The sequence below is a fragment of the Manacus candei genome, unplaced genomic scaffold, assembly GCF_025592945.1.
Source record: "Manacus candei isolate 608988 ecotype Guabito, Panama unplaced genomic scaffold, ASM2559294v1 h1tg000037l, whole genome shotgun sequence".
In the NCBI taxonomy this organism is placed as follows: Eukaryota; Metazoa; Chordata; class Aves; order Passeriformes; family Pipridae; genus Manacus; species Manacus candei.
In genome coordinates, this window is record NW_026138085.1 from 1941806 (window position 1) to 2063701 (window position 121896).

A 121896-nucleotide genomic window follows, 5' to 3' on the forward strand; every position below is an offset into this window, starting at 1 on the left:
TTTTCATATCTCAGTTATCTACCCTTGTAAAAAGTCAGAATTCTACAAAATTGCTTTTCCACATAAAACAGAGTTCTTCATAACCCCCAAACTCTTTAGGTAAAGAGGATGGGGAAAAGACAACTCTATGAAACAGAAAATACTCTACACTTCCACCTAGGTATGAAACAAAAATCATGAAGAGTAAACCAGAGAGAACCGACAGCCAGAAAGGAAAAAGGAAGCCAAAGTGTCCCACTACTGCATCCCCCAAAATAACGGGCGACATTCCCTTCCTTCTCTAGGGATGGAGAACATATCTTTCCAACCATGGTTCCTTTGGAAGTCCAATACGTAACCCCCTACCCCCCCAGATATTTACGAACGGGTTTGTGTACAGCTATAAACCACTACCAAGTACACCCTTTCTGGAAAAATCAATGAGGAAGGCAATAGCTCCAACACCAAGTGTCAGTGCTTATTATTCCCGACTCCATTATGCAGAATCAGAGGATCTCGTTCTGTGGAGTGAAAACCCTCATTCGCTGTTCTGAACGAATAGTAATTTATAGTGTTGAACACATAACGTCTCAGCTGAACTTGAACACAGCTGTGACTAGCGAATAACCAAATCCTCTCCATGGAAGAGGCATGGCCTGCCCGTTCCTTAATTCAGTCATTCACACAGACACAGACTTGCACCTCACAACCATTCAACCCGCGGAAACATAGGGGAACACTGCTAGAAGCTCAAAGGAAAGCTGTAGTAAAAATTCTCAGGTGTAACTGAAGCTCTTATAAAAAAAAAAAATTCCTCCGCAACACGGCGACAGGGGACTCTCTGCGTGGAGACCACGCAAAGAAAGCGGGAGGGACAGGAAATATCGGAAAGCCTCAAAACAGCAGGAGTACGTGGATCTACAGACCTGCGGTGCGTCGGGGTCGGCAGACGGCTCTCCCGCGACGGCGCTGCTGCTCGGGCTCGGCTTCTCGCAGGGCTCCCCGGCCACAAGCTCCTCCGCGGGCACGATGGGCAGCGGCGGCGGCGGCCAAGCGGCCTCGGGGGTGGCGCGGGGCGGCGCCGCCACGCACAGGTTGTAGGAGTAGGGCAAGGTGCCCTCGCAGAAGTCGGCCGGGAAGGCGGCGCCGGCCAGCGACAAGCGCTGCGCGCCCAGGCAGCGCAGCACGGCGGGCGGCCCGGCCCGCCGCAGCCGCGCCAGCACGGCCAGCGCCACGCTCAGCACCAACAGCGCCGACAGCAGCGCCAGCGCCAGCACCAGATAGAACTGCACCTCGCCCGCCTCCTCGGCGCCCGCCGCCTGCTCGCTCAGCTCCGGCAGCGCCTCCTGCAAGCTCTCGGCCAGCACCACGTGCAGCGTGGCCGTGGCCGACAGCGCCGGCTCCCCGTGATCCTTCACCACGGCCACCAGGCGCTGCTTGGCCGCGTCCCTCTCCGACACGGCCCGCGCCGTGCGCACCTCGCCGCTCTGCAGCCCCACGCGGAACAGCGCCGGCTCCGACGCCTGCACCAGCTCGTACGACAGCCACGCGTTGCGCCCCGCGTCCGCGTCCACCGCCACCACCTTGCCCACCAGGTACCCGGACGACGCCGAACGCGGCACCACCTCGAAAGCCGAACCCACCGAGCCCGCCGCCGCTCCCGACGCCGCCGGCGGGGGCGGGTAGAGCACCCGCGGCGCGTTGTCGTTCTGGTCGAGCACGAACACGCGCACCGTGGCCGTCGAGCTGCGCGCCGGTGACCCGCCGTCCTGCGCCCGCACGGCCACCGTGAACTCGCGGCACTGCTCGTAGTCCAACGAGCGCTGCGCGTACACCGCGCCGCTCCGCGCCTCCACCGACACCGGCGGCGCCGCGCCCAACGCGCCCGCGCTGCCGCCCGACAGCCAGTAGCTCACGCGCCCGTTCGCGCCCAAGTCCAAGTCCCGAGCGACAACGCGCAACACCAGCGCGCCCACCGGGTTGTTCTCCCGCACGTACGCGCTGTACGACGCCTCCTCGAACACCGGTGCGTTGTCATTCACGTCCGACACCTCCAGCACCAGCTCCGTGCTGCTCCACAGCGCCGGCCTGCCCCGGTCCCGGGCCACCACCGTCACGCGGTGCTCGGACGCCTGCTCGCGGTCCAGCGCGCTCGCCGTCACCACCTTGGATGAGCCGCCCGACGACGCCACGATCGACAGCGGCGCCTCTCCCGACAGCTCGCACGACACCTCACCGTTCTCGCCGGAGTCCCGGTCCCGCACTTTCAGCAGGGCAACCACGGTGCCGACCGGCGCGTCCTCTGGCACCGGGCTCGACAGTGACAGAATGGTGATCTCGGGGGCATTGTCGTTCTCATCTGTGACTTCTATCTGCACTTGGCAGTGACCAGTGAATCCGCCGCCGTCCGTCGCCTGCAGTCTGAAGATGTATTTATTCGTCGCCTCGAAATCGAGAGGACCTGCTGTCCTGATCTCGCCGCTCTCGCTGTCGATAGCGAACAGCAAGGGGACGCCATCTGGAACATTGCCAAAGGAGTAAGAGATCCGCCCATTGGACCCCGCGTCCGCATCCGTAGCACGCACTCGCAGCACCAGCGACCCCGCCGGCAGATTCTCGGCCACTCGCGTGTCGTAGACTGTTTTGCTGAACACGGGCGGGTTGTCGTTGGCGTCAGACACGTTGACACGAATCTGGATAGCCCCGGACCTCGCAGGGTCCCCACCATCCACTGCCGTCAGCACCAGCTCAAAGGAGCTCTGCTTCTCCCGGTCCAGCGCTCGCTCCAGCACTAGTGTGGGCTGTTTGCTTCCGTCCACACTCTCCTCTAAAGCCAGAGAGAAGGACGGGTTGCTGCTGAGCTCGTAACTCAGCAGGGAGTTGCTTCCGGCATCTCCGTCCCTTGCCATCTCCAGAGGAAAACGAGTGCCGGGAGGAATCCATTCACCGATCTCGAGGTCCAGGGTATCCTTGCTGAAGACCGGGGAATTGTCATTCACATCCTGGATGGACACCTCGACGTGGAAAACGTTGAGCGGGTTGTGCACCAGCACCTCGAAGCTGACCGAGCAGGACGCCGATTTGCCGCACAGCTCCTCCCGGTCCAGCCTCTCGCTCACGTACAGGTTCCCGTTTGTCTCGCTCACCGTGAAGTATTGCTTGTCCGCGCTGAGCCGCAGCTTGCGCGCCGGCAGCTCGTCGGCGCTGAGCCCCAGGTCCCGGGCCAGCGGCCCCACCAGCGAGCCTCTGGGCAGCTCCTCGGCCATGGAGTAGCGGAGCCGCTCCGCCGCCGCCCGCCAGCACAGCCCCAGCAGCACAGCGCCCAGCACCAGCGCTCGCCCGCCGGACGGCCCGCCGCTCGCCCTCCGCCCGCCCGACATCGCCCACAGCGCTCGCTCGCCGAGCTCGCCAGGCTCCTGCCGCCGCCCCGCCTCCCTCGCAGCCGCTCTGCGCAGCCACAGCAGCGCCCGACAAAGCGCCCCCAGCCCGCCGCCGCCTCCAACTCGCACGCCTCTGCTGCCCGCGCCGCCTCTCGCCTCTGCTGCCCGTGCCGCTGCCGCTCTGGCCCGCACTGCCCGCCCGAGCCAGCAGCCTGCGGGGACAGCACGCACAGGCGGCGGCGGCCGCGGCTCCAGCAACGCTCGGCGGCGGCCCAACAGCGGCACCCGGAGGCGCCGACACAACACTGCAGCCGCCTCAGGGCCGCGCTCGGCGGGGAACAACTTGGGGCCTGATGGGGCTGCAACGGCGCGGGGGTCTCTCCTCGATTCCCATCAGCAATCAAAGCAGGACCTGCTTAATGTGCTTCCTAAGGCCTTTGGAACTGAGATGCGCTGTCGGGTGCTTTTAGGTCATTATCACAGTGAATAATCATAGGCAAATATTCATAAATATTCATAGCAGAATGATAAGGGAAGGGACACAGTTGCTCTTAATAAAACCAGGCCCAACTATAGGACCAATAAACGATAATATAGGGAAGACTTCAAGAGCATTTTTGAACTGTGTTAGATCTTTTGAAATCTTCTGCATTTACTACCTGGGATGAATTAACCTGGCTGAGTGAATCAGCCTAAAGCAATGGAAGCCATCTCTATGCTAAGATAGCACAATAACAGTTACTCTTTTGTTTGTGATCCTTGAAACATCCTTCTTTTCATCTCCATACTTGAGGGGCTGACAACAGGAAACTGCAAAGCCACACCGAGTCCTTCATAGATTCAAACAATGGTTTTGGTTGGAAGGGTTCTTTCAAGGTCATTGAAAGCATGCATTGCTCTAGCTGGTGTCTCACAAAAAGAGCTTAGAGGGGATGAACCAACCCATCACCCTGTCTGCCTTATTACCTCTTATACTGTGCAGGATACAACATTCTTTCTGAGCAGCAAGTGCATTTTGCCAAATCCTGTCCCATTTTACCACCCACCAGTAACCCCATATACTTCTCTGCAAAGCTCTTCCCAATTCCCTCCTCCCTACTGAACCTGCAGATTGCCCTGACCCAGGTGCAAACCTTTCCCTTGGCCTTGTTGAACTTCAGGATGTTTTCACCGGCCCACTCCTCCAGCCTATCTAGGTCTCTCTGGTTGGCATCTCTGCCCTCTCATCAATCAACTGAGCTTGGTGTCAGCTGCACATTTGCTGAGGGTGTGCTCAATCCCAGTGTCTATGAAGATACTAAACAGTACTGCTCCCAGGAAAGGCCCTTGAGGGACAAGTTGCAGGTTTGCACTTGGACATTCAGCTGTTGTCTAGAACTCCTTCAAGGTGACTATCCAGCCAGTTCCTCATCCATGTAACAGTCTCCAGATGAGTGTCCAGTATGTTCTGGGCAACTGTGTGAGAGACACTCTGCACATATTCTCCCACCGACCCCTGGTCTGTTTAGAGAAGCCTTGGCTTCACTGGGTGACCACTGCATTTGGAGGATTGCAGTAGAGGTGGTTTTGCACTGTCACACTACAGACAAGTGTGCCTGGGTGAGCACATAGGCCTGTGAAAGCTTCCCCTTCACAGCTGTAAACATCACAGGTGTGTAAGGGATCTCAACTGCACTGGGACAGCTGGAAGAGAAGTGACCTTGCACATAAGAGAGACAGCCTGAGGTTGAGCTCATGACACCAAGAAAGGCAAGAGTTGGGAACACACAGAAAGGAACAGATGTAATAATATTTCATAGGCCTCACTGTTCAGAAGCAGCTCAGATTACATGGTACCCCATCAGGTACATGCAGGTACCTGTGATACATGATAAGTCTCACACACAGAGCTCTCCTGGCTTCTTCTCTTTGCTGCTACACAACTGGCAGCTTTGCTTGTGACCCTGTCATTGTTGGCAAAATTTACCATGAGGTGTGAATGCACTACAAGAACACCAAGAAGGGAGGCACATCTGCCTGCTCACCACCATTCTGAGAAAAAATGGAAGGATTCTAAAGTCCACAAAATTATAAACCACTAAAAAAAAAGAGGAGTGGTCGTACAGCAGAGAATGACTCATTAAAGGAATGACTAAGAGTGAATCTTCTGCCTTCTTTTACCACACACACTGTTCCACACACTTACAGCTTCTGCTTAGGTCTTGGTTACATCTATTCAACCTAAGAGAATTAAAGGACACCTTTACATCTCCGCCCTTTCACACCTGATGTAGCATGAACAAGAGGCACTAACACACCATGCATTGCTGAATGAAGCAATGCTGATAAATACAAGGAAACCTTCCAACACATGAAACTAAGAAACAAAACCCAAAAATGTAAATCAGAGAAGCAAGGCAGTAAAGCATCAGAAGACAAGAGGTGATCAGAGAACCTCACTGGGAAACCTTCTGGGTCTTCACTGTGATTCATCTCTGCAAGCACTTGGAAGTCACTGAGATCTCAAGCTGCAAGTGCAGCCCTAACATCTTACACTGGACTACCTAGTTATGGGATTCATTTTAAGAAAGAGTCCTCAGCTCTCAGCAATTCTACTGTGTGGCCTGCTCACCTCCCACAAATATCAAGCACTTCATCATGGGCCCCTTTCTCAAGATTAACCTTCAGAGAAATTACAACAGATTCCCTTTTTGCTTTTTCTTCATATTCCTCCCACACAAAATTCTGCCCGAGGTGGCTGAAGGAAGCATTTGCTGCCAAACCACAGACACAGGTTCAAAGGCAGAAGCACTGACCAAAAGTGCATAAAAAGACCACGACCTTACAGGAAACAAAATCTTGAAAGAAAGTCTGATTGCAACTATGAAGAAACTCTACATCACTCTGCTCTGCAGAGATACAAATGGATAATCAAAGTTTCATATAGGAAAGGTAATTCAGTCTACACATTGTAGAACCCATTCATGGTTCTCTAATGCACAGGTTTTCAGGAAATCCTTTATTGCTGGAGGACTGTCACTGCCTTTCAGGACAGGGATATCAGGATCAAAGGAAACATGGCACAGACCTTGGCACCAGGCATGAAATCAAACCCCCCTGTTTTCCTCATTCAAATCCAGCCTCTCCATTTCCTGGCTCTGCATTCACAGCCTTTGGTTGCACCATGGACAATACCCAACTTTTGACTACATGGCAGTCCCAGCAAAAAGAGCATTTCATTCAGTCCCATTTTAGGGAAATACAAACTTATCAAACTGTTTGTCTTAGCTGATGTCCACCTTCAGAGTATGGAGAAGAACTTCTCTCCCACCCTGACAATCACAAGATGTCTTTTGGTGTTTCATACTGAGTGACAGAATCAAAAGTTGGAAGAGACCTTCAAGATCATCTGGTCCAACCCTCAGCCCAGCACTACCACAATCACTTGTAAACCATATCCCCAAGTGCCACATCCAAAGACCTCCCCAACACCTCCAGAGAGGGTGACTCCATCACCTTCCTGGTCAAGTTATTCCAGTACCTATTCTTTCAGAGAAACAAACAAACAAAGAAAATCAAATATCTAACCTGGATCACCCATGGTACAGCTTAAGACCATTTTCTGTTCCTCTTTCTTTTAAGACTTGGCAGAAGAGAACAACCTCCACCTCACTACAACTGCTTTTCAAGTAGTTTGGTTGGAAGGGTTCTTTCAAGGTCATTCAATCCCCAGCTCTACCATGGGCAGGAACACTTTCCACTGGATTAAAACACTCAAAACCTCATCCAACCTCATCAAAACCTCACCCAACCAGAGAAATGAGGTGCCCATTGAGCTTTCTCTTCTCCACACTAAATAACTCCTGTTAGTTCAGGGGAACTGAGATATCTGAGCTGCTCCTCAGAAGCTTCAACAGCTTTGGTTTGTTCACAGCATTGCCAGGCACAAGGAGGACCAGCTTTACTCCTTGACACAAAGCAAACAAACAAATAAAACACAGCAAGAGGAAACTGGTTGGTAGGAAGTACACAGGAGGCTCACACAGGAGCTCACAGCATAGACCCCAGACACACTCATGTCTTTGGCAGTGAAAAAACAAACAAGTTTGGAACCACAGCTGTGGTCTCATCCAGCAACTGGATCAAACTGAACCTTTACACCTCTATTTTAGCCACTTCACACTGTGCCAGAGTGAACTCCTGCACAGCCTTTTCTCTGGACAGACAGAACTCTTTTCCCCATCCAAAAACCACACCACAGGAAAGTTAAATCTGCAGATGGACAACATTACAAGAAAAGTTGCACACACAAATTCTTAGATCCCAAGCATCACAAAAAGATTATTCTGATCATTCCAATAATTTGAATAACTTTAAAATGTTATACAGATCAAAAGCAATCAGAAGCTCAGTTAAAAACCCAGTCATCAAATATCAGCTCAAAGGGAACATCACACATGGGCTCTTTGAAAGCTCTACCACTCATAACATAAGATGTGCTGAAGCCAAAACTTGGCCATTTGAGTCCAAACCATGCAATATCAAAAAAGAAGATTCCTTCTGACTTATGTTCAAAAGGCCAAGTTTCAACTCTGGGAATCTGCAAAACACAGGTCATGTCTCCACCAGCACCTCCTCACACACAACACACACAACACTCATCAGACTCCTCACAGCTCTCATGGTTATCAGAGATCTTCAAGACTGACAGAAAGACCTCCCCAAAAAAGAAATATTTCTCAGACAACGTCTCCTTACTGTGGATATTATTTAACTTCCCACCCTTGGCATGTGACAAGCAAGAGCATTTCTTACAGTGACAGCTGAAAGAAACATGTCTTGAAAGCCTTTCTCTTTCCAGCTGTAAACAGGAAAGGCAACAAATGTAACAGGCAGGCAAATAGAACAGATCTGCTTTTACACACTCTATCCGAGACAAAGGCCCATCTTGAGATCATCGAAACAGAAAGACAGATAGTTGACTCCTGCAGAAATTAAGACCACAACACTCTTTTAGATTATGTAACTAAGAGTAGGAGATTAATTCAGTTGTTTATGAGGAAGTGAACACAAAGCTTGCTCTTCCCAAAGCTCCCACATGACGTTTGTCATAACTATATAATTAAGCTTTGCAGTTACACAATTATGACAACATGCAAACACAAACAAAAAACCTCCCAGGGCTCTCCATACAGCTGGAATATGTCTTCCTGCCAAACAGTTTGGAAGGAAAACCTCACATTGCAAGATACTACAGGTGGGTAATGAACCCAAAACCAAGAAAAGCATTTCCTTGTGTCCTTCAACAGACTCTCCTGCACAGCTCCCAAGACTCAAATCCCCGACCCATCACATTATCCAGAATGCTCTTTGAACCATCTAATTTACAAGTACGTGGCACATAACACACAGTTTATCCGACTGTTTCTCTTCAATCCACCGACTTCACACAGATATCTTTACACTTCTGCATGAAGATACATTTCTCTGCTCACTGACCTTCTGTGAAGAAAGCTCAAAGTTCTAAAAGGAAAAGAGGAGCAGTGCTCCAGTGAATGTATGCAGACATTCACAGTGGGTCAGTGAATAGGGGCAATCACCCTCTCCTTACATCTCCCTCTGCACCTTGAGTCTCTCCCCTTGCACTCGCGCAAGGCTCTTGCCATGACATGTATTTTATAGCCAAACCACATCTAGCCTCATTGCACAAGACTCAACCTCAAAACATAAGAAATCAGCACAACACCCCTGCCATTTCCTCCTGCATTTCCTCCTCCACAAGCAGCCACCCATAAATGTTTTTGAGCAGTCACTGCTTGCAACCCAATCCTTCATCTTCATAACAGGCAGACAGACATCATCAAGGCACCAGTTGTTGTCCAGCCAATTTCTCTACAGGAAACACAAGGAATAAAGTATGGACGAATGCAAAGACATTTCCTACTGACCTCCATTATGTATCATTGAGACACATGAAGGCTACAAGAGTACAAATTCTGAGCAGCAGAGTCACATACGGTAAAGTTAATCTTGCAATCCAGAGAACCTCACCAAAATCAAGTGCAGGTGCTGTTGGGAAAACACCTGAATGTGCAAATAACACAAACAAAAATTTGCTAGTAAGGCAATACACCTGTACAGAAGACCAAGGACTGAAAGGAACACGGGTGTTACACGTCAGGGCATAGAAAGGATTTGGTGCATGATGAAACCACAGAGCATCACTGAAACTTCCAGCCACCATCAGCCTCACTACACCTGCCTCCCCAGCAACCTGGAGCACCGACCAAGGACCCAAAGTCCACCTCCCCCCAGCCGACAAAGTACCAATGCACGAACCTCTGCCAGCTTTGTCAGCAAACTTCCGTACACACAGAATGAAGTACGGCAGGGAAACAGCAGAAGAGCCGAAGGAGAAGCTTCGCAGAAACAGTTTGATCAGAGGAACTCACCGGGAGAGGGGCGGGGTCGGCCTGCTGGGCACCGGCAGGTTCCTGGTCTCCGAGCAGCGGCGCGGGCTCGTCGGGCGGCGGCCGGGCCGGCAGGGTGTCGCAGCAGCTGGCGGCCGAGAAGCGGAGGTGGCTCTTGCGCGAGTCGGCCGTGAGAGACACGTCGTGCGAGTAGGAGTGCAGGAAGGCGCGCACGCCGTCGATGCCCACGAAGTGCGTGGCCGGCACGCCGCGCAAGGCGCCGCTGCCCGCCGCCAGCAGCTGCTGCTGCGAGCGCCGCCAGCGCCGCAGGCGCAGCGCCAGCAGCAGCAGCAGGAAGGCGAGGAAGAGGCACGACACGGCGGCCACGGCCAGCACCAGCCAGCGCGTCAGGCTGCCGCCCGCCTCGCCCGCCCCCGCCTCCGCCTCCGCCCGCGCCGCGCTGCCCAGCTCGGCCAGCAGCTCGGCCACGCTCTCGGCCAGCACCACGCTCAGCGTGGCCGTGGCCGACAGCGCCGGCCGCCCGTGGTCCTTCACCAGCACCACCAGGCTCTGGCGCGCCGCGTCGCGGGCCAGTGGCGAGCGCGCCGTGCGCACCTCGCCGCTGTGCAGCCCCACGCGGAACAGCCCCGGCTCCGTCGCCTTGGCCAGCTCGTACGACAGCCACGCGTTCTGACCCGCGTCCGCGTCCACCGCCACCACCTTGGCCACCAGCGCGCCGGCCTCGCTCGACCGCGCCGCCAGCTCCACGCCCGCCCACCCCGAGCCCGACGCCCCCGCCGCCGGCGGGTACAGCACCTGCGGCGCGTTGTCGTTCTCGTCCACGATCACCAGCCGCACCGACACGTTGCTGCTCAGCGCCGGCGAGCCGCCGTCCTCCGCCCAAACCCACAGCCCCACCTCGCGCACCTCCTCGTAATCGAACGAGCGCAGCGCGTACAGCGCGCCCGTCTCCGCCTGCACCGACACGTACGACGACAGCGCCGAGCCCCGCACACCACCCTCCCCCAGCCGGTACCGCACGCGCGCGTTCTCCCCCCAGTCCGAGTCCGTCGCCCGCACCCGCAGCACCAGCGCGCCCGCCGCGTTGTTCTCCGACAGCCGAGCGCTGTAGCGCTCCTGCAAGAACACCGGCGCGTTGTCGTTCACGTCCAGCACCCGCACACACAGCACCCTGCTGCTCTGCAGCGACGGACGACCGCCGTCGGCCGCCCACACCGTCACGTTGTACTCCCACTCCTGCTCCCGGTCCAGCTCTCTCGCTGTCACCACGCGGTAGTAGCTGCCCTGCGAGCTCTCTAGCCGAAACGGGACACCCCCATCGAGCGAGCAGCGCACCTCGCCGTTTGCTCCCGAGTCCTGGTCCTGCACGTGGAGCAGGGCCAGCACTGTCCCCGAAGGGGCATCCTCAGAAATCTCACTCAGCGCCGATCTCACCGAAATTTCGGGCGCATTGTCGTTTATGTCTGTCACAGTGATCGCGAATTTTGTTGTATCAAAAAGACCACCCCCATCACGTGCCTGCACCTCCAGTTCGTGGTAGTCGCCTTCCTCAAAGTCCAGGCTCTGCACGAGCGTGATCACTCCTGTCTCAGAGTCGAGATGGAAAATATCCGATGCCATGTCCGTCGCTTTCTTCACCGAATATTTCACATGCCCGCTCAGACCCTCGTCGGCGTCTGTGGCCGTGACGGTGACGAGGGTGGAGCCCACGGGCACGTCCTCCGGCACACGCACCGTGTACTCCGCCTGGCTGAACACGGGCGCGTTGTCGTTCGCATCCAGCACCGTCACGCGGATCCGCGCCGTGCCCGTCCGGGACGGCTCGCCGCCGTCGCTCGCCCTCAGCACCAGCTCGTGAAACGCCGCCTCCTCCCGGTCCAGAGCCTTCGCCAGCACCAGCTCGGGACGCTGATCCCCGCCGGGGCCCGTCTGCACGGCCAGCGAGAAGTGCTCGTCGCCGCTCAGCTCGTAGCTCTGCAGGGAATTCCGTCCAGAATCCGGATCGTGAGCGTTTGGGAGGGGAAACCGCGATCCCGGGGCTGTCGTCTCGCTTATCCTTTCCTCGAGTTCGATTTCTTTGAAGCTCGGGGCGTTGTCGTTAATGTCCGTGATTTCTACCTCGATTTCATAAACCTTCATTTCCCCCTCCACTATCAGCTCACAGCGCAGCACGCATTTCTCCACCAACCGGCACAGCTGCTCTCTGTCGATCCTCTCGGCCGTCACTAAATGTCCCGTCTTCCCGTTCAAAGCAAAATACTGCGTCCTGCCTTCAGTGACAACGCGGGCGCCCCGGTCTGGGAGCGCCGGCATCTGCAGCCCCAGGTCGTTGGCCACGTCGCCCACGAACGAGCCCTTGGGCATCTCCTCGGGCACCGAGTAGCGCAGCTGCCCCCACGCCGCCTCCCAGGCCGCCAGCAGGACGCCCCACAGCAGCACTCGCTGCCGCCGGCCCCAGCGCCTCCCCGCCGCGCACATCTCCGCCGCCGCACCGCCGGCACCGCAACACCGCCGGCAGATCCCCGCCGCCGATCGCCGATTCGGCCACACTCCGGCTCCGACTTGCCGCTCCCGGGCGGTGCCTCCCGCCCCTCCGCCTCGCTATATCACGGCTCCGCACCGCAGGGACGATCGGAAACAGACCGCTTCCCGACCCAGGAATCCAGCGATCCAGCGATCGAGCCGGGCCGCAGCGGGCGGGGCTGCAGCGCTCCGACCTTCCTCTCGCTCCTCTCGGGCAACAGCGGCGCCCGCAGCCTCCTCCCGGCACTGCACGCACCGAGCGCTGAGAGAGATGCCCACCCTGTCTTTTCTCCCCCATCTCTGCGGGACATTCGCCGCAGAATCATCAGGTCCCGTGCACGGGGGACCTCCAGCCTCGGCTTTTCTCCACCCTATCTCTTCTTCGATCATCTAGCTGATCACGACTAGACACAAATAACATGCCTCCCGGGGTATTGATATTTCTACCGCACTGGAAAATATTTTCTAATGGTGATATAATGTCCTTCGAATACGACCTGCAGAGTGTTACTAGTTATTTCTTTGAACCTCGAAGCACAATCTCCTCCCTGCAACTGCATAGCTTTTTGTACTAGTGTTTGTTCTTGAAGAACATTTTCCTCCAAAAAGCCACTCAACAGATCAAAACAGTCTGGGAAATTCTTATGAACAGTCGAAATGTCCTGTCCCCGAATACGACAGTATAGAGATGGGTCTAATATTTTGGACCTTCGTACTTTCCAACTGCACATCTGTGGTTGCTCTGAATCAGCTTGATTTCTCCACATTCTCTAGATATCACTTCGGAATTTTTCATTACATCCTTACACAGAACAGGCTTTTCTCTACATCTAGTGCTCCTACATAGAGTAACTCAGTAGAAGACAGCAATGAATCATAAGGTCATACAATCGCTACTGTTGCAAAAGACTTCCTGGATGATCAAGGCCATGCATTCCCGCTTGGGAAGTCATTGCAGAGGAAAAAAAAGCCACCGAGAAAACCAAAAAAGACCCCCAAAAAACAAACAAACCAACCACCCCAAAAAAAAAATCCACAAACCCCCCCAAAAAACAGAACCACAAAAACGTAATATAAGGCAATTCTTCACCGTATATAATAAGAAAATTTTCTAGGAAAGCGTGATAAAATAATGAAAGAGGTTTTGAAATACAAAGCACGAGGGATTTGTTCTGGGGCTTTCTTTGCTCGTGTGCTTTGTTTTTAGGGAGGTTTTTTGGTTTGCTTTTAGGGTTCTTTTCAGATCCTAAATAACCCTCTCCCAGTGGTGTAACCGTTCCAGCAGCATCCTTTCCTCAAAAGATGTGAGGACATACAGTAGAGGTTAAACTTCTCTATCCCTGGAATCACACACAATTCTCCTTCGGTATTACAACACCGGAATAACACTTATCAATGGGTTTTCCTCCAACTATCTATGAAGTTGAAGTGGGTGCCTTCAAGAAACAACGATCAGGAAGGAAAACTAATATAATTTCCACAATTTCAAAATACTGCAGATAACACAAATCTGCTAGACGTAATTCCTCATCTGAATCTGAATGAGAGCTTTAGATGAACCGAAAGAAGAGCGAAACCACAAATGAGGCGGCAGAAAGTGCTATACCGCATAGGCAAAATAGACACAGGAAAAGATTATTTCACTCGTTTGTGTAAACACGGAACAGCAATACCTGCCTCAACACAGAAACAAAGCCCAAGAGCCTGCTGCTGCCAGCAACACGTGGTTAGGAAAAGCTGAGAGAGAACGAGTGAAGGGGCTTACAGACCTGTGGTGCGTCGGGGTCGGCGGGTGGCTGTTCCACAACGGTGCTGCTGCTCGGACACGGCTTCTTGCAGGGCTCCCCGGCCACAAGCTCCTCCGCGGGCACGATGGGCAGCGGCGGCGGCGGCCAAGCGGCCTCGGGGGTGGCGCGGGGCGGCGCCGCCACGCACAGGTTGTAGGAGTAGGGCAAGGTGCCCTCGCAGAAGTCGGCCGGGAAGGCGGCGCCGGCCAGCGACAAGCGCTGCGCGCCCAGGCAGCGCAGCACGGCGGGCGGCCCGGCCCGCCGCAGCCGCGCCAGCACGGCCAGCGCCACGCTCAGCACCAACAGCGCCGACAGCAGCGCCAGCGCCAGCACCAGCCAGAACTGCAGCTCGCCCGCCGCCTCGGCGCCCGCCGCCCGCTCGCTCAGCTCCGGCAGCGCCTCCTGCAAGCTCTCGGCCAGCACCACGTGCAGCGTGGCCGTGGCCGACAGCGCCGGCTCCCCGTGGTCCTTCACCACGGCCACCAGGCGCTGCTTGGCCGCGTCCCTCTCCGACACGGCCCGCGCCGTGCGCACCTCGCCGCTCTGCAGCCCCACGCGGAACAGCGCCGGCTCCGACGCCTGCACCAGCTCGTACGACAGCCACGCGTTGCGCCCCGCGTCCGCGTCCACCGCCACCACCTTGCCCACCAGGTACCCGGACGACGCCGAACGCGGCACCACCTCGAAAGCCGAACCCACCGAGCCCGGCGCCGCTCCCGACGCCGCCGGCGGGGGCGGGTAGAGCACCCGCGGCGCGTTGTCGTTCTGGTCGAGCACGAACACGCGCACCGTGGCCGTCGAGCTGCGCGCCGGCGACCCGCCGTCCTGCGCCCGCACGGCCACCGTGAACTCGCGGCACTGCTCGTAGTCCAACGAGCGCTGCGCGTACACCGCGCCGCTCCGCGCCTCCACCGACACCGGCGGCGCCGCGCCCAACGCGCCCGCGCTGCCGCCCGACAGCCAGTAGCTCACGCGCCCGTTCGCGCCCGAGTCCAAGTCCCGAGCGACAACGCGCAACACCAGCGCGCCCACCGGGTTGTTCTCCCGCACGTACGCGCTGTACGACGCCTCCTCGAACACCGGCGCGTTGTCGTTCACGTCCGACACCTCCAGCACCAGCTCCGTGCTGCTCCACAGCGACGGCCTGCCCCGGTCCCGGGCCACCACCGTCACGCGGTGCTCGGACGCCTGCTCGCGGTCCAGCGCGCTCGCCGTCACCACCTTGTAAGAGCCGCCCGACGACGCCACGATCGACAGCGGCGCCTCTCCCGACAGCTCGCACGACACCTCACCGTTCTCGCCGGAGTCTCGGTCCCGCACTTTCAGCAGGGCAACCACGGTGCCGACCGGTGAGTCTTCAGGCACCGGGTTCGATAGCGACAGAATCGTGATCTCGGGGGCATTGTCGTTCTCGTCCGTGATGTCTATCTGCACTTGACAATGACCGGTCAGACCACCACCGTCCCTCGCCTCAAGGGCGAAGCTGTATTCACTTTTCTCCTCGAAATCGAGGGGACCTGCTGTCCTGATCTCGCCATTGTCGCTGTCAACAGCAAACAATTCACGGATCCCCGCCGGGACGTTGCCTAAGGAATAGGAGACCCGCCCATTGGACCCCGCGTCCGCATCCGTGGCCCGCACCTGCATCACCAGCGACCCCGCCGGCAGATTCTCTGCCACTCTTGCCTCGTAGATGCTTTTACTGAACACGGGTGGGTTGTCGTTTGCGTCCAGCACGTTGACGCGAACCTGAACAGTCCCGGACCTCGCGGGGTTCCCACCATCCAGTGCACTAAGAACTAGCTCAAAGGAGCTCTGCTTCTCCCGATCCAGTGTCCTCTCCAGCACTAATTCCGGCTGCTTCATACCACCTGGGTTCTCTTTTATGGCCAGACTGAAAGAGGGGTTGCTTGTGAGATCATAAGTCAGTAGTGAGTTACTTCCGGCGTCTGCGTCTTGGGCCATCTCCAGAGGAAAACGAGTGCCGGGAGGAATCCATTCATCGATCTCGAGGTCCAGAGCAGCCTTGCTAAAGGTCGGGGAGTTGTCATTCACGTCCTCAATGGACACCTCGACATGGAAAACGTTGAGCGGGTTGTGCACCAGCACCTCGAAGCTGACCGAGCAGGACGCCGATTTGCCGCACAGCTCCTCCCGGTCCAGCCTCTCGCTCACGTACAGGTTCCCGTTTGTCTCGCTCACCGTGAAGTATTGCTTGTCCGCGCTGAGCCGCAGCTTGCGCGCCGGCAGCTCGTCGGCGCTGAGCCCCAGGTCCCGGGCCAGCGGCCCCACCAGCGAGCCTCTGGGCAGCTCCTCGGCCATGGAGTAGCGGAGCCGCTCCGCCGCCGCCCGCCAGCACAGCCCCAGCAGCACAGCGCCCAGCACCAGCGCTCGCCCGCCGGACGGCCCGCCGCTCGCCCTCCGCCCGCCCGACATCGCCCACAGCGCTCGCTCGCCGAGCTCGCCAGGCTCCTGCCGCTGCCCCGCCTCCCTCGCAGCCGCTCTGCGCAGCCACAGCAGCGCCCGACAAAGCGCCCCCAGCCCGCCGCCGCCTCCAACTCGCACGCCTCTGCTGCCCGCGCCGCCTCTCGCCTCTGCTGCCCGTGCCGCTGCCGCTCTGGCCCGCACTGCCCGCCCGAGCCAGCAGCCTGCGGGGACAGCACGCACAGGCGGCGGCGGCCGCGGCTCCAGCAACGCTCGGCGGCGGCCCAACAGCGGCACCCGGAGGCGCCGACACAACACTGCAGCCGCCTCAGGGCCGCGCTCGGCGGGGAACAACTTGGGGCCTGATGGGGCTGCAACGGCCATGGGGTCTCTCCTCGATTCCAAACAGCAATCAAAGCAGGACCTGCGGAATGTGCTTCCTAAGGCCTTTGGAACTGAGATGCGCTGTCGGGTGCTTTTAGGTCATTATCGCAGTGAATAGTCAGAAGCAAATATTCATAAATATTCATAGCAGAGTGATAAAGGAAGGAACTCAGCTGCCCTTAATAAAACCAGGCCCAGCTATAGGACCAATAAACGATAATATAGGGAAGACTTCAAGAGCATTTTTGAACTGTGTTAGAGCTCTTGAAATCTGCATTTATTACCTGGGATGAATTAACCGGAGAAATGGATCAGCCCAAAGCAATGGAAACCATCTCTATGCTAAGATAGTACAATAACAGTTACTCTTTTGTTTGTGATTTTTGAAACATCCTTCTTTTCCTCTCCATACTTGAGGGGCTGACAATAGGAAACTGCAAAGCCACACCAAGTCCTTCATAGATTCAAACAATGGTTTTGGTTGGAAGGGTTCTTTCAAGGTCACTGAAAGCATGCATTGCTCTAGCTGGTGTCTCACAAAAAGAGCTTAGAAGGGGTGAACCACCCCTATCACCCTGTTTGCCTTATTACCTCTTATACTGTGCAGGATACAACTTTCTTTCTAAGCAGCAAGTGCATTTTTCCAAATCATGTCCCATTTTACCACCCACCAGTAACCCCATGTACTTCTCTGCAAAGCTTTTCCCAGTGTCCAACTCCATACTGAACCTGCAGATTGCCCTGACCCAGGTGCAAACCTTTCCCTTGGCCTTGTTGAACTTCAGGATGTTTTCACGGGCCGTCTCCTCCAGCCCATCCAGGTCTCTCTAGTTGATATCTCTGCCCTCTCATGAATCAACTGAGCTTGGTGTCAGCTGCACATTTGCTGAGGGTGTGCTCAATCCCAGTGTCTATGAAGATACTAAACAGTACTGCTCCCAGGAAGGACCCTTGAGGGACAAGTTGCAGGTTTGCACTTGGACATTCAGCTGTTGTCTGTAACTCCTTCAAGGTGACTATCCAGCCAGTTCCTCATCCATGTAACAGTCTCCAGATGAGTGTCCAGCATGTTCTGGGCAACTGTGTGAGAGACACTCTGCACATATTCTCCCACCAGCCACTGGTCTGTTTAGAGAAGCCTTGGCTTCACTGGATGACCACTGCATTTGGAGGATTGCAGTAGAGGTTGTTTTGCACTGTCACACTACAGACAAGTGTGCCTGGGTGAGCACATAGGCCTGTGAAAGCTTCCCCTTCACAGCTGTAAACATCACAGGTGTGTAAGGGATCTCAACTGCATTGGGACAGCTGGAAGAGAAGTGACCTTCCACGTAAGAGCAGACAGCCTGAGGTTGAGCTCATGACACCAAGAAAGGCAAGAGTTGGGAACAAACAGAAAGGAACAGATGTAATAATATTTCATAGGCCTCACTGTTCAGAAGCAGCTCAGATTACATGGTACCCTATCAGGTACATGCAGGTGTAACCTGTGACATTTGATAAGCAAGGGAATGACCATGTCCTTCTACAGTCTCATACACAGAGCTCTCCTGTCTTCTCTTTGCTGCTACACAACTGGCAGCTATGCTTGTGACCCTGTCATTGTTGGCAAAATTTACCATGAGGTGATAATGCACTACAAGAACACCAAGAAGGGAGGCACATCTGCCTGCTCACCACCATTCTGAGAAAAAATGGAAGGATTCTAAAGTCCACAAAATTATAAACCACTAAAATAAAGAGGAGTGGTCGTACAACAGAGAACGACTCATCAAAGGAATGACTAAGAGTGAATCTTCTGCCTTCTTTTACCACACACACTGTTCCACACACTTACAGCTTCTGCTAAGGTTTTGGTTACATCTATTCAACCTAAGAGAATTAAAGGACACCTTCACATCTCCACCCTTTCACACCTGCTGTAGCATGAACAAGAGGCACTAACACACCATGCATTGCTGAATGAAGTAATGCTGATAATTACAAGGAAACCTTCTGACATGTCAAACTAAGAAACAAAGCCCAAAAATGTAAATCAGAGAAGCAAGGCACTAAAGCATCAGAAGACAAGAGGTGATCAGAGAACCTCACTGGGAAACCTTCTGGGTCTTCACTGTGATTCATCTCTGCAAGCACTTGGAAGTCACTGAGATCTCAAGTTGCAAGTGCAGCCCCAACATCTTACACCGGACTACCTAGTTATGGGATTCATTTTAAGAAAGACTCCTCAGCTCTCAGCAATTCTGCTGTGTGGCCTGCTCATCTCCCACAAATACCAAGCACTTCATCATGGGCCCCTTTCTCAAGATCAACCTTCAGAGAAATTACAACAGATTCCCTTTTTGCTTTTTCTTCATATTCCTCACACACAAAATTCTGCCCGAGGTGGCTGAAGGAAGCATTTGCTGCCAAACCACAGTCACTGTTTCAAAGGCAGAAGCACTGACCAGAAGTGCATAAAAAGACCACGACCTTACAGGAAACAAAATCTTGAAAGAAAGTCTGATTGCAACTATGAAGAAACTCTACATCACTCTGCTCTGCAGAGATACAAATGGATAATCAAAGTTTCACATAGGAAAGGTAATTCAGTCTACACATTGTAGAACCCATTCATGGTTGTCTAATGCACAGGTTTTCAGGAAATCCTTTATTGCTGGAGGACTCTCACTGCCTTTCAGGACAGGGATACCAGGATCAAAGGAAACATGGCACAGACCTTGGCACCAGGCATGAAAACAAACCCCCCTGTTTTCCTCATTCAAATCCAGCCTCTCCATTTCCTGGCTCTGCATTCACAGCCTTTGGTTGCACCATGGACAATACCCAACTTCTGACTACATGGCAGCCCCAGCAAAAAGAGCATGTCATTCAGTCCCATTTTAGGGAAATATAAACTTATCAAAGTGTTTGTCTTAGCTGATGTCCACCTTCAGAGTATGGAGAAGAACTTCTCTCCCACCCTGACAATCACAAGATGTCTTTTGGTGTTTCACACTGAATCACAGAATCAAAAGTTGGAAGAGACCTTCAAGATCATCTGGTCCAACCCTCAGCCCAGCACTACCATAATCACCTCTAAACCATATCCCCAAGTGTTACATCCAGAGGTCTCTCAAACACTTCCAGAGAGGGTGACTCCCTCACCTCCCTGGTCAAGTTATTCCAATGTCTGATCACTCTTTCAGAGAAAACAAACAAACAAACAAAATCAAATATCTAATCTGGATCTCCCATGGTACAACTTAAGACCATTTTCTGTTCTTCTTCCCCTAAGACATGGTAGAAGAGAACAACCTCCACCTCACTACAACTGCTTTTCAAGTAGTTTGGTTGGAAGGGTTCTTTCAAGGTCATTCAATCCCCAGCTCTACCATGGGCAGGAACACTTTCCACTGGATTAAAACACTCAAAACCTCATCCAGCCAGAGCAGTGAGGTGCCCCTGAGCTTTCTCTTCTCCATACTAAATAACTCCTCTTAGTTCAGGGGAACTGAGGTATCTGAGCTGCTCCTCAGAAGCTTCAATAGCTTTGATTTCTTCACAGCATTGCCAGGCACAAGGAGGACCAGCTTTACTCCTTGACACAAAGCAAACAAACAAACAAATAAAACACAGTAAGAGTGAGAAACCACCAGAAGTGTATGAACCACAGATTCACATTTCAGATTGTGTCAGCTCTGGTAGGAACACAAAGGAAACTGGTTGGTAGGAAGTACACAGGAGGCTCACACAGGAGCTCACAGCATAGACCCCAGACACACTCATGTCTTTGGCAGTGGAAAACCAAACAAGTTTGGAACCACAGCTGTGGTCCCATCAAAGAACTGGATCAAACTGAACCTTTATACCTTTCTTTTTGCCACTTCACACTGTGCCAGAGTGAACTCCTGCACAGCCTTTTCTCTGGATAGACAGAACTCTTTTCCCCATTCGAAACCCACACCACAGGAAAGTTAAATCTGCAGATGGACAACATTACAAGAAAAGTTGCACACGCAACTCCTTAGATCCCAAGTATCACAACAAAGATTATTCTGTTCATTCCAATAATTTGAATAACTTTAAAATGTTATACAGATCAAAAGCAATCAAAAGCTCAGTTAAAAACCCAACCATTGCAGTAGCAGCTCAAAGGGAGCATCACACATGGGCTCTTTGAAAGCTCTATCACCATAATGTAAGATGTGCTGAACCCAAAACTTGGCCATTTGAGTCCAAACCATGCAATATCAAAAAGAAGATTCCTTCTGACTTTTTTTCAGAAGGCAAAGTTTCAACTCTGGGAGTCAACAAAACACAGGCCATGTCTCCACCAGCACCTCCTCACACACAACACACACAACACTCTCTTCAAACTCTTCACAGCTCTCATGGTTATCAGAGATCTTCAAGATTGACAGAAAGACACACACACAGACACCCCTGTAAAGAAACGTTGCTCAGACAATGTCTCCTTACTGTGGATAATATTTGACTTCTCACCCTTGGCATGTCACAAACAAGAGCATTTCTTACAGTGACAGATGAAAGAAACATGTCTCTGAAAGCCTTTCTCTTTCCAGCTGTAAACAGGAAAAGCACCTACAGAACAGGCAGGCAAATAGGACAGAGAGAAAGAACCATCTTCAAGCCATCAAAGAGAAAGGTAAGAAATAAACACCTGCAGAAAGGAAGAGATAATGACACACTATTCCCAATTATGTAAATAAGACTAAGCAATAATTTAGGTGTTTAGTAAGCAGTGAACACACATATTGCTTTCCCCAGAGCTCCCACATGACCTTTGTCATAACTATATAATTAAGCTGTGCAGTTACACAATTAGGACAACATGCAAATACAAACAAAGAACCTCCCAAGGCCAGAATAACATATCTTCTAGCCAAACAGCTGGGGAAGGAAAACCTCACATTGCAAGGTACTACAGCTGTGCCATGAACCAAAAAACACAAAAAGCCTTCCCTTGTGTCCTTCAACAGACTCTCCTGCGCAACTCCCAGGACTGGAATCTCCAACCCAGCACATTACCCAGGATGCCCTTTGACCCATCTAATTTACAAGCACGTGGCACATAAGGCCCAGTTTATCAGATCATTTCTCTTAAATTCACCGTTTCACTAAAATTCACAGAGATATCTTTACATCTCTGCATAAAGATACATTTGTTTGCTCACTGACCTTCTGTGAAGAAACCTCAAAGTTCTAAAAGGAAAAGAGGAGCAGTGCTCCAGGGAATGTATGCAGACATTCACAGTGGGTCAGTGAATAGGGGCAATCACCCTCTCCTTACATCTCCCTCTGCACCTTGAGTCTCTCCCCTCACACTCCCACAAGGCTCTTGCCATGACATGTCTTTTATAGCCAAGGCACATCCAGCCCCGTTTCACATGGCTCAGCCTCAAAAGACAAGAAATCAGCAAAACACCCCTGTCATTTCCTCCTGCATTTCATTCTCCACAGGCAGCCACCCAAAACTGGTTTTGACCAGTCACTGCTTGCAACCCAATCCTTCATCTTCATAACAGGCAGACAGACATCATCAAGGGACCAGTTGTTGCCCGGCCCATTTCCCTACAGGAAACACAGAGGGCAAAGTATGGACGAATGCAAAGACATTTCCTACTGACCTCCATTATGTATCATCGAGACACACGAAGACTAAAAGGTAACAAATTATAAGAAGCATGTAGTAAAGTTAATCTTGCAACCTAGAGAACCTCACCCAAATCAAGTGCATGTGCCGTCGGGAAGACACCTGAACCTGCAAATAACACAAACTACAATTTGCTAATAAGGCAACACACCTGTACAGAAGACCAAGGAATGAAAGGAACCCGGGGGTTACACATCAGGGCATGGAAAGGACTTGGTGCATGATGAAAACACGAAGCCTCACTCAAACTTCCAGCCACCATCAGGCTCACTACACCTGCCTCCTCAGCAACCTGGAAGACTGAGCAAGGACCCAACGTCCACTCCCACCAGCCAACACAGTGTCAATGCACGAACGTCTGCCAGGTTTGTCAGCAAACTTCTGTACACAGAGAACAAAATACGGCGGGGAAAGAGCTGAAGAGCAGAAGGAAAAGCTTCGCAGAAACATTTTGGACAGAAGAACTCACCGGAGAGGGGCGGGGTTCTCGTGCTTGGGACCGGCAGGTTCCTGGTCTCCGAGCAGCGGCGCGGGCTCGTCGGGCGGCGGCCGGGCCGGCAGGGTGTCGCAGCAGCTGGCGGCCGAGAAGCGGAGGTGGCTCTTGCGCGAGTCGGCCGTGAGAGACACGTCGTGCGAGTAGGAGTGCAGGAAGGCGCGCACGCCGTCGATGCCCACGAAGTGCGTGGCCGGCACGCCGCGCAAGGCGCCGCTGCCCGCCGCCAGCAGCTGCTGCTGCGAGCGCCGCCAGCGCCGCAGGCGCAGCGCCAGCAGCAGCAGCAGGAAGGCGAGGAAGAGGCACGACACGGCGGCCACGGCCAGCACCAGCCAGCGCGTCAGGCTGCCGCCCGCCTCGCCCGCCCCCGCCTCCGCCTCCGCCCGCGCCGCGCTGCCCAGCTCGGCCAGCAGCTCGGCCACGCTCTCGGCCAGCACCACGCTCAGCGTGGCCGTGGCCGACAGCGCCGGCCGCCCGTGGTCCTTCACCAGCACCACCAGGCTCTGGCGCGCCGCGTCGCGGGCCAGTGGCGAGCGCGCCGTGCGCACCTCGCCGCTGTGCAGCCCCACGCGGAACAGCCCCGGCTCCGTCGCCTTGGCCAGCTCGTACGACAGCCACGCGTTCTGACCCGCGTCCGCGTCCACCGCCACCACCTTGGCCACCAGCGCGCCGGCCTCGCTCGACCGCGCCGCCAGCTCCACGCCCGCCCACCCCGAGCCCGACGCCCCCGCCGCCGGCGGGTACAGCACCTGCGGCGCGTTGTCGTTCTCGTCCACGATCACCAGCCGCACCGACACGTTGCTGCTCAGCGCCGGCGAGCCGCCGTCCTCCGCCCAGACCCACAGCCCCACCTCGCGCACCTCCTCGTAATCGAACGAGCGCAGCGCGTACAGCGCGCCCGTCTCCGCCTGCACCGACACGTACGACGACAGCGCCGAGCCCCGCACACCACCCTCCCCCAGCCGGTACCGCACGCGCGCGTTCTCCCCCCAGTCCGAGTCCGTCGCCCGCACCCGCAGCACCAGCGCGCCCGCCACGTTGTTCTCCCACAGCCGAGCGCTGTAGCGCTCCTGCAAGAACACCGGCGCGTTGTCGTTCACGTCCAGCACCCGCACACACAGCACCCTGCTGCTCTGCAGCGACGGACGACCGCCGTCGGCCGCCCGCACCGTCACGTTGTACTCCCACTCCTGCTCCCGGTCCAGCTCTCTCGCCGTCACCACGCGGTAGTAGCTGCCCTGCGAGCTCTCCAGCCGGAACGGGACGCCCCCGTCGAGCGAGCAGCGCACGTCGCCGTTGGCTCCCGAGTCGCGGTCCTGCACGTGCAGTAGGGCCACCACTGTCCCCGTCGGAGCATCTTCGGAGATCTCGCGCACCGCTGACGATACTGTCAGTTCAGGCACGTTGTCGTTCACATCTGCTACGGTGATCTCGACTTTTGTTGTGTCTGAAAGGTCCCCACCGTCCCGAGCCTGCACCTCCAGTTCATGTGAGGATATTTCCTCAAAGTCCAAATAGCCTTTAACGGTTATTTGTCCCGACTCAGAATCCAGATGAAAAAGTTCTGACTCTCGGTCTGAAATTTTGTGGAAACTGTACTTCACATGCCCGTTCAGACCCTCGTCGGCGTCTGTGGCCGTGACGGTGACGAGGACGGAGCCCACGGGCACGTCCTCCGGCACACGCACCGTGTACTCCGCCTGGCTGAACACGGGCGCGTTGTCGTTCGCGTCCAGCACCGTCACGCGGATCCGCGCCGTGCCCGTCCGGGACGGCTCGCCGCCGTCGCTCGCCCTCAGCACCAGCTCGTGAAACGCCGCCTCCTCCCGGTCCAGCGCCTTCGCCAGCACCAGCTCGGGACGCTGATCCCCGCCGGGGCCCGTCTGCACGGCCAGCGAGAAGTGCTCGTCGCCGCTCAGCCCGTAGCTCTGCAGGGAATTCCGTCCCGAGTCGGGATCGTGAGCCCTGGGAAGTGGAAATCGGGATCCCGGGGCTGTCGTCTCGCTTATTCTCTGTTCTAGCTCATTATCCTTGAAGGTAGGGGAGTTGTCATTAATGTCCGTGATTTCCACTTCGATTTCATAAACCTTCATTTCCTCCTCCACTATCAGCTCACAGCGCAGCACGCATTGCTCCACCAGCCGGCACAGCTGCTCTCTGTCGATCCTCTCGGCCGTCACTAAATGTCCCGTCTTCCCGTGCAGAGAAAAATACTGCCTCCTACCTCTGTCTATGATGCGGACGCCGCCGTCTCCGAGCTCTAGCATCTGCAGCCCCAGGTCTTTGGCCACGTCGCCCACGAACGAGCCCTTGGGCATCTCCTCGGGCACCGAGTAGCGCAGCTGCCCCCACGCCGCCTCCCAGGCCGCCAGCAGGACGCCCCACAGCAGCACTCGCTGCCGCCGGCCCCAGCGCCTCCCCGCCGCGCACATCTCCGCCGCCGCACCGCCGGCACCGCAACACCGCCGGCAGATCCCCGCCGACCACCGGCGATCCGGCTCCCGCTCCGGCTCCGACTTGCCGCTCCCGGCCTCCGACGCCCGCCCCTACGCCTCGCTGGAGCTCGGATCCGCACCGCGGAGAATATCTGAAACGAACCGCTTCCCTAACCAGGAATCCAGCGATCCAGCGATCGAGCCGGGCCGCAGCGGGCGGGGCTGCAGCGCTCCGACCTTCCTCTCGCTCCTCTCGGGCAACAGCGGCGCCCGCAGCCTCCTCCCGGCACTGCACGCACCGAGCGCTGACGAGCGCTTCCAGCCCTGCCGTGGAAACGTGCGTCCCCTTCCACAGTGCACCTCCTTCCTCGGAATTCCTCCATCCGATCTCTGCTTTGATCCTCCAGCTCAACATGATCAATTAGAATTAACACGCCTCCCCTCGTCGTGGTATTTCTAATCGCACGGGAAATTTTTATTGTGATACAACAGGAATTGCTCCTGATATGACATGCAAAGCGTTATTAGCATTTTGCGTTAATCTCGAAAGCACAAACTCCCAACCCATTTCACAACGTAGCTTGAATGCAGATCAAACCAACCTTATAGGCTTGGGGACTAAAATACCCCCAAGAACAGTCCAAATGAGCAGTCCTCATATCCTGCACTACATGGACAGAACATCATCTCCCCCTTTCTGCCGACTAACAGACACTCACTGGAACGCTGCCAGCATAGAGACCGACCCATAATAATACAAAAAGCGATGAAGACCCACCCAATCTCCTTAGAGATTGCCCTTAGCTCTGGTCTTTTAACTTTCACCTCCACATCGGAGACTGATCTGAATCACTTTGGTCTGAATCAAACCTGTATAAGTCGCCCTTTTCCAAACACTACGCCGAATTTTTCCTTAAATACTTACACAGTAGAGGCTGTGCTTGGACTTTGGACACAGTGCTCCGTTCGAGAGTAACTCAGCACCCTGCAGTGGTGCTCATCCACATGCACCTCGGGGGTCCATAATAAAAATAAAACAACTAGCACTTAGAACACCCTTGTCATTAAACGCTATCAAGTAGGAAAATATATAATTTCTAAGAGGAAATGATTAGAAATAAAAGACCGATTGAGAAAAACAGCAACAAAAAACGTTCAACCTCCTCAAACAAACAAACAAAAACCCACCAGCGCCATGTGATTTTCTTCTTTAGATCGCATCGTACACCTATGTAGAACAGGCAGTTCTACAGGGACGGTAAACAAGAGCCAACTACCACTCAGGTTGAAGCCCAAAATGAGAAATAACTGCACAAAGAGATTAAGGAAGTCAAGGTCAAAAAAAAAAAGAATTATCAAGCCCACTAACGCTTCCATTTCTGCAGATGCCTTCAACAAAGGATGGGAGAGGACACGGCAGAGAGGAGGAAAATGCAGTAGGGAGGAAAAATATCTAACGTCCCCTATCATCGAGGCACATACACTTTCGTTTGGTAGTCCAACACTGAAACAGCATTAACCAATGGGGTTTTGTTAGGCTGCCACAAAGTTGAAAATACATCACTTCGGGAAAACGAGATACTGAAGGAAAAACGTCAATCCTATTTTCCTGAGCTAGTCTTGTAGAATTAGGGAAAGTCATTCTACATATTCGCCCTTCTCCGTTAATAAACCATAATATTTCGTGCAAGTTATGTTGTCAGACACGTTTTCATCTGAATCTGAAACTTTCTGTTCTGAGTGGAAAATGAAGATAGGCACAATATCAATCGGAGCTTCACCTCTGTTGCCCCACATTACGCAGCAGAAGTTGAACGGCAAGAACATCCCCGATGAATCTACACGTGACAGAATAACACATCGGATAGCTGATGAGAAGTGACGGGTCACAGGGCTTGCTACTAAAACAGACGCAGCATAGTATTATTCAACTCTTTCAAAGAAACGCAGGTCAGCACTAATCACTCCAGCAGAGAAACAAAGATGAAGAACCCACTGCCGCCAGCACCCAGTTACGAAAGATTGAGAGAAAGAGTGCACGAGCTTACAGACCTGCGGTTCAGCAGTACCAACGGGTTTGCATCAGAGAAATAAGGTCTGGAAAAAATAAGTCAGACTCAGCAGTGCTACCATTTCTGGGAAGAAAGACGATAAAGGGTGGGGAAAAATATATAACTTGCAACACCAAAATAGCAGCAGTCAGTCAGGTCCAAGTACACCAGTGCGGGAAAAGGACATCCAAAGAAGAAATCTCAAAACCCAGGCATCCACCTAATTTTTCGTAACACGAGATCAGTAATTCTACTAATTCTAATGAGAGCTGTGGTCAATACTTTTCACGTGAACCAGAACCTGTTAACATCTAAGAAGCAAATGCAGAGACTGGCTACTTGCTGCGTGTAGAACTGATGTAAAGTATTAAATTCCTTTGGGAATAAGGAACCCTAGCAACACATCCCGGGAAAATCGAAGGGCATAAGGGACGCCGGCCCAGAGGCTCAAGAAAAGAGAGAGAGCACGTGGATTTACAGACCTGTGGTGCGTCGGGCTCGGCGGGCGGCTGTTCCACGACGGCGCTGCTGCTCGGACTCGGCTTCTCGCAGGGCTCCCCGGCCACAAGCTCCTCCGCGGGCACGATGGGCAGCGGCGGCGGCGGCCAAGCGGCCTCGGGGGTGGCGCGGGGCGGCGCCGCCACGCACAGGTTGTAGGAGTAGGGCAAGGTGCCCTCGCAGAAGTCGGCCGGGAAGGCGGCGCCGGCCAGCGACAAGCGCTGCGCGCCCAGGCAGCGCAGCACGGCGGGCGGCCCGGCCCGCCGCAGCCGCGCCAGCACGGCCAGCGCCACGCTCAGCACCAACAGCGCCGACAGCAGCGCCAGCGCCAGCACCAGCCAGAACTGCAGCTCGCCCGCCGCCTCGGCGCCCGCCGCCCGCTCGCTCAGCTCCGGCAGCGCCTCCTGCAAGCTCTCGGCCAGCACCACGTGCAGCGTGGCCGTGGCCGACAGCGCCGGCTCCCCGTGGTCCTTCACCACGGCCACCAGGCGCTGCTTGGCCGCGTCCCTCTCCGACACGGCCCGCGCCGTGCGCACCTCGCCGCTCTGCAGCCCCACGCGGAACAGCGCCGGCTCCGACGCCTGCACCAGCTCGTACGACAGCCACGCGTTGCGCCCCGCGTCCGCGTCCACCGCCACCACCTTGCCCACCAGGTACCCGGACGACGCCGAACGCGGCACCACCTCGAAAGCCGAACCCACCGAGCCCGCCGCCGCTCCCGACGCCGCCGGCGGGGGCGGGTAGAGCACCCGCGGCGCGTTGTCGTTCTGGTCGAGCACGAACACGCGCACCGTGGCCGTCGAGCTGCGCGCCGGTGACCCGCCGTCCTGCGCCCGCACGGCCACCGTGAACTCGCGGCACTGCTCGTAGTCCAACGAGCGCTGCGCGTACACCGCGCCGCTCCGCGCCTCCACCGACACCGGCGGCGCCGCGCCCAACGCGCCCGCGCTGCCGCCCGACAGCCAGTAGCTCACGCGCCCGTTCGCGCCCAAGTCCAAGTCCCGAGCGACAACGCGCAACACCAGCGCGCCCACCGGGTTGTTCTCCCGCACGTACGCGCTGTACGACGCCTCCTCGAACACCGGCGCGTTGTCGTTCACGTCCGACACCTCCAGCACCAGCTCCGTGCTGCTCCACAGCGACGGCCTGCCCCGGTCCCGGGCCACCACCGTCACGCGGTGCTCGGACGCCTGCTCGCGGTCCAGCGCGCTCGCCGTCACCACCTTGGACGAGCCGCCCGACGACGCCACGATCGACAGCGGCGCCTCTCCCGACAGCGCGCACGACACCTCACCGTTCTCGCCGGAGTCCGGGTCGTTCACGTTCAGCAGGGCAACCACGGTGCCGACTGGTGCGTCCTCGGGCACGGGGCTCGACAGTGACAGAATGGTGATCTCGGGGGCGTTGTCATTCTCGTCTGTCACGTCTATCTGTACCTTGCAGAGTGACACCAAACCGCCGCCGTCCCTCGCCTCCAAGTCGAAGCTGTATTTACTCTTCTCCTCGAAATCGAAGGGTCCCGCAATGCTGACCTTGCCGCTCTCGCTGTCGACAGTGAAAAATGCTCTCACGGAGTCCGGGACGTTGCCAAAGGAGTAGGAGACCCGCCCATTGGACCCCGCGTCCGCATCCGTAGCCCGCACCCGCAGCACCAGGGACCCCGCCGGCAGATTCTCGGCCACTCGCGCCTCGTAGATGCTTTTGCTGAACACAGGCGGGTTGTCGTTGGCGTCCGTCACGTTGACGCGAACCTGAACAGTCCCGGACCTCGCAGGGTCTCCGCCATCCACTGCCGTCAGCACCAGCTCAAAGGAGCTCTGCTTCTCCCTGTCCAACGCTCTCTCCAGCACTAATTCAGGCTGCTTGCTTCCGTCCGCGCTGTCTTTTAAAGCCAGAGAGAAGGACGGGTTGCTGCTGAGCTGGTAAGTAATCAGGGAATTGCTGCCCACGTCCGCATCTCGGGCCATCTCCAGAGGAAAACGAGCACCGGGAAGCGTCCATTCACCGATCTCGAGGTCCAAAACCGCCTTTCTGAAGGACGGGGAATGGTCATTCACGTCCTCAATGGCCACCTCGACACGGAAGACGTTGAGCGGGTTGTTCACCAGCGCCTCGAAGCTGACGGAGCAGGACGCCGACTCGCCGCACAGCTCCTCCCGGTCCAGCCTCTCGCTCACGTACAGGTTCCCGTTCTCCTCGCTCACCGTGAAGTATTTCAGCTGCTTTTTGCCGGCAGACGCCACCCGCAGCTTGCGCGCCGGCAGCTCGTCGGCGCTGAGCCCCAGGTCCCGGGCCAGCGGCCCCACCAGCGAGCCTCTGGGCAGCTCCTCGGCCATGGAGTAGCGGAGCCGCTCCGCCGCCGCCCGCCAGCACAGCCCCAGCAGCACAGCGCCCAGCACCAGCGCTCGCCCGCCGGACGGCCCGCCGCTCGCCCTCCGCCCGCCCGACATCGCCCACAGCGCTCGCTCGCCGAGCTCGCCAGGCTCCTGCCGCCGCCCCGCCTCCCTCGCAGCCGCTCTGCGCAGCCACAGCAGCGCCCGACAAAGCGCCCCCAGCCCGCCGCCGCCTCCAACTCGCACGCCTCTGCTGCCCGCGCCGCCTCTCGCCTCTGCTGCCCGTGCCGCTGCCGCTCTGGCCCGCACTGCCCGCCCGAGCCAGCAGCCTGCGGGGACAGCACGCACAGGCGGCGGCGGCCGCGGCTCCAGCAACGCTCGGCGGCGGCCCAACAGCGGCACCCGGAGGCGCCGACACAACACTGCAGCCGCCTCAGGGCCGCGCTCGGCGGGGAACAACTTGGGGCCTGATGGGGCTGCAACGGCCATGGGGTCTCTCCTCGATTCCCATCAGCAATCAAAGCAGGACCTGCTTAATGTGCTTCCTAAGGCCTTTGGAATTGAGATGCGCTGTCGGGTGCTTTTATGTCATTATCGCAGTGAATACTCAGAAGCAAATATTCATAAATATTCATAGCAGAGTGATAAAGGAAGGAACTAAGTTGCCCTTAATAAAACCAGGCCCAGCTATAGGACCAATAAACGATAATATAGGGAAGACTTCAAGAGCATTTTTGAACTGTGTTAGAGCTCTTGAATTCTGCTGAATTCATTACCTGGGATGAATTAACCTGGCTGAATGGATCAGCCTAAAGCACTGGAAGCCATCTCTATGCTAAGGGAGCAGATTTAACAGCTATTCTTTTGTGTGTGATTTTTGAAATATCCTTCTTTTCCTCTCCATACTTGAGGAGCTGACAGTGGGAAACTGCAAAGCCACACCAAGTCCTTCATAGATTCAAACAATGGTTTTGGTTGGAAGGGTTCTTTCAAAATCATTGAAAGCATGCATTGCTCTAGCTCGTGTCTCACAAAAAGAGCTTAGAGGGGGTGAACCAGCCCATCACACTATTTGCCTTATTACCTCTTATACTATGCAAGATACAACTTTCTTTCTAAGAAGCAAGTGCATTTTGCCAAATCATGTCCCATTTTACCACCCACCAGTAACCCCATGTACTTCTCTGCAAAGCTCTTCCCAATTCCCTACTCCCTACTGAACCTGCAGATTGCCTTGACCCAGGTGCAAACCTTTCCCTTGGCCTTGTGGAACTTCAGGATGTTTTCACCGGCCCACTCCTCCAGCCTATCAAGCTCTCTCTAGCTGGCATCTCTGCCCTCTCATGAATCAACTCAGACTGGTGTCAGCTGCACATTTGCTGAGGGTGTGCTCAATCCCAGTGTCTATGAAGATACTAAACAGTACTGCTCCCAGGAAAGACCCTTGAGGGACAAGTTGCAGGTTTACACTTGGACATTCAGCTGTTGCCTAGAACTCCTTCAAGGTGACTATCCAGCCAGTTCCTCATCCATGTAACAGTCTCCAGATGAGTGTCCAGCATGTTCTGGGCAACTGTGTGAGAGACACTCTGCACATACTCTCCCACTGGCTCCTGGTCTGTTTAGAGAAGCCTTGGCTTCACTGGATGACCACTCTGCCCTTTGAGGATTGTAGCAGAGATGCTTTTGCACTGTCACACTACAGACAAGTGTGCCTGGGTGAGCACATAGGCCTGTGAAAGCTTCCCCTTCACAGCTGTAAACATCACAGGTGTGTAAGGGATCTCAACTGCATTGGGACAGCTGGAAGAGAAGTGACCTTCCACGTAAGAGCAGACAGCCTGAGGTTGAGCTCATGACACCAAGAAAGGCAAGAGATGGGAACACACAGAAAGGAACAGATCAGGTGTAATAATATTTTGTAGGCCTCACTGTTCAGAAGCAGCTCAGATTACATGGTACCCCATCAGGTACATGCAGGTGTTATCTGTGACATTTGATAAGCAAGGGAATAACCATGTCCTTCTACAACCTCACACACAGAGCTCTCCTGTCTTCTCTTTCCTGCTACACAACTGGCAGCTTTGCTTGTGACCCTGTCATTTTTGGCAAAATTTACCAAGAGATGATAATGCACTACAAGAACATCAGGAAGGGAGGCACGTTTGCCTGCTTACCACCATTCTGAGAAAAAATGGAAGGGTTCTAAAGCCTGCAAATTACAAACCACCAAAATAAAAGAAGAGTGGTCATCCAACAGAGAATGGCTCACCAAAGGAATGACTAAGAGTGAATCTTCTGCCTTCTTTTACCACAAACACTGTTCCACACACTTACAGCTTCTGCTAAGGTCTTGGTTATATCTATTTGTCCTGACAGTAACAGAACTCAAGGACACCTTCACATCTCCACCCTTTCACACCTGCTGTAGCATGAACAAGAGGCACTAACACACCATGCATTGCTGAATGAAGCAATGCTGATAAATACAAGGAAACCTTCTGACATGTCAAACTAAGAAACAAAACCCAAAAATGTAAATCAGAGAAGCAAGGCAGTAAAGCATCAGAAGACAAGGGGTGATCACAGAACCTCACTGGGAAACCTTCTGGGTCTTCACTGTGATTCATCTCTGCAAGCACTTGGAAGTCACTGAGCTCTCAAGTTGCAAGTGCAGCCCCAACATCTTACACTGGACTACCTAGTTATGGGATTCATTTTAAGAAAGACTCCTCAGCTCTCAGCAATTCTACTGTGTGGCCTGCTCACCTCCCACAAATACCAAGCACTTCATCATGGGCCCCTTTCTCAAGCTCAACCTTGGGAGAAATTACAACAGATTCCCTTTTTGCTTTTTCTTCATATTCCTCACACACACAATTCTGCCCGAGGTGGCTGAAGGAAGCATTTGCTGCCAAACCACAGACACAGGTTCAAAGGCAGAAGCACTGACCAAAAGTGCATAAAAAGACCACGACCTTACAGGAAACAAAATCTTGAAAGAAAGTCTGATTGCAACTATGAAGAAACTCTACATCACTCTGCTCTGCAGAGATACAAATGGATAATCAAAGTTTCACATAGGAAAGGTAATTCATTCTACACATTGTAGAACCCATTCATGGTTCTCTAATGCACAGGTTTTCAGGAAATCCTTTATTGCTGGAGGACTCTCACTGCCTTTCAGGACAGGGATACCAGGATCAAAGGAAACATGGCACAGACCTTGGCACCAGGCATGAAAACAAACCCCCCTGTTTTCCTCATTCAAATCCAGCCTCTCCATTTCCTGGCTCTGCATTCACAGCCTTTGGTTGCACCATGGACAATACCCAACTTCTGACTACATGGCAGCCCCAGCAAAAAGAGCATGTCATTCAGTCCCATTTTAGGGAAATATAAACTTATCAAAATGTTTGTCTTAGCTGATGTCCACCTTCAGGCTATGGAGAAGAACTTCTCTCCCACCCTGACAATCACAAGATGTCTTTTGGTGTTTCACACTGAATCACAGAATCAAAAGTTGGAAGAGACCTTCAAGATCATCTGGTCCAACCCTCAGCCCAGCACTACCACAATCACTTGTAAACCATATCCCCAAGTGCCACATCCAGAGGTCTCTCAAACACTTCCAGAGAGGGTGACTCCCTCACCTCCCTGGTCAAGTTATTCCAATGTCTGATCACTCTTTCAGAGAAAACAAACAAACAAACAAAATCAAATATCTAATCTGGATCTCCCATGGTACAACTTAAGACCATTTTCTGTTCTTCTTCCCCTAAGACATGGTAGAAGAGAACAACCTCCACCTCACTACAACTGCTTTTCAAGTAGTTTGGTTGGAAGGGTTCTTTCAAGGTCATTCAATCCCCAGCTCTACCATGGGCAGGAACACTTTCCACTGGATTAAAACACTCAAAACCTCATCCAGCCAGAGCAGTGAGGTGCCCCTGAGCTTTCTCTTCTCCATACTAAATAACTCCTCTTAGTTCAGGGGAACTGAGGTATCTGAGCTGCTCCTCAGAAGCTTCAACAGCTTTGGTTTGTTCACAGCATTGCCAGGCACAAGGAGGACCAGCTTTACTCCTTGACACAAAGCAAACAAACAAACAAATAAAACACAGCAAGAGTGAGAAACCACCAGAAGTGTATGAACCATAGATTCACATTTCAGATTGTGTCAGCTCTGGTAGGAACACAAAGGAAACTGGTTGGTAGGAAGTACACAGGAGGCTCACACAGGAGCTCACAGCATAGACCCCAGACACACTCATGTCTTTGGCAGTGGAAAACCAAACAAGTTTGGAACCACAGCTGTGGTCCCATCAAAGAACTGGATCAAACTGAACCTTTATACCTTTCTTTTTGCCACTTCACACTGTGCCAGAGTGAACTCCTGCACAGCCTTTTCTCTGGATAGACAGAACTCTTTTCCCCATTCGAAACCCACACCACAGGAAAGTTAAATCTGCAGATGGACAACATTACAAGAAAAGTTGCACACGCAACTCCTTAGATCCCAAGTATCACAACAAAGATTATTCTGTTCATTCCAATAATTTGAATAACTTTAAAATGTTATACAGATCAAAAGCAATCAAAAGCTCAGTTAAAAACCCAACCATTGCAGTAGCAGCTCAAAGGGAGCATCACACATGGGCTCTTTGAAAGCTCTATCACCATAATGTAAGATGTGCTGAACCCAAAACTTGGCCATTTGAGTCCAAACCATGCAATATCAAAAAGAAGATTCCTTCTGACTTTTTTTCAGAAGGCAAAGTTTCAACTCTGGGAGTCAACAAAACACAGGCCATGTCTCCACCAGCACCTCCTCACACACAACACACACAACACTTTCTTCAAACTCTTCACAGCTCTCATGGTTATCAGAGATCTTCAAGATTGACAGAAAGACACACACACAGACACCCCTGTAAAGAAACGTTGCTCAGACAAGGTCTCCTTACTATGGATAATATTTGACTTCTCACCCTTGGCATGTCACACGCAAGAGCATTTCTTACAGTGACAGATAAAAGAAACATGTCTCTGAAAGTCTCTTTCCAGCTGTAAACAGGAAAGGCACCTACAGAACAGGCAGGCAAATAGGACAGATCTGATCTTCCACACACTATCAGAGAGAAAGAACCATCTTCAAGCCATCAAAGAGAAAGGCAAGAAATAAACACCTGCAGAAAGGAAGAGATCATGACACACTATTCCCAGTTATGTAAATAAGACTAAGCAATAATTTAGGTGTTTAGTAAGCAGTGAACACACAACTTGCTTTCCCCAGAGCTCCCACATGACCTTTGTCATAACTATATAATTAAGCTGTGCAGTTACACAATTAGGACAACATGCAAATACAAACAAAGAACCTCCCAGGGCTAGAATAACATGTCTTCCAGCCAAACAGCTGGGGAAGGAAAACCTCACATTGCAAGGTACTACAGCTGTGCCATGAACCAAAAAACACAAAAAGCCTTCCCTTGTGTCCTTCAACAGACAATCCTGCACAACTCCCAGGACTGGAATCTCCCACCCATCACATTACCCAGGATGCCCTTTGACGCATCTAATTTACAAGCACGTGGCACATAAGGCCCAGTTTATCAGATCATTTCTCTTAAATTCACCGATTCACTTAAATTCACAGAGATATCTTTACACTTCTGCATGAAGATACATTTGTCTGCTCACTGACCTTCTGTGAAGAAACCTCAAAGGAAAAGAGGAGCAGTGCTCCAGTGAATGTATGCAGACATTCACAGTGGGTCAGTGAAGGTCTGCATAGGGGCAATCACCCTCTCCTTACATCTCCCTCTGCACCTTGAGTCTCTCCCCTTGCACTCCCGCAAGGCTCTTGCCATGACGTCTTTTATAGCCAAGGCACATCCAGCCTCATTGCACAAGACTCAACCTCAAAAGACAAGAAATCAGCAAAACGCCGCTGTCATTTCCTCCTGCATTTCCTCCTCCACAGGCAGCACCCAAAACTGGTTTTGACCAGTCACTGCTTGCAACCCAATCCTTCATCTTCATAACAGGCAGACAGACATCATCAATGGACCAGATGTTGCCCAGTCCATTTCCCTACAGGAAACACAGAGAGCGAAGTATGGACGAATGCAAAGACATTTCCTACTGACCTCCATTATGTATCATTGAGATACATGAAGACTAAAAGGTTACAAATGATAAGAAGCATGTAGTAAAGTTAATCTTGCAATCTAGAGAACCTCACCCAAATCAAGTGCATGTGCCATTGGGAAGACACCTGAACCTGCAAATAACACAAACTACAATTTGCTAATAAAGCAACACACCTGTACAGAAGACCAAGGAATGAAAGGAACCCGGGTGTTACACGTCAGGGCATGGAAAGGACTTGGTGCATGATGAAAACAGGAAGCCTCACCCAAACTTCCAGCCACCATCAGGCTCACTACACCTGCCTCCTCAGCAACCTGGAAGACTGAGCAAGGACCAGCCAACAGAGTGTCAATGCACGAATATCTGCCAGGTTTGTCAGCAAACTTCCGTACACAGAGAACAAAATACGGCGGGGAAAGAGCTGAAGAGCTGAAGAGCAGAAGGAGAAGCTTCGCAGAAACACTTTGGACAGAAGAACTCACCGGGAGAGGGGCGGGGTTCTCGTGCTTGGGACCGGCAGGTTCCTGGTCTCCGAGCAGCGGCGCGGGCTCGTCGGGCGGCGGCCGGGCCGGCAGGGTGTCGCAGCAGCTGGCGGCCGAGAAGCGGAGGTGGCTCTTGCGCGAGTCGGCCGTGAGAGACACGTCGTGCGAGTAGGAGTGCAGGAAGGCGCGCACGCCGTCGATGCCCACGAAGTGCGTGGCCGGCACGCCGCGCAAGGCGCCGCTGCCCGCCGCCAGCAGCTGCTGCTGCGAGCGCCGCCAGCGCCGCAGGCGCAGCGCCAGCAGCAGCAGCAGGAAGGCGAGGAAGAGGCACGACACGGCGGCCACGGCCAGCACCAGCCAGCGCGTCAGGCTGCCGCCCGCCTCGCCCGCCCCCGCCTCCGCCTCCGCCCGCGCCGCGCTGCCCAGCTCGGCCAGCAGCTCGGCCACGCTCTCGGCCAGCACCACGCTCAGCGTGGCCGTGGCCGACAGCGCCGGCCGCCCGTGGTCCTTCACCAGCACCACCAGGCTCTGGCGCGCCGCGTCGCGGGCCAGTGGCGAGCGCGCCGTGCGCACCTCGCCGCTGTGCAGCCCCACGCGGAACAGCCCCGGCTCCGTCGCCTTGGCCAGCTCGTACGACAGCCACGCGTTCTGACCCGCGTCCGCGTCCACCGCCACCACCTTGGCCACCAGCGCGCCGGCCTCGCTCGACCGCGCCGCCAGCTCCACGCCCGCCCACCCCGAGCCCGACGCCCCCGCCGCCGGCGGGTACAGCACCTGCGGCGCGTTGTCGTTCTCGTCCACGATCACCAGCCGCACCGACACGTTGCTGCTCAGCGCCGGCGAGCCGCCGTCCTCCGCCCAGACCCACAGCCCCACCTCGCGCACCTCCTCGTAATCGAACGAGCGCAGCGCGTACAGCGCGCCCGTCTCCGCCTGCACCGACACGTACGACGACAGCGCCGAGCCCCGCACACCACCCTCCCCCAGCCGGTACCGCACGCGCGCATTCTCCCCCCAGTCCGAGTCCGTCGCCCGCACCCGCAGCACCAGCGCGCCCGCCACGTTGTTCTCCGACAGCCGAGCGCTGTAGCGCTCCTGCAAGAACACCGGCGCGTTGTCGTTCACGTCCAGCACCCGCACACACAGCACCCTGCTGCTCTGCAGCGACGGACGACCGCCGTCGGCCGCCCGCACCGTCACGTTGTACTCCCACTCCTGCTCCCGGTCCAGCTCTCTCACCGTCACCACGCGGTAGTAGCTGCCCTGCGAGCTCTCCAACCGGAACGGCACTCCCTTGTCCAGCGAGCAGTGCACCTCGCCGTTGGCCCCCGAGTCCTGGTCTTGCACGTGGAGCAGGGCCACCACTGTCCCTGATGGGGCGTCCTCAGAAATCTCACTCAGAGCCGACCGCAGCGAAATTTCTGGCACATTATCATTTATATCTGCGACAGTGATAGCGACTTTCGCCGTGTCAGAAAGATCGCCGTCATCACGGGCCTGCACCTCCAGTTCGTAAAAGTCGCCTTCCTCGAAGTCCAGGCTTCGCAATAGCGTGATCGCTCCAGACTCGTAGTCCACGTGGAAAATATCCGATGCCATGTCCATCGCTTTCTTCATCGAATATTTCACGTGCCCGTTCAGACCCTCGTCGGGGTCGGTTGCCATGACGGTGACGAGAGTGGAGCCCACGGGCACGTCCTCCGGCACACGCACCGTGTACTCCGCCTGGCTGAACACGGGCGCGTTGTCGTTCGCATCCCGCACCGTCACGCGGATCCGCGCCGTGCCCGTCCGGGACGGCTCGCCGCCGTCGCTCGCCCTCAGCACCAGCTCGTGGAACGCCGCCTCCTCCCGGTCCAGCGCCTTCGCCAGCACCAGCTCGGGACGCTGATCCCCGCCGGGGCCCGTCTGCACGGCCAGTGAGAAGTGCTCGTCGCCGCTCAGCTCGTAGCTCTGCAGGGAATTCTGTCCAGAGTCGGGGTCGTGAGCCCTGGGAAGTGTAAATCGCGACCCCGGGGCTGTCATCTCGCTTATTTTCTCTTCCACTTCAATGTCCTTGAAGGTGGGCGCGTTGTCGTTAATGTCCGTGATTTCCACTTCAATTGGGTAAACCTTCATTTCCCCCTCCACTATCAGCTCACAGCGCAGCACGCATTGCTCCACCAGCCGGCACAGCTGCTCTCTGTCGATCCTCTCGGCCGTCACTAAATGTCCCGTCTTCCCGTGCAGAACGAAATACTGCGTCCTACCTTCAGTGACAACGCGGACGCCACGGTCTGGGAGCTCCGGCATCTGCAGCCCCAGGTCTTTGGCCACGTCGCCCACGAACGAGCCCTTGGGCATCTCCTCGGGCACCGAGTAGCGCAGCTGCCCCCACGCCGCCTCCCAGGCCGCCAGCAGGACGCCCCACAGCAGCACTCGCTGCCGCCGGCCCCAGCGCCTCCCCGCCGCGCACATCTCCGCCGCCGCACCGCCGGCACCGCAACACCGCCGGCAGATCCCCGCCGCCGGCCGCCGATCCGGCTCCTGCTCCGGCTACGACTTGCCGCTCCTGAGAAGTGCCTCCCGCCCCTCCGCCTCGCTGTATCTCGGATCCGCACCGCCGGGACGATCGGAAACAGACCGCTTCCCGACCCAGGAATCCAGCGATCCAGCGATCGAGCCGGGCCGCAGCGGGCGGGGCTGCAGCGCTCCGACCTTCCTCTCGCTCCTCTCGGGCAACAGCGGCGCCCGCAGCCTCCTCCCGGCACTGCACGCACCGAGTGCCAACGAGACATGCCCGCACTGCCTTGAGTACGGGCGGCTCAAGGAGACGGAACATTCGCCACGAAAATGTCGGGTCCAGTACAGTGGAGACCTGAAGTTATGTTCTTTCTACCGCACGGGAAAATATTTATGAGATTGCGATAATCTATAGATACAAAGTTCTTTTAATATGGCGTGCAGAGTATTCCCAATCAACTACTCCATGATAGGAAAGCACAGTATCCCCCCTGCAACTGCAGAGCTTTTTGTGTCAGTCGTCCTCTAGTTTTTCCTCTCTGAGCGTCAACGCTCGAACACGTCCAGTCACGGTAGATTCCCAGGCCCGAGCAATTGCACATAGCAGTAACGAAGACTCCTCCTCAAAAGCAGCCATTCTAGGGACTACTCTTCCCTCTTTACCTCTTTACTTTTCACTTGCACATCCGAGGCTGCTCTGAACCAGCCTGCATTGCTCTCCTCCAAATAGTACTTCCCAATTTTTTCATTACATCCTAAATGTAACGCTCTGCTTTTGTATACAGATTAGTGCTCCATAACTGATCACAGCCTTAGCGAGAGATGCTATCAAGCATTTCTTAGATCACAATTAATCTGTAGAAAACCAGCTGAGGAACGGTAAATAAACCACAAAATTCTGAATAAGAAATAATCGCAGAAACAGAAGAAAAGAAATAAAGCTCTGATAAAATAAACTGATCTCACTACAACCTGCCTTTTCTGTAGCCCACTTACACCAAAAAATGGGACGGCACAGGGTGGAAGGTAAGCATATTTCTTAGGGAAGAACTACTCCCACTTCCTCTAGCAAGTTTCCTTAACATTCCAAAATAACAAACAAACAGGTCGCAGTGCACCTACACGGCAAAGAATGATCAGGAGGGAAAAATCTCATTACTGAGCGTCAATCACATTGCCAACTCCACCCCGCGGAATTAGCAGATCACTTCCTAAGATCTAAGTATCCACCTTCACCGTTAGTAACCCATATTATTTCACACAACACAAGGTTTGCAGATACACGTGAGCAGTTGAACAAAGAGGTGCTGTCACTATGTTACTGCGCTGAGAGGAAAATTTAAAAAAAGCAGATCGCAGAAGCAGACCTTTACAAGTCCTCTAAGTTTTCATGCAGCAAAGGTTGAACGACAACAACCTCCCAGCTGAGCCGACATCTGTGACAGCTCATGAGGCAGGAAGTGCCGGTTGGCAACGCCTGCTGCCTAAAACGGGGCGGAGTTATTACCCGCGCCTGTGGAAACAGCGACCGGCACTAACTGCATCAGAACAGATACAAACCCCAAGAGCCCACTGCCACATGCATACCCTTAGGAAAACGTCAGAAGGAGGGAGTGAAGGCTCTTACAGACCTGCGGTGCGTCGGGGTCGGCGGGCGGCTCTCCCAGGACGGCGCTGCTGCTCGGACTCGGCTTCTCGCAGGGCTCCCCGGCCACAAGCTCCTCCGCGGGCACGATGGGCAGCGGCGGCGGCGGCCAAGCGGCCTCGGGGGTGGCGCGGGGCGGTGCAGCCACACACAGGTTGTAGGAGTAGGGCAAGGTGCCCTCGCAGAAGTCGGCCGGGAAGGCGGCGCCGGCCAGCGACAAGCGCTGCGCGCCCAGGCAGCGCAGCACGGCGGGCGGCCCGGCCCGCCGCAGCCGCGCCAGCACGGCCAGCGCCACGCTCAGCACCAACAGCGCCGACAGCAGAGCCAGCGCCAGCACCAGCCAGAACTGCAGCTCGCCCGCCGCCTCGGCGCCCGCCGCCCGCTCGCTCAGCTCCGGCAGCGCCTCCTGCAAGCTCTCGGCCAGCACCACGTGCAGCGTGGCCGTGGCCGACAGCGCCGGCTCCCCGTGGTCCTTCACCACGGCCACCAGGCGCTGCTTGGCCGCGTCCCTCTCCGACACGGCCCGCGCCGTGCGCACCTCGCCGCTCTGCAGCCCCACGCGGAACAGCGCCGGCTCCGACGCCTGCACCAGCTCGTACGACAGCCACGCGTTGCGCCCCGCGTCCGCGTCCACCGCCACCACCTTGCCCACCAGGTACCCGGACGACGCCGAACGCGGCACCACCTCGAAAGCCGAACCCACCGAGCCCGCCGCCGCTCCCGACGCCGCCGGCGGGGGCGGGTAGAGCACCCGCGGCGCGTTGTCGTTCTGGTCGAGCACGAAGACGCGCACCGTGGCCGTCGAGCTGCGCGCCGGCGACCCGCCGTCCTGCGCCCTCACGGCCACCAAGAACTCGCGGCACTGCTCGTAATCCAACGAGCGCTGCGCGTACACCGCGCCGCTCCGCGCCTCCACCGACACCGGCGGCGCCGCGCCCAACGCGCCCGCGCTGCCGCCCGACAGCCAGTAGCTCACGCGCCCGTTCGCGCCCAAGTCCAAGTCCCGAGCGACAACGCGCAACACCAGCGCGCCCACCGGGTTGTTCTCCCGCACGTACGCGCTGTACGACGCCTCCTCGAACACCGGCGCGTTGTCGTTCACGTCCGACACCTCCAGCACCAGCTCCGTGCTGCTCCACAGCGCCGGCCTGCCCCGGTCCCGGGCCACCACCGTCACGCGGTGCTCGGACGCCTGCTCGCGGTCCAGCGCGCTCGCTGTCACCACCTTGGATGAGCCGCCCGACGACGCCACGATCGACAGCGGCGCCTCTCCCGACAGCTCGCACGACACCTCACCGTTCTCGCCGGAGTCTCGATCACGAATTTTCAGCAGAGCCACCACGGTGCCGGCTGGAGCGTCCTCAGGCACGGGGCTCAACAGCGACAGGATCTCGATGTCGGGCGCATTGTCATTCACGTCCAGCACCTCCACCTCCACCTTGCAGTGTGCCACCAGACCGCCACCGTCCTTTGCCTCCACGTCCAGGATGAAAGTCCGCATGTCCTCGAAATCCAGACCTTCCCGCAGCGTGATGGACCCACTGTCTGCATCGACCACAAATGTCCGAAGCACCTTATCCGGCATTTCCCCCAATCTGTAGGTGATATGAGCATTGGTGCCGGCGTCGGCATCGGAGGCTGACACTTTCAACACCTCCGAACCCGGCAGCGTGTCCTCGCGAAGGCTCGTCCGGTACCGGTCCTGCGAGAAGACGGGCGGATTGTCGTTGGCGTCCGTCACGTTGACCCGAATCTGGACAGTCCCGGACCTCACGGGGTCCCCCCCATCAGCCGCTGTCAGCACCAACTCAAAGGAGCTCTGCTTCTCCCTGTCCAACGCTCTCTCCAGCACTAATTCAGGCTTGCTTCCGTCCTGACTGTCCTTCATGGCCAGAGAGAAGGACGGGTTGCTGCTGAGCTCATAAGTCAGCAGCGAATTGCTGCCCACGTCTGCATCTTGGGCCATCTCAAGGGGAAAACGAGCACCGGGAGGGATCAATTCACCAATCTCTAGTTCCAAAACAGCCTTCCTGAAGGTAGGAGAGTTGTCATTCACGTCCTGGATGGACACCTCGACAGGAAAAACGTTGAGCGGGTTGTGCACCAGCACCTCGAAGCTGACCGAGCAGGACAACGACTCGCCGCACAGCTCCTCCCGGTCCAGCCTCTCGCTCACGTACAGGTTCCCGTTCTCCTCGCTCACCGTGAAGTATTGCTTGTCCGCGCTGAGCCGCAGCTTGCGCGCCGGCAGCTCGTCGGCGCTGAGCCCCAGGTCCCGGGCCAGCGGCCCCACCAGCGAGCCTCTGGGCAGCTCCTCGGCCATGGAGTAGCGGAGCCGCTCCGCCGCCGCCCGCCAGCACAGCCCCAGCAGCACAGCGCCCAGCACCAGCGCTCGCCCGCCGGACGGCCCGCCGCTCGCCCTCCGCCCGCCCGACATCGCCCACAGCGCTCGCTCGCCGAGCTCGCCAGGCTCCTGCCGCCGCCCCGCCTCCCTCGCAGCCGCTCTGCGCAGCCACAGCAGCGCCCGACAAAGCGCCCCCAGCCCGCCGCCGCCTCCAACTCGCACGCCTCTGCTGCCCGCGCCGCCTCTCGCCTCTGCTGCCCGTGCCGCTGCCGCTCTGGCCCGCACTGCCCGCCCGAGCCAGCAGCCTGCGGGGACAGCACGCACAGGCGGCGGCGGCCGCGGCTCCAGCAACGCTCGGCGGCGGCCCAACAGCGGCACCCGGAGGCGCCGACACAACACTGCAGCCGCCTCAGGGCCGCGCTCGGCGGGGAACAACTTGGGGCCTGATGGGGCTGCAACGGCGCGGGGGTCTCTCCTCGATTCCCATCAGCAATCAAAGCAGGACCTGCTTAATGTGCTTCCTAAGGCCTTTGGAACTGAGATGCGCTGTCGGGTGATTTTAGGTCATTATCACAGTGAATAATCAGAAGCAAATATTCATAAATATTCATAGCAGAATGATAAGGGAAGGGACACAGTTGCTCTTAATAAAACCAGACCCAACTATAGGACCAATAAACGATAATATAGGGAAGACTTCAAGAGCATTTTTGAACTGTGTTAGATCTTTTGAAATCTTCTGCATTTACTACCTGGGATGAATTAACCTGGCTGAGTGAATCAGCCTAAAGCAATGGAAGCCATCTCTATGCTAAGATAGCACAATAACAGTTACTCTTTTGTTTGTGATCCTTGAAACATCCTTCTTTTCATCTCCATACTTGAGGGGCTGACAGTAGGAAAGTGCAAAGCCACACCAAGTCCTTCATAGATTCAAACAATGGTTTTGGTTGGAAGGGTTCTTTCAAGGTCATTGAAAGCATGCATTGCTCTAGCTGGTGTCTCACAAAAAGAGTTTAGAGGGGATGAACCACCCCTATCACACTGTTTGCCTTATTACCTCTTATACTGTGCAGGATACAACATTCTTTCTGAGCAGCAAGTGCATTTTGCCAAATCATGTCCCATTTTACCACCCACCAGTAACCCCATGTTACTGTTCCCCAAAGCTGTTCCCATTGTCCAACTCTCTACTGAACCTGCAGATTGCCCTGACCCAGGTGCAAACCTTTCCCTTGGCCTTGTGGAACTTCAGGATGTTTTCACCGGCCTACTCCTCCAGCCTATCCAGGTCTCTCTGGTTGGCATCTCTGCCCTCTCATCAATCAACTGAGCTTGGTGTCAGCTGCACATTTGCTGAGGGAGTGCTCAATCCCAGTGTCTATGAAGATACTGAACAGTACTGCTCCCAGGAAAGACCCTTGAGGGACAAGTTGCAGGTTTGCACTTGGACATTCAGCTGTTGCCTAGAACTCCTTGAAGGTGACTATCCAGCCAGTTCCTCATCCATTTAACAGTCTCCAGATGAGTGTCCAGCATGTTCTGGGAAACTGTGTGAGGGACACTCTGCACATATTCTCCCACTGGCTCCTGGTCTGTTTAGAGAAGCCTTGGCTTCACTGGGTGACCAGTGCATTTGGAGGACTGCAGTAGAGGTGGTTTTGCACTGTTACACTACAGACAAGTGTGCCTGGGTGAGCACATAGGCCTGTGAAAGCTTCCCCTTCACAGCTGTAAACATCACAGGTGTGTAAGGGATCTCAACTGCATTGGGACAGCTGGAAGAGAAGTGACCTTCCACGTAAGAGCAGACAGCCTGAGGTTGAGCTCATGACACCAAGAAAGGCAAGAGCTGGGAACACACAGAACGGAACAGATGTAATAATATTTCATAGGCCTCACTGATCAAAAGCAGCTCAGACTACATGGTACCCCATCAGGTACATGCAGGTGTAACCTGTGACATTTGATAAGCAAGGGAATGACCATGTCCTTCTACAGTCTCACACACAGAGCTCTCCTGTCTTCTCTTTGCTGCTACACAACTGGCAGCTTTGCTTGTGACCCTGTCATTTTTGGCAAAATTTACCAAGAGATGATAATGCACTACAAGAACATCAGGAAGGGAGGCACGTTTGCCTGCTTACCACCATTCTGAGAAAAAATGGAAGGATTCTAAAGTCCACAAAATTATAAACCACCAAAATAAAAGAAGAGTGGTCATCCAACAGAGAATGGCTCACCAAAGGAATGACTAAGAGTGAATCTTCTGCCTTCTTTTACCACAAACACTGTTCCACACACTTACAGCTTCTGCTAAGGTCTTGGTTATATCTATTTGTCCTGACAGTAACAGAACTCAAGGACACCTTCACATCTCCACCCTTTCACACCTGCTGTAGCATGAACAAGAGGCACTAACACACCATGCATTGCTGAATGAAGCAATGCTGATAATTACAAGGAAACCTTCTGACATGTCAAACTAACAAACAAAATCCAAAAATGTAAATTAGAGAAGCAAGGCCAAGAATCATCAGGAGACAAGGGGTGATCAGAGAACCTCACTGGGAAATCTTTGGGCTCTTCACTGTGATTCATCTCTGCAAGCACTTGGAGGTCACTGAGCTCTCAAGTTGCAAGTGCAGCCCTAACATCTTACACTGGACTACCTAGTTATGGGATTCATTTTAAGAAAGAGTCCTCAGCTCTCAGCAATTCTACTGTGTGGCCTGCTCATCTCCCACAAATATCAAGCACTTTCACAAGCTCAACCTTGGGAGAAATTACAACAGATCCCCTTTTTGCTTTTTCTTCATATTCCTCACACACAGAATTCTGCCCGAGGCGGCTGAAGGAAGCATTTGCTGCCAAACCACAGTCACATTTCAAAAGCAGAAGCAGTAGTCAGAAATGGGTAAAAAGACCATGACCTTACAGGAAACCAAGTCGTGAAAGAAAGTCTAATTGCAACTATGAAGAAACTCTACATCACTCTGTTCTGCAGAGATACAAATGGATAATCAAAGTTTCACACAGGAAAGTCAATTAATTCTATACATTCATTATGGTTCTACAAGCACAGTTTTTCAGGAAATGCTTGATTGCTGGAGGACTGTCAATATATTTCAGGACAGGGATACCAGGACCAAAGGAAACACAGCACAGACCTTGGCCCCAGACTTGAAATCAAACTATTGACCAGTCAAACCCACACTGACCCAACCATTTTCCTCATTCAGATTCAGCCTCTCCATTTCCTGGCTCTGCATTCACAGCCTTGGGTTACACCGTGGGCAATACCCAACTTCTGACTACATGGCAGCCCCAGCAAAAAGAGCATTTCATTCAGTCCCATTTTAGGGAAATATAAACTTATCAAAGTGTTTGTCTTAGCTGATGTGCACCTTCAGGCTATGGAGAAGAACTTCTCTCCCACCCTGACAATCACAAGATGTCTTTTGGTGATTCACACTGAATCACAGAATCAAGAGTTGGAAGAAACCCTCAAGATCATCTGGTCCAACCCTCAGCCCAGCACTACCACAATCACCCCTAAACCATATCCCCAAGTGCCAAATCCAAAGGCCTCTCCAACACTTCCAGAGAGGGTGACTCCATCACCTCCCTGGTCAAGTTATTCCAATGTCTGATCACTCTTTCAGAGAAAAAAAACAAAAAAAGAAAATCAAATATCTAATCTGGATCTCCCATGTTACAGCTTAAGACCATTTTCTGTTCTTCTTCCCCTTAAGACACGGAAGGAGACCAACCTCCACCTCACTACAACTGCTTTTCAAGTAGTTTGGTTGGAAAGGTTCTTTCAAGGTCATTCAATCCCCAGCTCTACCATGGGCACGAACATTTTCCACTGGACTAAAACACTCAAAACCTCATCCAAACTCATCAAAACCTCATTCAACCACAGCAATGAGGTGCCCCAGGAGCTTCCTCTTCTCCACAATAAGTAACCCCTGTTATCTCAAGAGAACTGAGATATCTGAGCTGCTCCTCAGAAGCTTCAACAGCTTTGGTTTGTTCACAGCATTGCCAGGCACAAGGAGGACCAGCTTTACTCCTTGACACAAAGCAAACAAACAAATAAAACACAACAAGAATGAGAAACCATCAGAAGTGTATGAACCACAGATTCACATTTCAGATTGTGTCAGCTCTGGTAGGAACACAAAGGAAACTGGTTGGTAGGAAGTACACAGGAGGCTCACACAGGAGCTCACAGCATAGACCCCAAGACACACTCATGTCTTTGACAGTGAAAACCAAACAAGTTTGGAACCACAGCTGTGGCCTCATCCAACAACTGGAACAAACTGAACATTTACACCTCTCTTTTAGCCACTTTACACTGTGCCAGAGTGAACTCCTGAACAGCCTTTTCTCTGGACAGACAGAACTCTTTTCCCCATTCAAAAACCAAACTACAGGAAAGTTAAATCTGCAGACACACACCAGTACAAGAAAAGTTGGACGCACAACTTCTTAGATCCCAAGCATCACAACAAAGATTATTCTGCTCATTCCAATAATTTGAATAACTTTAAAACGTTATAAAGAGCAAAAGCAATCAGCAGCTCAGTTAAAAACCCAGTCATCAAATATCAGCTCAAAGGGAACATCACACATGGGCTCTTTCAAAGCTCTATCACCATAATGTAAGATGTGCTGAACCCAAAACTTGGCCACTTGAGTCCAAACCATGCAATATCAAAAAATAAGACTCTTTCTTACTTACTTTCATAAGGTATAGTTGAAACCCTGGGAGTCAACAAAACACAGGCCATGTCTCCACCAGCACCTCCTCACACACAACACACACAACACTCTCTTCAAACTCTTCACAGCTCACATGGTTATCAGAGATCTTCAAGATTGACAGAAAGACACACACACAGACACCCCAGAAAAGAAACATTGCTCAGACAACGTCTCCTTACTGTGGATAATATTTGACTTCTCACCCTTGACATGTCACAAACAAGAGCATTTCTTACAGTGACAGGTAAAAGAAACCTGTCTCTGAAAGCCTTTCTCTTTCCAGCTGTAAACAGGAAAAGCACCTACAGAACAGGCAGGCAAATAGGACAGATCTGATCTTTCACACACTATCAGAGAGAAAGAGCCGTCTTCAAGCCATCAAAGAGAAAGGTAAGAAATAAACACCTGCAGAAAGGAAGAGATCATGACACACTATTCCCAATTATGTAAATAAGACTAAGCAATAATTTAGGTGTTTAGTAAGCAGTGAACACACATATTGCTTTCCCCAGAGCTCCCACATGACCTTTGTCATAACTATATAATTAAGCTGTGCAGTTACACAATTAGGACAACATGCAAATACAAACAAAGAACCTCCCAAGGCCAGAATAACATATCTTCCAGCCAAACAGCTGGGGAAGGAAAACCTCACATTGCAAGGTACTACAGCTGTGCCATGAACCAAAAAACACAAAAAGCCTTCCCTTGTGTCCTTCAACAGACAATCCTGCACAACTCCCAGGACTGGAATCTCCCACCCATCACATTACCCAGGATGCCCTTTGACCCATCTAATTTACAAGCACGTGGCACATAAGGCCCAGTTTATCAGATCATTTCTCTTAAAATCACTGATTCACTTAAATTCACAGAGATATCTTTACACATTAGACTCACCGCACCTGCCTCCCCAGTAACCTGGAGCACAGAGCAAGGACCCTACGTCCAGTGCCACCAGCCAACAGAGTGTCAATGCACGAACCTTTGCCAGCTTTGTCAGCAAACTTCGGTACACAGAAAAGAAAATACGGCGGGGAAAGGCCGCAGAGCAGAAGGAGAAGCTTCGCAGAAACAGTTTGGAGAGAAGAACTCACCGGGAGAGGGGCGGGGTTCGCGTGCTGGGCACCGGCACGTTCCTGGTCTCCGAGCAGCGGCGCGGGCTCGTCGGGCGGCGGCCGGGCCGGCAGGGTGTCGCAGCAGCTGGCGGCCGAGAAGCGGAGGTGGCTCTTGCGCGAGTCGGCCGTGAGAGACACGTCGTGCGAGTAGGAGTGCAGGAAGGCGCGCACGCCGTCGATGCCCACGAAGTGCGTGGCCGGCACGCCGCGCAAGGCGCCGCTGCCCGCCGCCAGCAGCTGCTGCTGCGAGCGCCGCCAGCGCCGCAGGCGCAGCGCCAGCAGCAGCAGCAGGAAGGCGAGGAAGAGGCACGACACGGCGGCCACGGCCAGCACCAGCCAGCGCGTCAGGCTGCCGCCCGCCTCGCCCGCCCCCGCCTCCGCCTCCGCCCGCGCCGCGCTGCCCAGCTCGGCCAGCAGCTCGGCCACGCTCTCGGCCAGCACCACGCTCAGCGTGGCCGTGGCCGACAGCGCCGGCCGCCCGTGGTCCTTCACCAGCACCACCAGGCTCTGGCGCGCCGCGTCGCGGGCCAGTGGCGAGCGCGCCGTGCGCACCTCGCCGCTGTGCAGCCCCACGCGGAACAGCCCCGGCTCCGTCGCCTTGGCCAGCTCGTACGACAGCCACGCGTTCTGACCCGCGTCCGCGTCCACCGCCACCACCTTGGCCACCAGCGCGCCGGCCTCGCTCGACCGCGCCGCCAGCTCCACGCCCGCCCACCCCGAGCCCGACGCCCCCGCCGCCGGCGGGTACAGCACCTGCGGCGCGTTGTCGTTCTCGTCCACGATCACCAGCCGCACCGACACGTTGCTGCTCAGCGCCGGCGAGCCGCCGTCCTCCGCCCAAACCCACAGCCCCACCTCGCGCACCTCCTCGTAATCGAACGAGCGCAGCGCGTACAGCGCGCCCGTCTCCGCCTGCACCGACACGTACGACGACAGCGCCGAGCCCCGCACACCACCCTCCCCCAGCCGGTACCGCACGCGCGCGTTCTCCCCCCAGTCCGAGTCCGTCGCCCGCACCCGCAGCACCAGCGCGCCCGCCACGTTGTTCTCCCACAGCCGAGCGCTGTAGCGCTCCTGCAAGAACACCGGCGCGTTGTCGTTCACGTCCAGCACCCGCACACACAGCACCCTGCTGCTCTGCAGCGACGGACGACCGCCGTCGGCCGCCCGCACCGTCACGTTGTACTCCGACTCCTGCTCCCGGTCCAGCTCTCTCGCCGTCACCACGCGGTAGTAATCCTTATAGGATTTCTCCAGGCGGAACGGGAGGCTCCCGTCGAGAGAACAGCGAACCTCGCCGTTGGCCCCCGAGTCTTGATCCTGCACGTGCAGCAGGGCCACCACCGTTCCTGATGGGGCGTCCTCAGAAATCTCACTCAGAGCCGACGATACTGTCAGTTCGGGCGCGTTATCGTTGACGTCTGTCACTGTGATCGCGACTTTTGTCGTATCGAAAAGTGCTCCACCATCATGTGCCTGCACCTTCAATTCGTAGGAATCGCCTTCCTCGAAGTCCAGGCTCTGTAACAGCGTGATGGCTCCCGTCTCAGGGTCCAGCTGGAATACATCTGATGCCATATCCGTCTCTTCCTTCATCGAATATTTCACGTGGCCGTTCAGACCCTCGTCGGCGTCCGTGGCCGTGACGGTGACGAGGGTGGAGCCCACGGGCACGTCCTCCGGCACACGCACCGTGTACTCCGCCTGGCTGAACACGGGCGCGTTGTCGTTCGCGTCCAGCACCGTCACGCGGATCCGCGCCGTGCCCGTCCGGGACGGCTCGCCGCCGTCGCTCGCCCTCAGCACCAGCTCGTGAAACGCCGCCTCCTCCCGGTCCAGCGCCTTCGCCAGCACCAGCTCGGGACGCTGATCCCCGCCGGGGCCCGTCTGCACGGCCAGCGAGAAGTGCTCGTCGCCGCTCAGCTCGTAGCTCTGCAGGGAATTCTGTCCCGAGTCGGGGTCGTGAGCCCTGGGAAGTGGAAACCGGGACCCCGGGGCTGTCGTCTCGCTCATTCGGAGTTCAATTTCTGCCTCTCGGAACCTGGGCGCATTGTCATTAATATCCGTGATTTCCACTTCGATTCCGTAAACCTGCATCTGTCCCTCCACTATCAGCTCACAGCTCAGCACGCATTTCTCCACCAGCCGGCACAGCTGCTCTCTGTCGATTCTCTCGGCCGTCACTAAATGTCCCGTCTTCCCGTGCATAGCAAAATACTGCGTCCTACCTTTGTCCAAGAGGCGGACGCCCCTGTCTGGGAGCGCCGGCATCTGCAGCCCCAGGTCCTTGGCCACGTCGCCCACGAACGAGCCCTTGGGCATCTCCTCGGGCACCGAGTAGCGCAGCTGCCCCCACGCCGCCTCCCAGGCCGCCAGCAGGACGCCCCACAGCAGCACTCGCTGCCGCCGGCCCCAGCGCCTCCCCGCCGCGCACATCTCCGCCGCCACACCGCCGGCACCGCAACACCGCCGGCAGATCCCCGCCGCCGATTCCCGCTCCGGCTCCTGCTCCGGCTACGACTTGCCGATCCTGAGAAGTGCCGCCCGCCCCTCCGCCTCGCTATATCTCGGATCCTCACCGCCAGGACTATCGGAAACGACACTGCTTCCCGACCCAGGAATCCAGCGATCCAGCGATCGAGCCGGGCCGCAGCGGGCGGGGCTGCAGCGCTCCGACCTTCCTCTCGCTCCTCTCGGGCAACAGCGGCGCCCGCAGCCTCCTCCCGGCACTGCACGCACCGAGCGCCAACGAGACATGCCCGCACTGCCTTGAACACGGGCAGCTCAAGAAGACGGAACATTCGCCACGAAAATGTCGGGTCCAGTACAGTGGAGACCTGGCGTTATGTTCTTTCTACCGCACGGGCAAATATTTATGAGATTGCGATAATCTGTAGATGCAGAGTTCTTTTAATATGGCGTGCACAGTATTCCGAATCTACTACTCCATGATAGGAAAGCACAGTATCCCCCCTGCAACTGCAGAGCTTTTTGTGTCAGTCGTCCTCTAGTTTTTCCTCTCTGAGCGTCAACACTCGAACACATCCAGTCACGGTAGATTCCCAGGCCCGAGAAATTGCACATAGAAGGGATGAAGATTCCTCCTCAAAAGCAGCCATTCTTGGGACTGCCCTTCCCTCTCTGCTTTTTTACTTTTCACTTGCACATCCGAGGCTACTCTGAACCAGCCTGCATTGCTCTCCTCCAAACAGTACTTCCCAATTTTTTCATTACACCCTAAATGTAACGCTGTGCTTTTGTATACAGATTAGTGCTCCATAACTGATCACAGCCTTAGCGAGAGATGCTATCAAGCATTTCTTAGACCACAATTAATCTGTAGAAAACCAGCTGAGGAACGGTAAATAAACCACCAAATTCTGAATGAGAAATAATCGCAGAAACAGAAAAAAAAAAAAAAAAGAAATAAAGCTCTGTTAAAATAAAATGATTTCACTACAGCTTGCCTTTTCTGTAGCCCACTTACACCAAAAAATGGGACGGCACAGGGTGGAAGTAGGTATTTTCCTTAGGGAAGAAATACTCCGCATTCCTCTAGCAAGTTTCCTTAACATTCCAAAATAACAAACAGGTCGCAGTGCACCTACACGGTAAAGAATGATCAGGAGGGAAAAATCTCATTACTGAGCGTCAATCACATTGCCAACTCCACCATGTGGAATTAGCAGATCTCTTTATAAGATCTAAGTATCCACCTTCACCGTTAGTAACCCATATTATTTCACACAACACAAGGTTTGCAGACAAACGTGAGCAATTGAACAAAGAAGTGCTGTCGCTACCTTACTGCGCTGAGAGGAAAATTTAAAAAAGCAGAACGTAGAAGAAGACCTCTAAGAGGACAAGTCCTCTAAGTTTTTATGCAGCATAAGTTGAACAACAACCACCTCCCAGCTGAGCCGACATCTGTGACAGCTCATGAGGCAGCAAGTGCCGGTTCGCAACGCCTGATGCCTAAAAGGGGGCGGAGTTATTACCCGCGCCTGCGGAAACAGCGATAGGCACTAACTGCAGCAGAACAGACAAAAACCCCAAGAGCCCACTGCCACATGCATACCCTTAGGAAAACGTCAGAAGGAGGGAGTGAAGGGGCTTACAGACCTGTAGTGCGTCGGGGTCGGCGGGCGGCTCTCCCGGGACGGCGCTGCTGCTCGGGCTCGGCTTCTCGCAGGGCTCCCCGGCCACAAGCTCCTCCGCGGGCACGATGGGCAGCGGCGGCGGCGGCCAAGCGGCCTCGGGGTTGGCGCGGGGCGGCGCCGCCACGCACAGGTTGTAGGAGTAGGGCAAGGTGCCCTCGCAGAAGTCGGCCGGGAAGGCGGCGCCGGCCAGCGACAAGCGCTGCGCGCCCAGGCAGCGCAGCACGGCGGGCGGCCCGGCCCGCCGCAGCCGCGCCAGCACGGCCAGCGCCACGCTCAGCACCAACAGCGCCGACAGCAGCGCCAGCGCCAGCACCAGCCAGAACTGCAGCTCGCCCGCCGCCTCGGCGCCCGCCGCCCGCTCGCTCAGCTCCGGCAGCGCCTCCTGCAAGCTCTCGGCCAGCACCACGTGCAGCGTGGCCGTGGCCGACAGCGCCGGCTCCCCGTGGTCCTTCACCACGGCCACCAGGCGCTGCTTGGCCGCGTCCCTCTCCGACACGGCCCGCGCCGTGCGCACCTCGCCGCTCTGCAGCCCCACGCGGAACAGCGCCGGCTCCGACGCCTGCACCAGCTCGTACGACAGCCACGCGTTGCGCCCCGCGTCCGCGTCCACCGCCACCACCTTGCCCACCAGGTACCCGGACGACGCCGAACGCGGCACCACCTCGAAAGCCGAACCCACCGAGCCCGGCGCCGCTCCCGACGCCGCCGGCGGGGGCGGGTAGAGCACCCGCGGCGCGTTGTCGTTCTGGTCGAGCACGAACACGCGCACCGTGGCCGTCGAGCTGCGCGCCGGCGACCCGCCGTCCTGCGCCCGCACGGCCACCGTGAACTCGCGGCACTGCTCGTAGTCCAACGAGCGCTGCGCGTACACCGCGCCGCTCCGCGCCTCCACCGACACCGGCGGCGCCGCGCCCAACGCGCCCGCGCTGCCGCCCGACAGCCAGTAGCTCACGCGCCCGTTCGCGCCCAAGTCCAAGTCCCGAGCGACAACGCGCAACACCAGCGCGCCCACCGGGTTGTTCTCCCGCACGTACGCGCTGTACGACGCCTCCTCGAACACCGGCGCGTTGTCGTTCACGTCCGACACCTCCAGCACCAGCTCCGTGCTGCTCCACAGCGCCGGCCTGCCCCGGTCCCGGGCCACCACCGTCACGCGGTGCTCGGACGCCTGCTCGCGGTCCAGCGCGCTCGCCGTCAACACCTTGTAAGAGCCGCCCGACGACGCCACGATCGACAGCGGCGCCTCTCCCGACAGCTCGCACGACACCTCACCGTTCTCGCCGGAGTCCCGGTCCCGCACTTTCAGCAGGGCCACCACGGTGCCAACTGGGGCGTCCTCAGGTACGGGGCTCGACAGTGACAGAATGGTGATTTCGGGTGCGTTGTCGTTGTCGTCTATGACGTCTATCTGGACTTCACAGTGACCAGTGAGTCCGCCCCCGTCCCTTGCTTCCAGACCGAAGCTGTATTTATTCGCCTCCTCGAAATCGAGGGGCCTCTCGATCCTGATCTCACCACTCCCTTTGTCGATAGAGAACAACTCGCGGATTCCGGCCGGGACGTTGACAAAGGAGTAGGAGACCCGCCCATTGGCCCCCTCGTCTAAATCCGTGGCCCGCACTCGCAGCACCAGCGAACCTGCCGGCAGATTCTCCACCACTGGAGCCTCGTAGAGGTTTTTGCTGAACACGGGCGGGTTGTCATTTAAGTCCGTCACGTTGACACAAACCTGGACAGTCCCGGACCTCGCAGGGTCTCCGCCGTCCACTGCCGTCAGCACCAACTCAAAGGAGCTCTGCTTCTCCCTGTCCAGTGCTCTCTCCAGCACTAACTGCGGCTGCTTCTTTCCACTCGTGATCTCCTTCACGGCCAGACTGAAGGACGGGTTGCTGCTGAGTTGATAAGTAATCAGGGAATTACTTCCCACGTCCACATCTTGGGCCATCTCCAGAGGAAAACGAGCACCTGGAACCGTCCATTCACCGATCTCGAGGTCCAGGGCATCCTTGCTGAAGACCGGGGAGTTGTCATTCACGTCCTCAATGGCCACTTCAACACGGAAGACGTTGAGCGGGTTGTGCACCAGCGCCTCGAAGCTGACCGAGCAGGACAACGACTCGCCGCACAGCTCCTCCCGGTCCAGCCTCTCGCTCACGTACAGGTTCCCGTTCTCCTCGCTCACCGTGAAGTATTGCTTGTCCGCGCTGAGCCGCAGCTTGCGCGCCGGCAGCTCGTCGGCGCTGAGCCCCAGGTCCCGGGCCAGCGGCCCCACCAGCGAGCCTCTGGGCAGCTCCTCGGCCATGGAGTAGCGGAGCCGCTCCGCCGCCGCCCGCCAGCACAGCCCCAGCAGCACAGCGCCCAGCACCAGCGCTCGCCCGCCGGACGGCCCGCCGCTCGCCCTCCGCCCACCCGACATCGCCCACAGCGCTCGCTCGCCGAGCTCGCCAGGCTCCTGCCGCCGCCCCGCCTCCCTCGCAGCCGCTCTGCGCAGCCACAGCAGCGCCCGACAAAGCGCCCCCAGCCCGCCGCCGCCTCCAACTCGCACGCCTCTGCTGCCCGCGCCGCCTCTCGCCTCTGCTGCCCGTGCCGCTGCCGCTCTGGCCCGCACTGCCCGCCCGAGCCAGCAGCCTGCGGGGACAGCACGCACAGGCGGCGGCGGCCGCGGCTCCAGCAACGCTCGGCGGCGGCCCAACAGCGGCACCCGGAGGCGCCGACACAACACTGCAGCCGCCTCAGGGCCGCGCTCGGCGGGGAACAACTTGGGGCCTGATGGGGCTGCAACGGCGCGGGGGTCTCTCCTCGATTCCCATCAGCAATCAAAGCAGGACCTGCTTAATGTGCTTCCTAAGGCCTTTGGAACTGAGATGCGCTGTCGGGTGCTTTTAGGTCATTATCACAGTGAATAATCATAGGCAAATATTCATAAATATTCATAGCAGAATGATAAGGGAAGGGACACAGTTGCTCTTAATAAAACCAGGCCCAACTATAGGACCAATAAACGATAATATAGGGAAGACTTCAAGAGCATTTTTGAACTGTGTTAGATCTTTTGAAATCTTCTGCATTTACTACCTGGGATGAATTAACCTGGCTGAGTGAATCAGCCTAAAGCAATGGAAGCCATCTCTATGCTAAGATAGCACAATAACAGTTACTCTTTTGTTTGTGATCCTTGAAACATCCTTCTTTTCATCTCCATACTTGAGGGGCTGACAACAGGAAACTGCAAAGCCACACCGAGTCCTTCATAGATTCAAACAATGGTTTTGGTTGGAAGGGTTCTTTCAAGGTCATTGAAAGCATGCATTGCTCTAGCTGGTGTCTCACAAAAAGAGCTTAGAGGGGATGAACCAACCCATCACCCTGTCTGCCTTATTACCTCTTATACTGTGCAGGATACAACATTCTTTCTGAGCAGCAAGTGCATTTTGCCAAATCCTGTCCCATTTTACCACCCACCAGTAACCCCATATACTTCTCTGCAAAGCTCTTCCCAATTCCCTCCTCCCTACTGAACCTGCAGATTGCCCTGACCCAGGTGCAAACCTTTCCCTTGGCCTTGTTGAACTTCAGGATGTTTTCACCGGCCCACTCCTCCAGCCTATCTAGGTCTCTCTGGTTGGCATCTCTGCCCTCTCATCAATCAACTGAGCTTGGTGTCAGCTGCACATTTGCTGAGGGTGTGCTCAATCCCAGTGTCTATGAAGATACTAAACAGTACTGCTCCCAGGAAAGGCCCTTGAGGGACAAGTTGCAGGTTTGCACTTGGACATTCAGCTGTTGTCTAGAACTCCTTCAAGGTGACTATCCAGCCAGTTCCTCATCCATGTAACAGTCTCCAGATGAGTGTCCAGTATGTTCTGGGCAACTGTGTGAGAGACACTCTGCACATATTCTCCCACCGACCCCTGGTCTGTTTAGAGAAGCCTTGGCTTCACTGGGTGACCACTGCATTTGGAGGATTGCAGTAGAGGTGGTTTTGCACTGTCACACTACAGACAAGTGTGCCTGGGTGAGCACATAGGCCTGTGAAAGCTTCCCCTTCACAGCTGTAAACATCACAGGTGTGTAAGGGATCTCAACTGCACTGGGACAGCTGGAAGAGAAGTGACCTTGCACATAAGAGAGACAGCCTGAGGTTGAGCTCATGACACCAAGAAAGGCAAGAGTTGGGAACACACAGAAAGGAACAGATGTAATAATATTTCATAGGCCTCACTGTTCAGAAGCAGCTCAGATTACATGGTACCCCATCAGGTACATGCAGGTACCTGTGATACATGATAAGTCTCACACACAGAGCTCTCCTGGCTTCTTCTCTTTGCTGCTACACAACTGGCAGCTTTGCTTGTGACCCTGTCATTGTTGGCAAAATTTACCATGAGGTGTGAATGCACTACAAGAACACCAAGAAGGGAGGCACATCTGCCTGCTCACCACCATTCTGAGAAAAAATGGAAGGATTCTAAAGTCCACAAAATTATAAACCACTAAAAAAAAAGAGGAGTGGTCGTACAGCAGAGAATGACTCATTAAAGGAATGACTAAGAGTGAATCTTCTGCCTTCTTTTACCACACACACTGTTCCACACACTTACAGCTTCTGCTTAGGTCTTGGTTACATCTATTCAACCTAAGAGAATTAAAGGACACCTTTACATCTCCGCCCTTTCACACCTGATGTAGCATGAACAAGAGGCACTAACACACCATGCATTGCTGAATGAAGCAATGCTGATAAATACAAGGAAACCTTCCAACACATGAAACTAAGAAACAAAACCCAAAAATGTAAATCAGAGAAGCAAGGCAGTAAAGCATCAGAAGACAAGAGGTGATCAGAGAACCTCACTGGGAAACCTTCTGGGTCTTCACTGTGATTCATCTCTGCAAGCACTTGGAAGTCACTGAGATCTCAAGCTGCAAGTGCAGCCCTAACATCTTACACTGGACTACCTAGTTATGGGATTCATTTTAAGAAAGAGTCCTCAGCTCTCAGCAATTCTACTGTGTGGCCTGCTCATCTCCCACAAATACCAAGCACTTCATCATGGGCCCCTTTCTCAAGATTAACCTTCAGAGAAATTACAACAGATTCCCTTTTTGCTTTTTCTTCATATTCCTCCCACACAAAATTCTGCCCGAGGTGGCTGAAGGAAGCATTTGCTGCCAAACCACAGACACAGGTTCAAAGGCAGAAGCACTGACCAAAAGTGCATAAAAAGACCACGACCTTACAGGAAACAAAATCTTGAAAGAAAGTCTGATTGCAACTATGAAGAAACTCTACATCACTCTGCTCTGCAGAGATACAAATGGATAATCAAAGTTTCATATAGGAAAGGTAATTCAGTCTACACATTGTAGAACCCATTCATGGTTCTCTAATGCACAGGTTTTCAGGAAATCCTTTATTGCTGGAGGACTGTCACTGCCTTTCAGGACAGGGATATCAGGATCAAAGGAAACATGGCACAGACCTTGGCACCAGGCATGAAATCAAACCCCCCTGTTTTCCTCATTCAAATCCAGCCTCTCCATTTCCTGGCTCTGCATTCACAGCCTTTGGTTGCACCATGGACAATACCCAACTTTTGACTACATGGCAGTCCCAGCAAAAAGAGCATTTCATTCAGTCCCATTTTAGGGAAATACAAACTTATCAAACTGTTTGTCTTAGCTGATGTCCACCTTCAGAGTATGGAGAAGAACTTCTCTCCCACCCTGACAATCACAAGATGTCTTTTGGTGTTTCATACTGAGTGACAGAATCAAAAGTTGGAAGAGACCTTCAAGATCATCTGGTCCAACCCTCAGCCCAGCACTACCACAATCACTTGTAAACCATATCCCCAAGTGCCACATCCAAAGACCTCCCCAACACCTCCAGAGAGGGTGACTCCATCACCTTCCTGGTCAAGTTATTCCAGTACCTATTCTTTCAGAGAAACAAACAAACAAAGAAAATCAAATATCTAACCTGGATCACCCATGGTACAGCTTAAGACCATTTTCTGTTCCTCTTTCTTTTAAGACTTGGCAGAAGAGAACAACCTCCACCTCACTACAACTGCTTTTCAAGTAGTTTGGTTGGAAGGGTTCTTTCAAGGTCATTCAATCCCCAGCTCTACCATGGGCAGGAACACTTTCCACTGGATTAAAACACTCAAAACCTCATCCAACCTCATCAAAACCTCACCCAACCAGAGAAATGAGGTGCCCATTGAGCTTTCTCTTCTCCACACTAAATAACTCCTGTTAGTTCAGGGGAACTGAGATATCTGAGCTGCTCCTCAGAAGCTTCAACAGCTTTGGTTTGTTCACAGCATTGCCAGGCACAAGGAGGACCAGCTTTACTCCTTGACACAAAGCAAACAAACAAATAAAACACAGCAAGAGGAAACTGGTTGGTAGGAAGTACACAGGAGGCTCACACAGGAGCTCACAGCATAGACCCCAGACACACTCATGTCTTTGGCAGTGAAAAAACAAACAAGTTTGGAACCACAGCTGTGGTCTCATCCAGCAACTGGATCAAACTGAACCTTTACACCTCTATTTTAGCCACTTCACACTGTGCCAGAGTGAACTCCTGCACAGCCTTTTCTCTGGACAGACAGAACTCTTTTCCCCATCCAAAAACCACACCACAGGAAAGTTAAATCTGCAGATGGACAACATTACAAGAAAAGTTGCACACACAAATTCTTAGATCCCAAGCATCACAAAAAGATTATTCTGATCATTCCAATAATTTGAATAACTTTAAAATGTTATACAGATCAAAAGCAATCAGAAGCTCAGTTAAAAACCCAGTCATCAAATATCAGCTCAAAGGGAACATCACACATGGGCTCTTTGAAAGCTCTACCACTCATAACATAAGATGTGCTGAAGCCAAAACTTGGCCATTTGAGTCCAAACCATGCAATATCAAAAAAGAAGATTCCTTCTGACTTATGTTCAAAAGGCCAAGTTTCAACTCTGGGAATCTGCAAAACACAGGTCATGTCTCCACCAGCACCTCCTCACACACAACACACACAACACTCATCAGACTCCTCACAGCTCTCATGGTTATCAGAGATCTTCAAGACTGACAGAAAGACCTCCCCAAAAAAGAAATATTTCTCAGACAACGTCTCCTTACTGTGGATATTATTTAACTTCCCACCCTTGGCATGTGACAAGCAAGAGCATTTCTTACAGTGACAGCTGAAAGAAACATGTCTTGAAAGCCTTTCTCTTTCCAGCTGTAAACAGGAAAGGCAACAAATGTAACAGGCAGGCAAATAGAACAGATCTGCTTTTACACACTCTATCCGAGACAAAGGCCCATCTTGAGATCATCGAAACAGAAAGACAGATAGTTGACTCCTGCAGAAATTAAGACCACAACACTCTTTTAGATTATGTAACTAAGAGTAGGAGATTAATTCAGTTGTTTATGAGGAAGTGAACACAAAGCTTGCTCTTCCCAAAGCTCCCACATGACGTTTGTCATAACTATATAATTAAGCTTTGCAGTTACACAATTATGACAACATGCAAACACAAACAAAAAACCTCCCAGGGCTCTCCATACAGCTGGAATATGTCTTCCTGCCAAACAGTTTGGAAGGAAAACCTCACATTGCAAGATACTACAGGTGGGTAATGAACCCAAAACCAAGAAAAGCATTTCCTTGTGTCCTTCAACAGACTCTCCTGCACAGCTCCCAAGACTCAAATCCCCGACCCATCACATTATCCAGAATGCTCTTTGAACCATCTAATTTACAAGTACGTGGCACATAACACACAGTTTATCCGACTGTTTCTCTTCAATCCACCGACTTCACACAGATATCTTTACACTTCTGCATGAAGATACATTTCTCTGCTCACTGACCTTCTGTGAAGAAAGCTCAAAGTTCTAAAAGGAAAAGAGGAGCAGTGCTCCAGTGAATGTATGCAGACATTCACAGTGGGTCAGTGAATAGGGGCAATCACCCTCTCCTTACATCTCCCTCTGCACCTTGAGTCTCTCCCCTTGCACTCGCGCAAGGCTCTTGCCATGACATGTATTTTATAGCCAAACCACATCTAGCCTCATTGCACAAGACTCAACCTCAAAACATAAGAAATCAGCACAACACCCCTGCCATTTCCTCCTGCATTTCCTCCTCCACAAGCAGCCACCCATAAATGTTTTTGAGCAGTCACTGCTTGCAACCCAATCCTTCATCTTCATAACAGGCAGACAGACATCATCAAGGCACCAGTTGTTGTCCAGCCAATTTCTCTACAGGAAACACAAGGAATAAAGTATGGACGAATGCAAAGACATTTCCTACTGACCTCCATTATGTATCATTGAGACACATGAAGGCTACAAGAGTACAAATTCTGAGCAGCAGAGTCACATACGGTAAAGTTAATCTTGCAATCCAGAGAACCTCACCAAAATCAAGTGCAGGTGCTGTTGGGAAAACACCTGAATGTGCAAATAACACAAACAAAAATTTGCTAGTAAGGCAATACACCTGTACAGAAGACCAAGGACTGAAAGGAACACGGGTGTTACACGTCAGGGCATAGAAAGGATTTGGTGCATGATGAAACCACAGAGCATCACTGAAACTTCCAGCCACCATCAGCCTCACTACACCTGCCTCCCCAGCAACCTGGAGCACCGACCAAGGACCCAAAGTCCACCTCCCCCCAGCCGACAAAGTACCAATGCACGAACCTCTGCCAGCTTTGTCAGCAAACTTCCGTACACACAGAATGAAGTACGGCAGGGAAACAGCAGAAGAGCCGAAGGAGAAGCTTCGCAGAAACAGTTTGATCAGAGGAACTCACCGGGAGAGGGGCGGGGTCGGCCTGCTGGGCACCGGCAGGTTCCTGGTCTCCGAGCAGCGGCGCGGGCTCGTCGGGCGGCGGCCGGGCCGGCAGGGTGTCGCAGCAGCTGGCGGCCGAGAAGCGGAGGTGGCTCTTGCGCGAGTCGGCCGTGAGAGACACGTCGTGCGAGTAGGAGTGCAGGAAGGCGCGCACGCCGTCGATGCCCACGAAGTGCGTGGCCGGCACGCCGCGCAAGGCGCCGCTGCCCGCCGCCAGCAGCTGCTGCTGCGAGCGCCGCCAGCGCCGCAGGCGCAGCGCCAGCAGCAGCAGCAGGAAGGCGAGGAAGAGGCACGACACGGCGGCCACGGCCAGCACCAGCCAGCGCGTCAGGCTGCCGCCCGCCTCGCCCGCCCCCGCCTCCGCCTCCGCCCGCGCCGCGCTGCCCAGCTCGGCCAGCAGCTCGGCCACGCTCTCGGCCAGCACCACGCTCAGCGTGGCCGTGGCCGACAGCGCCGGCCGCCCGTGGTCCTTCACCAGCACCACCAGGCTCTGGCGCGCCGCGTCGCGGGCCAGTGGCGAGCGCGCCGTGCGCACCTCGCCGCTGTGCAGCCCCACGCGGAACAGCCCCGGCTCCGTCGCCTTGGCCAGCTCGTACGACAGCCACGCGTTCTGACCCGCGTCCGCGTCCACCGCCACCACCTTGGCCACCAGCGCGCCGGCCTCGCTCGACCGCGCCGCCAGCTCCACGCCCGCCCACCCCGAGCCCGACGCCCCCGCCGCCGGCGGGTACAGCACCTGCGGCGCGTTGTCGTTCTCGTCCACGATCACCAGCCGCACCGACACGTTGCTGCTCAGCGCCGGCGAGCCGCCGTCCTCCGCCCAGACCCACAGCCCCACCTCGCGCACCTCCTCGTAATCGAACGAGCGCAGCGCGTACAGCGCGCCCGTCTCCGCCTGCACCGACACGTACGACGACAGCGCCGAGCCCCGCACACCACCCTCCCCCAGCCGGTACCGCACGCGCGCGTTCTCCCCCCAGTCCGAGTCCGTCGCCCGCACCCGCAGCACCAGCGCGCCCGCCGCGTTGTTCTCCGACAGCCGAGCGCTGTAGCGCTCCTGCAAGAACACCGGCGCGTTGTCGTTCACGTCCAGCACCCGCACACACAGCACCCTGCTGCTCTGCAGCGACGGACGACCGCCGTCGGCCGCCCACACCGTCACGTTGTACTCCCACTCCTGCTCCCGGTCCAGCTCTCTCGCTGTCACCACGCGGTAGTAGCTGCCCTGCGAGCTCTCTAGCCGAAACGGGACACCCCCATCGAGCGAGCAGCGCACCTCGCCGTTTGCTCCCGAGTCCTGGTCCTGCACGTGGAGCAGGGCCAGCACTGTCCCCGAAGGGGCATCCTCAGAAATCTCACTCAGCGCCGATCTCACCGAAATTTCGGGCGCATTGTCGTTTATGTCTGTCACAGTGATCGCGAATTTTGTTGTATCAAAAAGACCACCCCCATCACGTGCCTGCACCTCCAGTTCGTGGTAGTCGCCTTCCTCAAAGTCCAGGCTCTGCACGAGCGTGATCACTCCTGTCTCAGAGTCGAGATGGAAAATATCCGATGCCATGTCCGTCGCTTTCTTCACCGAATATTTCACATGCCCGCTCAGACCCTCGTCGGCGTCTGTGGCCGTGACGGTGACGAGGGTGGAGCCCACGGGCACGTCCTCCGGCACACGCACCGTGTACTCCGCCTGGCTGAACACGGGCGCGTTGTCGTTCGCATCCAGCACCGTCACGCGGATCCGCGCCGTGCCCGTCCGGGACGGCTCGCCGCCGTCGCTCGCCCTCAGCACCAGCTCGTGAAACGCCGCCTCCTCCCGGTCCAGAGCCTTCGCCAGCACCAGCTCGGGACGCTGATCCCCGCCGGGGCCCGTCTGCACGGCCAGCGAGAAGTGCTCGTCGCCGCTCAGCTCGTAGCTCTGCAGGGAATTCCGTCCAGAATCCGGATCGTGAGCGTTTGGGAGGGGAAACCGCGATCCCGGGGCTGTCGTCTCGCTTATCCTTTCCTCGAGTTCGATTTCTTTGAAGCTCGGGGCGTTGTCGTTAATGTCCGTGATTTCTACCTCGATTTCATAAACCTTCATTTCCCCCTCCACTATCAGCTCACAGCGCAGCACGCATTTCTCCACCAACCGGCACAGCTGCTCTCTGTCGATCCTCTCGGCCGTCACTAAATGTCCCGTCTTCCCGTTCAAAGCAAAATACTGCGTCCTGCCTTCAGTGACAACGCGGGCGCCCCGGTCTGGGAGCGCCGGCATCTGCAGCCCCAGGTCGTTGGCCACGTCGCCCACGAACGAGCCCTTGGGCATCTCCTCGGGCACCGAGTAGCGCAGCTGCCCCCACGCCGCCTCCCAGGCCGCCAGCAGGACGCCCCACAGCAGCACTCGCTGCCGCCGGCCCCAGCGCCTCCCCGCCGCGCACATCTCCGCCGCCGCACCGCCGGCACCGCAACACCGCCGGCAGATCCCCGCCGCCGATCGCCGATTCGGCCACACTCCGGCTCCGACTTGCCGCTCCCGGGCGGTGCCTCCCGCCCCTCCGCCTCGCTATATCACGGCTCCGCACCGCAGGGACGATCGGAAACAGACCGCTTCCCGACCCAGGAATCCAGCGATCCAGCGATCGAGCCGGGCCGCAGCGGGCGGGGCTGCAGCGCTCCGACCTTCCTCTCGCTCCTCTCGGGCAACAGCGGCGCCCGCAGCCTCCTCCCGGCACTGCACGCACCGAGCGCTGAGAGAGATGCCCACCCTGTCTTTTCTCCCCCATCTCTGCGGGACATTCGCCGCAGAATCATCAGGTCCCGTGCACGGGGGACCTCCAGCCTCGGCTTTTCTCCACCCTATCTCTTCTTCGATCATCTAGCTGATCACGACTAGACACAAATAACATGCCTCCCGGGGTATTGATATTTCTACCGCACTGGAAAATATTTTCTAATGGTGATATAATGTCCTTCGAATACGACCTGCAGAGTGTTACTAGTTATTTCTTTGAACCTCGAAGCACAATCTCCTCCCTGCAACTGCATAGCTTTTTGTACTAGTGTTTGTTCTTGAAGAACATTTTCCTCCAAAAAGCCACTCAACAGATCAAAACAGTCTGGGAAATTCTTATGAACAGTCGAAATGTCCTGTCCCCGAATACGACAGTATAGAGATGGGTCTAATATTTTGGACCTTCGTACTTTCCAACTGCACATCTGTGGTTGCTCTGAATCAGCTTGATTTCTCCACATTCTCTAGATATCACTTCGGAATTTTTCATTACATCCTTACACAGAACAGGCTTTTCTCTACATCTAGTGCTCCTACATAGAGTAACTCAGTAGAAGACAGCAATGAATCATAAGGTCATACAATCGCTACTGTTGCAAAAGACTTCCTGGATGATCAAGGCCATGCATTCCCGCTTGGGAAGTCATTGCAGAGGAAAAAAAAGCCACCGAGAAAACCAAAAAAGACCCCCAAAAAACAAACAAACCAACCACCCCAAAAAAAAAATCCACAAACCCCCCCAAAAAACAGAACCACAAAAACGTAATATAAGGCAATTCTTCACCGTATATAATAAGAAAATTTTCTAGGAAAGCGTGATAAAATAATGAAAGAGGTTTTGAAATACAAAGCACGAGGGATTTGTTCTGGGGCTTTCTTTGCTCGTGTGCTTTGTTTTTAGGGAGGTTTTTTGGTTTGCTTTTAGGGTTCTTTTCAGATCCTAAATAACCCTCTCCCAGTGGTGTAACCGTTCCAGCAGCATCCTTTCCTCAAAAGATGTGAGGACATACAGTAGAGGTTAAACTTCTCTATCCCTGGAATCACACACAATTCTCCTTCGGTATTACAACACCGGAATAACACTTATCAATGGGTTTTCCTCCAACTATCTATGAAGTTGAAGTGGGTGCCTTCAAGAAACAACGATCAGGAAGGAAAACTAATATAATTTCCACAATTTCAAAATACTGCAGATAACACAAATCTGCTAGACGTAATTCCTCATCTGAATCTGAATGAGAGCTTTAGATGAACCGAAAGAAGAGCGAAACCACAAATGAGGCGGCAGAAAGTGCTATACCGCATAGGCAAAATAGACACAGGAAAAGATTATTTCACTCGTTTGTGTAAACACGGAACAGCAATACCTGCCTCAACACAGAAACAAAGCCCAAGAGCCTGCTGCTGCCAGCAACACGTGGTTAGGAAAAGCTGAGAGAGAACGAGTGAAGGGGCTTACAGACCTGTGGTGCGTCGGGGTCGGCGGGTGGCTGTTCCACAACGGTGCTGCTGCTCGGACACGGCTTCTTGCAGGGCTCCCCGGCCACAAGCTCCTCCGCGGGCACGATGGGCAGCGGCGGCGGCGGCCAAGCGGCCTCGGGGGTGGCGCGGGGCGGCGCCGCCACGCACAGGTTGTAGGAGTAGGGCAAGGTGCCCTCGCAGAAGTCGGCCGGGAAGGCGGCGCCGGCCAGCGACAAGCGCTGCGCGCCCAGGCAGCGCAGCACGGCGGGCGGCCCGGCCCGCCGCAGCCGCGCCAGCACGGCCAGCGCCACGCTCAGCACCAACAGCGCCGACAGCAGCGCCAGCGCCAGCACCAGCCAGAACTGCAGCTCGCCCGCCGCCTCGGCGCCCGCCGCCCGCTCGCTCAGCTCCGGCAGCGCCTCCTGCAAGCTCTCGGCCAGCACCACGTGCAGCGTGGCCGTGGCCGACAGCGCCGGCTCCCCGTGGTCCTTCACCACGGCCACCAGGCGCTGCTTGGCCGCGTCCCTCTCCGACACGGCCCGCGCCGTGCGCACCTCGCCGCTCTGCAGCCCCACGCGGAACAGCGCCGGCTCCGACGCCTGCACCAGCTCGTACGACAGCCACGCGTTGCGCCCCGCGTCCGCGTCCACCGCCACCACCTTGCCCACCAGGTACCCGGACGACGCCGAACGCGGCACCACCTCGAAAGCCGAACCCACCGAGCCCGGCGCCGCTCCCGACGCCGCCGGCGGGGGCGGGTAGAGCACCCGCGGCGCGTTGTCGTTCTGGTCGAGCACGAACACGCGCACCGTGGCCGTCGAGCTGCGCGCCGGCGACCCGCCGTCCTGCGCCCGCACGGCCACCGTGAACTCGCGGCACTGCTCGTAGTCCAACGAGCGCTGCGCGTACACCGCGCCGCTCCGCGCCTCCACCGACACCGGCGGCGCCGCGCCCAACGCGCCCGCGCTGCCGCCCGACAGCCAGTAGCTCACGCGCCCGTTCGCGCCCGAGTCCAAGTCCCGAGCGACAACGCGCAACACCAGCGCGCCCACCGGGTTGTTCTCCCGCACGTACGCGCTGTACGACGCCTCCTCGAACACCGGCGCGTTGTCGTTCACGTCCGACACCTCCAGCACCAGCTCCGTGCTGCTCCACAGCGACGGCCTGCCCCGGTCCCGGGCCACCACCGTCACGCGGTGCTCGGACGCCTGCTCGCGGTCCAGCGCGCTCGCCGTCACCACCTTGTAAGAGCCGCCCGACGACGCCACGATCGACAGCGGCGCCTCTCCCGACAGCTCGCACGACACCTCACCGTTCTCGCCGGAGTCTCGGTCCCGCACTTTCAGCAGGGCAACCACGGTGCCGACCGGTGAGTCTTCAGGCACCGGGTTCGATAGCGACAGAATCGTGATCTCGGGGGCATTGTCGTTCTCGTCCGTGATGTCTATCTGCACTTGACAATGACCGGTCAGACCACCACCGTCCCTCGCCTCAAGGGCGAAGCTGTATTCACTTTTCTCCTCGAAATCGAGGGGACCTGCTGTCCTGATCTCGCCATTGTCGCTGTCAACAGCAAACAATTCACGGATCCCCGCCGGGACGTTGCCTAAGGAATAGGAGACCCGCCCATTGGACCCCGCGTCCGCATCCGTGGCCCGCACCTGCATCACCAGCGACCCCGCCGGCAGATTCTCTGCCACTCTTGCCTCGTAGATGCTTTTACTGAACACGGGTGGGTTGTCGTTTGCGTCCAGCACGTTGACGCGAACCTGAACAGTCCCGGACCTCGCGGGGTTCCCACCATCCAGTGCACTAAGAACTAGCTCAAAGGAGCTCTGCTTCTCCCGATCCAGTGTCCTCTCCAGCACTAATTCCGGCTGCTTCATACCACCTGGGTTCTCTTTTATGGCCAGACTGAAAGAGGGGTTGCTTGTGAGATCATAAGTCAGTAGTGAGTTACTTCCGGCGTCTGCGTCTTGGGCCATCTCCAGAGGAAAACGAGTGCCGGGAGGAATCCATTCATCGATCTCGAGGTCCAGAGCAGCCTTGCTAAAGGTCGGGGAGTTGTCATTCACGTCCTCAATGGACACCTCGACATGGAAAACGTTGAGCGGGTTGTGCACCAGCACCTCGAAGCTGACCGAGCAGGACGCCGATTTGCCGCACAGCTCCTCCCGGTCCAGCCTCTCGCTCACGTACAGGTTCCCGTTTGTCTCGCTCACCGTGAAGTATTGCTTGTCCGCGCTGAGCCGCAGCTTGCGCGCCGGCAGCTCGTCGGCGCTGAGCCCCAGGTCCCGGGCCAGCGGCCCCACCAGCGAGCCTCTGGGCAGCTCCTCGGCCATGGAGTAGCGGAGCCGCTCCGCCGCCGCCCGCCAGCACAGCCCCAGCAGCACAGCGCCCAGCACCAGCGCTCGCCCGCCGGACGGCCCGCCGCTCGCCCTCCGCCCGCCCGACATCGCCCACAGCGCTCGCTCGCCGAGCTCGCCAGGCTCCTGCCGCTGCCCCGCCTCCCTCGCAGCCGCTCTGCGCAGCCACAGCAGCGCCCGACAAAGCGCCCCCAGCCCGCCGCCGCCTCCAACTCGCACGCCTCTGCTGCCCGCGCCGCCTCTCGCCTCTGCTGCCCGTGCCGCTGCCGCTCTGGCCCGCACTGCCCGCCCGAGCCAGCAGCCTGCGGGGACAGCACGCACAGGCGGCGGCGGCCGCGGCTCCAGCAACGCTCGGCGGCGGCCCAACAGCGGCACCCGGAGGCGCCGACACAACACTGCAGCCGCCTCAGGGCCGCGCTCGGCGGGGAACAACTTGGGGCCTGATGGGGCTGCAACGGCCATGGGGTCTCTCCTCGATTCCAAACAGCAATCAAAGCAGGACCTGCGGAATGTGCTTCCTAAGGCCTTTGGAACTGAGATGCGCTGTCGGGTGCTTTTAGGTCATTATCGCAGTGAATAGTCAGAAGCAAATATTCATAAATATTCATAGCAGAGTGATAAAGGAAGGAACTCAGCTGCCCTTAATAAAACCAGGCCCAGCTATAGGACCAATAAACGATAATATAGGGAAGACTTCAAGAGCATTTTTGAACTGTGTTAGAGCTCTTGAAATCTGCATTTATTACCTGGGATGAATTAACCGGAGAAATGGATCAGCCCAAAGCAATGGAAACCATCTCTATGCTAAGATAGTACAATAACAGTTACTCTTTTGTTTGTGATTTTTGAAACATCCTTCTTTTCCTCTCCATACTTGAGGGGCTGACAGTAGGAAAGTGCAAAGCCACACCAAGTCCTTCATAGATTCAAACAATGGTTTTGGTTGGAAGCGTTCTTTCAAGGTCACTGAAAGCATGCATTGCTCTAGCTGGTGTCTCACAAAAAGAGCTTAGAAGGGGTGAACCACCCCTATCACCCTGTTTGCCTTATTACCTCTTATACTGTGCAGGATACAACTTTCTTTCTAAGCAGCAAGTGCATTTTTCCAAATCATGTCCCATTTTACCACCCACCAGTAACCCCATGTACTTCTCTGCAAAGCTTTTCCCAGTGTCCAACTCCATACTGAACCTGCAGATTGCCCTGACCCAGGTGCAAACCTTTCCCTTGGCCTTGTTGAACTTCAGGATGTTTTCACGGGCCGTCTCCTCCAGCCCATCCAGGTCTCTCTAGTTGATATCTCTGCCCTCTCATGAATCAACTGAGCTTGGTGTCAGCTGCACATTTGCTGAGGGTGTGCTCAATCCCAGTGTCTATGAAGATACTAAACAGTACTGCTCCCAGGAAGGACCCTTGAGGGACAAGTTGCAGGTTTGCACTTGGACATTCAGCTGTTGTCTGTAACTCCTTCAAGGTGACTATCCAGCCAGTTCCTCATCCATGTAACAGTCTCCAGATGAGTGTCCAGCATGTTCTGGGCAACTGTGTGAGAGACACTCTGCACATATTCTCCCACCAGCCACTGGTCTGTTTAGAGAAGCCTTGGCTTCACTGGATGACCACTGCATTTGGAGGATTGCAGTAGAGGTTGTTTTGCACTGTCACACTACAGACAAGTGTGCCTGGGTGAGCACATAGGCCTGTGAAAGCTTCCCCTTCACAGCTGTAAACATCACAGGTGTGTAAGGGATCTCAACTGCATTGGGACAGCTGGAAGAGAAGTGACCTTCCACGTAAGAGCAGACAGCCTGAGGTTGAGCTCATGACACCAAGAAAGGCAAGAGTTGGGAACAAACAGAAAGGAACAGATGTAATAATATTTCATAGGCCTCACTGTTCAGAAGCAGCTCAGATTACATGGTACCCTATCAGGTACATGCAGGTGTAACCTGTGACATTTGATAAGCAAGGGAATGACCATGTCCTTCTACAGTCTCATACACAGAGCTCTCCTGTCTTCTCTTTGCTGCTACACAACTGGCAGCTATGCTTGTGACCCTGTCATTGTTGGCAAAATTTACCATGAGGTGATAATGCACTACAAGAACACCAAGAAGGGAGGCACATCTGCCTGCTCACCACCATTCTGAGAAAAAATGGAAGGATTCTAAAGTCCACAAAATTATAAACCACTAAAATAAAGAGGAGTGGTCGTACAACAGAGAACGACTCATCAAAGGAATGACTAAGAGTGAATCTTCTGCCTTCTTTTACCACACACACTGTTCCACACACTTACAGCTTCTGCTAAGGTTTTGGTTACATCTATTCAACCTAAGAGAATTAAAGGACACCTTCACATCTCCACCCTTTCACACCTGCTGTAGCATGAACAAGAGGCACTAACACACCATGCATTGCTGAATGAAGTAATGCTGATAATTACAAGGAAACCTTCTGACATGTCAAACTAAGAAACAAAGCCCAAAAATGTAAATCAGAGAAGCAAGGCACTAAAGCATCAGAAGACAAGAGGTGATCAGAGAACCTCACTGGGAAACCTTCTGGGTCTTCACTGTGATTCATCTCTGCAAGCACTTGGAAGTCACTGAGATCTCAAGTTGCAAGTGCAGCCCCAACATCTTACACCGGACTACCTAGTTATGGGATTCATTTTAAGAAAGACTCCTCAGCTCTCAGCAATTCTGCTGTGTGGCCTGCTCATCTCCCACAAATACCAAGCACTTCATCATGGGCCCCTTTCTCAAGATCAACCTTCAGAGAAATTACAACAGATTCCCTTTTTGCTTTTTCTTCATATTCCTCACACACAAAATTCTGCCCGAGGTGGCTGAAGGAAGCATTTGCTGCCAAACCACAGTCACTGTTTCAAAGGCAGAAGCACTGACCAGAAGTGCATAAAAAGACCACGACCTTACAGGAAACAAAATCTTGAAAGAAAGTCTGATTGCAACTATGAAGAAACTCTACATCACTCTGCTCTGCAGAGATACAAATGGATAATCAAAGTTTCACATAGGAAAGGTAATTCAGTCTACACATTGTAGAACCCATTCATGGTTGTCTAATGCACAGGTTTTCAGGAAATCCTTTATTGCTGGAGGACTCTCACTGCCTTTCAGGACAGGGATACCAGGATCAAAGGAAACATGGCACAGACCTTGGCACCAGGCATGAAAACAAACCCCCCTGTTTTCCTCATTCAAATCCAGCCTCTCCATCTCCTGGCTCTGCATTCACAGCCTTTGGTTGCACCATGGACAATACCCAACTTCTGACTACATGGCAGCCCCAGCAAAAAGAGCATGTCATTCAGTCCCATTTTAGGGAAATATAAACTTATCAAAGTGTTTGTCTTAGCTGATGTCCACCTTCAGAGTATGGAGAAGAACTTCTCTCCCACCCTGACAATCACAAGATGTCTTTTGGTGTTTCACACTGAATCACAGAATCAAAAGTTGGAAGAGACCTTCAAGATCATCTGGTCCAACCCTCAGCCCAGCACTACCATAATCACCTCTAAACCATATCCCCAAGTGTTACATCCAGAGGTCTCTCAAACACTTCCAGAGAGGGTGACTCCCTCACCTCCCTGGTCAAGTTATTCCAATGTCTGATCACTCTTTCAGAGAAAACAAACAAACAAACAAAATCAAATATCTAATCTGGATCTCCCATGGTACAACTTAAGACCATTTTCTGTTCTTCTTCCCCTAAGACATGGTAGAAGAGAACAACCTCCACCTCACTACAACTGCTTTTCAAGTAGTTTGGTTGGAAGGGTTCTTTCAAGGTCATTCAATCCCCAGCTCTACCATGGGCAGGAACACTTTCCACTGGATTAAAACACTCAAAACCTCATCCAGCCAGAGCAGTGAGGTGCCCCTGAGCTTTCTCTTCTCCATACTAAATAACTCCTCTTAGTTCAGGGGAACTGAGGTATCTGAGCTGCTCCTCAGAAGCTTCAATAGCTTTGATTTCTTCACAGCATTGCCAGGCACAAGGAGGACCAGCTTTACTCCTTGACACAAAGCAAACAAACAAACAAATAAAACACAGTAAGAGTGAGAAACCACCAGAAGTGTATGAACCACAGATTCACATTTCAGATTGTGTCAGCTCTGGTAGGAACACAAAGGAAACTGGTTGGTAGGAAGTACACAGGAGGCTCACACAGGAGCTCACAGCATAGACCCCAGACACACTCATGTCTTTGGCAGTGGAAAACCAAACAAGTTTGGAACCACAGCTGTGGTCCCATCAAAGAACTGGATCAAACTGAACCTTTATACCTTTCTTTTTGCCACTTCACACTGTGCCAGAGTGAACTCCTGCACAGCCTTTTCTCTGGATAGACAGAACTCTTTTCCCCATTCGAAACCCACACCACAGGAAAGTTAAATCTGCAGATGGACAACATTACAAGAAAAGTTGCACACGCAACTCCTTAGATCCCAAGTATCACAACAAAGATTATTCTGTTCATTCCAATAATTTGAATAACTTTAAAATGTTATACAGATCAAAAGCAATCAAAAGCTCAGTTAAAAACCCAACCATTGCAGTAGCAGCTCAAAGGGAGCATCACACATGGGCTCTTTGAAAGCTCTATCACCATAATGTAAGATGTGCTGAACCCAAAACTTGGCCATTTGAGTCCAAACCATGCAATATCAAAAAGAAGATTCCTTCTGACTTTTTTTCAGAAGGCAAAGTTTCAACTCTGGGAGTCAACAAAACACAGGCCATGTCTCCACCAGCACCTCCTCACACACAACACACACAACACTCTCTTCAAACTCTTCACAGCTCTCATGGTTATCAGAGATCTTCAAGATTGACAGAAAGACACACACACAGACACCCCTGTAAAGAAACGTTGCTCAGACAATGTCTCCTTACTGTGGATAATATTTGACTTCTCACCCTTGGCATGTCACAAACAAGAGCATTTCTTACAGTGACAGATGAAAGAAACATGTCTCTGAAAGCCTTTCTCTTTCCAGCTGTAAACAGGAAAAGCACCTACAGAACAGGCAGGCAAATAGGACAGAGAGAAAGAACCATCTTCAAGCCATCAAAGAGAAAGGTAAGAAATAAACACCTGCAGAAAGGAAGAGATAATGACACACTATTCCCAATTATGTAAATAAGACTAAGCAATAATTTAGGTGTTTAGTAAGCAGTGAACACACATATTGCTTTCCCCAGAGCTCCCACATGACCTTTGTCATAACTATATAATTAAGCTGTGCAGTTACACAATTAGGACAACATGCAAATACAAACAAAGAACCTCCCAAGGCCAGAATAACATATCTTCTAGCCAAACAGCTGGGGAAGGAAAACCTCACATTGCAAGGTACTACAGCTGTGCCATGAACCAAAAAACACAAAAAGCCTTCCCTTGTGTCCTTCAACAGACTCTCCTGCGCAACTCCCAGGACTGGAATCTCCAACCCAGCACATTACCCAGGATGCCCTTTGACCCATCTAATTTACAAGCACGTGGCACATAAGGCCCAGTTTATCAGATCATTTCTCTTAAATTCACCGTTTCACTAAAATTCACAGAGATATCTTTACATCTCTGCATAAAGATACATTTGTTTGCTCACTGACCTTCTGTGAAGAAACCTCAAAGTTCTAAAAGGAAAAGAGGAGCAGTGCTCCAGGGAATGTATGCAGACATTCACAGTGGGTCAGTGAATAGGGGCAATCACCCTCTCCTTACATCTCCCTCTGCACCTTGAGTCTCTCCCCTCACACTCCCACAAGGCTCTTGCCATGACATGTCTTTTATAGCCAAGGCACATCCAGCCCCGTTTCACATGGCTCAGCCTCAAAAGACAAGAAATCAGCAAAACACCCCTGTCATTTCCTCCTGCATTTCATTCTCCACAGGCAGCCACCCAAAACTGGTTTTGACCAGTCACTGCTTGCAACCCAATCCTTCATCTTCATAACAGGCAGACAGACATCATCAAGGGACCAGTTGTTGCCCGGCCCATTTCCCTACAGGAAACACAGAGGGCAAAGTATGGACGAATGCAAAGACATTTCCTACTGACCTCCATTATGTATCATCGAGACACACGAAGACTAAAAGGTAACAAATTATAAGAAGCATGTAGTAAAGTTAATCTTGCAACCTAGAGAACCTCACCCAAATCAAGTGCATGTGCCGTCGGGAAGACACCTGAACCTGCAAATAACACAAACTACAATTTGCTAATAAGGCAACACACCTGTACAGAAGACCAAGGAATGAAAGGAACCCGGGGGTTACACATCAGGGCATGGAAAGGACTTGGTGCATGATGAAAACACGAAGCCTCACTCAAACTTCCAGCCACCATCAGGCTCACTACACCTGCCTCCTCAGCAACCTGGAAGACTGAGCAAGGACCCAACGTCCACTCCCACCAGCCAACACAGTGTCAATGCACGAACGTCTGCCAGGTTTGTCAGCAAACTTCTGTACACAGAGAACAAAATACGGCGGGGAAAGAGCTGAAGAGCAGAAGGAAAAGCTTCGCAGAAACATTTTGGACAGAAGAACTCACCGGAGAGGGGCGGGGTTCTCGTGCTTGGGACCGGCAGGTTCCTGGTCTCCGAGCAGCGGCGCGGGCTCGTCGGGCGGCGGCCGGGCCGGCAGGGTGTCGCAGCAGCTGGCGGCCGAGAAGCGGAGGTGGCTCTTGCGCGAGTCGGCCGTGAGAGACACGTCGTGCGAGTAGGAGTGCAGGAAGGCGCGCACGCCGTCGATGCCCACGAAGTGCGTGGCCGGCACGCCGCGCAAGGCGCCGCTGCCCGCCGCCAGCAGCTGCTGCTGCGAGCGCCGCCAGCGCCGCAGGCGCAGCGCCAGCAGCAGCAGCAGGAAGGCGAGGAAGAGGCACGACACGGCGGCCACGGCCAGCACCAGCCAGCGCGTCAGGCTGCCGCCCGCCTCGCCCGCCCCCGCCTCCGCCTCCGCCCGCGCCGCGCTGCCCAGCTCGGCCAGCAGCTCGGCCACGCTCTCGGCCAGCACCACGCTCAGCGTGGCCGTGGCCGACAGCGCCGGCCGCCCGTGGTCCTTCACCAGCACCACCAGGCTCTGGCGCGCCGCGTCGCGGGCCAGTGGCGAGCGCGCCGTGCGCACCTCGCCGCTGTGCAGCCCCACGCGGAACAGCCCCGGCTCCGTCGCCTTGGCCAGCTCGTACGACAGCCACGCGTTCTGACCCGCGTCCGCGTCCACCGCCACCACCTTGGCCACCAGCGCGCCGGCCTCGCTCGACCGCGCCGCCAGCTCCACGCCCGCCCACCCCGAGCCCGACGCCCCCGCCGCCGGCGGGTACAGCACCTGCGGCGCGTTGTCGTTCTCGTCCACGATCACCAGCCGCACCGACACGTTGCTGCTCAGCGCCGGCGAGCCGCCGTCCTCCGCCCAGACCCACAGCCCCACCTCGCGCACCTCCTCGTAATCGAACGAGCGCAGCGCGTACAGCGCGCCCGTCTCCGCCTGCACCGACACGTACGACGACAGCGCCGAGCCCCGCACACCACCCTCCCCCAGCCGGTACCGCACGCGCGCGTTCTCCCCCCAGTCCGAGTCCGTCGCCCGCACCCGCAGCACCAGCGCGCCCGCCACGTTGTTCTCCCACAGCCGAGCGCTGTAGCGCTCCTGCAAGAACACCGGCGCGTTGTCGTTCACGTCCAGCACCCGCACACACAGCACCCTGCTGCTCTGCAGCGACGGACGACCGCCGTCGGCCGCCCGCACCGTCACGTTGTACTCCCACTCCTGCTCCCGGTCCAGCTCTCTCGCCGTCACCACGCGGTAGTAGCTGCCCTGCGAGCTCTCCAGCCGGAACGGGACGCCCCCGTCGAGCGAGCAGCGCACGTCGCCGTTGGCTCCCGAGTCGCGGTCCTGCACGTGCAGTAGGGCCACCACTGTCCCCGTCGGAGCATCTTCGGAGATCTCGCGCACCGCTGACGATACTGTCAGTTCAGGCACGTTGTCGTTCACATCTGCTACGGTGATCTCGACTTTTGTTGTGTCTGAAAGGTCCCCACCGTCCCGAGCCTGCACCTCCAGTTCATGTGAGGATATTTCCTCAAAGTCCAAATAGCCTTTAACGGTTATTTGTCCCGACTCAGAATCCAGATGAAAAAGTTCTGACTCTCGGTCTGAAATTTTGTGGAAACTGTACTTCACATGCCCGTTCAGACCCTCGTCGGCGTCTGTGGCCGTGACGGTGACGAGGACGGAGCCCACGGGCACGTCCTCCGGCACACGCACCGTGTACTCCGCCTGGCTGAACACGGGCGCGTTGTCGTTCGCGTCCAGCACCGTCACGCGGATCCGCGCCGTGCCCGTCCGGGACGGCTCGCCGCCGTCGCTCGCCCTCAGCACCAGCTCGTGAAACGCCGCCTCCTCCCGGTCCAGCGCCTTCGCCAGCACCAGCTCGGGACGCTGATCCCCGCCGGGGCCCGTCTGCACGGCCAGCGAGAAGTGCTCGTCGCCGCTCAGCCCGTAGCTCTGCAGGGAATTCCGTCCCGAGTCGGGATCGTGAGCCCTGGGAAGTGGAAATCGGGATCCCGGGGCTGTCGTCTCGCTTATTCTCTGTTCTAGCTCATTATCCTTGAAGGTAGGGGAGTTGTCATTAATGTCCGTGATTTCCACTTCGATTTCATAAACCTTCATTTCCTCCTCCACTATCAGCTCACAGCGCAGCACGCATTGCTCCACCAGCCGGCACAGCTGCTCTCTGTCGATCCTCTCGGCCGTCACTAAATGTCCCGTCTTCCCGTGCAGAGAAAAATACTGCCTCCTACCTCTGTCTATGATGCGGACGCCGCCGTCTCCGAGCTCTAGCATCTGCAGCCCCAGGTCTTTGGCCACGTCGCCCACGAACGAGCCCTTGGGCATCTCCTCGGGCACCGAGTAGCGCAGCTGCCCCCACGCCGCCTCCCAGGCCGCCAGCAGGACGCCCCACAGCAGCACTCGCTGCCGCCGGCCCCAGCGCCTCCCCGCCGCGCACATCTCCGCCGCCGCACCGCCGGCACCGCAACACCGCCGGCAGATCCCCGCCGACCACCGGCGATCCGGCTCCCGCTCCGGCTCCGACTTGCCGCTCCCGGCCTCCGACGCCCGCCCCTACGCCTCGCTGGAGCTCGGATCCGCACCGCGGAGAATATCTGAAACGAACCGCTTCCCTAACCAGGAATCCAGCGATCCAGCGATCGAGCCGGGCCGCAGCGGGCGGGGCTGCAGCGCTCCGACCTTCCTCTCGCTCCTCTCGGGCAACAGCGGCGCCCGCAGCCTCCTCCCGGCACTGCACGCACCGAGCGCTGACGAGCGCTTCCAGCCCTGCCGTGGAAACGTGCGTCCCCTTCCACAGTGCACCTCCTTCCTCGGAATTCCTCCATCCGATCTCTGCTTTGATCCTCCAGCTCAACATGATCAATTAGAATTAACACGCCTCCCCTCGTCGTGGTATTTCTAATCGCACGGGAAATTTTTATTGTGATACAACAGGAATTGCTCCTGATATGACATGCAAAGCGTTATTAGCATTTTGCGTTAATCTCGAAAGCACAAACTCCCAACCCATTTCACAACGTAGCTTGAATGCAGATCAAACCAACCTTATAGGCTTGGGGACTAAAATACCCCCAAGAACAGTCCAAATGAGCAGTCCTCATATCCTGCACTACATGGACAGAACATCATCTCCCCCTTTCTGCCGACTAACAGACACTCACTGGAACGCTGCCAGCATAGAGACCGACCCATAATAATACAAAAAGCGATGAAGACCCACCCAATCTCCTTAGAGATTGCCCTTAGCTCTGGTCTTTTAACTTTCACCTCCACATCGGAGACTGATCTGAATCACTTTGGTCTGAATCAAACCTGTATAAGTCGCCCTTTTCCAAACACTACGCCGAATTTTTCCTTAAATACTTACACAGTAGAGGCTGTGCTTGGACTTTGGACACAGTGCTCCGTTCGAGAGTAACTCAGCACCCTGCAGTGGTGCTCATCCACATGCACCTCGGGGGTCCATAATAAAAATAAAACAACTAGCACTTAGAACACCCTTGTCATTAAACGCTATCAAGTAGGAAAATATATAATTTCTAAGAGGAAATGATTAGAAATAAAAGACCGATTGAGAAAAACAGCAACAAAAAACGTTCAACCTCCTCAAACAAACAAACAAAAACCCACCAGCGCCATGTGATTTTCTTCTTTAGATCGCATCGTACACCTATGTAGAACAGGCAGTTCTACAGGGACGGTAAACAAGAGCCAACTACCACTCAGGTTGAAGCCCAAAATGAGAAATAACTGCACAAAGAGATTAAGGAAGTCAAGGTCAAAAAAAAAAAGAATTATCAAGCCCACTAACGCTTCCATTTCTGCAGATGCCTTCAACAAAGGATGGGAGAGGACACGGCAGAGAGGAGGAAAATGCAGTAGGGAGGAAAAATATCTAACGTCCCCTATCATCGAGGCACATACACTTTCGTTTGGTAGTCCAACACTGAAACAGCATTAACCAATGGGGTTTTGTTAGGCTGCCACAAAGTTGAAAATACATCACTTCGGGAAAACGAGATACTGAAGGAAAAACGTCAATCCTATTTTCCTGAGCTAGTCTTGTAGAATTAGGGAAAGTCATTCTACATATTCGCCCTTCTCCGTTAATAAACCATAATATTTCGTGCAAGTTATGTTGTCAGACACGTTTTCATCTGAATCTGAAACTTTCTGTTCTGAGTGGAAAATGAAGATAGGCACAATATCAATCGGAGCTTCACCTCTGTTGCCCCACATTACGCAGCAGAAGTTGAACGGCAAGAACATCCCCGATGAATCTACACGTGACAGAATAACACATCGGATAGCTGATGAGAAGTGACGGGTCACAGGGCTTGCTACTAAAACAGACGCAGCATAGTATTATTCAACTCTTTCAAAGAAACGCAGGTCAGCACTAATCACTCCAGCAGAGAAACAAAGATGAAGAACCCACTGCCGCCAGCACCCAGTTACGAAAGATTGAGAGAAAGAGTGCACGAGCTTACAGACCTGCGGTTCAGCAGTACCAACGGGTTTGCATCAGAGAAATAAGGTCTGGAAAAAATAAGTCAGACTCAGCAGTGCTACCATTTCTGGGAAGAAAGACGATAAAGGGTGGGGAAAAATATATAACTTGCAACACCAAAATAGCAGCAGTCAGTCAGGTCCAAGTACACCAGTGCGGGAAAAGGACATCCAAAGAAGAAATCTCAAAACCCAGGCATCCACCTAATTTTTCGTAACACGAGATCAGTAATTCTACTAATTCTAATGAGAGCTGTGGTCAATACTTTTCACGTGAACCAGAACCTGTTAACATCTAAGAAGCAAATGCAGAGACTGGCTACTTGCTGCGTGTAGAACTGATGTAAAGTATTAAATTCCTTTGGGAATAAGGAACCCTAGCAACACATCCCGGGAAAATCGAAGGGCATAAGGGACGCCGGCCCAGAGGCTCAAGAAAAGAGAGAGAGCACGTGGATTTACAGACCTGTGGTGCGTCGGGCTCGGCGGGCGGCTGTTCCACGACGGCGCTGCTGCTCGGACTCGGCTTCTCGCAGGGCTCCCCGGCCACAAGCTCCTCCGCGGGCACGATGGGCAGCGGCGGCGGCGGCCAAGCGGCCTCGGGGGTGGCGCGGGGCGGCGCCGCCACGCACAGGTTGTAGGAGTAGGGCAAGGTGCCCTCGCAGAAGTCGGCCGGGAAGGCGGCGCCGGCCAGCGACAAGCGCTGCGCGCCCAGGCAGCGCAGCACGGCGGGCGGCCCGGCCCGCCGCAGCCGCGCCAGCACGGCCAGCGCCACGCTCAGCACCAACAGCGCCGACAGCAGCGCCAGCGCCAGCACCAGCCAGAACTGCAGCTCGCCCGCCGCCTCGGCGCCCGCCGCCCGCTCGCTCAGCTCCGGCAGCGCCTCCTGCAAGCTCTCGGCCAGCACCACGTGCAGCGTGGCCGTGGCCGACAGCGCCGGCTCCCCGTGGTCCTTCACCACGGCCACCAGGCGCTGCTTGGCCGCGTCCCTCTCCGACACGGCCCGCGCCGTGCGCACCTCGCCGCTCTGCAGCCCCACGCGGAACAGCGCCGGCTCCGACGCCTGCACCAGCTCGTACGACAGCCACGCGTTGCGCCCCGCGTCCGCGTCCACCGCCACCACCTTGCCCACCAGGTACCCGGACGACGCCGAACGCGGCACCACCTCGAAAGCCGAACCCACCGAGCCCGGCGCCGCTCCCGACGCCGCCGGCGGGGGCGGGTAGAGCACCCGCGGCGCGTTGTCGTTCTGGTCGAGCACGAACACGCGCACCGTGGCCGTCGAGCTGCGCGCCGGTGACCCGCCGTCCTGCGCCCGCACGGCCACCGTGAACTCGCGGCACTGCTCGTAGTCCAACGAGCGCTGCGCGTACACCGCGCCGCTCCGCGCCTCCACCGACACCGGCGGCGCCGCGCCCAACGCGCCCGCGCTGCCGCCCGACAGCCAGTAGCTCACGCGCCCGTTCGCGCCCAAGTCCAAGTCCCGAGCGACAACGCGCAACACCAGCGCGCCCACCGGGTTGTTCTCCCGCACGTACGCGCTGTACGACGCCTCCTCGAACACCGGCGCGTTGTCGTTCACGTCCGACACCTCCAGCACCAGCTCCGTGCTGCTCCACAGCGCCGGCCTGCCCCGGTCCCGGGCCACCACCGTCACGCGGTGCTCGGACGCCTGCTCGCGGTCCAGCGCGCTCGCCGTCACCACCTTGGACGAGCCGCCCGACGACGCCACGATCGACAGCGGCGCCTCTCCCGACAGCGCGCACGACACCTCACCGTTCTCGCCGGAGTCCGGGTCGTTCACGTTCAGCAGGGCAACCACGGTGCCGACTGGTGCGTCCTCGGGCACGGGGCTCGACAGTGACAGAATGGTGATCTCGGGGGCGTTGTCATTCTCGTCTGTCACGTCTATCTGTACCTTGCAGAGTGACACCAAACCGCCGCCGTCCCTCGCCTCCAAGTCGAAGCTGTATTTACTCTTCTCCTCGAAATCGAGGGGTCCCGCAATGCTGACCTTGCCGCTCTCGCTGTCGACAGTGAAAAATGCTCTCACGGAGTCCGGGACGTTGCCAAAGGAGTAGGAGACCCGCCCATTGGACCCCGCGTCCGCATCCGTAGCCCGCACCCGCAGCACCAGGGACCCCGCCGGCAGATTCTCGGCCACTCGCGCCTCGTAGATGCTTTTGCTGAACACAGGCGGGTTGTCGTTGGCGTCCGTCACGTTGACGCGAACCTGAACAGTCCCGGACCTCGCAGGGTCTCCGCCATCCACTGCCGTCAGCACCAGCTCAAAGGAGCTCTGCTTCTCCCTGTCCAACGCTCTCTCCAGCACTAATTCAGGCTGCTTGCTTCCGTCCGCGCTGTCTTTTAAAGCCAGAGAGAAGGACGGGTTGCTGCTGAGCTGGTAAGTAATCAGGGAATTGCTGCCCACGTCCGCATCTCGGGCCATCTCCAGAGGAAAACGAGCACCGGGAAGCGTCCATTCACCGATCTCGAGGTCCAAAACCGCCTTTCTGAAGGACGGGGAATGGTCATTCACGTCCTCAATGGCCACCTCGACACGGAAGACGTTGAGCGGGTTGTTCACCAGCGCCTCGAAGCTGACGGAGCAGGACGCCGACTCGCCGCACAGCTCCTCCCGGTCCAGCCTCTCGCTCACGTACAGGTTCCCGTTCTCCTCGCTCACCGTGAAGTATTTCAGCTGCTTTTTGCCGGCAGACGCCACCCGCAGCTTGCGCGCCGGCAGCTCGTCGGCGCTGAGCCCCAGGTCCCGGGCCAGCGGCCCCACCAGCGAGCCTCTGGGCAGCTCCTCGGCCATGGAGTAGCGGAGCCGCTCCGCCGCCGCCCGCCAGCACAGCCCCAGCAGCACAGCGCCCAGCACCAGCGCTCGCCCGCCGGACGGCCCGCCGCTCGCCCTCCGCCCGCCCGACATTGCCCACAGCGCTCGCTCGCCAAGCTCGCCAGGCTCCTGCCGCCGCCCCGCCTCCCTCGCAGCCGCTCTGCGCAGCCACAGCAGCGCCCGACAAAGCGCCCCCAGCCCGCCGCCGCCTCCAACTCGCACGCCTCTGCTGCCCGCGCCGCCTCTCGCCTCTGCTGCCCGTGCCGCTGCCGCTCTGGCCCGCACTGCCCGCCCGAGCCAGCAGCCTGCGGGGACAGCACGCACAGGCGGCGGCGGCCGCGGCTCCAGCAACGCTCGGCGGCGGCCCAACAGCGGCACCCGGAGGCGCCGACACAACACTGCAGCCGCCTCAGGGCCGCGCTCGGCGGGGAACAACTTGGGGCCTGATGGGGCTGCAACGGCCATGGGGTCTCTCCTCGATTCCCATCAGCAATCAAAGCAGGACCTGCTTAATGTGCTTCCTAAGGCCTTTGGAATTGAGATGCGCTGTCGGGTGCTTTTATGTCATTATCGCAGTGAATACTCAGAAGCAAATATTCATAAATATTCATAGCAGAGTGATAAAGGAAGGAACTAAGTTGCCCTTAATAAAACCAGGCCCAGCTATAGGACCAATAAACGATAATATAGGGAAGACTTCAAGAGCATTTTTGAACTGTGTTAGAGCTCTTGAATTCTGCTGAATTCATTACCTGGGATGAATTAACCTGGCTGAATGGATCAGCCTAAAGCACTGGAAGCCATCTCTATGCTAAGGGAGCAGATTTAACAGCTATTCTTTTGTGTGTGATTTTTGAAATATCCTTCTTTTCCTCTCCATACTTGAGGAGCTGACAGTGGGAAACTGCAAAGCCACACCAAGTCCTTCATAGATTCAAACAATGGTTTTGGTTGGAAGGGTTCTTTCAAAATCATTGAAAGCATGCATTGCTCTAGCTCGTGTCTCACAAAAAGAGCTTAGAGGGGGTGAACCAGCCCATCACACTATTTGCCTTATTACCTCTTATACTATGCAAGATACAACTTTCTTTCTAAGAAGCAAGTGCATTTTGCCAAATCATGTCCCATTTTACCACCCACCAGTAACCCCATGTACTTCTCTGCAAAGCTCTTCCCAATTCCCTACTCCCTACTGAACCTGCAGATTGCCTTGACCCAGGTGCAAACCTTTCCCTTGGCCTTGTGGAACTTCAGGATGTTTTCACCGGCCCACTCCTCCAGCCTATCAAGCTCTCTCTAGCTGGCATCTCTGCCCTCTCATGAATCAACTCAGACTGGTGTCAGCTGCACATTTGCTGAGGGTGTGCTCAATCCCAGTGTCTATGAAGATACTAAACAGTACTGCTCCCAGGAAAGACCCTTGAGGGACAAGTTGCAGGTTTACACTTGGACATTCAGCTGTTGCCTAGAACTCCTTCAAGGTGACTATCCAGCCAGTTCCTCATCCATGTAACAGTCTCCAGATGAGTGTCCAGCATGTTCTGGGCAACTGTGTGAGAGACACTCTGCACATACTCTCCCACTGGCTCCTGGTCTGTTTAGAGAAGCCTTGGCTTCACTGGATGACCACTCTGCCCTTTGAGGATTGTAGCAGAGATGCTTTTGCACTGTCACACTACAGACAAGTGTGCCTGGGTGAGCACATAGGCCTGTGAAAGCTTCCCCTTCACAGCTGTAAACATCACAGGTGTGTAAGGGATCTCAACTGCATTGGGACAGCTGGAAGAGAAGTGACCTTCCACGTAAGAGCAGACAGCCTGAGGTTGAGCTCATGACACCAAGAAAGGCAAGAGATGGGAACACACAGAAAGGAACAGATCAGGTGTAATAATATTTTGTAGGCCTCACTGTTCAGAAGCAGCTCAGATTACATGGTACCCCATCAGGTACATGCAGGTGTTATCTGTGACATTTGATAAGCAAGGGAATAACCATGTCCTTCTACAACCTCACACACAGAGCTCTCCTGTCTTCTCTTTCCTGCTACACAACTGGCAGCTTTGCTTGTGACCCTGTCATTTTTGGCAAAATTTACCAAGAGATGATAATGCACTACAAGAACATCAGGAAGGGAGGCACGTTTGCCTGCTTACCACCATTCTGAGAAAAAATGGAAGGGTTCTAAAGCCTGCAAATTACAAACCACCAAAATAAAAGAAGAGTGGTCATCCAACAGAGAATGGCTCACCAAAGGAATGACTAAGAGTGAATCTTCTGCCTTCTTTTACCACAAACACTGTTCTACAGGCTTACAGCTTCTGCTAAGGTCTTGGTTATATCTATTTGTCCTGACAGTAACAGAACTCAAGGACACCTTCACATCTCCACCCTTTCACACCTGCTGTAGCATGAACAAGAGGCACTAACACACCATGCATTGCTGAATGAAGCAATGCTGATAAATACAAGGAAACCTTCTGACATGTCAAACTAAGAAACAAAACCCAAAAATGTAAATCAGAGAAGCAAGGCAGTAAAGCATCAGAAGACAAGGGGTGATCACAGAACCTCACTGGGAAACCTTCTGGGTCTTCACTGTGATTCATCTCTGCAAGCACTTGGAAGTCACTGAGCTCTCAAGTTGCAAGTGCAGCCCTAACATCTTACACTGGACTACCTAGTTATGGGATTCATTTTAAGAAAGACTCCTCAGCTCTCAGCAATTCTACTGTGTGGCCTGCTCACCTCCCACAAATACCAAGCACTTCATCATGGGCCCCTTTCTCAAGCTCAACCTTGGGAGAAATTACAACAGATTCCCTTTTTGCTTTTTCTTCATATTCCTCACACACACAATTCTGCCCGAGGTGGCTGAAGGAAGCATTTGCTGCCAAACCACAGACACAGGTTCAAAGGCAGAAGCACTGACCAAAAGTGCATAAAAAGACCACGACCTTACAGGAAACAAAATCTTGAAAGAAAGTCTGATTGCAACTATGAAGAAACTCTACATCACTCTGCTCTGCAGAGATACAAATGGATAATCAAAGTTTCACATAGGAAAGGTAATTCATTCTACACATTGTAGAACCCATTCATGGTTCTCTAATGCACAGGTTTTCAGGAAATCCTTTATTGCTGGAGGACTCTCACTGCCTTTCAGGACAGGGATACCAGGATCAAAGGAAACATGGCACAGACCTTGGCACCAGGCATGAAAACAAACCCCCCTGTTTTCCTCATTCAAATCCAGCCTCTCCATTTCCTGGCTCTGCATTCACAGCCTTTGGTTGCACCATGGACAATACCCAACTTCTGACTACATGGCAGCCCCAGCAAAAAGAGCATGTCATTCAGTCCCATTTTAGGGAAATATAAACTTATCAAAATGTTTGTCTTAGCTGATGTCCACCTTCAGGCTATGGAGAAGAACTTCTCTCCCACCCTGACAATCACAAGATGTCTTTTGGTGTTTCACACTGAATCACAGAATCAAAAGTTGGAAGAGACCTTCAAGATCATCTGGTCCAACCCTCAGCCCAGCACTACCACAATCACTTGTAAACCATATCCCCAAGTGCCACATCCAGAGGTCTCTCAAACACTTCCAGAGAGGGTGACTCCCTCACCTCCCTGGTCAAGTTATTCCAATGTCTGATCACTCTTTCAGAGAAAACAAACAAACAAACAAAATCAAATATCTAATCTGGATCTCCCATGGTACAACTTAAGACCATTTTCTGTTCTTCTTCCCCTAAGACATGGTAGAAGAGAACAACCTCCACCTCACTACAACTGCTTTTCAAGTAGTTTGGTTGGAAGGGTTCTTTCAAGGTCATTCAATCCCCAGCTCTACCATGGGCAGGAACACTTTCCACTGGATTAAAACACTCAAAACCTCATCCAGCCAGAGCAGTGAGGTGCCCCTGAGCTTTCTCTTCTCCATACTAAATAACTCCTCTTAGTTCAGGGGAACTGAGGTATCTGAGCTGCTCCTCAGAAGCTTCAACAGCTTTGGTTTGTTCACAGCATTGCCAGGCACAAGGAGGACCAGCTTTACTCCTTGACACAAAGCAAACAAACAAACAAATAAAACACAGCAAGAGTGAGAAACCACCAGAAGTGTATGAACCATAGATTCACATTTCAGATTGTGTCAGCTCTGGTAGGAACACAAAGGAAACTGGTTGGTAGGAAGTACACAGGAGGCTCACACAGGAGCTCACAGCATAGACCCCAGACACACTCATGTCTTTGGCAGTGGAAAACCAAACAAGTTTGGAACCACAGCTGTGGTCCCATCAAAGAACTGGATCAAACTGAACCTTTATACCTTTCTTTTTGCCACTTCACACTGTGCCAGAGTGAACTCCTGCACAGCCTTTTCTCTGGATAGACAGAACTCTTTTCCCCATTCGAAACCCACACCACAGGAAAGTTAAATCTGCAGATGGACAACATTACAAGAAAAGTTGCACACGCAACTCCTTAGATCCCAAGTATCACAACAAAGATTATTCTGTTCATTCCAATAATTTGAATAACTTTAAAATGTTATACAGATCAAAAGCAATCAAAAGCTCAGTTAAAAACCCAACCATTGCAGTAGCAGCTCAAAGGGAGCATCACACATGGGCTCTTTGAAAGCTCTATCACCATAATGTAAGATGTGCTGAACCCAAAACTTGGCCATTTGAGTCCAAACCATGCAATATCAAAAAGAAGATTCCTTCTGACTTTTTTTCAGAAGGCAAAGTTTCAACTCTGGGAGTCAACAAAACACAGGCCATGTCTCCACCAGCACCTCCTCACACACAACACACACAACACTTTCTTCAAACTCTTCACAGCTCTCATGGTTATCAGAGATCTTCAAGATTGACAGAAAGACACACACACAGACACCCCTGTAAAGAAACGTTGCTCAGACAAGGTCTCCTTACTATGGATAATATTTGACTTCTCACCCTTGGCATGTCACACGCAAGAGCATTTCTTACAGTGACAGATAAAAGAAACATGTCTCTGAAAGTCTCTTTCCAGCTGTAAACAGGAAAGGCACCTACAGAACAGGCAGGCAAATAGGACAGATCTGATCTTCCACACACTATCAGAGAGAAAGAACCATCTTCAAGCCATCAAAGAGAAAGGCAAGAAATAAACACCTGCAGAAAGGAAGAGATCATGACACACTATTCCCAGTTATGTAAATAAGACTAAGCAATAATTTAGGTGTTTAGTAAGCAGTGAACACACAACTTGCTTTCCCCAGAGCTCCCACATGACCTTTGTCATAACTATATAATTAAGCTGTGCAGTTACACAATTAGGACAACATGCAAATACAAACAAAGAACCTCCCAGGGCTAGAATAACATGTCTTCCAGCCAAACAGCTGGGGAAGGAAAACCTCACATTGCAAGGTACTACAGCTGTGCCATGAACCAAAAAACACAAAAAGCCTTCCCTTGTGTCCTTCAACAGACAATCCTGCACAACTCCCAGGACTGGAATCTCCCACCCATCACATTACCCAGGATGCCCTTTGACGCATCTAATTTACAAGCACGTGGCACATAAGGCCCAGTTTATCAGATCATTTCTCTTAAATTCACCGATTCACTTAAATTCACAGAGATATCTTTACACTTCTGCATGAAGATACATTTGTCTGCTCACTGACCTTCTGTGAAGAAACCTCAAAGGAAAAGAGGAGCAGTGCTCCAGTGAATGTATGCAGACATTCACAGTGGGTCAGTGAAGGTCTGCATAGGGGCAATCACCCTCTCCTTACATCTCCCTCTGCACCTTGAGTCTCTCCCCTTGCACTCCCGCAAGGCTCTTGCCATGACGTCTTTTATAGCCAAGGCACATCCAGCCTCATTGCACAAGACTCAACCTCAAAAGACAAGAAATCAGCAAAACGCCGCTGTCATTTCCTCCTGCATTTCCTCCTCCACAGGCAGCACCCAAAACTGGTTTTGACCAGTCACTGCTTGCAACCCAATCCTTCATCTTCATAACAGGCAGACAGACATCATCAATGGACCAGATGTTGCCCAGTCCATTTCCCTACAGGAAACACAGAGAGCGAAGTATGGACGAATGCAAAGACATTTCCTACTGACCTCCATTATGTATCATTGAGATACATGAAGACTAAAAGGTTACAAATGATAAGAAGCATGTAGTAAAGTTAATCTTGCAATCTAGAGAACCTCACCCAAATCAAGTGCATGTGCCATTGGGAAGACACCTGAACCTGCAAATAACACAAACTACAATTTGCTAATAAAGCAACACACCTGTACAGAAGACCAAGGAATGAAAGGAACCCGGGTGTTACACGTCAGGGCATGGAAAGGACTTGGTGCATGATGAAAACAGGAAGCCTCACCCAAACTTCCAGCCACCATCAGGCTCACTACACCTGCCTCCTCAGCAACCTGGAAGACTGAGCAAGGACCAGCCAACAGAGTGTCAATGCACGAATATCTGCCAGGTTTGTCAGCAAACTTCCGTACACAGAGAACAAAATACGGCGGGGAAAGAGCTGAAGAGCTGAAGAGCAGAAGGAGAAGCTTCGCAGAAACACTTTGGACAGAAGAACTCACCGGGAGAGGGGCGGGGTTCTCGTGCTTGGGACCGGCAGGTTCCTGGTCTCCGAGCAGCGGCGCGGGCTCGTCGGGCGGCGGCCGGGCCGGCAGGGTGTCGCAGCAGCTGGCGGCCGAGAAGCGGAGGTGGCTCTTGCGCGAGTCGGCCGTGAGAGACACGTCGTGCGAGTAGGAGTGCAGGAAGGCGCGCACGCCGTCGATGCCCACGAAGTGCGTGGCCGGCACGCCGCGCAAGGCGCCGCTGCCCGCCGCCAGCAGCTGCTGCTGCGAGCGCCGCCAGCGCCGCAGGCGCAGCGCCAGCAGCAGCAGCAGGAAGGCGAGGAAGAGGCACGACACGGCGGCCACGGCCAGCACCAGCCAGCGCGTCAGGCTGCCGCCCGCCTCGCCCGCCCCCGCCTCCGCCTCCGCCCGCGCCGCGCTGCCCAGCTCGGCCAGCAGCTCGGCCACGCTCTCGGCCAGCACCACGCTCAGCGTGGCCGTGGCCGACAGCGCCGGCCGCCCGTGGTCCTTCACCAGCACCACCAGGCTCTGGCGCGCCGCGTCGCGGGCCAGTGGCGAGCGCGCCGTGCGCACCTCGCCGCTGTGCAGCCCCACGCGGAACAGCCCCGGCTCCGTCGCCTTGGCCAGCTCGTACGACAGCCACGCGTTCTGACCCGCGTCCGCGTCCACCGCCACCACCTTGGCCACCAGCGCGCCGGCCTCGCTCGACCGCGCCGCCAGCTCCACGCCCGCCCACCCCGAGCCCGACGCCCCCGCCGCCGGCGGGTACAGCACCTGCGGCGCGTTGTCGTTCTCGTCCACGATCACCAGCCGCACCGACACGTTGCTGCTCAGCGCCGGCGAGCCGCCGTCCTCCGCCCAGACCCACAGCCCCACCTCGCGCACCTCCTCGTAATCGAACGAGCGCAGCGCGTACAGCGCGCCCGTCTCCGCCTGCACCGACACGTACGACGACAGCGCCGAGCCCCGCACACCACCCTCCCCCAGCCGGTACCGCACGCGCGCGTTCTCCCCCCAGTCCGAGTCCGTCGCCCGCACCCGCAGCACCAGCGCGCCCGCCACGTTGTTCTCCGACAGCCGAGCGCTGTAGCGCTCCTGCAAGAACACCGGCGCGTTGTCGTTCACGTCCAGCACCCGCACACACAGCACCCTGCTGCTCTGCAGCGACGGACGACCGCCGTCGGCCGCCCGCACCGTCACGTTGTACTCCCACTCCTGCTCCCGGTCCAGCTCTCTCGATGTCACCACGCGGTAGTAATTATCGATTGACTTCTCCAGTCGGAACGGGACACCCCCGTCGAGGGAGCAGCGCACCTCGCCATTGGCCTCCGAGTCCCGGTCCTGCACGTGCAGCAGGGCCACCACTGTCCCCGATGGGGCATCCTCCGAGATCTCTCTCACAGCCGACGATACTGTCAGTTCGGGCGTGTTGTCATTGACATCTGTCACAGTGATCACGATTTTCGCCGTGTCGGAGAGCTCTCCTCCGTCCCGTGCCTGCACCTCCAGTTCATGGGAGGAGATTTCCTCGAAATCCAAGTCGTTCTTGACAGTTATTTTTCCGGACTCAGAGTCCAGATAAAGAAGTTCCGAAGCCCGATCTGAAATTTTATGGAAACTATATTTCACATGCCCGTTCGGCCCCTCGTCGGCGTCGGTGGCTGTGACGGTGACGAGGGTGGAGCCCACGGGCACGTCCTCCGGCACACGCACCGTGTACTCCGCCTGGCTGAACACGGGCGCGTTGTCGTTCGCGTCCAGCACCGTCACGCGGATCCGCGCCGTGCCCGTCCGGGACGGCTCGCCGCCGTCGCTCGCCCTCAGCACCAGCTCGTGGAACGCCGCCTCCTCCCGGTCCAGCGCCTTCGCCAGCACCAGCTCGGGACGCTGATCCCCGCCGGGGCCCGTCTGCACGGCCAGCGAGAAGTGCTCGTCGCCGCTCAGCTCGTAGCTCTGCAGGGAATTCTGTCCAGAGTCGGGGTCATGAGCCTCGGCCAGGGAAAACCGCGACCCCGGGGCTGTCGTCTCGCTCAATCTCAGGTCTTTTTCTGCCTCTCGGAAGCTCGGGGCGTTGTCATTAATGTCCGTGATTTCTACTTCAATTGGGTAAACCTTCATTTCCCCCTCCACTATCAGCTCACAGCGCAGCACGCATTTCTCCACCAGCCGGCAAAGCTGCTCTCTGTCGATCCTCTCGGCCGTCATTAAATGTCCCGTCTTCCCGTGCAGAGTAAAATACTGTGTCCTACCTCTGTCTGTGATGCGAACACCACGGTCTGGGAGCGCCGGCAGCTGCAGTCCCAGGTCTTTGGCCACGTCGCCCACGAACGAGCCCTTGGGCATCTCCTCGGGCACCGAGTAGCGCAGCTGCCCCCACGCCGCCTCCCAGGCCGCCAGCAGGACGCCCCACAGCAGCACTCGCTGCCGCCGGCCCCAGCGCCTCCCTGCCGCGCACATCTCCGCCGCGCTAGCGTCGATCCAGCTCCCGCTCCGATTCCGGCTCTCGGCCTCTGCCGCCCGCCTCCGCTTCGCTGGAGCTCGCCTCCGCACCAGGGAAACGTTTGCAAACCCCTCGGCTGCCGAGACACCGAGTGAGAGACCGATCGAGCCGGGCCGCAGCGGGCGGGGCTGCAGCGCTCCGACCTTCCTCTCGCTCCTCTCGGTCAACAGCGGCGCCCGCAGCCTCCTCCCGGCACTGCACGCACCGAGCGCCAACGAGCTCTGCCTGCCGTGCCTCGCCCACGGGCTGATCGCAGGGGCTGGACAGTCGCCACGGAGACATCGGGCCCCGTGCAGCGGCCACTCGCTGCCTGGCCTTTTCTCCCTACGATCTCTTCTTTCATCCTAGAGTTACCCACAGCCGAGAGGAAAACAGAGTCCTCTCTTTGGGACTGGTATTTCTATCACACTGAAAAAATCAGTTGCTAAGATCATTATATCTCATGTAAAATACTTTTATCAGTTTTGGTGTGTGTAATATTTTACGGCCTATCCTATTATTAAAAAAAAACATACTGGCATAAGGGACAGCAAATTAATAGAGGCTACGAGATGCCACACGGGATAATCAGACACACCGACCGCTCCTGGAGAAGCAGAGCTCATTAAACCAAGTGGCAGGAGCTTCGCTTTAATTTTTTTTCGGTTTATACGGAACACAGTCTAAGTTAAATTAACTACTCCAGCACCACTGACTGAGATAAGACATTTAAAGGTGGAAGAAGTTGGGGTCGATCCACTGAACCCCGAAACCCGAACAGCTCCGGAGGAGGTGGTTTGTTCCATCACCTGCCAGGGGCTCTGTTATTGCTCCCTATAAGACTTCCCTTTGAGCACCGTACAGGGGGGTCCCCTACTGCTCGGATTCATTCTCTCCCAACTCCCCCCGGTTTCAGGCTATAGGTCACTTCGCACTGATTGTTCTACAACTGACCATGAGGCAGGAAGCAGCTGCAGTGAACAACGCCAGAATCCTCTGCTTGTCTCCCCGCAAATCACAGGGCAAAGAGCAAGAAGAAAAACAAGTATGTCTGCCTCGGCTCCTGTTCCTATTCTCTGTCTCACTCTAACAAAATCTATGGTGATTGCAGACGGGTAATAGTTTTCTTTACACTTAGTTAATTCGATAGTTTTAAAGACGTGGAAAAGGCTTTGTTTTCCTCAGAAGTCACTGTGTAAATGCTTGTTGGTTTTAGGAAAGTATTCCCCTAATCACTCAATCTTCATTTTGGTTCGAAAACTTTTAAACAAAATAGTGGAGCAGAGAAGGACAAGAAAAATTTAGCTGGACATCTGAAATATGGGCTATTTTTAAAGGTACAAACCCACTTTATTCGAGTGTATAATGTCTGTCATTTTGCATACTCCCTTGTCATTTTCGATATGTGTAAAGGCCTCTCCTGGTAAAGCAGGCAGATAAAACAACTATTGCAAAAAGAGTCTGAAAGACCTAAATCCTCGGTTTAGTGTTCCGCGATCCACACGATCTACCAGGTCCAAGCACCTCTCTTTGGGACGAAAGGATCAAGTAAATGACAGGCTCTGAAACACAAAACTAGATGTGGGGTTTGCGTGGCTTTAGTTTTTTTTTTTTTTGGGGGGGGGGTGTTCTTTCAGTTTGGTTTGGGGTTGAGGGTTTTTTTTGTTTGTCTGATTTTGAGATCTCACTTAACATCTTCACCAGAAAAGGATGGGGAAGAAAAAAAAAAAGAAAGAGAGAGAAAACTGCAGAGAGAAACTATGCCCGGAATAAGTAACCAGTCCCGCCAGGGCTAGCATTTCTAAAAAAACCTTATCCCAAAACATGGTCGACACTCCTTCCATGAGGGAGGAACAACCTATAAACACCTTTCATGTTGAAAACACGCACATTTCAGGGGGAAAACCCCCAAACCAATAAACAAGAAAAAAACCAAAACATCAAATCCCTTTTTGACCTCTGTCACGCGGAATCAGCGAATCCCCTTCTGCAGAGAAAGAATCCGTGTTCACCTTTGAACTGAGAAACAACTGTACAAAAAAAAAACCGTGAAAAATTACGCTTGGATAAAATTTATCCGTCCACTTCATGCTGCCCTTTTGCAGCAGCATTCGCTCAAAACATAAGAGAACACAGGACAACTTGGAAAACACCACTAAAAATCGGTTTTGAGTTAAACAAGCAGTACTTATTCAGCCCTTCTGGTGCTACCGTATGTGAAGCAGGCTTCTCTCAAACCATGGGGGAACAAACGGAAGAGGATTAGGGAAAGCATGTAACTTCTTAATTTATAGAGCCAGACGCACGTTACATTTTGGAGTGAATACTGAAAGAGTACTGACCAGGTGCAGGTATATCAATCTAGGGGAAAAGCGATCAGAAGGAGAAATCTCAAACACCAAGCATTCAGCTCATTTTCTAACCACGCAAGACCACGGATATACTGCGTTCACAGGTAATCACTCATAGGAGCTGTAATCAAAATCTATCAAGTGAAACCGGAGCTCTGAGCCCTGAAGACCCAAACGCCACGGTTGGCAGCCTGTCGAGAGTGGAAAGGGGATACCGCGTTTCTTCCTTCCTTCTTTCACGGATCAGCAAAACCCAAGCACACAATTCATAGGAAAGAAGGAAAAAAAGGAAGCCTGTTAAGAAAGGCTCAAGGGGAACAGCGTGAGATTTACTGACCTGCGGTGCGTCAGGTTCGACAAGCGGTTGTTCCACGACGGCACTGCTGCTCGGACTCGGCTTCTCGCAGGGCTCCCCGGCCACAAGCTCCTCCCCGGGCACGATGGGCAGCGGCGGCGGCGGCCAAGCGGCCTCGGGGTTGGCGCGGGGCGGTGCAGCCACGCACAGGTTGTAGGAGTAGGGCAAGGTGCCCTCGCAGAAGTCGGTCGGGAAGGCGGCGCCGGCCAGCGACAAGCGCTGCGCGCCCAGGCAGCGCAGCACGGCGGGCGGCCCGGCCCGCCGCAGCCGCGCCAGCACGGCCAGCGCCACGCTCAGCACCAACAGCGCCGACAGCAGCGCCAGCGCCAGCACCAGCCAGAACTGCAGCTCGCCCGCTTCCTCGGCGCCCGCCGCCCGCTCGCTCAGCTCCGGCAGCGCCTCCTGCAAGCTCTCGGCCAGCACCACGTGCAGCGTGGCCGTGGCCGACAGCGCCGGCTCCCCGTGGTCCTTCACCACGGCCACCAGGCGCTGCTTGGCCGCGTCCCTCTCCGACACGGCCCGCGCCGTGCGCACCTCGCCGCTCTGCAGCCCCACGCGGAACAGCGCCGGCTCCGACGCCTGCACCAGCTCGTACGACAGCCACGCGTTGCGCCCCGCGTCCGCGTCCACCGCCACCACCTTGCCCACCAGGTACCCGGACGACGCCGAACGCGGCACCACCTCGAAAGCCGAACCCACCGAGCCCGGCGCCGCTCCCGACGCCGCCGGCGGGGGCGGGTAGAGCACCCGCGGCGCGTTGTCGTTCTGGTCGAGCACGAACACGCGCACCGTGGCCGTCGAGCTGCGCGCCGGCGACCCGCCGTCCTGCGCCCGCACGGCCACCGTGAACTCGCGGCACTGCTCGTAGTCCAACGAGCGCTGCGCGTACACCGCGCCGCTCCGCGCCTCCACCGACACCGGCGGCGCCGCGCCCAACGCGCCCGCGCTGCCGCCCGACAGCCAGTAGCTCACGCGCCCGTTCGCGCCCAAGTCCAAGTCCCGAGCGACAACGCGCAACACCAGCGCGCCCACCGGGTTGTTCTCCCGCACGTACGCGCTGTACGACGCCTCCTCGAACACCGGCGCGTTGTCGTTCACGTCCGACACCTCCAGCACCAGCTCCGTGCTGCTCCACAGCGCCGGCCTGCCCCGGTCCCGGGCCACCACCGTCACGCGGTGCTCGGACGCCTGCTCGCGGTCGAGCGCGCTCGCCGTCACCACCTTGTATGAGCCGCCCGACGACGCCACGATCGACAGCGGCGCCTCTCCCGACAGCTCGCACGACACCTCACCGTTCTCGCCGGAGTCGGGATCGTTCACTTTCAGCAGGGCAATCACGGTCCCTGCAGGTGCGTCTTCGGGCACGGGACTCGACACGGACAGAATGGTGATCTCGGGTGCGTTGTCGTTCACGTCCAGCACCTCCACCTCCACCTTGCAGTGTGCCACCAGACCGCCACCGTCCCTCGCCTCCACAGGCAAGCTGAACGCTCGCGTGTTCTCGAAGTCCAGAGGCTCCTGCAGTGTGATTTTCCCGCTCTCCCTATCCACTACGAATTTCTGAAGCACTTTGGTCGGCATTTTGCCGAAATGATACGTGATATGAGCGTTGGTGCCGGCGTCGGCATCTGTGGCTGACACTTTCAGTACCTCCGAACCCGGCAATGCGTCCTCCCGGAGGCTCGTGCTGTACCGGTCCTGCGAGAATACGGGTGGGTTGTCGTTGGCGTCTGTCACGTTGATCCGAACCTCAACAGTCCCAGTTCTCATGGGCTCCCCGCCATCCACTGCCGTCAGTATCAGCTCAAAAGAGCTCTGCTTCTCCCGGTCCAACATTTTCTCCAGCACTAATTCAGGCTGCTTGCTTCCGTCCGGGCTCTCCTTCAAGGCCAGACTGAAGGACGGGTTGCTGGTGAGCCGGTAAGTCAGCAGCGAGTTGCTTCCCACGTCCTCGTCGTGGGCCATCTCCAGAGGAAAACGAGCAGCAGGAAGCGTCCATTCACCGATCTCGAGGTCCAGAGCAGCCTTGCTGAAGGACGGGGAATGGTCATTCACGTCTTCAACGGCCACCTCGATATGGAAGACGTTGAGCGGGTTGTCCACCAGCGCCTCGAAGCTGACCGAGCAGGACAACGACTCGCCGCACAGCTCCTCCCGGTCCAGCCTCTCGCTCACGTACAGGTTCCCGTTTGTCTCGCTCACCGTGAAGTATTGCTTGTCCGCGCTGAGCCGCAGCTTGCGCGCCGGCAGCTCGTCGGCGCTGAGCCCCAGGTCCCGGGCCAGCGGCCCCACCAGCGAGCCTCTGGGCAGCTCCTCGGCCATGGAGTAGCGGAGCCGCTCCGCCGCCGCCCGCCAGCACAGCCCCAGCAGCACAGCGCCCAGCACCAGCGCTCGCCCGCCGGACGGCCCGCCGCTCGCCCTCCGCCCGCCCGACATTGCCCACAGCGCTCGCTCGCCAAGCTCGCCAGGCTCCTGCCGCCGCCCCGCCTCCCTCGCAGCCGCTCTGCGCAGCCACAGCAGCGCCCGACAAAGCGCCCCCAGCCCGCCGCCGCCTCCAACTCGCACGCCTCTGCTGCCTGCGCCGCCTCTCGCCTCTGCTGCCCGTGCCGCTGCCGCTCTGGCCCGCACTGCCCGCCCGAGCCAGCAGCCTGCGGGGACAGCACGCACAGGCGGCGGCGGCCGCGGCTCCAGCAACGCTCGGCGGCGGCCCAACAGCGGCACCCGGAGGCGCCGACACAACACTGCAGCCGCCTGCTAGCCGAGCATTAATACTGCTTTGATGCTCCGAGTTTTTAGGGTAAAGCTCTTCTTAGGGAAAAGTCCCATCATCTGGTCAGCCCATCTGTGGTCAGCATGATCAGCTGAATTCTTTTCAAAGATTTCTGAGAATTTATACACAAACCCAAAACCTCTTTCTGACCTCATCAAGGCAAGGGACTTCTGTGCTGTCATTTGCAGCAGCTTTGCCAAAGCTTTGCATTAAGAACTGATCCCCAGAGCACCTGAAGGATCACTGAGGTCTCAAGACGCAAGTTAAGCAAGCTGCACTGATTTCAAAGAGCTAAGAGGTCTCTGTCAACTGGACTAAAGTAATTTATCAAGCTTCCAATCTTTTTTGTATCAGAACAACAAAAATCCTTGACACCTACTAAACCAAAGAAGACAAATCAAACACTTCCCACTGTCCCACGTGTGGCTGCTTATTCACCGCTGTGACACATCCAGCCATGTGCAATGTAGGAAATCACACAGAGAGGCACAGTCGTGTAGTCCTCACAGACACAAGAATATTGCCCAGGTAGGTAAGATTGGCCAGCAGCACTGTACACTCTGTACAATGTTCCAGAGCTTGCCAGAGGGGAATCAGAGGGAACTGCTGCTATGCACTAATGCTCCTTGATCTTGTTTAATGCTTGTTACCCACTTGGAGTCAGGAAGGGGTAAGGCTGTGTGCAAGTGCCCTCCACAAAGTCCTTCTTGCAAAGCAGAAGCTCAGATCTCTCATTCATTTCTGGTTATTAATAAACAAATCCAAAACTGTGACTGAGCCCTCTGAGGGAAATACTGGATTCCTGGAATGTACAGCTGCTTTGCCAAATCTCTGCCTTGAAAAATAACTTCCCAGAGCACATAGAGGTCAGAAAGGTCTGAATACACAAGTAGGGTGCTAAAGTTTTACTTTGGACTATATAGTAGGGGAGTTCATCTCTCATCAGTTCTTGTGAATTTTACTGCTTTGTAGCTTGATCATCTCTTATGATTATGAAGCTGTAAGTGTAAATACTTTATGAAAGGACTGTATCTGAATACAAGGACTTAGGAAAGACTAGATTTTATCTTCTATTTCATTTTCTTTGCACCTATCATCCTTTTTTCCTCCTATGGTTCTCAAGGAAATTCAGTATTTGCTGCAAAATACTCAGCTACAAATGTGAAAGAACGGTCTGCATGTGGAAAACATGAATCATGACCCTCCAGGAAACAAATCCCTAATGGAGATCAAGGACAGAAACTGTAATTACTACTTTGATGAAGTAATTACTACTTTGTCAAACAGTTACAGGGACATAGAGGTGGAGAAAGGAGGTTTCACACAGGAATTATAAGCCATTTAATCTATACATCGTCATTCCAAACTCTCCTGAACATCTTGTAGGTGTGCTTCTGACAGTCATGATTGGCAAAAACATCTCATGAGAGGATAATGCATCATGATCATACCTAGAATGGAAATATATTTGCCTGCTCACCATCATTCTGAGAAGAAAGATAAGCATTCAAAAGCACAGGAATAATAACCAGACAGACTAGAAAAGGAGTTGTCATCCAACAGAGATGGGTCATTGAGCTATTCCCTCAAAAAAATCTCTTTCCCTCTTTTATCACACACACAGTTGCACAAAGATGCAATTTTTTCTACTGTCACATGTAAATATATTCACCCATAACGACATTAAAAGACAAATGTACCCCCCTCACATGTATTTTCCTTCCACATCTGCAGTAACACGAGCCAGAGGCACTAACACATAATGAAGTACTCAACAGAACTCATCAATTTTTCTACTATGCAGCCTGTTCATGGCCCACAAAACTGAAGCTGCATGTTTAAAGGATTTATAGTTGGTCTGTTTCTCAAACCATGTGTTCTGAGAAGGTAGGACAGATTCTGTTTTACCTTCCGTTTCTTCTTTTTTTCAACTCACACAGAAAGTTTTAGGTGGCTACAGTAAACATTTGCTACAAAACAACTCACAAATTCAAATGCAAAAGCACTTCCCAGAAATGGGGGAAACAAACCTTCCAGGAAATGAAGGCCTGAAAGACTGTTACTACAACTGTGAAGAAATTCTACATTACGATATGACAGGTGTATATAATTTGAACAAAGGTGGTTTCCCGCAGGAATTATCAGCTGTGCTACCCATAAATCATCCTTCTAGATGCAGAGTTATTGTACAAATGCTCTATTATCAGAGGACTGCTGTTGTGTTTCAGGATAGGGAAATCAAGATCACAAACAAAATGGCACAGGCCTTGGCATCAGGCACGAAATCAAACCATTGCTCAGCCAAAACCACATTGGCCCACCTGATTTCCTGGTTCAGCCTCTCACCCTCCTTGCTCTGCATTCACAGCCTTTAGGTGCACCATGGACAAATCCAGCTATTGGTCATGTATTGGCCACAGATGAAAAAGCATTTCATTTGGTGATGTCTTATGAAAACAGAAGTATATCAAAGTATTTGTTTTGGCAACTGCAAACCTTGAAAGTATGTATGGATGAAATCCAGTATTTGGGACTCAGTAATTACAGCCCTGCAGGGTTTCTACCCTCACATATACATTGACATCTCCCTAGACCTTCACTTGTAAATAGGAGATAGAAGAGGAATGGCAAAAATACTGTCATTAAATATGAAATAAACAATGAGAAATAGCTGCAGCAAGAACCCAGAGGAATCATGCCTGGAGCAAATGAATCCATCCTACTAATGCTAACATTTCTGCAGCAGTCTTCCTCCAAAAGCTGGGAGGAAAGACCTATTCTTTATGTAGAACAAACCTTAATTTCTCAATTCATGGAATCACACACACGTGTTTCCTTCGGGACTTCCATTATCAAAACAACAATAACCAACAGCTCTCTCTTTAATGCTATCAACCAGGGCCAAGTGCACCCCAATCAGGGAAAGTATTTACAAAGGAAAAAAATCTCACTGTAAATCAAAATTGTTTAGGTTCACAGTACCTAGCTTTGCCATTTTTCCTTGCAGCAGCTGAATCACCTGAAACTCTCCAGTGAGCCTAAATGTGGGATGAAAAAGCTAGTGCTGTGCCTCAATTCCTGCTCTGGATGAATAGGGTTTTATACTCTTCCTGCTTTCATTCCTTTATGGAGACATAGATCAGCACTTTCCATCCACACCACCCAGAGAAACCCAAAGGAAAGTGGACAGAATTTCAGAAAGGCTCCAAGACAATCGAGAACGAGCACAGGTTTATAGTCATGTGGCAAAACAGTGTCCACGAGTGGCTACTCTGTGCTGGTGCTGGGGCTCCCCTTCCCACAGGTGTCCCCACTGAAAGAGTCCTCTGCAAGCAAGAAGACCATCACCATTCTATATACACAGTTCACCTCCTTGTTGGAGACCTACCATTGCCTTTCAGGACGGGGAAAACAGGATCACAGCATGAATGCACAGGCCTTGCTACCAGACATAAAATCAAATAGTTGCCCAGCCAAAATCACGTTGACTCACCTGTTTTCCTGGTTCCAAGTCAGTCTGTAACCCTTCCTGATCTGCATTCACAGCCTTCAGATGGACAATATCCAACTATTCCTCACATATCAGCCACATGTTCTTTTAATTCAGTGCCATTTTATGGGAGCAGAAGTGCATCAAAGTCTTTGTCTTGTGTATTGGGTTTGAGTGGCAGGGGAACTACAAGGATGGTTGCGGTGAGAAGATGCCAGAAGGTAACCCTGTGTATGACAGAGCCAGTTTTGTCTGGCTCCAAGATGGACCCACCACTGAACCAGTCAGCCCTGGTGATAGTGCCTCTGTGGTGACATATTTAAGAAGGTTTGAGACCTGCTGCACAAAGGTAACCAGGAGAGATGAGTGAGAATATGCAAGAGAAACAGCTCTGCAAACACCAAGGTCAGTGAAGGAGGAGGTGCTCCAGGTGCCAGAGCAGACATTCCCCTGCAGCCCCTGATGAAGTCCATGCTGAGGCAGGTTGTCTCTCCGCAGCACATGGAGGTCTGTGGTGGAGCAGATCCCCACCTGCTTCCTGGGAAGGACCTCACACTGAAGCAGGTGGATGTGCCCTGAAGAAGGCTGTCCCTGTGGAGAGCTCACATTGTAGAAGGTTTTTGGAAGAACATGTGTCCCTGTGGAGAGGAGCCCGTGCAGCAGCAGGTCTGCTGGCAGGACCTGTGACCCCTGCAGGTCACCCATCCTGGAGCAGAGCATTCCTAAAGGACTACATCTGTGGAAAAGACCCCTTTTGGAGCAGATATTGAAGATCTGTGTCATGTGGGAAGGATTCAGACAGACAATATATTTAAGGACTGTCCAGCATGGGTAGGACCTTGTATTGGAGCAGGGGAAGAGCATGAGGAGGAAGGAGTGGTCATGATGAACTGACCCCAACCCCATTTCCAGCACCCCTGAACCTCCTGAGGGGAGAAGGTAGGAAATTGGGAGAGAAGTTGAGCCCATAGAGAAGAGAAGAATGGACGAAAGGTGTTTTTAAGATTTGGTTTTATTTCTCATTATCCTATTCTGATTTGATTGATAATAAATTGAACTAATTTTGTTGTTTCTCATTGTTCAGCTCTGACTTTTAACTGGCAATAGATTAAATTAATTTCCCCAATTTGAGGCCATTTTGCCCATGACAGTAACTGCTGAGTGATCCCCCCATCCTTATCTGGGTCCATGAGCCTTTCCATATATTTTCTCTCCATTTCCAGCAGCTTTGTAGGCACCTGGCAGCTCTCCAAGGTTAACCCATCACATCTTGGCAGCTGTCAGTCTCCAATTTATGGATAGAAACCACTTCACCAGCCTGATAATCTGTCAGTCTTTTACTATATTAATGCTTTCAGAACTACCATACAAAGAAGCCCAACTTTAGAAGTGAACAAAGAAACAAGACAATCATGGGAAACCTGCAAAAGTGTAAAAATCACATCTTAACATTTCAGATTGAGTCAATTGTAATAAATACACAGAAAAAGTAACTACTTGCTAATAAGTACACACAAGGCTCACACAGGAGCTCACACCACTGACTACAGCCATAGTTCCTCAAAGGAATTCCTTCGGATAATTAAAAAAAATTTAAAAAATTAAAAAAAAACCAAGGAAATGGATGAAAGCACATCTGTGGGCCTCATCTAAAAACTGGGGAAAACTGAGCTTTGAGACCCTCCTTTTAGCCATTACAAACTATACCACAGTGAACTCTTGCACGTGCCCTTTCTCTGTGCAGTCTGAACTCTTCACCTTGCCCAAATATCATACAATGAAGAGCTAAGTCTGCAGAGAGACATCAGTGAAAGAAGTGTGGTGCATACACATTTGCAGAGCCCAAAGACCACAGCACAGGTTCATTCTTCATATAATTTGAAGAAACATAAAAAGATCTAAAGGCCATAAGCAATATAGAGCTCAGGTATGGTCCTGGTCATTAAAGTGTCAGCTGAAAGACAGCAACATCCTTCTCCAGCACAAGGGCAACCCAGAAAATACATTACACTACCAAACTAATGCAAAGGTTACATTTATGCCTAATAACCACCATTCATAGGAATCATCATGCAACAAAAAAGCAAACTGATGAACACAAAACTAGGCCTGTCAAAATCTGAGTAGTGTAACAACAAAAAAAGACACCTTCTGACTCATGTTTGTAGGGCAGTAACAAAACACTTGCACTTGTCTCCACCAGCACCTCCTCACACACAGGACCCCCGAGACACTCCTCAAACCCGTGACAGATTGCACTAATCTTTATCACCTGCAGGTAAACTCTATCAAAAGAAAAGTTGCACAGACAGCTTCTCCTTACCTTGGACAATATTTGACTTTTCACCATGTCTATGTGACGAGCAAGAGCATTTCTGCACTGACATTTTAAGGAAAAAAGTGTCTGAAAGTCTTTCTCTTGACAGTTGTAAACATGAAAGGCACTTACTGGACAGTTGGGCAAATGGAATGCATGTGATCTTCCACACACCATCAGAGAAAATTCCTCACCTTTGGCTCATCACAACGAACAAGACAAGAATAAAACATGCATAATGAAAGAGGTGATGCAATATATTCTTAATAAAGGCAGTTAGGCTAGATAAGTAATTCGGGGATTTAGTAGGGAAAGAATAATCTGTCATCTCTTCACAAAGGCTCCATAATGGTATTTGTCATAAGTACATAACTATGCTGTTAGTGAAAAACAAACAAAAACTCCCCCCCCCAATTAAAATCCACAAAACCAAAACCAAAATTAAACAAACACAAACAAACAAACAAAGCCCAACAATACTCAAACCAGAACAGTAACCTACAGGGACACAGGACAAAATACCTAAAGCTCCCAAAACAGCTGGAATAACATGTCTTCTGGAAAAATATCTCTTCTGGGGCTCTCAAGGGTCTCTCATGCACAGCTCCCATGACTCACATCTCCAGCCACTCACAACTTGCATGGTACTCTTTGACACTCATAATTGCAAATCACATGTAATCAAAAGGTCAGTTACAGAGATAAATCACAGATAATATTAACTCTTCAGGAAGGGGAAATGCATATCTCTGCAAGGTTCAACATCACGGAAAGCATGAAGTAGATGTGCCTCATGTTACACTGGTATCAACTTAACAGCTACGCCCACTTAGAGATACAGGACAGGATACAAAGTACCCTCGCCTCTTCAGCATTCCACACCAGCCTCAGCGAGCAACAAACAATGAGGTCCTGTACGAACAAGGGGCAAGAGCACAGGAGTCTCCGTGTACGGGTCTGTGTCTCGTCATATCTTCGTGCACGAAGAATGACACAGAAAAGAAGAAATAAATGCGAACTATTAAGAAAGGAAAGGAAGGAAAATGAGGTAAAATGAACTCACCGGGAGAGGGGCGGTGTCGGCGTGCTGGGCACCGGCATGTTCCTGGTCTCCGAGCAGTGGCGCGGGCTCGTCGGGCGGCGGCCGGGCCGGCAGGGTGTCGCAGCAGCTGGCGGCCGAGAAGCGGAGGTGGCTCTTGCGCGAGTCGGCCGTGAGAGACACGTCGTGCGAGTAGGAGTGCAGGAAGGCGCGTACGCCGTCGATGCCCACGAAGTGCGTGGCCGGCACGCCGCGCAAGGCGCCGCTGCCCGCCGACAGCAGCTGCTGCTGCGAGCGCCGCCAGCGCCGCAGGCGCAGCGCCAGCAGCAGCAGCAGGAAGGCGAGGAAGAGGCACGACACGGCGGCCACGGCCAGCACCAGCCAGCGCGTCAGGCTGCCGCCCGCCTCGCCCGCCCCCGCCTCCGCCTCCGCCCGCGCCGCGCTGCCCAGCTCGGCCAGCAGCTCGGCCACGCTCTCGGCCAGCACCACGCTCAGCGTGGCCGTGGCCGACAGCGCCGGCCGCCCGTGGTCCTTCACCAGCACCACCAGGCTCTGGCGCGCCGCGTCGCGGGCCAGTGGCGAGCGCGCCGTGCGCACCTCGCCGCTGTGCAGCCCCACGCGGAACAGCCCCGGCTCCGTCGCCTTGGCCAGCTCGTACGACAGCCACGCGTTCTGACCCGCGTCCGCGTCCACCGCCACCACCTTGGCCACCAGCGCGCCGGCCTCGCTCGACCGCGCCGCCAGCTCCACGCCCGCCCACCCCGAGCCCGACGCCCCCGCCGCCGGCGGGTACAGCACCTGCGGCGCGTTGTCGTTCTCGTCCACGATCACCAGCCGCACCGACACGTTGCTGCTCAGCGCCGGCGAGCCGCCGTCCTCCGCCCAAACCCACAGCCCCACCTCGCGCACCTCCTCGTAATCGAACGAGCGCAGCGCGTACAGCGCGCCCGTCTCCGCCTGCACCGACACGTACGACGACAGCGCCGAGCCCCGCACACCACCCTCCCCCAGCCGGTACCGCACGCGCGCGTTCTCCCCCCAGTCCGAGTCCGTCGCCCGCACCCGCAGCACCAGCGCGCCCGCCGCGTTGTTCTCCCACAGCCGAGCGCTGTAGCGCTCCTGCAAGAACACCGGCGCGTTGTCGTTCACGTCCAGCACCCGCACACACAGCACCCTGCTGCTCTGCAACGACGGACGACCGCCGTCGGCCGCCCGCACCGTCACGTTGTACTCCGACTCCTGCTCCCGGTCCAGCTCTCTTGCTGTCATCACCCGGTAGTAGCCCTCCAAGGACTTCTCCAGGTGGAACGGGACGGCCTTGTCGAGAGAGCAGCGCACCTCGCCGTTGGCCCCGGAGTCTCGGTCCTGCACGTGCAATAGGGCCACCACCGTCCCTGGCGGGGCATCCTCCGAGATCTCGTTCAGAGCCGACCGCACGGAAATATTAGGCACGTTGTCATTGACATCTGTCACAGTGATCACGATTTTTGCCGTGTCGGAGAGCTCTCCTCCATCCCGTGCCTGCACCTCCAGTTCATGGGAGGAGATTTCCTCGAAATCCAAGTCGTTCTTGACAGTTATTTGTCCTGTCTCAGAGTCCAGATAAAGAAGTTCCGAAGCCCGATCTGAAATTTTGTGGAAACTATATTTCACTTGCCCGTTCGGCCCCTCGTCGGCGTCGGTGGCTGTGACGGTGACGAGGACGGAGCCCACGGGCACGTCCTCCGGCACACGCACCGTGTACTCCGCCTGGCTGAACACGGGCGCGTTGTCGTTCGCGTCCAGCACCGTCACGCGGATCCGCGCCGTGCCCGTCCGGGACGGCTCGCCGCCGTCGCTCGCCCTCAGCACCAGCTCGTGGAACGCCGCCTCCTCCCGGTCCAGCGCCTTCGCCAGCACCAGCTCGGGACGCTGATCCCCGCCGGGGCCCGTCTGCACGGCCAGCGAGAAGTGCTCGTCGCCGCTCAGCTCGTAGCTCTGCAGGGAATTCTGTCCCGAGTCCGGATCGTGAGCCTCGGCCAGGGAAAACCGCGACGCCGGGGCTGTCGTCTCGCTCAGTCTCAGGTCTTTTTCTGCTTCTCGGAAGCTGGGGGCGTTGTCGTTAATGTCCGTGATTTCCACTTCAATTGGGTAAACCTTCATTTCCCCCTCCACTATAAGCTCACAGCGCAGCACGCATTTCTCCACCAGCCGGCACAGTTGCTCTCTGTCGATCCTCTCGGCCGTCACTAAATGTCCCGTCTTGCCATGGAGAGCGAAATGCTGCCTCGTACCTTCCGTGACAACTCGGACACCGCGACCGCTGAGCGCCGGCATCTGCAGCCCCAGGTCTTTGGCCACGTCGCCCACGAACGAGCCCTTGGGCATCTCCTCGGGCACCGAGTAGCGCAGCTGCCCCCACGCCGCCTCCCAGGCCGCCAGCAGGACGCCCCACAGCAGCACTCGCTGCCGCCGGCCCCAGCGCCTCCCCGCCGCGCACATCTCCGCCGCCGCACCGCCGGCACCGCAACTGCGTCGAGAGCTCCCGCCGCCGCTCACCGATCGGGCTCTCGGGGCTGCTCCGGCTCGCCGCTCCCAACCGCTGCCGCCGGGCTCTCTGTGTCACTTCAGCACGGTTCCGTAGCGTGGGGACTGTCGCCAATCGCCCGGCCGCCGAGCCAGACACCCGGAGGCCGATCGAGCCGGGCCGCAGCGGGCGGGGCTGCAGCGCTCCGACCTTCCTCTCGCTCCTCTCGGTCAACAGCGGCGCCCGCAGCCTCCTCCCGGCACTGCACGCACTATGTATAGGTCCTATAGTTTTCTTAATACGACGTACCGAGTATTACGAGTCTTAATTCAGTAGCTCAAAAACAAAACTTTCACCGTAAGTATTTTTAGAAGTTATAATTAAATAACTGGTACAAGAGTAGCAAAAGAAAATGGGATCTGATGTACACAGTTTGACACACACCCCGCCTCCCGGAAAACCACAGGTATTAAGCTTATTTTGCTGGGCGTCTGGAACTTTGATTTTGAGTATCTTAGTTCATAATACCTAAATTAACTACTCCACCAACACTGACTGATACTGAGACCTCTAAAGCTGGAACAAAATATTGTCAACCCACTGAAACTGAGATGCAGACGACCCCAACTCCCTACAATTCCGGAGGAGATGAGTTGCTCACCCATCTGCCAGGCCCTCCGGGCTTTCTCCCCGGAAGACCTTTCCGAGGCCACGGTGCAGGAGGAGGCTCCCCTACTCCTGGAAATTCATATTCTCTCATCCCTGTGTTTCAGGCTGTCCATTACTTGATCACTCCTTTATAACTGTACCTACCACTACCCAAGATGCTGGAAAGCACCCGCAGTGAACCTGGACATATTATACATGTTTACATACAATCACGTCATTCTATAGGCCCAGGAAGAGGCTTTTCTTTCCTCAGAAATCAAGGTGTAAAGGATTGTTGCTTGTTAATTGTGCTAATTCTTGTATATTCACGTAGCTACAACATATATTCAACAAAATAATTTAGAACAGGGGGAAAAGAGAAGTACGGCTGCACAGCCTAAGTTGGGGTACCCTTGATAAATGTGCAAACTCAAGCGCCGACGTTGTCATTCGGCAAATCTCCTTCAAATTTAATGTAAATTTTTGGATTTTAGACGCCTACCCTTTTAAGCAGACAGATGTAACTGTTACTGAAAAAAAACCCCAAAACCAAAAACCCAAAAGCTAGGAGAACGAATTCTCTGTACAAGGTCCAAGCACTTACCTTTTTGTAAAGAGGATATGAAAAGAAAACAGGCTCTGAAACACAAATTACAACTTTTTCTTTCTTTTAAGACCTCATTCTTCATCTACAACGGTGTATGAAAGAAATATTTTAAAGAGTAAAAAAAACCCAAAAAACAACAAAACTAACAAGAAACCAGAAGTACCGACCACGACCAGGACGGAAAAATAAAGTCAGGAAAAGTTAAGACGTCCCGCTGCTGCAACCAATCCTGCAAAATATAGGTGACACTCTCTTCTTTCAGTTTGGATGGAGAACGTATCACTTTTACATTCATGAAGTACAGGAACTCTTTTGGGAGTCCAATACCGAAAAAGCATTAACTAAAAGGTTTGCAACGACCTATCAACGAGGTCCAAGAATTTCAGGACAAATGGGTCATTAAGGAAAAATCTCCGACAGATAACGTCAGTATGATTTCCATGGTTCTTACATGAGGAACAAGAGTATCTCCTTCCTCATAGTAACAAATCCCCTTCACCTTTTTTAGTTAAAATATTACATTCAACACATCCAGTTGCAATTCAACCTGTGACTAGTGAGACTCAAGAGATGTCACTGCCCAGTACTATTAGAGGATGGAGTGGCCCCGTTCCTTCACTCTGTGACGGAGACAGGGACCAGCACTCCCCATCCGCAACACGCCGGGAAACACAGAAGAAAAGACGACAATAGTTAGGAAGAGCTCGAAGAGAATGGACTGACTGACCTGCGGTGCGTCGGGGTCGACAAGCGGCTGTTCCACGACGGCGCTGCTGCTCGGGCTCGGCTTCTCGCAGGGCTCCCCGGCCACAAGCTCCTCCGCGGGCACGATGGGCAGCGGCGGCGGCGGCCAAGCGGCCTCGGGGTTGGCGCGGGGCGGCGCCGCCACGCACAGGTTGTAGGAGTAGGGCAAGGTGCCCTCGCAGAAGTCGGCCGGGAAGGCGGCGCCGGCCAGCGACAAGCGCTGCGCGCCCAGGCAGCGCAGCACGGCGGGCGGCCCGGCCCGCCGCAGCCGCGCCAGCACGGCCAGCGCCACGCTCAGCACCAACAGCGCCGACAGCAGCGCCAGCGCCAGCACCAGCCAGAACTGCAGCTCGCCCGCCGCCTCGGCGCCCGCCGCCCGCTCGCTCAGCTCCGGCAGCGCCTCCTGCAAGCTCTCGGCCAGCACCACGTGCAGCGTGGCCGTGGCCGACAGCGCCGGCTCCCCGTGGTCCTTCACCACGGCCACCAGGCGCTGCTTGGCCGCGTCCCTCTCCGACACGGCCCGCGCCGTGCGCACCTCGCCGCTCTGCAGCCCCACGCGGAACAGCGCCGGCTCCGACGCCTGCACCAGCTCGTACGACAGCCACGCGTTGCGCCCCGCGTCCGCGTCCACCGCCACCACCTTGCCCACCAGGTACCCGGACGACGCCGAACGCGGCACCACCTCGAAAGCCGAACCCACCGAGCCCGGGGCCGAGCCCGACGCCGCCGGCGGGGGCGGGTAGAGCACCCGCGGCGCGTTGTCGTTCTGGTCGAGCACGAACACGCGCACCGTGGCCGTCGAGCTGCGCGCCGGCGACCCGCCGTCCTGCGCCCGCACGGCCACCGTGAACTCGCGGCACTGCTCGTAGTCCAACGAGCGCTGCGCGTACACCGCGCCGCTCCGCGCCTCCACCGACACCGGCGGCGCCGCGCCCAACGCGCCCGCGCTGCCGCCCGACAGCCAGTAGCTCACGCGCCCGTTCGCGCCCAAGTCCAAGTCCCGAGCGACAACGCGCAACACCAGCGCGCCCACCGGGTTGTTCTCCCGCACGTACGCGCTGTACGACGCCTCCTCGAACACCGGCGCGTTGTCGTTCACGTCCGACACCTCCAGCACCAGCTCCGTGCTGCTCGACAGTGCCGGGCTGCCCCGGTCCCTCGCAGTGATGGTGACATTGTAAGTGGACACTGTTTCTCTGTCCAGGGTACTGGCTATTATTAGTTTATAGGTGTTCTCTGACGACATTTCTAATCTGAAAGGCAGATTTCCGTCCATGGTACAGCTCACTTCTCCATTTTCTCCCGAGTCTCTGTCACGAACATTGATCACAGCTACGACTGTGCTCGGGACTGAGTCTTCGGGTATCGGGTTCAAGATAGGCAGGATAGAAAGGGTTGGCACATTGTCATTTACGTCTGTAATGTCTATGTGTACTTTGGCTTGCGCAGTGAGTCCACCCCCATCCTTGCCTTCAACAGTCGCTTCATAATATTTCCCTTCTTCATAATCTAAGGGGCCTGTAACCTTCACATCCCCTGTCCTGGAGTCCAGAGAGAAGAGCTGGCGACCACTGTCTGCGATGTCACTGAAAGAGTAGGCTATTTCTGCATTTGTACCTTCGTCACTGTCAGTAGCTTTCACCTGAAAAGCTAAGGAGCCCTCTGGCAGGTTTTCCATCAGTCGAACCTTGTAGATCTCTTTGGTGAATACTGGTGGGTTGTCATTTGCGTCTGTCACGTTAATCTTAATCTGGGCTGTCCCGGATCGGACTGGATCCCCACCATCCAGCGCCGTCAGTATCAAATGGTGATTTCTCTGTTTTTCTCGGTCTAAGTTTTTTTACAGTACCAGTTCCGCGTGTTTCGTCCCATCAGGGCTCTCCCTCACTAAGAGGGAGAAGAGTGGATTGGGGGTAAGTTCGTACTTTTGTAAAGAGTTTGCCCCGATGTCGGGGTCTCTGCCACTGCCCAGTGTGAACCTGCTCCCAGGAGGCGTCGACTCGATGATTTCTATGGTAACAAATTCTTTGTTAAACCTCGGCGCGTTATCATTGATGTCCTGAATAGTAACGCTCACATGAAACATGTCGAAAGGGTTCTCCATGACTGCCTCCAAGCGGAGGACGCAGGGCGACACGGCCCCGCAGATGCCCTCTCGGTCTATCCTCTCGTTCACCCGCAGATTTGTATTGCCTTCCCCGAGAGTGAAGTACTGCTTTTCGTCACCAGCGACTATCCGCAGCTTGCGCGCCGGCAGCTCGTCGGCGCTGAGCCCCAGGTCCCGGGCCAGCGGCCCCACCAGCGAGCCTCTGGGCAGCTCCTCGGGGATGGAGTAGCGGAGCCGCTCCGCCGCCGCCCGCCAGCACAGCGGCAGGAGCACGGCCAGCAACGCCACCCGCCCGGCGGCTGCCCAGACCTGGGCTGCCGGTCTGACCTTCATTCTGCGGACGACTTTAGATTAGGCTTTCCGAGCAGCTGAACTGGTATCCGAGAGAAATAAATGTATGAAATCCCTGTTGCTAGTCGGAGCACGGCTTAGTCGAGCGGTTCCTGCTTTTCTCCCTGCTCTGCGCTGTGCGGAGCAGCAACGAGCGGGCGCCGGGGAGGAGCCGACGGCGGAGCTGCTTCTCCGCCTTGGCCAACAGTGACACCCTGAGTCCGTGTCTGAGAACCGCAGAGAACAGCTCGAAGGTGCTGTTCTGCAAGTCCTTCAGTTGGTACGGATTGGAAAATAAATAGGTAATCGGTACCGCGAAACAGAAAACTTCTCTTTGTGCTGAAAGGGTGCATCTAGGAATTCCCATTGTCTGAATTCCTCACACTTGCAAGTCTCCTGCAGGACTAATCCTCCCCCGTTGCTTGAAGGATGTGCAGCAGGACCTTGATTTCTCCCCTGCTGTGATCTTACTGATCTCTTCAGTGAGTCGCGGGGTGTTCCCTCTGCCATCCTGTCACTGCCGTGAGAGAAAAGGCAGGACAGAGCGAACGCTGAGGCACTGCTCGAGGGTAGTGGGTTTATTCCTAACAGCTGAGACACGCACAGCTAGCACTAAGTTTTCACCCTTTGAACAGATGTTACTGATTTCCAAGCAAAGCCAGGAAGTCCAGCCATTGAGAAAACCACAGCGGTCACACCAGATCTGAGCCCGTCTCTTTCGACTTTCAAAGCCCAGCATCATCATATCAGTACCATACAACTCAACACTGAATTCCTTTCATCTCTCTCCCACAAACCACGGCCGATATTATAGGTGGTCTCCTACCATAAGAATACTTTCTGGGAAATGTCGATGGCGGTTACTGTTGCTTAAACAATCAAAAGAAAACAGACAGATCCCTAACAGAAAGCTGTTGTACCTCACCTGTGAATTAGAACCTCGCCTCTCTTACAGCAGAGAAAAAAACAAACCCATAAACAAAGAAAAAAAAAACAACAACAAATCCTGAGGGAAGGCTGTATCATCACAGCCCCTTACGCAGAAGACCAGGAGAGATTAGAAAACTCTCCACTCTGTTTACTCGGTGGACTTGCTCTTGCACATACACCAACGCTGCATCTCTGCAGATGCCAACCTCAAGACCTTCTCAGGAAGGTATATTTAGAAAATATGTTTTCCTGCTAACTTTGGCAGTTCAGCCAGTGAAGGATAATTCCCTTTCCTCCAGCTGCACCTGTGTACAACTCACGGTAATGAATTAATAACCTTTCAGAGTAGAAGTGGATTTGAATTTGTAGCGTTTCAGAAGCCAAGAGATAGAAATACTGTGAACATCTCTATATGAGGTCTAGTTTGCTGAAACCTGTCACCGCCAATTGACTACCTCCTTTATGGCGACAGTCACCCATAACCAAGACACACACATTCATGCATCTTCACACACTGAGGTACCCTCCAAATCGCTGTTTTCCAGATTACCTCCCATTCAGAAATTAGCCACGCTATAAGGAGATAGTGATGAATCGTACTTTGTTTTTAAACACTTTTAAAATGTATGTTCTAGGAAATATTCTCTATTTCAATGACTACGCCTGTACAGTAATCGACAAATACATTTGTATCGAATCCAAACGTTAAGCCTGTCAGCGGAGAAAAAAACTCAGTGGGCTATCAGAGGAATTCTGCACTATCTAACACGAACCTCTTCGTAAAACTTCGAGTGCCCTTAAGTAGGATTGATTAATTCTTTTGTTGATGGCAGATTTAGAAGAAAACTGAGGCTTCAAAGGTGTTGGCTTTCAAGCTACAAGGTTGTCCTATTCTACAAGAATTTGAGAGCTGATACAGAGATTACAATGAAATGCTGGGAACTGGGTATTAGCAAGTACTTTAAAAAATTCGAAGAAGTGCCAGAAGAAGACAAGAAAAAACCAAGAGTTTTCCTTGTGAAGTTGCACATGCAACGGAAGCTTCCAGCCTTAGGGAAAGCAAGATAAAATGAGCTCTGGCAGGCAGTAGAGAAAAGGACACATAAAACACACACAGCGGACTCAGACACGTACAGCAGGTGACATTCACGGGCTGGTGACCGTCTTAAAACGTGATTTCCAGGACTGTGAACGGCGCACTGTGAAATGCCTGTTAAGAATCCTAAACACAAAATAAAGTTAAAAAATTAACGTACCTGAGAGGATGCTTGCCCACAGCTCTCGGTAACTTGATCTGAAGTGACATACTCTTCAAGGTTCCAGCACAGGTAGTGAGTAGGGAACTTAAGGTGTTGTTTTAGCACGAACCCCACTCGGACACGAATGCCAGAGCAGATTTGAGGTTTGCTTCAAAACACTTCGGTTTAAATACGGCGCTTAAACATGTCACATGATATTTAACCAATGACAATCAAGTATTGATTGAGCATGCGTGAGAACCCAAAAAACTACAACTCCCATGATTCCTTGTCACATTCTTCCTGCCACAGTAACTAACAATTCTTTTGCTCCTCCCAAAGGTGTCACTGTCACATTTATAACCAGTACATTTTCAAGCTATTAGTAAAATACATCATATCGACCTGCAAACTAAGAGAAGTACAATACCAAGGCTCCCAATACTTACTTTCTCCAGTAAGAAAGAAACTCATATTGTGTAATAATGCAAATGGACAGAAAACCCCTAAAAATGCACACTTTTTTTTTACCCTCATAATATGCAAACAGGTTTGCCATCTGCAGTTCAAAGAAATATCAACATTCTAAAGGCAAAGGGCAAGCTGTTCCCCAAGAAAAATTGTGCCAGTGAACAGTGTGAAACACAGTAATGACATAATTAAAATTATAGATGAACCTCCAGTAAGAAGCAGATTCCCTGCTTTTGCCTCCTCCACGTGTAAACCTGGGCCATGAAAAGATGTCTAGATCCTCCCTACGAGTAACACAGATAACAGGATGAAAGAGCAAGAGAGAAGCAGAGGGAAACGTCGCCGAAACACTCGGCTTCAAAGAACTCACCGGGAGAGGGGCAGGGTCGGCGTGCTGGGCACCGGCAGGTTCCTGGTCTCCGAGCAGCGGCGCGGGCTCGTCGGGCGGCGGCCGGGCCGGCAGGGTGTCGCAGCAGCTGGCGGCCGAGAAGCGGAGGTGGCTCTTGCGCGAGTCGGCCGTGAGAGACACGTCGTGCGAGTAGGAGTGCAGGAAGGCGCGCACGCCGTCGATGCCCACGAAGTGCGTGGCCGGCACGCCGCGCAAGGCGCCGCTGCCCGCCGCCAGCAGCTGCTGCTGCGAGCGCCGCCAGCGCCGCAGGCGCAGCGCCAGCAGCAGCAGCAGGAAGGCGAGGAAGAGGCACGACACGGCGGCCACGGCCAGCACCAGCCAGCGCGTCAGGCTGCCGCCCGCCTCGCCCGCCCCCGCCTCCGCCTCCGCCCGCGCCGCGCTGCCCAGCTCGGCCAGCAGCTCGCCCACGCTCTCGGCCAGCACCACGCTCAGCGTGGCCGTGGCCGACAGCGCCGGCCGCCCGTGGTCCTTCACCAGCACCACCAGGCTCTGGCGCGCCGCGTCGCGGGCCAGTGGCGAGCGCGCCGTGCGCACCTCGCCGCTGTGCAGCCCCACGCGGAACAGCCCCGGCTCCGTCGCCTTGGCCAGCTCGTACGACAGCCACGCGTTCTGACCCGCGTCCGCGTCCACCGCCACCACCTTGGCCACCAGCGCGCCGGCCTCGCTCGACCGCGCCGCCAGCTCCACGCCCGCCCACCCCGAGCCCGACGCCCCCGCCGCCGGCGGGTACAGCACCTGCGGCGCGTTGTCGTTCTCGTCCACGATCACCAGCCGCACCGACACGTTGCTGCTCAGCGCCGGCGAGCCGCCGTCCTCCGCCCAGACCCACAGCCCCACCTCGCGCACCTCCTCGTAATCGAACGAGCGCAGCGCGTACAGCGCGCCCGTCTCCGCCTGCACCGACACGTACGACGACAGCGCCGAGCCCCGCACACCACCCTCCCCCAGCCGGTACCGCACGCGCGCGTTCTCCCCCCAGTCCGAGTCCGTCGCCCGCACCCGCAGCACCAGCGCGCCCGCCACGTTGTTCTCCCACAGCCGAGCGCTGTAGCGCTCCTGCAAGAACACCGGCGCGTTGTCGTTCACGTCCAGCACCCGCACACACAGCACCCTGCTGCTCTGCAGCGACGGACGACCGCCGTCGGCCGCCCGCACCGTCACGTTGTACTCCGACTCTTGCTCCCGGTCCAGCTCTCTCGCTGTCACCATGCGGTAATAATCCTTATAGGATTTCTCCAGGCGGAACGGGACGCTCCCATCGAGGGAGCAAAGCACTTCGCCGTTGGCCCCCGAGTCCTGGTCCTGCACGTGTAGCAGGGCCACCACCGTCCCGGGCGGGGCATCCTCCGAGATCTCGCTCACAGCCGACGACACTGTCAGTTCGGGCGCGTTGTCGTTGATGTCTGTCACAGTGATCATGACTTTTGATGTGTCAGAAAGCCCACCGTCATCCCGTGCCTGCACCTGCAATTCATGTGAGGAAATTTCCTCAAAATCCAAGTCTCCTTTAAGCGTTATTTCTCCTGTCTCAGTGTCCAGGTGAAAAAGTTCTGACTCTCGGTCTGTAATTTTGTGGAAACTGTATTTCACGTGGCCGTTCAGACCCTCGTCGGGATCGGTGGCTGTGACGGTGACGAGGACAGAGCCCACTGGCACGTCCTCCGGCACACACACCGTGTACTCCGCCTGGCTGAACACGGGCGCGTTGTCGTTCGCGTCCAGCACCGTCACGCGGATCCGCGCCGTGCCCGTCCGGGACGGCTCGCCACCGTCGCTCGCCCTCAGCACCAGCTCGTGAAACGCCGCCTCCTCCCGGTCCAGCGCCTTCGCCAGCACCAGCTCGGGACGCTGATCCCCGCCGGGGCCCGTCTGCACGGCCAGTGAGAAGTGCTCGTCGCCGCTCAGCTCGTAGCTCTGCAGGGAATTCTGTCCCAAGTCCGGGTCATGAGCCTCAGCCAGGGGAAAACGCGATCCCGGGACTGTCGTCTCGCTTATTCTCTGTTCCAGCTCAATATCCTTGAAAGCGGGCGCATTGTCATTAATGTCCGTGATTTCCACTTCAATTCCGTAAACCTTCATTTCCCCCTCCACTATCAGCTCACAGCGCAGCACGCATTGCTCCACCAGCCGGCACAGCTGCTCTCTGTCGATCCTCTCGGCCGTCACTAAATGTCCCGTCTTCGCGTGCAGAGCAAAATACTGCCTCCTACCTCTGTCTATGATGCGGACGCCGCCGTCTCCGAGCTCTGGTATCTGCAGCCCCAGGTCTTTGGCCACGTCGCCCACGAACGAGCCCTTGGGCATCTCCTCGGGCACCGAGTAGCGCAGCTGCCCCCACGCCGCCTCCCAGGCCGCCAGCAGGACGCCCCACAGCAGCACTCGCTGCCGCCGGCCCCAGCGCCTCCCTGCCGCGCACATCTCCGCCGCGCTAGCGTCGATCCAGCTCCCGCTCCGATTCCGGCTCTCGGCCTCTGCCGCCCGCCTCCGCTTCGCTGGAGCTCGCCTCCGCACCAGGGAAACGTTTGCAAACCCCTCGGCTGCCGAGACAGAGAGTGAGAGACCGATCGAGCCGGGCCGCAGCGGGCGGGGCTGCAGCGCTCCGACCTTCCTCTCGCTCCTCTCGGTCAACAGCGGCGCCCGCAGCCTCCTCCCGGCACTGCACGCACCGAGCGCCAACGAGCTCTGTCTGATCTGCTTTGCCCACGTGCAGACTGCGGGGACGGGATATTCACCGCAGAGACATCTTGTCCCGTCCAGCGTGGGCCACCTGCTTTTATCTATCCGAAATCTTGTTTTGTCGAACTCATCACCACCGGGGGAAAAGCAGTCGCGTTTCGTGAGCGTGCTTTTTCTACCTCACCGGAAAAACCCAATTTGCTACAGGCAATATATTTAAAATAAAATATTTTGTCTTATTTTAATGTGTAGAATACTCTTAGTTCTACCCTATTAATCCAAAAGCACCATCTTCAACACGAGTTGAAACCGTCCAGCTTGAATGACTTGTATGAGGATAGAACGAAAAGACTCGGAGATACAAAACGTAATAATTAACCACTCAACTCAATCTACCGTAAAATCGGAGATATCGAGCTCGTTAAACTACATGGCCGGAACTTTGCTTTAAATTTTTCACTTTATACATAAGATGGTCTAAATGAACTACTGCACCACGACTGACTAAACCAGGCATTTAAAGGCGGAAGAAGTTAGGGATCTAACATAATCCCGTGGAGTTTGGTTGCTCAGCGACCTGCCAGGTGCTCTGGGATTCATGTGAGACCCTTCATGTGAACAGAGCACAGAAGGAAAATTCCCGGCTACTCAAAGATCATTATCTCTCACCCCCCCGGTTCCACAGTGGAGGTCACTGGAGCACTCTTCTCTGACTGTACTACAACTAGCCCAGAATCGGGAAGTACCTGCAGTGAACCTGGACAGAATCATCTGAATTAATACACGTGCTCATTTAATGAAATCATTCTTTAGCCACAAGAAAAGGCTTCAATTTTCTCAAAAAACCAAGGTGGAAGGGATTGAGTCTTGTTGGTACACTACTCTAAAGCTTTCTTACTCAAGTTGCCTTGACATATTTTCAACAAAATAGTGTAGGACAGTAGGAGAAGTAGAGCTCCACATCCTAAACTGTGGGACCATGAATAAATGTTCAAATGGACTTGATTCAAATGCCTAAACTCTCATTTAGTGAATGTCCTTGGCATTTGATACGTTTTGCAGATCTTACCGGTGTATCCTTGCAAACACAGATGTAACAACCATTGAAAAAAATGAGAACAATATAAACAAGACTCTCTGTGAACAGGAGAGAAAGATAAAGAAAAATATCTATTTTTTCCACTACTTGATCCCATTCTACACCTTCATTTGTGTATGAAACGAAGATCAGGAATGTTAACAAAGATGAAACTACCAGCCAGGATAGAAAAACATTGTTAACAACAGTTAATCCATCCCACTGCTGTTACAATTCCTCCCATTTCTGTAGCAGCATTCCCACCAGAACAGGTGGGAATTCTCCCAGAAGTGATGGAGAACCTGTCACTCTCCATGCGTGTAACCCTGAGAAAGTTGCCTTTGAGATTATAATCGTGAAAAAAAAAAGAATTAACAAAAGAGTTTTTAGTCCGCCATCCACTAGAGCCAAGCACATTATATCGGAACAAATCACTTAGGAAGGAAAAATCCGCAACACTGAGTGCCACTCCTGTTCTTTCAAACCTGTCATACGGATACAGCACATCTCCCTCTGTAGAGCGAGGATTCGCCTTCACCGTTATTACTAATACAATTTAACACAACAAAAGAGTTCTAGACAACAACTTTCAGTTGAATCTGAAACTGTTACCAGCGAAAAAACAAGAACTGCCGCATTAAATGTGTACTCTTGGAGAAAGGAGTGACCCCGCTTTTTCATCCCCTGATGGAGACACGGACCAGCAGTCCCCACCCAGACCATCCCCGGAAACCCAAAGGAAAAAGGGCAATGTTTCCTTTCTAAAGGAGAACAGCAACACGTGCGGCTTACATACCTGTAGTGCGTCGGGGTCGGCGGGCGGCTGTTCCACGACGGCGCTGCTGCTCGGACTCGGCTTCTCGCAGGGCTCCCCGGCCACAAGCTCCTCCGCGGGCACGATGGGCAGCGGCGGCGGCGGCCAAGAGGCCTCGGGGTTGGTGCGGGGCGGCGCCGCCACGCACAGGTTGTAGGAGTAGGGCAAGGTGCCCTCGCAGAAGTCGGCCGGGAAGGCGGCGCCGGCCAGCGACAAGCGCTGCGCGCCCAGGCAGCGCAGCACGGCGGGCGGCCCGGCCCGCCGCAGCCGCGCCAGCACGGCCAGCGCCACGCTCAGCACCAACAGCGCCGACAGCAGCGCCAGCGCCAGCACCAGCCAGAACTGCAGCTCGCCCGCCGCCTCGGCGCCCGCCGCCCGCTCGCTCAGCTCCGGCAGCGCCTCCTGCAAGCTCTCGGCCAGCACCACGTGCAGCGTGGCCGTGGCCGACAGCGCCGGCTCCCCGTGGTCCTTCACCACGGCCACCAGGCGCTGCTTGGCCGCGTCCCTCTCCGACACGGCCCGCGCCGTGCGCACCTCGCCGCTCTGCAGCCCCACGCGGAACAGCGCCGGCTCCGACGCCTGCACCAGCTCGTACGACAGCCACGCGTTGCGCCCCGCGTCCGCGTCCACCGCCACCACCTTGCCCACCAGGTACCCGGACGACGCCGAACGCGGCACCACCTCGAAAGCCGAACCCACCGAGCCCGGCGCCGCTCCCGACGCCGCCGGCGGGGGCGGGTAGAGCACCCGCGGCGCGTTGTCGTTCTGGTCGAGCACGAACACGCGCACCGTGGCCGTCGAGCTGCGCGCCGGCGACCCGCCGTCCTGCGCCCGCACGGCCACCGTGAACTCGCGGCACTGCTCGTAGTCCAACGAGCGCTGCGCGTACACCGCGCCGCTCCGCGCCTCCACCGACACCGGCGGCGCCGCGCCCAACGCGCCCGCGCTGCCGCCCGACAGCCAGTAGCTCACGCGCCCGTTCGCGCCCGAGTCCAAGTCCCGAGCGACAACGCGCAACACCAGCGCGCCCACCGGGTTGTTCTCCCGCACGTACGCGCTGTACGACGCCTCCTCGAACACCGGCGCGTTGTCGTTCACGTCCGACACCTCCAGCACCACCTCCGTGCTGCTCCACAGCGCCGGCCTGCCCCGGTCCCGGGCCACCACCGTCACGCGGTGCTCGGACGTCTGCTCGCGGTCCAGCGCGCTCGCCGTCAACACCTTGTATGAGCCGCCCGACGACGCCACGATCGACAGCGGCGCCTCTCCCGACAGCTCGCACGACACCTCACCGTTCTCGCCGGAGTCCGGGTCGTTCACATTTAGCAGGGCCACCACGGTGCCGACTGGCGCGTCCTCGGGTACGGGGTTCGACAGTGACAGAATGGTGATCTCGGGCGCGTTGTCGTTCTCGTCTATGACGTCTATCTGGACTTCACAATGACCAGTGAGTCCGCCCCCGTCCCTCGCTTCCAGACCGAAGCTGTATTTATTCGTCTCCTCGAAGTCGAGGGGCCCCTCGGTCCTGATCTCGCCGCTCTCGCTGTCGACAGAGAACAACAAGGGGACGCCATCTGGAACACTGCCGAAGGAATAGAAGACCTGTCCATTGGACCCTGCGTCCGCATCCGTGGCCTGCACCTGCAGCACCAGAAATCCCGCTGGCAGATTCTCCGCCACTCGCGCCTCGTACACTCTTTTGCTGAACACGGGTGGGTTGTCGTTGGCGTCCGTCACGTTGACACGAATCTGGACAGTCCCGGACCTCACAGGGTCCCCGCCGTCCACTGCCGTCAGCACCAGTTCAAAGGAACTCTGCTTCTCTCTGTCCAACGCTCTCTCCAGCACTAATTCCGGCTGCTTCTTTCCACCTGGAACTTCCTCCACGGCCAGACTGAAGGACGGGTTGCTGCTGAGTTGATAAGTAATCAGGGAATTACTTCCCACGTCCGCATCTCGGGCCATCTCCAGAGGAAAACGAGCACCTAGAACCGTCCATTCACCGATCTCGAGGTCCAGAGCATCCTTGCTGAAGGACGGGGAGTTGTCGTTCACGTCCTCAATGGCCACTTCGACACGGAAGACGTTGAGCGGGTTGTGCACCAGCGCCTCGAAGCTGACGGAACAGGACGCCAACTTGCCGCACAGCTCCTCCCGGTCCAGCCTCTCGCTCACGTACAGGTTCCCGTTCTCCTCGCTCACCGTGAAGTATTTCAGCTGCTTTTTGCCGGCAGACGCCACCCGCAGCTTGCGCGCCGGCAGCTCGTCGGCGCTGAGCCCCAGGTCCCGGGCCAGCGGCCCCACCAGCGAGCCTCTGGGCAGCTCCTCGGCCATGGAGTAGCGGAGCCGCTCCGCCGCCGCCCGCCAGCACAGCCCCAGCAGCACAGCGCCCAGCACCAGCGCTCGCCCGCCGGACGGCCCGCCGCTCGCCCTCCGCCCGCCCGACATCGCCCACAGCGCTCGCTCGCCGAGCTCGCCAGGCTCCTGCCGCTGCCCCGCCTCCCTCGCAGCCGCTCTGCGCAGCCACAGCAGCGCCCGACAAAGCGCCCCCAGCCCGCCGCCGCCTCCAACTCGCACGCCTCTGCTGCCCGCGCCGCCTCTCGCCTCTGCTGCCCGTGCCGCTGCCGCTCTGGCCCGCACTGCCCGCCCGAGCCAGCAGCCTGCGGGGACAGCACGCACAGGCGGCGGCGGCCGCGGCTCCAGCAACGCTCGGCGGCGGCCCAACAGCGGCACCCGGAGGCGCCGACACAACACTGCAGCCGCCTTCTAGCCGAGCATTAATACTGCTTTGATGCTAGCAGTTTTTAGGGTAAAGCTCTTCTTCGGGAAAAGTCCCATCATCTAGTCAGCCCATCTATGGTCAGCATGATCAGCTGAATTCTTTTCAAAGATTTCTGAGAATTTATACACAAACCCAAAACCTCTATCTGACCTCATCAAGGCAGGGATTTCT

The 121896-nt window shown here is 54.8% G+C and overlaps 6 protein-coding genes across 6 annotated transcripts; all 6 read right to left on the minus strand.

The window, feature by feature from the left end:
• Positions 1–23008: 23008 nt before the first annotated feature.
• Positions 23009–25885, minus strand: LOC127473985 (protocadherin gamma-A12-like). The gene has a single exon (XM_051794270.1). The coding sequence runs from the start codon at positions 25466–25468 to the stop codon at positions 23009–23011; it is 2460 nt and encodes an 819-aa protein (XP_051650230.1). The 5' UTR covers positions 25469–25885.
• A 36399-nt stretch (positions 25886–62284) lies between these two features.
• LOC127473986 (protocadherin gamma-A12-like) lies at positions 62285–64954 on the minus strand. The gene has a single exon (XM_051794271.1). It carries the CDS (start codon positions 64838–64840, stop codon positions 62285–62287), a length of 2556 nt encoding a protein of 851 aa, XP_051650231.1. The 5' UTR covers positions 64841–64954.
• A 10647-nt stretch (positions 64955–75601) lies between these two features.
• On the minus strand, positions 75602–78390 carry LOC127473987 (protocadherin gamma-A12-like). The gene has a single exon (XM_051794273.1). The coding sequence runs from the start codon at positions 78059–78061 to the stop codon at positions 75602–75604; it is 2460 nt and encodes an 819-aa protein (XP_051650233.1). The 5' UTR covers positions 78062–78390.
• A 12024-nt stretch (positions 78391–90414) lies between these two features.
• Positions 90415–111330, minus strand: LOC127473988 (protocadherin gamma-B2-like). Its single transcript, XM_051794274.1, is given in 5 exon segments — positions 90415–90436; positions 90486–92428; positions 94406–94424; positions 94630–94751; positions 108874–111330. Coding segments are annotated over 5 exon segments (4563 nt in total).
• Positions 111331–111409: 79 nt separating this feature from the next.
• LOC127473989 (protocadherin gamma-A5-like) lies at positions 111410–116793 on the minus strand. The gene is made up of 4 exons (XM_051794275.1): positions 115024–116793; positions 114255–114594; positions 112165–112196; positions 111410–111523 (listed from the first exon to the last, which is right to left on the minus strand). The coding sequence occupies exons 1-4, from the start codon at positions 116791–116793 to the stop codon at positions 111410–111412; spliced, it is 2256 nt and encodes a 751-aa protein (XP_051650235.1).
• A 10-nt stretch (positions 116794–116803) lies between these two features.
• Positions 116804–121391, minus strand: LOC127473991 (protocadherin gamma-B5-like). The gene is made up of 3 exons (XM_051794277.1): positions 118926–121391; positions 118779–118813; positions 116804–117086 (listed from the first exon to the last, which is right to left on the minus strand). The coding sequence occupies exons 1-3, from the start codon at positions 121389–121391 to the stop codon at positions 116804–116806; spliced, it is 2784 nt and encodes a 927-aa protein (XP_051650237.1).
• Between the last annotated feature and the right edge of the window lie 505 nt (positions 121392–121896).

Coding starts and splice junctions, on each gene's coding strand:
- LOC127473989 (XM_051794275.1), bottom strand. CDS start 116,793: ATGTGCGCGGCAGGGAGGCGCTGGGGCCGGCGGCAGCGAGTGCTGCTG. Junction 112,197..114,254: donor TCCTGTTATCTGTGTTACTC/GTAGGGAGGATC, acceptor TGATTGTTTAAG/CAACAGTAACCGCCATCGAC. Junction 111,524..112,164: donor CCATCGACATTTCCCAGAAA/GTATTCTTATGG, acceptor CTGTTGGCCAAG/GCGGAGAAGCAGCTCCGCCG.
- LOC127473991 (XM_051794277.1), bottom strand. CDS start 121,391: ATGTCGGGCGGGCGGAGGGCGAGCGGCGGGCCGTCCGGCGGGCGAGCG. Junction 118,814..118,925: donor CCGACCCCGACGCACTACAG/GTATGTAAGCCG, acceptor TGTCTCCATCAG/GGGATGAAAAAGCGGGGTCA. Junction 117,087..118,778: donor GGTCACTCCTTTCTCCAAGA/GTACACATTTAA, acceptor CCGTCCCCGCAG/TCTGCACGTGGGCAAAGCAG.
- LOC127473987 (XM_051794273.1), bottom strand. CDS start 78,061: ATGTGCGCGGCGGGGAGGCGCTGGGGCCGGCGGCAGCGAGTGCTGCTG.
- LOC127473986 (XM_051794271.1), bottom strand. CDS start 64,840: ATGTGCGCGGCGGGGAGGCGCTGGGGCCGGCGGCAGCGAGTGCTGCTG.
- LOC127473985 (XM_051794270.1), bottom strand. CDS start 25,468: ATGTGCGCGGCGGGGAGGCGCTGGGGCCGGCGGCAGCGAGTGCTGCTG.